The 144,179-nt window shown below is 41.5% G+C and overlaps 1 protein-coding gene across 1 annotated transcript; it reads right to left on the bottom strand.

The window, feature by feature from the left end:
• Window positions 1-21,525: 21,525 nt before the first annotated feature.
• On the bottom strand, window positions 21,526-119,936 carry gria3b (glutamate receptor, ionotropic, AMPA 3b). Its single transcript, XM_080035318.1, has 16 exons — window positions 119,692-119,936; window positions 119,060-119,218; window positions 88,753-88,992; window positions 65,878-66,065; window positions 52,818-52,871; window positions 51,578-51,739; window positions 50,449-50,616; window positions 49,903-50,007; window positions 46,713-46,817; window positions 44,657-44,863; window positions 41,876-42,249; window positions 40,188-40,386; window positions 30,546-30,793; window positions 26,062-26,176; window positions 24,267-24,514; window positions 21,526-23,397 (listed from the first exon to the last, which is right to left on the bottom strand). Exons 1-15 carry the CDS (start codon window positions 119,768-119,770, stop codon window positions 24,269-24,271), a joined length of 2,649 nt encoding a protein of 882 aa, XP_079891444.1. The 5' UTR covers window positions 119,771-119,936; the 3' UTR covers window positions 21,526-23,397; window positions 24,267-24,268.
• Window positions 119,937-144,179: the final 24,243 nt, after the last annotated feature.

The following is a 144,179-nucleotide window of genomic DNA, read 5'->3' on the forward strand; positions in this document are numbered from 1 at the left end:
AATGATGAATGACTATAGTGTACACCGGTTAGGCAATTTGTCCCCAAACTTTAAATCACAAATTAAGGTGTCAGCCATACGTTCTATGTTTATAAACACACACACACACACACACACACACACACACACACACACACACACACACACACACACACACACACACACACACACACACACACACACACACACACACACACACACACACACACACACTCTCTCTCTCTCTCTCTCTCTCTCTCTCTCTCTCTCTCTCTCTCTCTCTCTCTCTCTCTCTCTCTCTCTCTCTCTCTCTCTCTCTCTCTCTCTTCTCTCTCTCTCTCTCTCTCTCTCTCTCTCTCTCTCTCTCACACACACACAGTAACCTTTAACAAATTCAAGACATGTTCTTGTTCATCACACATATGCTCCCTGTCTTTTTCTCATATGTTAAGCATTGCACATTAAATGCATTAATAAAAAGAACTGTAGCCTATACACTTCAAAGACACAGCCAGCAGCAGGGTGACGGTGTTTTAACAGAGGGGCGCCCTACAGCAGTGTGAGATCCTCCAGTGCATTTGCTTCACACACATTTGATTAACCCAGTTTTACCCGGTGTAAAGGCACATCATGGGGGCAATTGCTTGTGAGACACGTGAATCTCTGCAGTAGCGGGCGATAGTAGCAGGTGTGTGTGGGTGTTTTGTAATTTGCTTTGGTGGCTTTTAGCAGGGCTGTGCTCATCTGACACCCCATGCTAATTTAAGGAGGTCCTGGTGGCCCATATCTTCACTTGTAGAGCCACTTGACTATTAATGAAGCTGATCATGAATCATTCCTCACTCCGCAGCCTCAGATTCATGTTTTACTACTGTCTGTGTTATACAGAGCCATCAATGTTTTACAATGTGCTGCTCTTCATTCCTGTCAGATCCAAAAACCTTCGCTATCTTCCCAAAATCCATAAATATCTGTTGAATAATTGATTTCTTTTCATGGGGTCGTGAGAAGTTACAAGAAAAAAAAGAAAGGAAATCAAATATGGATACAAGGAGATTTTACATTTTCCTCCAAGCACCAGACACCCGTGGATGTTGTTGTTTGGGCTAAATCTAGATGCCCGAACAGGCCTTTATTTACCCTTGAAATAGTGGTGAACTGGGCTGTATGCATCCAACCCAAGATTGACTTCTGTTTTTCGAAATAAATATAGATTTTTTTAACATACCCGATATACTTTTGTTGACTTATGTTCTTTCTTTATTTAACCGAACATGGTTAAGATGTCGGCAAAGTTGTCCACATCGTCAACGTCATTTCAAAGATTTTTGCTTGGTGGGTTCCGCGCATTTCAGAAAAAAATAATTTAATAGTCCTTTTTAGATATGCGCCTTGTCAAGTGAATGTGATAGCAACTAAACATGTCCCCTGCGCCCCACTCTTACATAAAACAGTCTCATCAGGTCTGAACCAATACAGGTATGAATTTCCTTAACATTTACAAAACAACAAAAGTGTGAACTGAACACAGTCACAGTCCAATTATATACATGTCTTTCGTTTTATCTCGCGGTCTCAAAGGTCCCGCTCCATTTTTTATTGGATCACAAAACGCTTGTGTGACAAGACCACCTGAGAACTTGCTGTGCCTTCTGTCTTCTCCAGCTGAGCCTAAAGCAGGTCCAAAGGCCCAACAGGAGAAGAAGAAGAACGCACTCAGCCCCGAACAAAACGCTAAGCCCTCCCAGTAGGGCCAATAGTGTGCAATTTCTGCCTTTAACTACATAACATTGCTTCTCTGTATGAACCTCTGGGGTCAAAATCATTGTGTATTCCTGAGCTACCGATTCAGGGTTTTGCTTGGGGGAGTCCGTTGGCAAGCTGTTAGAGCAAGGCTGTAAATGATTCATACGGCACAGGCAGGCAAGTCCATGCTGTTGCTGATTTTAAAGCATCAGCCGAATGATGTCCTCTAAACTCAAGGTCTGGGGGTCCCTGAGTGGATATTACGCCTCAGGTTAGTCCTATTAATGAGGAAGAAGTGATTCCCCACCCCCCCTGCCAACCCACCCTGTGTACTGTTGTTCACATATGTTTGGGGGAGACTTTTTGACGAAATGTGCCATTGGAGAACCATTAGTCCGGGACGTGCTTCAACTCACTTGCAAAGCTGATCTTAATCTGCTCTGGGACAATCTGCTGCTGGCACCATTCCCCCGAGACGGAATGTGTCAATCTACCGCAGTAGTGAAATATATATACACCTCTTGTACTTAAAACTCCTCTGTTACTCCCTTCTCTGGGGGACTCATCCTCTCATCTTCCTCCTCATCTCAATCTGTCTTTATTTCTTTCTTCCTCTCTACCTCCCTCCGTGAGCTCCTATTTCACCGCCAGTCAATCCGCCGGAAGATGAAGTGGCAGGATAAGGTCGCGGCATCTGTAAAAGGCCCTCATTGGGGCCTTAATGAATACCATTAATTCAATCGGGGGACTTGTTTGGATGGCCGTGGCCTTTGTCCAGTCGTGATTAAGCGATGCTATCAGTTATCAATTGTAATGAGCTTTTGTGGCAGTGGGAGAGACGGGCGCCGGCTGGTGAAATAATAACATCTCGGTCCGATTATAGCGGGGTGTAAGGCCAGACACCTATCTCATCCAGAAGCTAATGATATGGTGACGGGTGGGAGGTAGTATGTAATGTGCGTGCAGTATTTACTAATTCATCACTGGTCAGAAAGTTTTGATGAGATAGTGAGTGCGCTAGCTCGTTTGACACGTCTTTGTTATTAAAATCTAATGTAATTAAATTCCTGTAAGGCAGCTGTAGTAAAAATCTGTTATATCAACAATGGAGCAAATTATTTGTGTAATGAGAATAGGGATTGCTTGTAACGGCAAACCAAGACAAATCACCCAACACTGCACTCCCCTTCAGATCTACCGAGCATTAGCATCTCTTAGCATTTCTCTTTCATCGCTCTTATCAATGTCGAAGTTACCAAATAGCTCGTTGCATTACATTGTTTTGTAATTTTGTCTTCCTGCGTTGACCATCATCAGAAGGTGGTGGAGAAGCAAAAAAGAGCAAAAGTAAATATTGAACGGACATTGATCAGGTGGGCCAGAAACACAAACAGAACTAATGAATTCCATTATTGCTCCGTATCTGCAGTTGGATGTGAGTATATGCAATTTTTTAAGTATTTTTTAGTAGTTGATAATATGCCAATGTTGCTGCCCTAAAGAGGCAGAAAGAATGAGTTAATGCAAGTTTCTCATATCCCAAATTCCTATGTTGCTTCTTGTATCCTTGGTCTTGGTCTTGATGTTTACCAGACTAAATCTGGTTGTAAATCTACAGTTTTTAATTATTATTTTTTTTCACATATGATTATTGTTCTAATAGCATCAATCTCTCACCGAACTCTCTTGAAGAAAGTATTTTTTTTATAAATACATGTTTAGATATAATCTTATGAATTCATACGATGTTGTAATAGTAAGTTAGATTTCTTAAGCTATATTAAAAAGACATAATACCAAATTGGCCCAGTTTTAACCAAGATATCTTAACATATTTTAGTTCATACAGTACTGTATGAACTAAAATCCCAGAGTCTTGACTTTGTGTTTTGCTGATAATTTTTCTGTAATTGTGGATTGCTTGTCATGTCAGCAATGATGATGTTCGTGCACACTCGTCGTCATTGAGAATGCAGCATCTGTATGGTCGTCGCCCTCTAGATTTAAATAATTCACACAAAGCACCATCTCCATTCAGTTTTTATGAGCCCCCAGTGGCAGTTTCAAGGCAGTTTCAGCCTGTTTATATCACAATCTCCCTTATGTGCCCTTATTGCATTTTGCTGTGGGCTGCAGCCTTGTGAAGCTCCTAACCTCCATGTTCTCTTTCTGGGTTTTTTAATAAACAAGGCCCTGCGACTATTAGGATTCTGTAGCCTTTATACAAAGAGCGACTGTCTTTGTGTAAACACTCAACACAACTATGATTCATGGCACAGGTTATTATAACGAGCGTACATACGACTTTTAAGATAAAACCCAAGGGCAAATTCCTGGATGGCTTTGGAAGCCTAACAACAAACAAAACAACAAACAGCCCGTTATGCAGAGGCGCCAATAGTACTGAGAATGGCCCAGTGTGCGGCTAAGCAGAGCCGCAACCAGGCCCGGAGTGATGCGCTATTCTCATCTCTCTCATAACATTATTAAAAGTTTGAGCCTGCAGGCCGCAAGGGTTTAGCGGAGGATTATTATTTCAAGCTCCCTGCAAAAATAAATCAATCCTTTATCAAAGTCCGCAGTCCCCATGAACTGCGTAATCAAATTGAACAGTGTTTCTAGGCAAGTATCCCGTTACTGTTCTATTAAATTAAGCTATTGCTGAGGGGAGATATAGCTCCAATATAGCTTTGCACGTAATACAAGGGGTGTTATGCGCAGACAATTGAAAAAATCCCATAAATTTGGTGCTGTAAAACATTTTTCCTGAAGGATTCTTTCTTTGAAGTTTTCTCTCTCTCTCTCTCTCTCTTTCTCTGTCTCTCTCTCTCCATTACTGTCGGAGTGCAGAAAATGTTTTGTGTGGAGGAAAACGAAAAATATTGCAATTCTGGCTGTGAGTAGTATAGGTTGGCTGTCGCGGCTGCAGACATTTTACCCCATGTGCCGGGCTAAATCCTCATTTCTTCCCAAACTCTTTCCACTCTTTAACTTTGCATGAGGTAACCAAGAATGGCCCCTCTGACATTTAGAGAGAATATATTGGGCCAGACCCCGTTCCCCATTGTTATATGACATATTCCTGTAATGCAATTTCTGAACAAGAATATCTCTCCCGCTGCTCCGTCTCGCTCTCTCTCTCTGGGTATGCCTGAGAGCGAGCTGTGATTGGACCAGGCCTTCTTGCAGCCTCGGCGCTTCCATTCAGCCCGTCTCCCTGTTGAATAGCGGCCGTCAAGCGGCGGTGCGGATGAAGTGTTTTCGCTGTTATGGTCAATGAAGGAAATGACAGTGAATTTGAAAATATGCTGATGACTCCACTTGAAACAGCAATTTCTCTGATTTTAAAAGAGTCAGTGTTTCCATCACATCCCCCCCCCCCCACACACACACCCCAGCCCTTTTACCTTCCAATCCCACCCTCCCCGGCTCCTTCACACACTTTCCTATTATGTTGGCAGGGATTTCACCTTTGAGATGAAGTGAGATTTTATTGTCCACGGCAATAGATACAATGGCTCTGAGACCACAGACTGCATTATTTTTTGCAAATAAGACTGCATTTCTGCTTTTGTTTTTTCCGTTTGATCCAGTCAGTTCTCTCTCTCTCTCTCTCTCTCTGTCCCTATATATATATATATATATATATATATATATATATATATATATATATATATATATATATATATATATATATATATATATATATATATATATATATATATATATTAGGGCTGTCAAACGATTACATTTTTTTATCAGATTAATCACAGGATTCTGTGGATTAATCACGATTAATCACGATTAATTTTACCATTCGAAATATGCTTGAAAAATTCAAATTTTCTCTATATATTGTTGTATGAACGGAAAGATAAAGGACAGAAGGTAGATATGTACATTTAAAATTAGTATTGTTATTAATTAAAAATCCAAATTATGGTTTTAATACTGAAAATAAATTTAAATCAAACAAAAATATATACCTACCACACCATAATTCAATTGGTCTGTCTCTTTACTATGTCTTTGGGCAAGTATAGGCTATACTGTATAATGGCATTTATTTTGTGAATCTATAGGTTGTGCATTCTTGAATACAACTTGATTACAGTCCGCGGTGTGTGTGTGTGTGTGTGTGTGTGTGTGTGTGTGTGTGTTTGTGTGTGTGTGTACGTACGTTTGTACGCGCAAACACGTCCTAGGGGACTGTTCATTTGTACCAGGAAGCCGACGTTATGTTGTCTACTCACACACACCTCTGAAAACTGCAGACGTTTGTGTCCTCGCGGGCTCTGAATAGAGCGGACAATGTTTCTCCTCCTGTTGCTCCCGACATCAACTGTCACCCGCGGCAGTTGATTTTATAAACTATCTATGCCCCCGACACAGACGTGACCGTTAGCAGTTTAAAACACGGCATGGGCTAGCGTGCTGTTATGTTTGGCTGCGCGCAGCTACTGATCCTGGGTCAGTCACAACTTAGAGTGACTGTAGTACAGAGCCGGTGGGATGCACGGGGCGGATCTTTCTGCACATGCGTTAATTGCGATAAAAAAAATTAACGCGTTAATTCCAGAAATTAATCACTCTGCGTTAACGCGATAATGTTGACAGCCCTAATATATATATATATATATATATATATATATATATATATATATATATATATATATATATATTAGGGCTGTCAAACGATTAACATTTTTAATCAGATTAATCACAGGATTCTGTGGATTAATCACGATTAACCACGATTAATTCTACCATTCGAAATAGGCCCAAAAAATTAAAACATTTTCTGTATATTGTTACAAGAATTGAAAGATAAAGGACAGAAGGTGAATATATACATTTAAATGTAGTTTTTTATTCATTGAAAATCCAAATGATGGTGTAAATACTGCAAATCAATTATAATCAACTAAACATATGCTACCACACAATACTTCAATTTGGCTGTCTCTATTCCTATGTCTTTGAGCAAATATAGCATAGGCTATATAATGGCATGTATTTGGTGAATCCATGGTTTCGCATTCCTGAATACAACCTGATTGCAGTTTGTGTGTGTGTGTGTGTGTGTAGAAAAGGCCCCAAAGTTCATAAGTTAGTGTTTGATATTTCTTACAGTGTGTTAAGATGTGTTTTATTCAGTGTAACTGTCAGTTAGGGCCGTGACGTCAGTCGGCCGGAGAGTCTGTTTAGTAAGTTTCCTTTCTCTTCTCCCTCGGTCAGATGTGTGAGAGTGCATGTTGCCGTAGTAATCGATCATTCCACATGTGAAACCTGTTTATTTGAGTTTATGTTAATCACCCGTGTGTGAGTAAATAGCCTACATGCAGTCCCGATCGCTGTTATAAGTTAGGCTATAGTTTATGCATGTTATTAACGGCCACGATTCGCGGGTCGCAACAGCTGTTGTAACGTCTCCTCACGAGCGGAGTTTAAGCCTTTGTTTCTTTTCCTGTGATATATGCTGCTGTGTCTGTGAAAGAAGGAAAATAAAGAGCGGATAAACCATACTCCTACTCTCCTCGTCTCATGCTTATAGTCTGACGTTTTTGGCCATAAGTGGTGTTCTGGCCGACACCTCTGAAGTGAAACCTGTGATACAAGCAGATCAGTGCGGTACCGGTACACCCACCAGTTTCCTCCGCTACAGTGTGTGTGTATGTCCTCCGCTACAGTGTGTGTGTGTGTGTGTGTGTGTGTGTGTGTGTGTGTGTGTGTGTGTGTGTGTGTGTAGCCGACGTTATGTCGATCTCACGTATTATTCACACACACCTCTGAAAACTGCAGACGTTTGTTTCCTCCCGTGAACGGAGCAGAATGTTTCTCCTGTTGCTTCCGAGAGCAACTGCCAGCCGCGACACAAACGTGGCCGTTAGCAGCAGTTATAGGTCCGTGGTTAGTAGTTTAAAACACAGACTAGCGTGCTGCTATGTTTGGCCGCGCGCAGCTACTGATCCTGGGTCATGCACAACGTTAGAGTGACAGTAGTGTAGAGCGGGTGGGATGAACGGGGCGGATCATTCTGCACATGCGTTAAATGCGTTAAAAAATGAACGCGTTAATTCCAGAAATGAATCACCCTGCGTTAACGCGTTAATTTTGACAGCCCTAATATATATATACTATACTTTATAATATTGCATAATATGGCACTTTTGACACATGAAACTGGAAAGCTTATATTTAGGGTTCAGAACCACTTCACATATATCACTTACAGTACTAGAGAAGTGGGCAGCACCTCATACAATTTTCCATTTGAAACCAAAGGCATTTTAGCATTAACCACGATCCACATTCACGCAGACGCTAAGATATCTCATTAAACAACTAAACCTCTTGATATAACGCTAGCAAAACAGACAGATAGTAACATATCCTCCCCTCCCCCCCCACATGCTTGTACTTGCGACGAGATTCATTAGCGACTGCTTTCCATGCAAAACACGCGCCCGCCGATGACACTTGCACTTTCCTCTCTCATCCCACTGTAACCCCGGTGTGTGTCATTAAACAGGAGTGCTGAAATGCAATTTAAAGTGAAGCTTTGATTGAACTTTTGATGATTTGTTCTAAGGTGTTTGAGGTGTACACCCACACCACGCATACCCACACGACAAGAAAGAGCCGCTCCTGCCTTTTAAAGCCCTTAATTAGGTTTCTGGAGGAGCGACTGCGACGGAGAACATCACTTCCTGTTCAAAGACACTGGCGATGTCGCTCATCTTCTGTACACATATGGTACTCCCCCTCCCTCACCCCCCCCCCCCCCCACAACAGTAGCCTAATAAGCTGGGCACATCCTCTCTTGTTTGTCTCACGCTGACTTTGTTTTTTTTTACATTCTCACCTTGAAGGGTACATCTTCTTTTTTTTTGCTCAGGGGGCTTGTCAAGTTTGAAAAAGGAACACTTCCATTATCTTATAACTGCTGTCAATTATGAACGGATACATCAAACAACCCCGAGTATTACCACATCGTTTCCTCTACCTCTGACACTCACTCACTCACTCTCTCACAGACGCACTGCATGTAAATGAATGAAATGACTTCTGCGACATCCTTGTTATTCAAGCGATGCCTCGGCCTGCACTTCGTTTTCGACCTTGTTGCGGGAGTTGCATTGGAAGCCCGCCATTATAAAACAATGATGGGACTTTAAATACGCTGTCGGGTACCGACGGAATTGTTTCCTTTTTGACACACCGAGCTTCTAATGGACTGACACCACTCTCATACTGATGAGAAGAGTCTATGAACTAAGTGTGTAAAAATAGCCTTTGATCTCCTGTCATATTGATGTTAAGAGAGTACTTACTAACTCATTAAAATACTGCACGAGTACTATCTCTTAATCTTTGAATATTTTAAGTGACTCCAGTACGCTGAAGATGTATTATTAATTGAATATCATCTCACTCTAAAACTGGTGTCTGCGTCTTTGTCAGCCAGTAACAGATAAGTTACTGTATCTGTATTGTATTACTGCTTCTGACCACCTTAGAATGTAATTATTCTACACGTTCAAGGCGGAAAGTTAGTGAAAGTGGTTACGCATCAAGGTGATGTATTATACAGGTGAAACTCGAAAAATTAGAATATCGTGCAAAAGTTCATTTATTTCAGTAATTCAACTTTATAGGTGAAAATAATATATTATACAGACTCATTACATGCAAAGTGAGATATGTGAAGCCATTATTTTTTATAATTGTGATTATTATGGCTTACAGTTTATAAAAACCCCAAATTCAAAATCTCAGAAAATTAAAATATTACATAAAATCAAAAAAAAAAGGATTTTAAATACAGAAATGTCGGCCCTCTAGAAATTATAATCATGCATATGTACTAAGTACTTGGTTTGGGCCCCTTTTGCATGAATTATTGCCTAAATGCGGCGTGGCATGGATGCTATCAGCCTGTGGCACTGCTGAGGTGTTATGGAAGCCCAGGTTGCTTTGATGTGGCCTTCAGCTCGTCTGTATTGTTGGGTCTGGTGTGTATCATCTTCCTCTTGACAATAGTCCATAGTTTCTCTATGGAGTTCAGGTCAGGAGAGTTGTCTGGCCATTCATGCAGAGTAATACCATGGTCAGTCAACCAGTTACCAGTGGTTTATGGTACCGTGGGCAGGTGCCAAGTCTAGCTGGAAATGGAAATTGTCATCTCCATAAAGCTTGTCAACAGACAGAAGCATGAAGTGCTCTAAAATCTTCTGGTAGGTGGCTGTGGTGACTTTGGACTTGATAACAGTGGACCAACAGCAGCAGATGACATGATACCTCAAATCATCACTGATCCAAATTAAATGTTGCGTTTCATTTGGAAATCAAGGTTCCACAGTCTAGAGGAAGAGTGGAGGGGCACAAAATCCAAGGGGCATGAAGACCACTGTCAAGTTTCAACAGTCAGTGATGATTTGAGGCACCATGTCATCTGATGGTGTTGGTCCACTGTGTTATCAAGTCCAAAGTCACCACAGCTGTCTACCAGGAGATTTTAGAGCACTTCATGCTTCTGTCTGTTGACAAGCTTTATGGAGATGCTGAATTACTTTTTCCAGCAAGACTTGACACCTGTCCACAGTGCCAAAACCACATGTAACTGGTTGACTGACCATGGTATTACTGTGTTGATTGGCCAGACAACTCTCCTGACCTGAACCCAATAGAGAAACTATGGACTATTGTCAAGAGGAAGATGATACACACCAGACCCAACAATACAGACGAGCTGAAGGCCACTATCAAAGCAACCTGGGCTTCCATAACACCTCAGCAGTGCCACAGACTGATAGCATCCATGCCACACCGCATTTAGACAATCATTTGTGCAAAAGGGGCCCAAACCAAGTACTTAGTACATATGCATGATTATGCTTTATAGAGGGCCGACATTTCTGTATTTAAAATCCTTTTTTTATTGATGTTATGTAATATTCTAATTTTCTGAGATTTTGAATTTGGGGTTTTCATAAGCTGTAAGCCATAATAATCACAATTATAACAAATAAAGGCTTGAAATATCTCACTTTGAATGTAATGAGTCTATATAATATATTAGTTTCACAATTTAGGTTGAATTACTGAAATAAATGAACTTTTGCATGATATTCTAATTTTTCGAGTTTCACCTGTATATGTACCTACATGTTCCACAATCAAATCAAATGAGTTATCAGTGAGGCAACTTAAAGGAAAGGAAAAGTTTGACATACTGACAAACAAGATGTGCATATTCGCCTCATTGTTTGGATGGGAAGCTACCTTAGCTTAACATAAAGACTGGAAGAAGCATGGTTAAACAGCTGATCTGGTCTGATCAAAGTTTAAAATACCAGCACCCCCTACCTACAGTAAACCTAAAAAAAATCTAATATATTTTTATCAGTTGTGGTTATTTTTGACATTTAAAGATAACCATGCTAATAACTGTTTCCCTCTCTGTTCAATCTGTGCGCAACAAGGGCTAACCAGATCTTGGCTCCATAACCCTTATAACAAAAGAGTTCTGACATTGAGTTTGAGTAGGTCTTTATGGTACTAGCACCGCATTTGAGAAGAGCCACTCTTACATGAGCATCGCACATTGTGACAAGTAGATGTGCCACTGAACCAGAGAGCGACTATAACCCTGATCTACAGTCAAAAGGCTGTATACGTATATCTCTTTTAAAGGTCACTTAGTATGCAAAATGCACCTTTTCATGTTTTTTCAACATTAATATGGGTCCCCGGTGTAACTAGAGACTCCCAAAGGATGAGATGAAGCAACCCTCTCTCTTTTTTTCTTTACCTCCACCTTTCTGAAAACCTGTGTTCCAAAATCCCAGTCAGATTCCCCCCCAATGATGTCATTAGGGGAGAAGCCACCCCCCTCATAACTGGCACTGTGAGAGATCTGAATTTTTCTTTGGACACTTAACCATGAAACAGTTTCTAGCAGAAACCCAAATAGAACATTTAAAACTACAAATGAACATAATATGTGACTTTAGGATGAATTTAGTCTACAGTCAGCCGAGTCACTGGCAAACCTACCGTGTATGTAGTTTTCAATCAAGTAGACAGTTAAACTACTTTTTTTCACACGGGAGGCTAGGCTATGTATATACTGTATGTGTATGTCTAGGCTTTATGTGCTCTAGTGCCAGCACCTGTGTGCCTCCCTCCGTGAGCTTGTGAGCGTGTGTTTATAAGACAATGTGTTCTTATTGTCTGAGTATGTTGAAGGGACTTAATCCAAGGGTGCAAGCTGCTGCCAAAAGTGATAATGGTACGGTGCCCTTTTAGATGTTGCCATGTGTTACCTCGGCCAATGTGATTGGCTAGACCTGTCTCACTTAAGGCAAACAAACTGAAAATTGACCTCGGAATGAATAACACTTAAATGCCACATTTCATTAGATCAAAATCTTGCCTTGTATGGGTGTTCTTACACTCGCTGATATGTTTTTAATTATTGTGAATTAATCACCCTGCAAATCGTGCTCTATGTGGTGAAAATGCGCTTTAACCGCCGGCACAAAAGCGAACGAGCAAATCTTTCAAAATGTCAACCTATTCCTACAAGGCTGAGATGATCTTAGGATGATTCTAAAGCCCCTATCTCACTGGGCTGCGACTGTTTGCGACAAGTTGGAGACTGCATTCGCAAACGAGTCTCTAAACTGTCTCCAAACGGTCGCGGAGGTCTCAATTTCCTCGCATGAGTCGCAGAGCCGCGCAGTCTTGTCGCATGAATTTTGAACATGTTCAAAAAAAGTGTGCGACAAATCAGTCTCAAAATAGTCTCAGAGTCGTCGCAGGTGTGTCGCACGCGTCGCAAACCCTTCTCAATTTAGTCTCCGCGAGTCAGAAAGTGCGAGAAGTGTGAGACAACTTTGCGAGGGTTTGGCGACATATGAAACTAAATTGCGACTGATTTGAGACAAAAAGGAGACTGACATTCCGTTCGTGCGACACTCGCCAGACGTTCGTGAGACATAAATGCGACCTTCCGGCAAAGACATTCGCAAACGTGTCGTGAGGAACCAACTCAGTGAGACTGCAAGTGAAAATTGTCGCAAATTGGCACATTTTGTCGCAATTTTGTGTCTCCAACTGGTCGCAAACAGTCGCAGCCCAGTGAGATAGGGGCTTAAGTCTATTTGCTACCACCATCCTGAGCTTCAAGCAAAGGCTTTTTGGGAACATGGCCCGGGATCAGTCTCAGAAATGATTGCATATTATTACGACTCACTGATGATTCAACAAATTATCTAGTGACCTTTTTTATACGGACTGATCTGTTATACCGACAAGTGAGAACATTAGAATTCCCCACAGCTGAGTAGAATCCATTACATCTAGTGCAGTTGAGCAACAACATTTACGCCTCAAACTTTCATCAAAAGCCAATCAGTGGTTTCTAGAGGGCTGGACCACAGCTGACTCATATTCCCTTCTGTTATTTCAGGGTGAAAAAGTGTTATGATGTTTGGATTACACATAATAGACTATTAAAGCCAAAGCTTAGCGCCGTTGACCGGCATAACCCAAACAAGCAGATACAAAAGCAATTTCTCTTTTGTGATAAAATAAAACAACTCGGTTGCTTGGTGGCAGCTAATGACTGATGGTCGTTCCACTTCATAAATGCACGCTGAACTGTGCAGTATATTTGGGTCAAGCGTTCAATTGTATGTTTCAAATGGGGGGGATATTTTCGCAGTCAGCCATAATAAAGCACCACTGCCCCTGAGCTACCATATAATGAAGAATTGCAATGTCCAGATGTCGAGTCACACTGAGCTTCTTGTCAGTTCTAATGGGGTGTATTAATGAAGCTCGGCAGGACTTCATCCCCCGCTACGTTTAGTTCACTTCTCTCTGATCCCCTTTGGCGCATTCCTCTGTCTTCCACATGTTAAATGAAAGTTCTAAGCAACATACATGTACAATCAAAGCCACCACTAATCAGTTAAAAACACTTGCTTCACATCATCACTCATCTGTTACAGAGGACTTCACTTCACTACACTACAGCAGACTAATTCATCAAAGCATTGATTCAGCAAGATGCTATCGCCGTTCCGCATTAACCCCGCTTCCCTAGTAAGGGTGCTGTCGGCAGTGGAAACGCAAGCCAGATGTAGGGTTAACTTACCCTGCTGAACCGAACCGATCTGTGCTGCTCAGTGGAGACGAGGTAGACGAGAATTGAAGAACAACAATTCAAACTATTCCTTCAAAGTTGGAATAGCTACTTGCAAATGATTTGTGTTGATAGGTAATCCTTAACTTTAACTCACCCAAGTTATTAGTTATTAGTGTTTTTATTAACTTTAAAGGTTTAGGATAGGTGGCAAAGTCAGACAGCATGGTCGACTGTCCGTCCCAAAAGCATAGACTTGTTACTCTCAGCATTTTGGCGCCAGTATCACTACTGAGAGAAATCCTCCTTGTAGAGGAACAGATACCAAGTCCTTGGCAAAGTCTCAACAATTAATAATGCAATACAGCCACAGGATATCTTTTTGTGTTGAGAAAAAGATTTAACATCTTCCGTAAACCGTGGGTATGAGTAAGGCATGGTGACAGATAACACTGACAGCACGTTATGGAGCTAGAGTGTCTGAAAGTTGACTTTTTCTTTCATCCAATGGTACAATTTCTTTTTGAGATGGGACCTTACTTTGGTCAAAGTGTCTATCCGACAAAGACGGACTATAGCCATGAAGAGATCCACCTGGAAGCCTGGTTGTGAACAGACATTTTGAGGGGCAGGGGCTCATGGTCTTCATTGACGTGCAGTTCCTCTCTCTGACTTGAAGTTATCCACAATGTGTACGTTGCACCTGCACACTAGGGAAAATATATTACTATAAATTAGACTAGCTTGATTGCTAGCGAGTACAGACTATATATGTTAATAACAACCAACACCTGAAGTGCTTATAAACTGCAGTACTTTCTAAATACAGTAGATAAGGAATATTTGTAATGGATTCACTTCTGTTTTTTGTATTTAATTTAATAAAAAAATATACAGTATATTTATTTATTTGTTATTCTCTTTGGGGGCACAAGGGCATGGGCTCAAGCCCCCGTTGTGTCCTTCATGTGCACATGCCTGTATGGAAGACAGGTGGGTTATTTGGGGTTTTTCTCTTTTAATAACATCTAGCAGCAGAAAGCAGCAGTTTGCTGGACTATGTTCCTCACCCTAGATGTGACTCTTTGCCATTCTCATCCGACCGCTCTCTGTCTTTGTCTTCTTCATGGTGTCAGTAGGACTGCAGTGGGCTCCTCCAGTGTTTTATTAGTCTAGACCTTCAATCTGTAGTGCAGCAAACTCCCCAGAGGACAGCTGTCTCTGCAGATGCTGGTACTGGCGTATATCCTTTGCCACGGATCGCACTGTGTTCAAAGTGGAATCATGAGTCCTGCCCGTTCGGGTTTAGTCAAACAGTAACAAGATATCCTCTTGCTTTCTGCATGGCTTCTGTGAGTAACCTCTGCATTACTCACCGTCTGAAGTAGTGGAGTTTTTTTTAAATTTCCCATAGCAGGGAGACTTGCCTACAAAACATGCCAAATATGCGCCTTTTATATATAATGATGATGTTCAAGAATGAGATGTAGACCACAGTTCACGTTAATCGCTTTTCTCTTGTTGAGGGCAGAATGATAATGGGTGTCTCTGGGCGAATATTTGCTTCGTTCATCTCATTGTTTCAGCCATGCCCTGAAAGCTTCACATATGAGCTCCATGTGCCATCTCTCTGCATCTCCCTATTGTATTTGCAGTCAATAGTTGTGCTTTAAGGCAAGACACAGCAGGCAAAAACATGGTTTCTTTTTTAAGCACTGGTCAATTTAGAGATTTTTGGCTATTTTGCTTCCATTACGAGAATGTCTTCTTTCATACTAGTATAAATAAAAGGTCCAACATTTACATTTAGGTGTTTATTTTACTAAACCTTGTTTGTTTGCGTCTCTATATTTCTCCTATACAACAACTTTTAACGGCTATTATCTCAATATTAGTTTTTTTCAATACATGCAGAAACATGCAGAAATTGCATTTTTAAGATGTGTACATAGTATTTTTTTATTTAAAAAATTATAAAACACAGTTCGTCCACACTTGTCCACACAGTAAAATGGAATGACGATTTTAACTCTGGCTTTATCCAATCCAATGTTTGCTTTTTAAAGAGATGTAAATGTACGATTAGTTACTGCCAAATTTGTATATTCATTCTCACATTGCTGAAAGAAATTGAAATACATAAAGCAGTGACTCGCCTTAAAAGAGCTGAATCAACAGCCAGACAGAATTTGGAAACTGTTCAGATGAAGCAAAAGGAGAGAAGTATGCAATGAATGGAATACATTATCAAAGTACACTGCTTGTATCAAAAGTGAGTTGAAAAATGCTCTATTGCTGACAACCTTGGAACTATTTTTCCTTTTGAAAATTATAGGGCACGTCAGGTAAGCTGATCAATGTCAACCCAACTTGAATGTCAAGTGCCGGTCTTGTCAGGTGCGCTTGAAGATAGCTGAAGACCTAAAGTGGAGAAAAGAGGGCAAATGGAACAAGTGAGTTGGAATCTGATTTATTCATTGTGTCATTGGAGAGGGAGATAGGGTGAAACACTGCAGTGCACACTGCAAAGTAAGGGAGCTAGTGAACCAGAAAACCTTTTTTTCTCTTTTTCTTCAGTTGTAATCAAAGTATCCTCCCTCCTGACACGTCCCCTCCTGCCTTTTTGCGCTTGTTCTCTCTTTCTTTGTCATGCACGCACACACCACACACACGCACACACGCACACACACTCTTTTCTCTTCTCTCATGCTCTCACACTCATATGACCATCGTACCCTTGGTGACAACAGAGTCCATGTTAGATCCGATTAACTTTCACAGCCAAAGGGCCCCGGCGAAGAGGCGAGCGAGCATGAGAGTCCGTCAGCCAATAGCGGCGCGGTTGGTCACGTGCCTGAAGTGTGCGACGACACAGCGGGGGCCGATTAGTTCCTCCTGGTGGGAGGAAATGTTGCTCTCCTGCTCTAGTGATAGGATTAACACTTTCTTTCCCTGTGTATCTCTCTGTATGAAAGGGCCTGGGCCTAATTGCTTGTCTCCTCTTTTTTATCCCCCTCTCCCCCATCCCTTACATTACAAACCACTGCCACTGTGTCGGCCCCTCTTTGATAGGTGAGTAAACTCATTCCGGAGAACAGTCTCATGAGCATCATTTATACTGCAGTGCAGTGCGATCCTATTGCGCACCACACACCCCCACGTTGTCTGTCTTGTGTTCTTCTTTGAAAGCAGCCCAGGCATAACAAAGAGAAAGAGAAACACAAAAGGGCAAGGGAAGTGAAGCAAGGGAAAAAAATAAGCAATATCCTTTTATGCTTTTGTCAGAAATGGGGCTGTTTGGATCACACAGTAGTAGGGGTGTGCGGAGACGTCATTATCTGTATCTGTATCTGTATCTGTTCAACCAACAAAATTATCTGTATCTGTATCTGTATCCGGATACACAACAAGAAGTGGGCGTGGCGTATACCGGAAGTTTCTTTTACATTAGCCTACATTAAAGGAAGTCACACCTAAATTGATTTTCTAAACTAATATTCATTGTCAATGCAATTGTTGTCCCTTCAAAGCATCACATTGATGTAATGTTGCCATATAAGTCAAAAAGTCAGATATATTTCTACCTTTTCATCTCTCTCTCTCTCTCTCTCTCTCTCTTCTTTGTTCTCAGAATACGAAGACATTCAGGGAACGAAAATATTGATAAATAACAGCCCAAATCTGTGCATAGGCTACTCACTGTTAGTAAATGAGGGCCAGTGTTTTACTTTTAACTTAATTAAGGTATCCCTTTAACTGGGGGAAATACAGCTGTATTTCATGATTATTTTTTATCTCTATCTCTATCTCTCCCCCTCCCTCTTTTTTTACTTTTGTTTTACTAAACTAAGATTTAGGAACAATATATGTATCAACGTACCAATCTCATAAACCCTAAATAATATGTTAGCCTTTCCACAAAGCCACATGTGATTTTAATGTGTCAAGTTTGCAGTTTCCGATTTTATTGTATAGGTCCTGAAGTAGTCCTAGCCGTATACGCATTGATTGACAGCTGAAAAAGTACAGGTCCTAAATATCAGTTTGATGGAAACGTTGTGGTGTTTGAAAGAGTTTAAGCAGTAGGCCTAGTGAATGTAAATACATCGGGGAAGGACTGACGATGACTCGGGGTGCAGCATATTCCATCGGTTCGTCTCTTCTCCGCCACGGCAGCGGAGAAAACTCACATAAAAACGGCAGCGAATGCGACAGGTAGAACCCTCTATTCAAGGGAAAGGGCGAACGCGCTGCGTTTATCAGTGGATAAAAAGAGAGAGACCGCGGGTCACGGGACGCGCCCGGTCCTCTCATGTCCACCGCAGAACAGCTGTTAGTGTCATTCTACCTGTTGTGTCATTGAGGCGGAACGCGCTGCGTCAATTAGGCGCATAATAAAAAAAAATCCCCGAATAATAACGGGACTATTCGGAAATTATCCGTATCCGTATCTAACTCATTATCCGTGCTTATCCGAATACATATTCGGATTCGGGCTCATCCCTACACAGTAGCATTTTTTATACGGCACACAGGTCTGTTGCACAGGACTGGTGCAGTGAATAAATCCTGGTTTATAGTGTTTGCAATCCAAAAATGAAATGAGAGGGAAAGAAAAAGAAAAAAAGAAAAAAAAGTTTTTTGGGATTTGTGATTTGAGCTGTGGCAATCTGGTAGAAGGAATTCATTCTTTACGGCACAATGCGCACCCAGAGACAAGTGAAATGACAAAGACAGTCTGGGCAAGCTATTGAACATTGTTCCGGCTCACTTTTTATGTGTGTAGGAATGTTCGCTGCGGGAATAAGCAGGGTTGAAAAGATCTACTGTCGCTTATTTGCTTTATTTACTTAGAGAGCCTGCGAGGAACTTTTAAATGTCTATGGAACAGTCAAATCTGATGATCATAAATGATGTGTAACAGAAAACTAGACCATCAGTGAAAATAATGCTATTATAATATAGTTGTTATTTATGCCTTTGCTTGGGACCAAATTATTTTCACCAGGGAGACTGGAAAAGCCTCTGTTAATGAACGGTACTAAATCAAAGTTTACTTTCCTTCACCATCATCATATTACAATTATTAATTTGACAGTCACATATTAATACATAATCTCATTGCCATGCACCCTGCTGTCTATCTTTCACTCGTCACCAGCACACGCTAGCAAAGATCTTTAGGACAGCAGGCGTTGGTGGCATAAAAACACTACTGCTTTTGTCCTAATGGAAAAACAACAAAAACTGAGGTTCCTTCCTAAAGGTGGAATCAGCAATTCTGGAGAATGCTTGTTGTCGAAATCACTTTTTTTTGTCAAAATCAGTGAATATCTTCTCATGATCTTTTACCGGTATATGTAGGGGAGAACGGGGGAATCTGAGGCATCGGGTAATGTGAGCCACCCCCTGTATCTAGGCAACGGAAAACATTTGTGATCATGTGAGATATATGTTTTCAAGCCCCTCTCATTTCCCCATGGCCCTGAAAGAGAGGACCTCATGGTGCTGTGGTAAGCATGTTTTTTTCACCAAAATAGGTATTTTGCATGTAAAAGTAAATTTTCTTGCTGTCAACTTAATCAACTGTTGTGCCAAAACAAATGTATTCACGTAGAAAAACTTCTATCGTACGTGTTGATGAACTACCAACATATGACACCATGTGATGCTGATAACTGAAGATTAGCCTGAAATGCTAAGAGAGGTAGTTTTTTCTCAAATTGTGGTGGTGGGGGAAAGTGAGCCAAATGCTGTGGGGGAAAGTGAGCCACTGTCTCACTTTCCCCCACCATGAGGCACAAGTTAAGTTTAGTCTTAAACATATTTTAATGTAATATTACATGACATATGTTTTATTATAATGTCATACACATTGTAGAAAAGCCATAATGCCAAGGAAATACACCAGGAAGACGACCTGGGGCAACCACACGGAAAGAGCACCTTCTCATCTTTCCCTGTAACCTTCAGGGCTGGAATGTAGAGTAGGCCTATTTGTAGAGTATGACAGGCTGATGTTATAATCCAGTTGGGTCTTCTCCTGTTTTCTGAGTCCCAGGCTGTTCTCGCTGGTTCTGATTGTCCTATGCTTTGACCCCCAGACACTAGCTGGCTCTAAGGGTCCTGTGTTCTGTCCCCCAGACTGTGTTCTAATCTAACTGGTTCAATCTTTCATTTGAATCTTATTAAAACCTTTTGAATTATAATATGTTGTATTTGATTTTGTTCAGAGTTACTTTCAAGTGTTTAGAAAATTTGCTTTGCTTAATTGACCAAACCCCATCATTATTTTACTAGTCCGACATTAGTTCTGGAATGTGTGGCTAGCTTTCAGGATTCTTACTGTTACAATATGTGTTGTTATGGTAGTTTCAGAGTGGAAAAAGTAAGTGGATCAGTTTACCCCACAGCTGGGGTGAAGTGAGCCACATGACAACTTTTTTTTTAAACAATCATATTTTCACTGCCCTTTGTCTTGAAAAATTCTGCTAATGCCCATTTCTATGAAACATCCTGAATTAATGGGAAATGTGTAAATTTGAGTGATAAATCATTTTAGCTCGCTTAGAGGGGAGCAAATGTAAAAAGTGTCTCAGATTACTCCGTTCTCCCCTACTATGTGTGTGCTGATATAAAATCCATTATTAAATCAAAGCCTAGGCTCTGTAAACGAGAATATTGCTAGCTATGGTGAGCCCCTTTGTTATCATACCTGTTTACAGAGCCTAGTCTGTGTAGACAAATGACGGTGAGGAGACATCCACTGATTATTGACCAGAAGTGATTTAGACAACAAGCGTTCTCCAGAATCGCTGACTGCACCTTTAATATAAATCCTGATAAAAAATGTGCCTCCCTTAAAAAAATTTTTTTTTGATGCCGGAAAAAATAAGTGACACAGCATCAGAGTGGCGGCGTGTTTTGTAAGCAGTCGGTGGTTATAATAATGCGTTATTGATCGTGTCACAAAGCATCTTATGAAGTGAGAGATGGGAGAAGGGAGATCACATGGCCAGATGAAGCTGTCAATGCAGCCCTTCAATCAGGAGAGTGAGAGAGCCAGGCAGATGGTTTGCTCGCTATTGATCCAAAACATGCACACACACTTCCACTGACTAACGGCTCAATATGGGACCATTAGGGGAAAAACTCCTCTCCTTTGTGTGTTTGTCTGGAGGGCGTATGCTGAGGTTACTGATAGTCCACACCATCATCATCATCATATGCAGCTTGTTTAACGTGAGGTAAGAATTGGCTCATGTTATCCCTGCAGACAAACAAAATGTGTCCACTGTGTTTTGCAACTGTTCTTAAATAGGCTATATTGGAGGCTATATTGAAAATATCTATGTTGTACTTTCAGCCATGACATTGTTGTGTACTTGAGGTTTTTGTAATGTACATTGTGTTTGTGTTGTTGTTTTGCATTTTTGTTTGACTCAACGTTTAGGAAATGAGGGTTGCCCCTAAATGATCTCTGGAGTATAAATAAAGGTTAAATGAAAATGAAAAAAATTTTTTAAAATAATGGTATGAAAATATATGGTCATTAAACACAGACACGGGAACATCTCTGTACATTTTTTTATTTACAAAATGTATTAAAAGTCTCTTTACAGCACCTCACTAATGAGGTTCAGCAAATTATGCATGCATCTCTTTGCTCTTTTTTACCCACTACTAGGCCCAGAAATGGTTTGATTTTTACAGATTTTTTTTTTGTTTGATTTACTTTTGCAGAAGGTGAGGCGTCCAAAAAAGAAAAAAGATGAAACCGATTTTTATACAAAAGAATAACCAGGGCTGGATTTTTACTAACATTTTAACCTAAGGTCAGTTTGTGAGTAGCAGAGCTGTAAAGCATCACTGATATCACATGCAAATTTCTTATAAAACAAAATCATCGAAAAAAAAAAAGGTAAACCAATTTTCTTTTTCATCGTGTAATATAAATAATTCTCATTTATCTAAAATTTACACATCTTTCTTAACACGTTCTTCATTTTTTCTTCACATTATCGGTTTCTTTTTTTTAATATACATTTTGTATGTATTTTTATAAAACTATCTGTCCATAGTTTCAGGTGATTAAATAAGTATCTTCCTAAATCCTATGGAATCACAGTCTTTTTGAAAAGAAAAAAGAAAATATTACAGCAATATGGAAATGTGCTAAACTTCAGGTCTCTCCCTGGTATAACCTTGTATAAATCTATTTTTCTGGTTGGTATTTATATATTTTGTCATTTACTAAGTGAAGTCACCAAACACTGTTATGCTCATTAACAGGAAAATCAAATTCAAAGCAAAACTACAGCTCATTGTAAAATGTGCAATTGTTAAAAAAAAAAAACGGTAAGGTAATCCAAAAATACTACACTTTAAAAGCCATTACTGTTATCCTTTCATTGGATTGCAGTTAATCTACAAATGAATTACCCTTTTTGTTTGGTTTTTACTTTCATGTATACAGAAGACTTTAGTTTGAGTTCTCGACTTCGGGGAAAAAATACTGTTTTTGGAGTGGCGTACCTTAGCGAGTCAGCGCTCCTTTGATATTGTACAAACTGTAAATCACTTTTTTTTTACTTTCTTACTCAAGCATGAATACCTTGTTTTACGCACTCTTCCTCATACAAAACACACTCTTGGCAGTATTGGAAGTGCGAATTATGGACCTGCTTTAAGTAGGGGCGTGAAAGCCAAAACACCAGATCACCTTCTCGCTTTGCGAGTCCCCATCCCAAACGTTCAGAAGACAGTGGCAGCAGCACCAAGAGATTTTGGAGCACAAACATCACACTCACAATTGTTTTTTGGGGCTGTACATGGCATTTTGCTCCAATAAGATCAATCTGTCATTTTAAAACAGGTTAACAGGTCACTACAAGTGACCTTAACAGCAGTATAAAAGCTATTGTCTAATAACCAGTGTCTTACAGTGCACTGAATAGAATCTAATAAAATATCAACACATAGAACCAGGGAAAATCTGGCAGCAGAAAGATGAGAAGAGTAATCCGATCATATTGATTACAAGAGAAACCAATTACAACACTTGTCATATAAGATTCGTCCTCTTTTCTGGCACTTCGAAATGTGCTTAGGGGGTTGCAAATGATGGCTTTAGTTCTCCCATTCATTGTAACATGTCAAATGTATTATGTATAACTCTATCTATATATATAGATAGATATACATACATTACATTTATATGTATAGATGTATAAATATTTTAAATCGCTGCACCGTTCTTCTGTTTTGTATGAGTTTCAAGCAAAAAGCAATATCATTGTGAATGAGTTGCATTGATTTGGACTCAGAGTTCCATAAGGCACTGAGAGGAGGAGGAACCGCAATCGGCTTTTTTTTCCCCATGACCAGTCCAGTCCAGTCCAGTCGTGTCGTCATTGCAGATTATCGTTGCCGTGTCCGCCCGAGAGGATTTGGCTTGGAGCTCAATCCTTGTCCTTTTTTCATAGATATTTAGTCACAGTCGGAAACCTTTCCTAAACCTGTGTCAACACACACAGACCAAGAAGCAAAACATGGGAAAGGGGGTTAAGGTATATCTTGTTTTTATGATTGTCAGGTTAAAATTGACATCTGCGTGTGACATATGTTGGCTGAAAAATATGTGACTGTGAATCAAAAATGTCAACGTCAAAGTGATCAAAATTGACACATGGCTATGTTTGCCTTTGTTTGTTTAAAGCCCCTGAAAATATGGTCAGAAATATTGCATTATTTTTTCAATAACACCAAAATGTTGAGTTAATAAGCAACAATTTAATGTGAAGTCCCAAAAATTCATCCTCAAGTATTATTTCTGAAGAGTACCCACTTCAAACCAGTGAGAAGAGAACAGATGAAGAACACAAATATGGAAGTCTCTCTCAAATAAATAAGCAAAACCTTTCTACTTTGGTAGAAAATACTGTGGTCTGTTCATGTATGTGGTGTGAATCACTCAGAGTAAAAAAGTTGATTAAGAAATGTTTTTGTATTTATATTATTGTTTTGTTTCCAGGGCCTTTAAATGAGGTTGCTCTGTTGTACAGCTGTACTATACATTGTGATACTGCATGAACCAAGAGGTTGTGTATTTGATAACTTCCAAGTATCGTGCATTGTACAGTATAGCCTTTTTGAAGCCCGAGCCCCGAGGCACTATCAACAATGCATCTGTGGCATAAACAATATCTCAGAGTTTTGTATGTGAGTGGGCATGTGTGTTCACAACATGACAGCCATACAGTATACCATTTCACAAGCAGTGGCTACACGGCAACACATGCAAATCAATTATTCACTCTAAGTGATTTGACAGAGTAGCTGAATGATTCATCCAGTAGCACACAGCGCTCTTGAGTGGCCTACCTACCTCTAGATCTTAACACTCTCGGTTCCATACACGTTGTAGCCTTCTCTGTATGTGGCAAAGTTCTGGGTGTTGGCGGGGGGAGTTGGCTTAAAATTCTGGGCATTCTTGGCCAATTTCAGCCGTTTGGTTTCCTGCCGTGACTTATAACAGAACTCTATCAGAGCCACCATCATGGCCAGCCCCAGCCCTCCAACCAGAATATAGAAGACACCAGCCACATTGCTTAGGCTGAGAGCACTTGTCTTGTCCTGGGGGAAAGTGAATAACATAGTTAAGGGGGTTTTGCAGTGGAGCAAAAAGGCAGCAGATATATATATATATATATATATTTTAAAAAAAAAGTGCAGCCTGCATCCTTCAAACTGAGCCTCACATTGCCTTGACATAAAAGTGCTTAAGTAAATCATCATACTCTATCTTATAACTGCTGCTACGTATGGCAGATTATGGATAGTAACTGCTACAAGCAAAGCAAAAATTTGAAGATGTAATGAGGTGCTCAGGCTAACATTGTTCAAACTGAACTGATTTTTTTTTCCTACTGCTGTGACAAAGTTGTAAGGGTAACTTCAGGCTGCCATAGTCAAAAACCATTGTCCTCTTTGGGGGTAAAATAAGCCAGCTCTTTACTGCCTGGATCTGCATGGTGAATGTAGAGATTGTCCCCTCCCTGCACTACATGTATGTACTCTACAGTAAAAATGGCTTCTGCTTTTGACTGTGTTAGGAAGCTTGTCAGTATCGCATAGGTCGATAGATCTGAAAAAATCCCTATCTGTTTAAAAAAATTAAATAAATGTAATCCTCTTAAGCGACATGTACGTATAACTCTCATGGCAACATTGTCATACAGTACAGTCAAAATTCATAGTAAGATGAATGATTGCGCCATTAACTGTTAAATTAACACTACGAGATCTAACCATTTTGCTGCTGCTTACCAACCAAACGTATTCATTCAAAATTTGTTCATTAGAGTTTTACTATTTGCATTTTAACCCTATGAGCGTGGGAGACATCATGGAGCTATATCGGGACCCTAACCGTTTATTCTCAGGCTTAAGACTGTGTCTCAGAGGATTAAATAGTGGGTTTATTACATTCCTCCACTCCTTGTAATGTGCAAACAGGAGCCTCCAACCTCAACTCCGAGCAGCCACAAACGAGATTGAGACGGGCACCCTACGGCGCGCCAGTCGCTTGGGAGAAGTTGAATTTGACTAACGCATCACAGTTAAGAGGCTCTGCTTGTGCGTCACACCACAGGAGGCCAAAGAATCTAATAGACGCATCTCGAAAAGCAAACTAGTAACAACGCAAATAAATCAAATTTTTTCATTAACAGTTTGGTGAATAGAAACAGCAGCATAATGGTCAACCATATCATGAATGTCAAGAGTGAAAATGAGCAAAAAATAGCAAGCATTCATCAACAACTGTTAACTGCTGTGAATCAATTGTAATGGTGTATCTGAGAGGCACTTGATGGTATTTTCCCCACAGTATTAGCATTACAGCTTTTCTACAATCCAAAAGTGTCTCACTTCTATGGCATTAAAAGAAGAAGAAACAATAGCTTTGGGGGAAGCAGTGCCTTGTGTTAAAGCCACATTTAAACTGTGTTGCAGTTTGTGGCAGAAAAAAAAAACTCAAATACAATAAAAAAAGAAAAAAAAAAGATTATGTGTAGCAAATGAACAAAAATGTATACTATAGAGAAGTCTGGTTCTTGCATATGAACAGTACGTCAAAATGCAATTTTGGAATCAGTACAAAAAGACCTGCAGCGACTGACCTTACTTCCAGAGTCCTTGGTTCCACATTCACCCTTATCGTACCACCATTTGTTTTTCAGCTTGTCTAAGATGCCTTGTTCACTGAGTTTCAATACTGCAAGGTTTACAGGAGTTCTTCACGTGGGAAATAACATAAATAACATTATATTATGTTATTTTATGTTATTCAACTTTTAAACTACTTACATACTTTACAAAGCGATAAGGCAGGGCTCCTGGCCATGTTTCAACATCACAGAGAGCAGGCATTTTCTACCTATTACCTTCATGACCCCTAGTCTAAAGCCAGGACCTACCCATATCGCTTTGAGTAATCGGCAGGCGCTGTTACCAGGGCGGCCAGCAGGTACTGACAGTACAATCTGCTAGTCTATTGATATTAAAAAGAATCAGGGGGATATTATTTTTAGGGGGCAGGTAAACAGATCACAGGGGGGCTTCTTTGACAGCATTTAACAAGTTCAGTCCGACAGTAGCGTTGTCTTAGCAAACAGAAAAATCTGAAAGGGATGGACACTACCTTTCCATTTCCATAATGTAGGCTTTATTCCATGCTCGGCTAATGCTATACTGTCACTGGCATGACAACGATCAATTCTGGAGGTATTAGGACCATTTTCAAATCTAAAAGAACTGTGCCTGAAAGTGAAGGCCTAATTCAATCTCACGTGTTCTATCTCGACATATCACAAGTAAAATCTAATCTTTTAATTAAGCCAGATTAGTGTCAGATGAAGTGTGCGCCGACCAAACTGCATGGAGCTGCAGAACTAAGCACAAACGTATCAATGGAACAACTCCTCTCATATTCGCCTGTAGCTGCCTAATCGGATGTCTGACACAGCTGTTTCTTGCCGTTTCATAACACTAGAAGTCACGGCATGTCGTCAAAATACTTTGTAGAATTCTATTGCACTAAATTACTTAAGAAAATGTAAAGCTGGCTAAAAATCACATTTTGTAGTTGTAAGTGTAGATAATGTGTGGTGCTGATGAATCTCTTTGTGTAGAAGAGAAAAGGGAAATGAATATATTGTATTGATAAATGAGTGACCTGACTGCTAGTCCCTGGGAGCAAATTCCCCAAAGGGGATCCATGCAACGCATAGTGCACCGGGAGACGATAACACCACTGTATATACCCTCTCAGCCAATCGGGAAGAAACGGACCACACTATTGTCTTGGCCTCGGAGACAGACATTGATTAACAATGCAATTACTCCGTAACATGCTCTGTGTCTGAAACTCAATCTAGGCTGCAGTGTGTTGTGCCTGAGGGGGTCAGTTGAGAGATGTGTTAACAGTGTGCAAGGCGGCCGTCTGCATGATTATGTGCATCTCTCCTGATGTCTTTTGGAACACAGAAGCTGTGAACGAGGCACTGTTGTGTGAAACCAAGCGCTCCGGGCCACGTTATTCCAGCTAACCAGGACCTTTTTCCGCTGAGTCCCGGGGAGCCAAAACAAGCCACGGAACACAGACAGAAGGTACATACCTGTGCTTGATAAAAGATCGCTGACAGCGCAAGAGACAGATGCTTTCAAATGGCTCCTGAACAACGAGCTCTCAAGCAGCACAGGGAAGGCCTCCTGAGCTCAGTGACTGCAGAACACAGCAATGTTAGCAATGCAAACGCTGACAGAAAGGTGACTTTGTAAGACTTTTCGAAAAACTTTTCAGAAATCAAGCACAGGCATTAAAGGAATAGTTCCAATTATTTTTCAGCACTCTCGGGCTTCAAGACATGGCTGCAAAAAAAAACATTCCTTTAACTGTCCGTGCATTTTTTGAAGGTTGCTCACTGCTAGTTAGCTTAGCTCAAATACTGGTAGTCAATGGGTAACGTTAGCCTGCCTCCGCTGGCGGTCAGAAGATAAACTTTCAAACATCACTTAACAGTCCTGTGTGCTTGTTGTTTGTTTACCATGTTATGTTTCACACTATATTGTTTGTACTTTATTTCATTTTAAAACTAAATACATACCGGAAGGAAAGCAAGTCGTGCAACTGCCCCTCTAATCGTCCGCTCAGCTTCCAAAACATGTTGTCCTCCTCCGTGTATTCTGGTTCAAATAAATATGGTTCTGGGTCTTGGTTGTTTCAGAAGAACTAGTCCTGATCCTCCCTAGGGCCCGTGTCCACATAGAGCAGCACCCTTTGACCATTTATTCTTCAAAAATGCATGCACAGTTAAAGGAATGGTTTTCTGTTGCCTTGTCTTGAACCCTGAGAGTGAGACAACATTTATTTTTTTGGAACTATTCCTTTAAAGTAAAAACATGATCTATGATCTTATGCAGCCTCTTGTGGTGAGGCTATTTCAAAAACCATATGCCAAAAAACCTTTATTCTGGTCTTGGCCCTGTCCATGACAAATGACATCAGGAGTGCAATGACACAATCTGCAGACAACGGGACCTTGCAGTTTATCAGTAACCAATTACCTGACATATATCATCACATGTGCGCTGACAGCATCATTTGTCATTAAATTGACCTGCATTGTCAAGAATATGTTGGTCATATTGGTTGTAAAATAGCACAATGCTTCATGGTACATAATATAAATAACATTATAACACGTTATCATGGTTGAGTGGGGTTTCACACTTTGCACCATTAGTTCCTATAATGGAAAAAAATCCGTAATCATTTAACCACAGAGGAAGAGGGAGGGACCTGATGGTCAAAGAGGGTCACAGTTCGGTTATCTATGAGTTGTCAGGTAAGAACTGTGGAAACAAAACCACCAGTTGGTAAATCAGATGAGTCATTCAAATTCAAATCATAAGTATTTTGATTAATTAGAATTCTCACGTTTGCCTGAAATGCTTAGTCCCCTCAAGACGCCGCTGTTCCCCTTGCTTCCCTGTCGGCCTCAGCTGAACGGCCATTTTGAGGATTTTAAGTACAATTCATCCTGTTGGCTTTAAAAGCTTGTGTGGTTCTGGGCCAGTGTCGTGGCTGTGAAGCAGCTGTGCGGTCAAGTACTGCAAAGCCATGTATCTTAAAGGATTAGCAAGTTTCTCCTTCAGGAGGCGAAGGCTGCAGGCCATGGCCCTTTTTCAATGTCAAATATTCTATCAGTGGCAAACTTAATAAAGGCTTTCTTCTTAGAATTACATATGTGTGACTTCATCAACTGCTTCTACTCAATCTGCCAGAAGCTACCTCGTCCTGATATCCTAGAAAAAGGTGATCTGCCCTACACATGTGTAAGGTTGAATAAAGCAGCTCAACCTTTCACAACTGTAGGGCAGCACCATCCACCATAATAGCTTCCGTTAACTTCAAAGTTTGTCATACAGAAAGAAAACTCTTAATCTCATATATTATGTCCCTTAAGGTCTCAATAATCAAAACTACTATTCTTCTGTTGGCTAAGAAGCGGCTCCTTTAGTTTGATGTGATCTGTTAAACCGGCTGGTCAGACCAGCAGTTAATTGACTAATCTGCCGTGGGGGCAGCAGCAGTATGGACAGTTGCTTTGGTTCTGGTTGGGTTGATGTAACAGCCTTGCCGATTACTCTGCACTATAGTACCCGATTGTGGTGACATCGAGGCTGACCTTGGAGTCACCTCCCCCGCTGCCGCACTCTCCCTTGTCGTACCACCATTTGTTTTTCAATTTGTCCAAGAGGCCTTGCTCATTCAGTTTTAAAACTGCCAGGTTAACAGCATTTCTTGAAACGATAAAACATAACTTGTAAGAAAATGCACAGGTCCGTGAGAAATCTAATGCAAAGTATTAATTATAGTACTATACGCATCATTATGATAGGTGATGGTAGCGAGACTACCACCGTCAAAACAGGGGGGGGCTTATGCATAGGATCTGTTAATCAGAATGGTCTAGGAAAGGACAAATAGTTTAAGAATTATTTAAGGAATATGGAGAGATAAGAAAAGGCTCATATAAGGTAAAATACAGTGTTAAATCTTGGAAAAAGGTGGCATGAAGGGTTACGTAGTTTAGAACTGAAGTGTGCGGGATGGGGACACTTGTCATTGAGAAGAAAAAAGTAACAACAACAAAGCATCATGCAATTAACATTCGTCACAAGTGACAGCACAGCTTTTAAAGGCTAAATTGAAAAAGCATTGAACTGTTAAATTAAAAGTGACAACACAACAGTCAGGTAGGACAGCACACAGGGACAGAAGGAGAGATCCAAGGAGAGAGAGAACAGTGAGAGAGAGACATAAATATGAAATGATTGTTAGCTTAGCCTTAATATCTACACTGGGTTCCTCTATTAGAAATTAACAACTCTTATCACAAATATATATAAAAAATATACCAAACATTGATGAGAAAATATTTAAACCTTGGTATCCATTTACATTTAAGGGCATACTACCGTTACCTTCTGTGTCCATAAACAAAACAAGAAGAAGAGGAGAGAATGACAACAGGGGGACATCAGGGTAGGTGGAATACTATAACAACATGGAGGAATATTGTTATATTATTCCACCCACCTTAATGCGGAGCCTTTGGGCGTCGCCACACCATAGCCTTTGGAGTCGAGGTTCCCGCCCACTTTCATGGTGTCGCAGGGCTTCCGCTGCTCGATGTACTCGTTCATGGTGGACTCGAGGAGAAAGGCGAATTTGCCCTTTGACTTTCGTACCCGGGCTACGCCATCGGGGGTGGTCTTAACAAACACTGAGGGCTCAGCGGATTTCATGTACGACCACATCTTCTCATACACTGCTATTTTGGACCGCTGTGCCGAAGGGAAGAAGAAGAAAGAGAAGTAGTTTAGAAGAGAAAAAAAACTGAAAACTTATGCTCACTTAATGGATTTCTTTGTAGGATTTTTGTGCTTAATGATCGCTTCATTTAAGACGGCATCATGAAGTATTTATAGACATCTCAGAAAAAAAGCAGCCAGAGTGATATCTTTAAATACTTCCAGAAAATATAGCTGGAAGACTTTTTGCAAGATCATGAAGTACAAGAATCTACAAAACCCATTCCTTTTTCATCAGCATAAATGTACTCTTTCTAATTTTATATTGCAGCTTGAGGCAAACATTCACTGAGTGTCACCTGCACGGCTGGCTATATATTGAGTTATTGTAAAAATTATGGAATTCATGGGACTGGGTTGTGAAAAAAATAGCTTCAATAATTAAGGTTTTGTAAGAGTGAATTGTGGTGGCTAATGATCATTTATATGGAAACTTCAAAAAGGTTTTGGACCGTTCTCTGTTAGTGAATTTGAGCCTTGGATTATAGAGTTCTAATTGAACTAGTAGAATCTATTACAGCCATTCATTACAACAAGCCTGTCCTCATTGTAACGTCTAGCTGTGGCTCAGAGGCCATGTGCATACCAAGTGAACAAAAAGGCCGGTTACACAGACACACGGCAACCCATCACAGAATCACAAAGATGAGCATTTTTTTTCCAGCGCCTGGGGTCGTGCTTTGCGAGCCTGTAAAATCTGTGGGAGTTGAGCGCTATCTATAATAAGCATCAATTAAATTATTCAATGCTGCTGGATTTATTTTGGCATAGGCATTTCAGACTTTGAACAGATCAGGGTCCGATCAGTAACGAGCCGGTTCCCGAATGTGCACTGTGTGAAGTGCAGTCTTATTGCCACATAAAGAAAATACCTTATTTCAGTAAAGGCCAGAGAGAGAGACAGAGAGAGGGAGAGCTGGCTGAATGAAAGATCCACTGTCAACCGGAGGCTTTGTGTATGGAATATACTGTTTTCTTTAACCTAAAAAGTCCACAAGTCATCAGTTTGGTAATTGAAACGTGTGGAAAATCTAGCCTAACTAAACTAATTAATCAGTTAATTGACAAACTAACAATTAGCAACTCTTTTTATAGTAAGATAATTGTTATATGTAATTTATCAAGCAACAGGACTAAGATTATACAGCAACACTAGCAACTATGCAAGGCACAACATGCTTGGAGCCAAATGCCGACATTATCACGCTAACATGCTCTCAAAGAATACGCTAATGTGTTTTTTTTGTTTATTATGTACAGGAACTTTTTTGCCATATTGAATGTTATCAGTTACATGTTTTTGCTCATAAGCCTAAGTAATGAACTAAATAAAAGTCTGACCTGATGATGGCACTTTTTAGTTGTGCCACGTGGCATTTTTAGGTGGCTAACATGGCTAGAAATGCCAAACATTTACTGCTTACCTACTCAGATGTCTTCTCTAGGATTATTTATTGCACTTTTTCATTATGCTCTGTTATTTCAGGCATAAATGCATCTATTGAAAAATGTATTTGAGTCAAAGAGGAATGCTAGACAGTAAAGATCATGTCATGTAAAGCTCTGTAATTGAAGGGTTGAAGGCAAAGTAGAACTATACTTAGATATATGCTCATGGGTAGACCTACTGAGCTCTGTGGCTTTGCATGCAAACATACTGATCAGTAAGCTACACAGACACTGATCACTGTCCCGGACTGCATTGGTAAAAGCCTCCTTATCCGGATCATATCCATCTCTAATGCACTTCAACTGTATTCATAAACAAAAGCATTAACCTTGACCTAACACAAGTGCTTTACCGACTTTATGTGATCACATACAATTAATTTTTAGGGCATCTGTCATAGAGCATCAGGACGAGGGAGAGGATGAGATGAGACAGCAACATAACACAAATTAAAAAGTGTGCGTGATGGATGTTTTTCTGCTGAGATGCATAAAAATCCTTGAAGTTGGGGCAACAGTGATTCATTTTTGTTGATGCAAATACAAAGTGTGTGTGTGTGGGGGGGGGGGAGGGGTCTGTCGCATGTGATGTTTTTTGTTGACAATCTTGTTGAAGGTGTTCTATTTGCATGTGTCAGACATCAGGAAAAGGACACTTTAGTGTGGAGGACAATTTTCCCCAAATAGCTGTGGGGCTCATCTGCTCGGCAGTGGGAGAAAGCCCCTGCAGACTGAAGAGAGAGGAATGTATCTGGGCATTGATTACTAACGACAGAGCGTGCTGCTTCAGTGCTTTATGAACTCAATTCATCAATAACGGAGCGGAGTCGGAGCGCAACCCAAAACTTAAATAGGCCAATTCGACTGTGACTAGAGTCACCAATGAGATGCTTTAGGCAGATTCTGATAGAGAGAGACAGAGAAAACAAGATACAGTGAGAAATCCCAGCAGGGAAAAAGAGAGAGATTTGATTATTGACTGCTGGCACACAAATATACACGCTTAAATAAACACACACACACACACACACACACACACACACCCACAGCACAATGCTATCGCCAGTCTACTCTCATCTCCTTAAAAATGTAATCATTCACATTCCAGTCTATGGTGGTAATTTAAAATTCAATTAGGATATAATGACTGCAAGAGTCCATCATCAATAGAACAGACAATTTGTTGAGCAATTATACGCTGCCATAAATACAGCTTTATACACGTGGCCCTCCTTCACACTGTATAATGGCCCCGTTAGAACACACTCTGTTTTTAAATGAGCTTGCAGACAATTAACAGGGAGTGGCCTGGTTTGGAAGCTATGGTGTGAAGTTAAAAAGGAAAACACGAGTCAATGTTGGGTAACTTGTGAACGGCATAATCCCCCCCTCTTTCTTTTAATGTCTTAACATGATAGCCCACCAAAGCAATCACAATGAAGTGCCTCAATAGTGGATCTCAGTAAAAGCCTCCTACCTAAGCGACACGGTTACATCATCTGCGTAGGTGTTTTGCTCCTGCAGATCTGTCTGAAAGCAGTGCTTTGCCTGCCGTCTTGTAATGGAGATAGAAAATCTCAAGGCTGTTATTCCGGCCTGTTGAGCCAAGATGAGATAAATAAATAGAACAGGACCTGCCTTTAGCAAGACAAGGTTAGAGAGAGGCAGCAAGATAAAAACTGGTGGGCGCTTATTATTCGTCTTCAAATCACCACATCCAAAATCCCATGCAGATATGAATGCACCGGCTCACTAATACATGCACATACAGATGAAGGTTTTTCCTTTAGAGCACGGCTCGGCAATTAGGTGCAAGCATCAGACGGTTATTTTTAGCAATTTTTTCATTTCATGTTTAGAGGGCTAAACAGTGTTAAAGGAGCAGTGGGGACGCAGGTGCACTATTTTTGGCATTATATATTTTTTTTCATAAAGCTGCAATAACTTATTTTGGTCGGATGGGGGGGGATCTAGTAATTAGAGATTGTTGTTCCAGGAGTATCCCAATAATGTTATTAAGATGTCTGATAAGGGACCAGTGATTAAAGTCCAAAGTCAAAGAAAATGCCCTCTCCATTTTTAAACACACTTAATCCGTATTGATTCTGAGTTATGCAGCATTTCCAGCCCTCCGTCCACTGCACTTCCAACCGTAGCCAGTTTTTTTTTTAATTCTTCCTTTGGCGTTGCAGTGCTTGCTCTCATTAGGGCCTCTCCCGTGTCCGCTTTCTTCACTGCTTGTGTTAATAAATGCCATGCTCCATATGCCTGCTGCTACATTTTCCTTCTACTTTACTTGCCTTCCATTTTGTTTTGTGAACACTTTACCCCCCCCCCCCCCCCCCTCCCGCAACATCCTGTGTGGGTGCCAGGACTACCTGTATCTCAAGTATGCAGAAATGAAAGTTGAAGCTCTTGGGGTTTACTTTGTCATTGAAGTGCCACATGCTAAGCCCGGAATACTAATGCGCTGGTCTTTGATGCGTGTTGCTGGACTCCAATAGCTCCTCTTCGCTCCTGCTGTTGTTGCCGCTCATTTTGAAGTTTCGACAAGACCCCTCCGAGGACAAGCGCATTCAGAAGGTTGCGCCTTTTATCGCGCTAGTCTATCATCGCTTTTGTCAGCTTTCTCTTTTATGCAAACAAGGCTCTAATCTTTATAGAAGCCTCCCCTTCACTCAGCACTGTACCGAACCACATAGTGACAAGAGCTCAGGGAATTGTGTTACAATGTGTTGCTGCATATGATTGCAGGGGCAGCCTACACTGCAAAACATTCAAAATCCTACTTGAGTATATTGGTCAAATTTCCTGGTGCCACTTCATATAAGATAAACTCACCCGACAATCAACATTCCAGTGAGATTTAGTAATGCCTGGTTAACTAGGACACAAAAGCTACTCCGATATTAGTAGTAACAAATGCTCAATATGAGTATTTTCTAGGGTAGAAAAAAAACTGATTATTATGATATACTTCCTTATAATTGTAAAATATATCTCTATTATATCTTGAGAGGCTTAACAATTGAACCTTACTTCAAACCTATCTTACCAGATGATTCTACACGTGTTGAATTGTCAAAAAAAAAGCGTATTACAATACACATTGTTTTGCTTGGGGTTTTTTTTTTGATGAGGCATTTTTTCCAGTGTAAATCTCCTCTTGATGCAACCCTGGCCTATTGCAGGTCTGCTGCTCTGTTTAAATTAAGCTCCTTATTAAATATCGTGCTGGACCATGAAGAAGCTATAGTGTCTGCGCCACAACAGCTGAGACGTGAAATTGATTCTCACGCTTAGTAAAATGCATTGGTGGTGACTGCGCTCTCAAGCTGTCGTTCCCCTCTCCACCACCACACCTGCACACATCAGTAAGGCTGCACGATGTTTGCTTGTCGAGGGCTTCGAGCTTGATGTATAACCTTTGGAGAGGGAGGGAGGGGGACACACACACAGAAAACAATGCTGCGGTCTCATTTCTCTGCGCAATTATCATTCTTTCATTGTTACCCTGTGTTTAATGAGGAGCGTGATGGGACAGCGGTGTGGTTTGTCTTTGATGGTCTCGCCCCGGTCTTTTACACGTAATTAACCAGCCACATCAGCCCATTTTATCATCCAAGACCATCATTAGGATCCACATTCTCCTGCAATGTATGTTTCACAAAAAAGAAATGGAACCGAGCCAAGCCTTTTGTACCGAACAAAAAACCTACTCATCAAGGGGATAAACATGGCCCTCGCGTGGTCATCATTTTCTAATCATCCAAAAAGACAAATATTCAACTGACTGCATGAAAAGAACCATGACAGGAATTTTAAAAGGATGAAACAAATCGCTGTGTTGCTAACAGCGGCACATGACAGCTGCTGCTGCTATGTTGAGGGAGAGCAGCACAAACGCTTGAAGCTGTCCCACAGACATTGTCTTAAGGAAAAGCAATAGACAGACAGACAGAATGCAGACAGAGGAGGAGAGGGTGCCCAAACAAGCAAGCATACAGGCTAGTCTGGGGGGAAGAGGGAGCCAAGTTTTGGGTATAGAAGAACTGCACTGCCAAGCGCCTAGAGCCGTTCAGGCTTCCGTTGGGCACGTCAACGGGGCTCCCAGGCCAGCTGTCCTGGTTGGTTGCTAGCAGCAGAATCTAAAGGCTTTCGAGGGGGATCTGCTCTAACACCTCTCTCTCTCTCTTTCTTTGAAAATTCCTCGGCAGCTCGTCCTAGTTCACATCACCACCAAATGCAGACACACGGCCATGTCACTGACCACATTTACATGCACAGCAATTATCCCATATTAACCCGGTTAAGATCATATTCTGACATTACCAAGTAATCAGCAAGTCCGGCTCATCTTAAATATTCGGAGTAAACCACAGTCCGATTAAGACAGCCGGAGTATTCCAATCTTAATCGCATTATTGAGGCATGTTGTATACACCTTGGTCACACTAAATATTCGAACCCGAGTATTTTTGCTGCATTTTTCGGCATTTTGCTGCAGTTTGCGACACATGCCCCATTTCACTAGTGTGTGCAAACATGCAACAATGCTCCTTAAAAGAAGAGGTGTCAATTTTGGCTGCCAAAACAATGGCAGGCAACGATTATGAAATAGTGTTAATTGTCCTTGGATAGGACGGTAGTTATCACCTGAAAAACCTGCTGACAGATGTCATGACGCTTCTACCACTCCTAGTGAATGTCACTGGTTTTTTCAGAATATCCTGATTGACATGTTAACAGGAATATGCCCTTAGCTGCCGGGCATTGAAACACCTTATTTGGAATATTGTCTTGAACTGCAATATGGACCTTAATCAGAATATGCTTTGCATGGGGAATATCTGAAACCTCCTTAGGAAGAAAGATAATTCAACTGATTTGAAAACCATAAAATGAGAGCCGAATGCGTTGTAGCTCATTATTTCCATTTTACTTTGTTTAAGCTTTCTTGCTTAGAAAGGGAGCAGAAAAAAAGTATTTTACCGCACTTTGTCGAGCGTCTTTGTAAGATAAACCAGGTGAAATGATCAAAGATAAGAGGCAGAGACGATGACATATGTCGCGTTTGAAACATTGCACTTGATTTAAAATTTCCAGCTGGCTGATCATGCCGTATGGGGCTAATTAAGCCCCGAATGTATTTCCTGAAGAAACAGATCTGAAATAGAAACTTTAACTCCTATTAATCAGTGTGGGGTTTTTTTTGTACTACTCGTCATCCTGCCACAGCTCTAATTAAAAGACCCTTGGAGTAGCTTTTCACACTTGTCATTTCCTATTTGAAGACTTGTGGGTGTAACAGGGACACTCATTATACAGAATACAGGGGAAAAAAAACTGCCACTCCCAGACCACCTCACACATTGTTCTACTGTCAAACCTGCTGTGGGGCTACATCCAGTGTCGGATTGGAAACCTAATCCGTACTAGGCATCCATCATGCCTGTGACACATAGACATATAGATACACCTAGGCAGCATCTCTGATACAAGGAACAATTGATGACAGACTTTGTATGATGAATAAAGTGCTGCTGTCATGTATGCCATGTTTCCTAGGGATACATCCTCAAAGTATATGCACACCCTTTTACAACCAGAATTTTTACAGTCTTAAACTTTCTAAAATGACACTATCATGTCATTCTTTGTCTGAAAAAAGCAAACAAAAGAAAAACACGGATTTTATTTTTCTGCATTTTGTTGTTGTGAGCGGTTCAACCCAGGGGTAACACAAATGAATAGCTCTCTCTGCCAACATGGCTTGCAGCTGTGAAACATATGAATTGGTTCTCTCCCGCTGATGAGTAATGAGCGAGCGCCAGATAAAAGACTGTCATATTGCCTTTTCGTCAGCGCAGGCGACAGAGTGCTGTAGTATCATTAGTTTCTTTTTGCAACTTTTTCTCCGCTCTGGCGAACGCAATGCGATCGGCCTGTCGATGAGGCAATGCATGCCACGAGCTGAGACATCTATTAATTCCACAGCGGAAGGGCGATCTCCTTAAAGATAGGCAGCTGTGTATAACTCCTGCATAGCGAGCCAGCGCGCACACACATGTGGTTGCCTTTCAGGGAATAATATACTTTCGCTTTGGATTTTAGCTAATTTATGACTTAATTGCCAAGCTAGTTCCCTCATGCCGGCAGACATATTGCTTATTCCATCAGAAGCGTCTTTCCAGGCTGCTCTGTTTAACCTACGGGGCTCTTCTTCATCAGGTCCAATTTGCCAGCGATGGCTGCCTAGCTAATTATATTTCATTGAGCTGACCCCTCTGAGTTTGAGCCTGATGCGGGCGCTTTGATTAGCCCTCCTGCTTTTATCACCTCAGAGTCTTCCACGTTGTTATCACACTTTCTAGCTGACAGCCCCCGGTGCCTCAAGGTTGCACACTGCAGTACTGCCGCATAAATTTAACCAATCGTGTCACAAGTTCAAGAACGGCTTCTCTGTCAACATGCCTCATTTGGAACAATCTTGTGCAGGTCAAGAGTGCTCTGCTAAAGGTAGAGAATGGAAAAGCTGCAAGGAGGAGTTCATCAAGGACACAAAGACGCTTTTAATAATGTAGGAAAACCTGTGTGTAAAATGTATAGGCCTTTGCATGTTTTGCTGTGTGAGCTGAAAGCAAAGGAGCCGCTGGCTGATAAGTAAGGTGTGTGTGTGTGTGTGTGTGTGTGTGTGTGTGTGTGTGTGTAGGAGGTGGCAAAGCTTTCGAAGGCCCAGCCAAAGGAGTGAGTCCTTAGAGGCCCTAACTAAGCTAAACCTTTTTTTTTTTTTTTTTTAAGATATTTTTTTGGCATTTTTATGCTTTATTGATAGTGTAGACAGAGTTGAAATGGGGCCGAGAGGGGAGTGACATGCAGAGAACGACCGCGGGCTGGAATCAAACCCGGGTCTGCTGCTGGCCGAGGCCCATGGGGGGGACGCCCTACCAACTGAGCTTAGGGCGCCCCTCTAAACTTTGTTTTGAACCAAATATTCACTCTAACTTATTATACAAAACAAACATTTAGGGCGCACTCACACTAGGCAAGTTTGCTTGTTCCGTGCTGCAAGATCCCCCCCCTTTCCCCACTCCCCCACTCCCACGCTGGCCCGTGGTCACACTGCTCCAAAAGGCCGCGGCCCGGGCACGATTGCTCCATCATACATACGTCATCACGTCGTAATACGATACATACGTCATCACCAAGCGTACTTGCTGCTGGAATTAGTAGAACAACAGTAGTCGCGGATTGCCCCAAACCCCTCCGAATTGTTGTGGGTCTTATCCAGCTGCGACCATGGCTGCGACTGAATACTGTCGCCGGTCCAAATTTTTAGCAAACTCTCCACTTTGCGATCGCACCGGAACCCACTCGTGAACCTCTTGCCGCCATTGTTTACAATTATCGTGGGGAAGAAGGGTAGCGCATGGACTACGTCAGCCAGCTCAGGTTGCGTATCCGTGTGCGCGTGTCATCTCATTAGCATCTGTACTTTGGCCACGGCACACCTCTCCCAATTGTGCCGTGGCCAAGGTGCTGTTCCGTGCTAGAATACGGATGGCGTGGTCACACTAGCCAAACGTTCTAGACTTTAGTATGCAAATGAGCTCGGGCACGGAACAGCGGCCCTAGTGTGAGTGAGCCCTTAGGACATTGTGACTTGAGTACAATTTCTTCTTGAAAACCTGAAAAATAGCATAAGTCGTTTTTTTTTACCCCTTGTAACCTTTGTGTGCAACGTCAAAAGCACAACAAGTGTTCTATCGTTATGTATACTTTCAATGAGCAAGTTAACCTAGCATGAATGCACAGGGCTGGACCTTTTCAGGGGCCCGGACATTCAAGTGGGTGGGCCCGTATGTATGTGTTTGTGTGTGTGTAGGAAACTCCAAACGTTTTCATGCTCACAACTCACCCTAAAGAACTCCTTTGTGGAGCCTGAGTCCAGAGTACCATATGCTATCTCTGTTTGCTTGGCCAAATCCTCGGCACTCTCTATAGGAGACACCATCCTCTCCACTGTCAGGAAGGCAGCCAGGTTGGCTGTGTAGGAAGAGATGATGATGAGGGTGAAGAACCACCACACGCCCCCCACGATACGGCCCGACAGAGACCTACGGGAGAGGGGGAACACACAGCCTAATTACACAGTGGCATGTGGTGCCTATCAACGTGCTAATATCTAGCAGTTGTGTTTAATGTTCGTAATTGCATTGGTCATCAGAATGTCCTTTTAACTCAAGGCGGTGCTGCGTCAACACTCCAAAACAGCCCATTTCCGAGGAAAGTGAAGTGCACGTTTAAAGTGTGCTTCAATCCCAGGTCTTTAATTGGCTGTGAAACAACCAGGGTCAAAGTTTATGAAATAGCCTGAAGATAGCGTTTATGGATCCAATTTGGTGGTGGTAATTTCAGCATACAAGCTGACCAACTCAATTAAACATGCAATAGCTGAGATAAATGTGAAATGAGTAAAGCTTAAAATAATTAACACCTGAAGGAATGGAAGTGACTCTGTTTATTATTAGGCGAGACACAGAAGGCAAGAATTTAGATTTTTTTCTTCTTTCTACTTCTAAAGTAGCCTGGAAATCCAGACCCTGATATCTTGAACGATAGAGGGTCTGGCCACGATCAATAGTAATTTCCAACTCAAGGGGCGGCTCCTACTCGTGCATTTCAAATGCCACTGCACGCAGTTGGATAGCACTACGACCAATCAGAGCGATGCACAAGGTGACGTATTAAGCTCCGTTCGTTTAGCGAACAGCTGTTAAACTGTTATATTAAACTTTTGCCGTGGTCGGTCGGCAAAACAGAACATTCCACTTACTTGCTAATGAAAGATTTGAGTGCCGTCTTCCAAATCGTAAAGGGTCGAGGCCAAAGCAGTCTCAAACTCAAACAACATATCCGCAGCCATCTCTGATGTTTACTATCACGGCTTTGCTTCGACGTCGCATGCACGTCACTGTCATCAGCTGGTTACGTCCGCCCCCAGAGCACCATACAAAGGGCTCAGGCCCGCCCATATTAGATAGAACCAATTGAAACGTGAGTCAGGATTTCTGGACTTTCTGAAAAAGCTTCAATGGAGAGTGTCCAGACCAACAGGTGCAGCAAATTTAATTGTCCAGCGCCTAGTGGCAGGTCTGGGAATGCCAGGCTACTTCTAAAGCACTTGCATCAACTAAACTTTCCATAATCATGTCTAGCACTATTATGAACGTTATGACAGAGGGATTTGTCATACAGTATGTTGCTAAGTGTCTGATTCATGAAACATTTGGTAAATACTGAAAAATGCATTTTTAAGGCCTGTACATAGTATTATTTGATTTATAAAATGAAAAAAAGGCTTTATCCAAAACTTATCCTCCAATGTTGTACACTTAATAGTTGTAAAAATTAAATAAGTATTTCAACTCTGCCTGACTCTTTGCATATGCACATGTCAGAGAAATTTTATTTGAATGTAATTCATCAACTGGCAACGATGCATGATCTACAAGTTAAAGATTTGACCCTATTCACCTGCAGAATGCATCATCCTACCTTGCAGTGTTAGCCTCTTATGCATAGCGTCTATCTATTCCGACCCACCTTGGTGAGATGTCACAGCCCTGCTGCATGAAGGCGCCCAGTGAGAACCAGAGGGAGTTGAAGATGCCAAAGTCATTGGGCGGGTCGGGGGGCGTCTGGGGGTCTTTAGCCTCGTCCTGTTCGTCAAGGTTCCACTCGTAGGGACTGAACCGACTGACTAGGAACAGGACCACGCTCACCCCGATGTAGGCAAACACTATACACATCCAGATCTCATAGGCCAGCGGGTCCAGGAAGGAGAATACGCCGGGCTTGGACTTTTGCGGCTTCTTTATCATAATGGAGATGCCCAAGCTCATAAAGGGCTTGGAAAAGTCTATCACCTCCTCTCGAACCAGAGTAATGGTGAGAGGGGCAACAGCTATATCTGCTCTCTGGAAACAGGGACAATGCACAGCACAGCGTTAGTCATAAAACTGCGTGAAGAAGTTATTCTTAAGTGTGTGTGTGTGTGTGTGTGTGTGTGTGTGTGTGTGTGAATGACTGGTACTCTAGAGAAGGAGAATAAAATAATGTTCACATATTTTAAATATGATTATAAGAAATAAGGCCCCGGCATGCTGCACTTAAAGGCAGGCTGAAAACAAGCACACACTCACACACCTACACACACCTAAAACCACTCACACACCTACACACACCTAAAACCACACACACACACACACACACACACACACACACACACACACACACACACACACACACACACACACACACACAACAAATGTATCCAAATTATGTTACTGAGAATATGCCACAAGGTCACGTCTAGACTCTTTCAGAGAGACAGCTTGGTAAAAACCCACAGAGATAAATAGTTTTTTGAGTCATCTCTTAAACCTCATGCTCCCTTTTATCAGGACCAGGGAGATCACTGGTGGGGGGAACACTTTTACATTTTACAATTTCTTAAACGAGCAACTTCACACTGCGTCTCACTGTGAGACTACCTGTCTCAACTATTTAAAAAAATTACATTTTGCCATTCAAATTGCTTGTAAAAAAAAAAAGTAATGAACTTTCTAGCAACTTTGTAACAAGTGTAACCTTTGTCATTACTTGGCTTCAATTTCGACTGCGGCATTCACAGTCAAAGACCAGCAAGGCCATGTGTCTGTGTCTGTGTAAACTTCGTCACATGCCATTCAGTAGGCTGGAATTTTCTCAAACACAACTCGTTCTGGCATGGCTTTTATTTATTTTTAATTCTCCAAGCTGTTTCTCTTTATCTCCCTCCCTTTGCTCTTGCTGCTTCAATCCAATTGTGCTATCAAAACACATCCATGTAGGTGGTGCTGCCTTTTTATAAATCACAATGGCTTTCTTTGTTAAAGCTGAAGAAAATAATTAATCAGGTTAGACAGTGTTACTGCAGCTAGTGTCTGTGTGTGTGTTCTCGTGATTAATTAAATAACTGCTGCTTTTCAAAGGAGCCGTTCTGTGAAGGACAATTTCTTTGCATTGTGCTGCATTGTCTCTTTACGTCGAAAACTAGAGAAAAGCACCGGATTGAAGCGGCACGGGGCCAGAAAATGTTTCTTTACAAGGTCAAAATGGGAGCAACCCAGAGATAGACCCAATAAACCTGACTGTTTTCTTTAGCCTGTCAACACGCCATTGTGAAGGAGGCTATAACCGTTTAATCCTGGTGCAGGCGTAAGCAGCACTCAATCAATGGTTGAGGGAAACAAAGCAATAAAGAGCAGCCTCGGGCCTATAACCTTTACAAAGACAACTGAAATCAAATTAATTTACTGGTCAAAAGGTCAAAATGTACAGAACTATTAGTTCCGGACCACCTGCTGTAAAAATCACAAGCCGTGGAACTTGACAGCGACACGATTGGGATATTTATTTTCTCCCTTTCTTTTTTTTTTCACCATCCCCATCTGCGGGGATCGGACTTTTCCCATTTGAAAGATAATTTGGTGGCGATGACACATCAAACCAAGCAATCTCTCAGGCTGATAGTTGGGAAATTGAACAGATGAGGAAGGCCTAACCCCTCATGCATTTTGTATTCAAACCCCCACCCCCCCCATCTCTGTCCCCGTTCAACTACTGTGGCCTCTACTGCCGAGAGAAAGGCAAAAAGGGAGGTAATTGTGGACTGCTGGAGGTGTTGCGAGAGAGAACCTGTTGCTCTCTTGTCAGATGTAAAACACGGTGTGACCCTTCCCTAATGTGAGAGGTTCAGCCCTTTATGGAGCTCAACACATATGGATCTTGTTGTTTCCAAGCCGCAAAACCACCACTTAAGCTGTTGATTCTAAAGCAGATTTTCCTTTTTTTTTCTCAGCTGCGAATTTACAACGTGGCATATTCATCATACACACATCAAACATCGGACATAATTGCACAATCACTTCAAAGGCATACACTCTCTCATTCATCAAAGTGATTACAGTGTGTTTGCCACATGGACTCATTGTTTTCATATTGTTTCCATGTACCTTACCTCATGTTTTTTTTTAACTGTAAATGGGGGGAGAGACAGACCTTTCTTAGGCTAAGCATTAATTGGCAATGAACAGCACCGAGAACTGATTTCATTTTCTCCGTCTCAAGGTGATCACCAACTCCCCCAAAGGCTTGGGGCTGCACTCGACAAAAATTCACACTCACAGCCGAGACTTAAGAACTTTTAAGAACTGGGCAAGAGCTGCTGAGTAGTTCAGGTCAACGGGTTGGTGAAAACCTTAAGGCAGAAGAATGAAATCTCCTCTCATGTTGAAGTTCCTTGCAAACTGTCATGTAATCAGCGAGGCTCCCAGTACTCACCCCATAGACCAGTTCACCCACCATCCCGTTCCACGTCTTGGTCTCGGGGTCTCGGGCTCCGTACTTCCCATCCATTACTATAGACAGTTTGTACTTAATTCCAACATGTTTGGCAATCTCAGCTGCTAAATCGACGCAGTAGCCTTCATATCTGTCATTCCCATCCAGATGCATATAATTTTTCTTGTACATCACATAAGGAGCTTCCTGTTGATTCAAACACACGCTGGTTTATTCACTCCCATGCCCTGGCACACACTCAGTTAAGACAGAAATGTGCACACATGCACTCACACTGTATGTGTTCGTGCACACACACACACCCACACGCACACACACACAAACACAACCACACATACAAACACACGCACACACACAGATTCAAAGTGTTATTATAAGCTGCTATAACCGCATCCATGCAGTCATGCATAGACAGATGTTGCCCCGCTAAATGCACACACATACACTGACAACAGCAGCGTGATCGCATGGTCACAGTGCTCTCATCAAGCCGTGGCAGCCAGCAGACACCAAGCCCAATGCACCCAACCCAGTTTTGCGCCCGTGGGTGCAACTCTGCGGCATAGTAAAGGCGGGTTAAGCAAAACGTATTAAAACCACAACATTTTGCACGTCCGTAGGAGAAGACAGGGGGCCAGAATTAGTATTTTTAGTAGGGCTGGGAGTCATTGGTAGGCAGGGTGTGGGTCAGCTCAGAGGAGGGTGGGGATGGGAATGGGGATGGGTTTCATAAGTAAATGCCAGTGACAGGAGAGGGATCAGAGAGTGCCCTCATTCAACAAAAGAAAAAAAGGGCTGTTAATTGCTATCCAGGAAAAATGCAACAAAGGAAATAATTAAAAAAGAAGAAAAACTCCATAAATAAAGTAATTAGATCAGGAGAGCCGGAGCGTGCTACTTTTTCCTCTCCTTTTCAAAACACCGGTGCAGCTCGTCTTTTTTCTCGTAGCGAGCATGGCATCATTATCAAACAATAGGACCGCTCAGGAGAGCAGGCATTGTCATTACAGCCACACACAATTGGAGTGCAAGTAAAGGGGAGCAATGGTTTGTTTGTTCTGTGCTGAACGTATCCCCTCACCTTTGGATCCACTGAGTGTCTCCCTCCTCTAAACACATGTTTACCTCCGGACTGTATTTCTCATCTCGGGATGTTAAAATGTTTCCACTTGCTGTGTGGAGTGATGCAGTGGAATACAAATCAAACCTAACTGTGCATGAATACCCAAGAGCCTTCTCCCATTTTTCTTTTTCATTTGTTAAAAATGTTTGTTTGCAGAGAAAGGAGGTATAATGTGTCATATAATCATAAGGCCATTACACAGCCAGTAAAGCCATTAGCAATGGAAGCTATCCAATAAGCCTGAAACATTTTAGTTTAGTAAATACAGTTGAAAAATAAATAAATCTAAGGTATTTTGTTTGTGTATCACATGTGGGGAAAATGCCCCATAAAAGCCTGCTTCCTAAATCACTGTCTGGAAGTTATACTTCAACACAGAACACATGTAGGAGCAATGCAAAATAGATTGGAGAAGAGATGACAAGGGAAAAAAATACCACACCTTCTTATCCCTCCTCCAATACTGTTTATTTTACTTTGCCCAGCTCGAGCAACCATTGCAGCATCATCCTCTAGTCATTCTTACGGCCAGTCTATCCCAGGTGTCATTGAACATTTACTTGATGAGGACAGACAGGTCTACTTACGTATGCGTTTGTATGTATTGTATTTTTTTTTTGGTAATTGATGGAGTCAACCATTATCATGTATACCATTATTGTGATGTCACTGCTACGACAGGCCACTGAAGTATGGAAAATCAAAATGCTTTGACACCCACACGGATACAGTTGAAACACTCCCCCAGTATATCGGAACGACTGTTTCAACGTGTAGTGAGTGGATGGAAAGCAAACACAAAAAAGATGTGGTTCTACCCGCCCAGGACAGAATGTATCACTCATTGGAATCAACACCATGACCTTGAGTGGCAGAATACGTGAAACATTTAAAACTGCATGGAAAGTGTACCATAATAGTAGTGACCACAATCGTTCGGTTTTCCACTGATGATTCGTTGGAGACCTGCGCGTCCATTATATTTACAAATCGTGTGTACTCGTTCCAGTACCCAATCTGCAAAGAGAGAACAGTGTTTAGTGACACATTCCAACCCACATACTGTACATGTAAGTGTAAAGCATATGGCAGGTACACTTCCAAGTATTACTGAACTGTCATGATGCAGAGCTCATTAAAGTGGCTAAGAGGAACTCAGTTTTTGTTAATTCTAGTGCCTCCTTCTAGCGTTAGTGTATTTATCTAGCGTGTAGCGGCAGCATGTGCATTTGTTAAGGAAGCAAGTGAAAGAGAGACCTCAGGATGCATCCCGATGAGAACATTTATTTATACAGTATGTGAATATGTCAGATTAATAATGGTATTATGACGATGGTGAAGTAAATTTATACATTTCGGGAAACAGGCTATTCAGGTCTGCTTGTCATAAAATTGTTTGTCTGAATTGGCGGGAAATCACAGTTGACCAAAGGCATTTATTATAAGCATATAACAATAGCTTTGTTTTCACTTATGGTCTCGTTTGCTGTTAGAGTTCATTCATGATCATCAGAGGACAAATGACACTGTTTCATAATAATTTAAAAGTTACTCGTAGCCACTTGAAAACAACACTGCATTTCCCAGAGGCCTCTGCCCTAAAGTTCAAACCTTGTTCAAAAGAAGAAGAAAAAAGCAGGGAATGAGTAAAATGCTAATACAGCAGTGACCTAGTAAACGAAGCAAGGCAGAGGCAGAGTTGATACATCTACATCCAACATGCAGTTAGTGTCATCATGATCAAAGATATAATGAACATTTACTGTTGGTTTTAATGAACTACAGCCGTTCAAATAGCCAAATTTGCGGGAACCGAGATGCACGAGCATACGGCAGACAGCTTCAATCCCTCCCACCTTCAGCTTCCCAGGTTTTTATGGTAAATAATTGATACTGGGGCCTGTGAACTGCATACACGTTTAATAATTTAGCATAATATTTTCAGTGGCTCCCACAGTTCCTTGCTTGCACAGTCCCGCCATTGCAGTTACTCTGTATTCTGCTGTACAGATGCTTAAGTCAAACCAATGTCAAGTGTTTGTTTGCCCATCTGAGATAATGGCTGCTCTGGCTCACGATGAAACGTGTTGCATATGTTGCTGCCAATAATCTAACTGTTGCTGGATAGGATCCCTCCCCCCGTCACATCTGGTTCCCATTTTTTTTGTTGCCTCAGATCTTTGAATGTTTGGGCCAGACAGGTGTAAAACAGTGCAGAGATTGTTTAAACACCAAGTGGAGGCGCTAGAAAGCAGCTAGCCTCTCCAAACTCCAGCTGCAGACTTGGAGTTGCACTTGTTAGATTTAGAGAAATTGCTTTATCAATTAATAAATCAATCAATCAAAATGTAATAAGGCAAAAGTATAGTACTTATAGTGTAAGTGCATGTAAAACTATTCATAATAACGATATTCACAGTGATTAATTGCATTTTAGAATGTGCAAAGAGCTGTGGTTTTAGCTTGCCTTTTAAAAGAATGGACTGAGCTAGCTTCACAGATTTGTATGAGAATACGATATAAGAGGAAAATGGGCTGCCACCTGCTGATGATTTATTGATTCTTGGGACGGAAAGTAGATTGGCATTATGGGATCATGGAGGCCAGGTTGATATTACGTGAAGTAACTACGGATGATAAATAGGATGGGTCCGTGTTCTATTTTACAAGTTAAAAAGCAGAATCTGGAAATGGGATCTAGCATGAACAATGCATTGAAATGAGAACGAACAGGGCCGATATGGTCAAATTCTCTGGTCCTGGTTAATATCCTGGCAGCGGTGTTTTGTACAAGTTGTAGTTTGCCAATCGATTATGGTAAGCTGAGCAAAAGTGTATTGCAGTAGTCTTATCTTGATGGGGACAGATCTTGCCGATATTACATATGTGAAAATAAGTTTTTGTTTGTTATGCCACGTCATTGATTTGATTTTCAAAGGAGAGATTCAGATCGAATAACTCCCTGCTCTTGTCCGTCCATGATATTTGAGGAGTGTTGCTCAGGGGAGTGTGTGTGTGTGTGTGTGTGTTTGTGTGCGAGACTGTGTGTGGGAGCCGTGTCATGGCGTGCTGCTCCAGAAGCAAAGTCCTGATCTCACCCTGAGCAGCTGGGACAGATATCAAGCCATGCATCACTTGTGACAGTCACGGCTAAGAACCCTCATCCTCTAGCTGTCACTGGGGGTGACTGGGGGGGGCTCCAGGTCCTGACAAACTGCTGCCCAACTTGTCTCATCTTCCCCCGCTCTCTCACTCTCTCCCTCTGACCTCCTTTCTCACTCTCTCTCACTCACTCTCTCCATCCATCCTTCTCTCCATCCGGCTGTAAGGGCTGTGTGATGCCAACTGAAGTGTGGGGCTTTAAAAAGGCTTGGGAGGCAGGCGGCGGCATAATCACACAGAGAAGCGCACTTATCCGGCTAACGAGAAATTTCCCAGCTGTCCCTTGAAACTTGTTTGAGGGTTATGAAATAAATATATAAAAAAACACCAGAGGTCATCATATGGTACGGGTTATAATGTGATTGTACCGCTGGGAATAACCATTTGGAAAAAAAAGAAAGCCAGAGGAATTCTTGGATCCGTTTTATAGTAATTTGTTATTTAAATGGTAATTAGTGTGATTTCTCTGCTATCCTACAGGCCAGCAATAGTTTTATATTAGGTTTTAACTATCCGATTGCAGACTGCACTGCACTGCACCACGAGCCACTGCAATGGTGGGAGGTCGGCAAGGTTAAGATGGCATGGTCCACTTGAGGGACATACACCCACCCCCCTCCCCACAATATACACCCATGCATGAGTGCATCAACAGGGGTAGAGGCTTGTTTGAAAATATTTCCCACTTTTCACCCAACCGTGCATTTCTGCCTCAGCATGTGGCCAACAGCATCCGAGTTCGGCCGATCGATAAATCATTTAAAATTGCACGTTGGCCGAACTCCACGGGTTTTTGACAGGCAGCAAAACCAAAGCTTGATGTGTGCCAGCTGGTAGCTGTGTTCTGATAAAGAGCAGGATTTTTTTGGATCAGGCTCTGTTTTTTTTTTGACAGGTGATGGATGAGAGTTGATAGAAGGTCACCCGCTTTTTGACTCACCTTCCTGGGCCCGCCTGTTTTCATCTCATAAACATCTATGGTGAAGTTGGTCCTGCGGCCGTAGTTGTCAAACTGGATGTTCCCGGTCATACCCTGCACCACGACCTGCCATGGGGGACACAGAGAGAGAGATAGACAGATAGATACAGACATAGGGGGGAATGTGTAATAGCCATCACTTTGCATATATAGCTGGTATTAAAGTGCTCGTGTGCATGCCAGCTATAGCAGGAGTGCGCCCGGTTCTCTTAATCAAATGATGAACTGGATACGCTTTAATAAAAGATGTAGTTCTATGGTAATGAGGGGGCTCTGGATTTGAGTGAGCTCCGTGCAGAGAGATACCTGCGGGGCTGAGGGAGGAGAACAGCTCTGTGCTTTCTCGCTCTCTCTCTCTCTCTGTCACTTTCCATCTTTATCACACTCTTGCGCGCTATCTCGGGCTTCGCTTCTTCTTCTAGCCTTTTCTTCAGTTTATCAGCGTTCCACTCTCCCACTCTCCCCACTCCACTCCACTCAACTCCACCCCCCCACCCTACGCCTTACCGTTTTCAGAGCTCTCTCGATGTCGATGCCTTGGCTCCACGGTACGGCCGGGTTGGCCAGACAGTCTCCGGCGCTGCCCCGGCGAGAAATGTCCACACGTTGGCGCCGCAGGTACCTGAAGGCCTCCGCTATCACCAGGATAGCATCGTGGGTCAGAGCCGAAGTGTACTGTACCAAGTCAAATAAAGAACAACAGCCGAATAGAGAGTGAGACATGGCATACATTGAAGAGATATCACTGTGCAGAGGTTTTCCTGTGTGTTTAGTAAATACTTTAAATATTGTTCAGGAACAAAAGAGTAGAGTAGAAAATACATATTTTGAGGCCAGACAAAACATAATTTATTCAAGCACTGGTCATATTGAATATTTATTATATGATATTATATTCACTTTTCTGAAGGTTATTTCAGAAGGATTGATTGTTAATTGTCTGATTTATTTAGTTAAAAAGATCATATTCACCTTTAATACAGTGTCTTACATTTTAAAGGTTGTTCAGGGAGTAAAAAAAACATATTCTAAACCACTACGTGTATAATTTTAAGATTGTGCAGCTTTTAAATGATTTTGTTGGCATATTTTCTTGTTCAGGGAAAAATCTCCTCCAGGGTAGGTCAGTGTGGGTGAGGGTCTGTCGCCTTGTTTATGAAAAAAAAAAATAGTTTGACCGGACAGATGGGAAAAGCCAGAAAACCTTCAAAACTTTAACTGCAGGTCTAGTCTGGGGAGTAGTAATGCATGTTTTTATCTCCCACACACTCTCCCCCTCCAACTTCTCCTGACCTTTTCACCACCGGTGGGTTGAGCCACCTCTCTGTTGACCAATGCACCATGACCAAATCTAATTACATGCCATTCAAAATCCGCTTCTTTCTTGATCACTGTTTAATTAGATGTAAATTGAAGTTGCGATATAACCTTGCCTTGCACCGCCCATCAATATATCGATCGGCTGGGGGATGGATGCAAAGCGTGGTGGAGGAAAGTGGTGGTGGGGGGGGGGAATGACAGAAGCGAACACGGGGGCTTGAGTGGCGCGGAGAGAGGGAGCACTTCAGAGGGGATCATGGTTGTATTCTGCATGTACAATGAAAAAACAGGCCTATGCAGGGGCCGAGTAGCCTACCTTCAGAGGAGTGTTCCGGGCTTCTGGGAATTCTCTTTCATCGAGCCGCTCCCAGCGCTGCATAAACTGCTGCACAATGGGGTTCTCAGGGCTGACTATCTGGAAGCCGGAGATGTTGGCTCCACCAGCGAACACTTTGTCCAGGCTCACGTTGGAAAATCCCTGAGATGGGGGACAAAAGGGGGGGGGGGGAGGGACAGGTGAAGGAGAGGACTTTCTCGTGACTTGTTTCTGTTAAAAAAATAATCTGGCAGTGTGCAAGGTGCACAGTGTTATGAAGCAACATGTGTTCGCCATTACAGCGAGAAACCTGCCAGTGGATACTTTGTAGTTTGTGTCAGATCGTGTTGCACTAGACTAAATATTTTACTTGAACCAGCTGGCCTACTTTCATTCAGATTGCTTTGCTACGAAAAAAGAAGAAAAAAAGGAATTTCTAAAAAAGAAAAAAAAAACCTTTGGTTGCTCCAGCTGGATTTAAAATGTGCTTCTTCACCCTGGAGCTATGACACAGTGGGGAGTTATTTCTGTTTATGGTCAAATGGCTGTTGCTCTAAGTGCGCCATTGTGTTAGGGCGTTCGAGGACATTTTGTCTGAATGCTGCATAATCACATCTTCTAAAGTCTGGGGAAATGAGCAGAAGAGGATCATCGAGTGAGGCCAGGGCCAGCCTCCACTCTAAAAACCCTCACACTAATATCAAGGCTAAATGAGCAATTCTCTCATCAGACTGGGAGGAAATAATGGCCTCTCTCCAAATATGGTTAAGGAGTTATTAAATGCTGCTTATCTATTGCCTAGGACATTCATTTCTATCTAAATATTAAAATATTAATCTAGGTAGTGGCATCCCCTCTTTGTTCAAAGTGCCTAAGTAATCTTTTTTTTTTAAACTTTATTCAAACTATTGTATTTATCCTGTGTCTGCTTATGGGACTTCTACACTTGCCCTAAGGTCATACAAGGGGCATTTTGATTTGGGATTTGAGTGAAGCTCTGTCAGCCAGGTTGTGATTCATAAGGCATGAAAAACACAACAAGCCCTATATACACCATAGAGAGAGGAAATATATATATGGTTCACTGTTTTTTCTGATTACATACAAAAGCTTTTAATCCACTTATTGTGGATGCACATTTGTGCTCGAGGCCGAGACTAAGTCCCAATCGCATCGCATGCAGCACAAAAAAAAGCAGGGTTCCACACTCCCTCCCGGGAGCTGCTGGGTTATTACTCACAAGATTGGCCAGAATGTAGTGGTAACCGCGACTGTTCTTCCCCAGGGTCACAGCCTGTGGGAGAGAAGAAAAAAAACATGGATACAGTAAACCACCCACGAGATGAGAGCAAAGAGCAGCGGCTGGTAAAGAAAAAGTGTCTCCAACAATCTCTGTGAATGTGGCGACGTCGTTGATGCAAGTCAACTACAAAATCACAAAAGCGAGTTAAGAGGAAAGCCTTTCGTTAAGGAGGAGCTAGATAATGAGACAGAAACAGGGACAACGTTATGGAACATCTCCTTGAATATTCCGCTCTTCACTTTGAAGTCATTCATGTCGCGGGGAGGATACGAGTCGTCGGCGGCAACTGTTGGACAGAAGGTGGAGGATGATTTCAAAAGGAATGTACAGTGAGACGGTTAAGATGTAGATCTCACTTTCGCTTTGAAAATATCACACCTTTGGAGCACAACAGCATGTTTCAACCCACGCAGCCCCGACTGAAAATAGTAAGTGGTGTTCTAAGCCATATCCATCACCGTAGCGCAAACCATATGCTGCCTTGTATTGTTCTTGATTTACATCTTCCTTTTGTTCCATGCCCACACATAAATCCAACAGTCAAACAGTTTTTTAACACATAACGTTGCAGACATGGTTTTTTAACTGGACTGTTATTTATGAGCTAGCTGTGGCTGTGTATGGACTTCTGAGCGACTGCCATGCAGAAACCCGTCAACCATGTCTCGGTTTTTCATCTGCTTTCTACAAACACGGGCGACACACAGTTTACAGCAAAATCAGCATGTTTGCACATGTTCTGGCCCTGGCTTCGGCCCCGAAAACAAGCCGTCAGATCATCATCTGTTTGTGTGTGTGTGTGTTTGTGCGTGTTAGGCCAGTGGGGACGCTGGATATTTATTACTGTGGATCGTTTACGACATTCCCACAGAGTGGGAGAGACTAACGAAAGGCTAAAGTGTTCATTCAGCTTCACATCTCAGGTTGCGTGAAAAATATTTGAAGGACAAATTCAGATTCAACTAGAATTACAGTTTTTGACTCAACTATTCTTGCGAACTTAAACTGACCTGGGTGCACCTGTGTTCAGAAGCACCAAACAAATTTGACAATCATCCGTGCTTGGACTGGGCACCCTCCCAAATGAAATAAACTTCTCTACCTCTTACGTGAAAGTCTGAAGATTGTCCATGACAGGGTAGAGAGAGGTTGCTGGCTTTTTTTTGGCAAAATGGAGCGCACCACACAAATCCTTTCACTGGTGCTATCAAAATGCCTGGGTGAGTCAGCGTTCTCTGAGTAGCTTTTCCCCATCGTTAAGGCTTTGCACTTCCAACACTGCTGGATGTCACACAGAGGGGAACAAACCAAGAAAGTGAAAAAGAAACAAAGGAAAGAATGGAGTTGATTTATAATGGGAGAAACAGTGGGGAGCTAATACTGTAGCTTTTTAGAATCCGTCATGATGTCTAATGAGGAGGTGACAGAAAGCTCCATGCAAAGAAATCTCTGCCGCACTCTTTACTGCAGTCGTATCGGAGCTAGATGGATCACAGCTCTACTCCCACTGCAAATTGTCTGACTCTCACACTTTTAAGCCCCTGCTGCATTTTCATGGACCAACCCCACGGCGCCACTCACTCCTTCACTGTGTGCTAACCTTGAACCTGGCCCGTAAGCCTTCCCCTCACAGCTGCCCTGGAGCAGAGCAGAAAAAGGCCCCTCTCCCCTCCCCACCCTCCCCCCTCACTGCCTGCAGCCCACAGCTCACAGCCAGCCTGGCAACGGCTACAAGCGCCAACCTTGGGATGAGGCGCAGCCAGACACTGATGACACAGAGATACACAGAACCTCCGGCCAGATCACACCAACCTCTACCCCTCAACCTCTTTAATTAGACAGACGGCAAAAGACTAGACTCCAGTTGAGATGGGCAGATTTCACTGTGGCACGTTGTGATGCACTGTTGATGACTGGCCAGTCCCTTTAAGATCAAATGCTTATGATACTTTCTTATATACATAGCCATATTCTTAACAGTCCAACACTATTTTAGCAATCACATATGTTTATCGGAATTATTGAAGTTACCGTGCCGATAAGGTATAGGCCTTTGAAAGCATAGTTTATGGGAAATACCCTTATTTACTTGGTTTTTAAAGGTGAGACGTGAACCTTGGGGCTAAAGTCATGTCAATAGAGCTGGTGCTGGGATGTGAGAAGCTTAGCTTAGCATAAACACCGAAAACAGCTGGCCAAGTTCATAGTTCAAAAACACTCTTACCTACCTCTTAAGCTCACAGTTGTTATCATTTAAACGACGCACACACACACACCAATATGTTAACATCAACGAAGGTAAGGTAAAAAAAAGCTGATGGCTGAAACGTTTTATTGTTTATAGACAATACTATGAAACATAAATATAGTATATCAATTTAAGCACAAATGCAATGTAGTCTGACTGACAGATTATGAATATGTAAGACCAAAGCAAATCGTCCCCAACAGTAGCTTGGCTGTTTGTTAGAGATAGGGTGCCGCCCACTGATGACGGTCTGACCAATCAGTGGTTTGCAGTGTTTCACTTAACGGTCTAGTACCTGGTCCCTGGAACTTCAATAGAGTAGGGGCCAAACAAGCATGTACCAGGTGCCTAGGACATTTACATGGTGGAAGGGGGGTTAGAGTAGAGCCAGTACCATCTAGTGGAAAAGTGCCATTAGTTAAGCATTTAAAGGCTACTGAAAGTAGGGAATAGGGAACAGCTAGACAATCTCAATGGTTAAAGAAAATCTAACTACCAACAATGTAAGTTGATGGAAACAGTTACAGTGACAAAGTGTTCATTAGCAAGCTTTAGAGGTATTTAGTTTGACTGTGGATCGAGATAAGTTAGCTGTCCCCCGCCACCCCCCCGTGCTGCCTGTCTTCATGCTGTGCTAAGCTAATCACACAAGAGTAGGGTTGCAAAGGGGTGGAAAGTTTCCGGTAAATTACCGGAAACTTTCCGGAAACTTTCCATGGGAACTTTCGCTCAGGAATTTTGGGAATATTCGATTTTTGGGAATTGACTTGAAATTGGGGGAAATTTAATGGACTATCATATTCAAACTTAAATGTAGTTCAAATGTTCAAATGTGTGTCTTCAAAAGTCTTGTGCTCTGGGCTTAATGTAGCCTCAATGCTCCAGGGTTCTAGAAATCATCTGTGCATGTGATGGAGGAATGCACAGTGCATGTAGGGGGCGTGGCCTCAATACCCCTGCAGTAAGCAGTGTGCTGTGTGCATGTGATTGAGGAAAAGCACATATTCTCAAGTGTGAAAGCATGAAAGCTGGTTTATTTAGTCAAGAATATGCTAAATATACATTTCCCCCGACTATATTTAAAATCACTGTTAAGGTCAAACCTTAAATTTGTAAAATTTTTGGTTTATTCCCGTTAATTCCCATTAATTCCCAAAATTCCCGTTAATTCCCGTTAATTCCCTTGGAAAGTTTCCAACTTTGAAAATTCCCGGAATTTTGCAACCCTACACAAGAGTGATAATAATATCTCATTCCTGAATAGAGGGTGGCTTAATGAGGATTTCCCAACATTTTTAAATATTCATAACTTCTGCTATACTCTGGTTTGGCCTTCAGCTTCACCAAAAAGCACAGACCCAGGTGATTGTGCATCATTATCTTTTCAAAAAATTATTACGACACCTTGGATTTACAGCGGCCGCTATTTTCGTCTCCCCCTCCCATTCTCCTTGAATTGATCTCTGCTGCTGTTATTCGCCTTTAGAGCACATATACCATACTAACACAAGCCCTCCGTAACCAATTACTTCTGTTTGCCAGTGACACTACAGAGGGGAAAAATAAGGGGTTTAGTGTGCTACTGTGATCCAGCTTTTTTTTTTTATACAGCGCAACCTTCCAGCACATTGATCCACTCACTAACTTGCTCCACCAGCTTTTTTTTTCTTTTTTCTACTGCTTATAAGGAGTGCCAGCCGTTCTTTTTTTGGTTGCTTTCAGCCTGGAGTTTTCTTTTAAGCCTTATGAGGACGGACAACCAGGATGACCTTGGCTTCACCCTCCATCCAGACAGGCCGTGCCTCCCCCTGCCAGAAACCAGAGAGCCCTAAATGTAAAACTACAGCTCCACATTTTACACTAAACGCCAGCCCATTTTCCTGCCTGACCTTTTCCCACTGCAGAACTCGCCACAGCACAAGATAGAAGCAGCCTGGAAATCAGAGCTATCCCGCAGTGTTAAAATAGCATTCACTGAGGCATATAAAAGACTAGTACATGGATGCAGACACATTTAGCCTCCCACTGAACTGATGAAAAGTCAAGGATCGCACGTGCAGGGGGATGCCATTAGCATTAGGCGTGAATTATAATTTCATGTGCAACTAATTGGTTGATAATTTTTTGGGAAAAATGGTTGCAGAAGCTGTTCTGTATAAAATAACACACATTTCAAATTAAAGGGTTCACTAAGCAGTTTCAAGATGGATTTTTTTTATTTGCATGTGCCTGTAGTTAGTTTACAAAACACGTTTTCTCATGTCATTCTTAATATTGAATAATTATATCATCATGAATCAAAACAACATTATTTTGTTAACAAAACTGTGGGCCCGGCTGCTGTAAACAACAACAGTGAAGTAATAGCTTTTTTTAAATGAATCCATATCTAGAAAGCCAGATGTACTGCATTTAATTTTATTTATTCACTGAGAATATAGCATTATGATACCTATATAATTACTTTTTTGATTTATACCAACACATTCTTAAGCAGAATAATTATTGGTGAGTGCTCTGTGGTTGTGTACTCATAATAACAAATTGATGTTAAGTCATGTCTGACAGTTAAATCTGAAGATATCTGATGTCATCTAAATGCTCTCAGTCTACCCTCTGGCTGATGAGCTAATGTTACGTCTGATTGAGGTTATTTAGATAGGTACTTCAAACTATAACCGAGGGATTCCAACTATTATTTATTATCTTCTAGTATGAGTTGTCAGTACTCAGTACCATCATTGACTTATTGCTATCTGGAGAGCAAGAAAATGACTGCAGACCTCTGCAGTAAGCTAACACTAGCTGCTATTTCTCTCTTACAAACCATTTTCATTGAAGTGCACAGACAACAGTTTAATTGTGTAGTTCTGTTAACTGAAAAAAGCAATGTTCATACAGTTTTATGTCAAATGTAAACATGTTAAGCTAGCTAATAGCATTGACCCCCCCCACCCTCCCACCCCTTGATTATATGGGTGACAACTGGGCACAGAATACATGTTATAGTGACAGTACATTTTGTTTTTAAGGGCATGATTGTTGCAATGGTGCACTCGGACTTCAAATAAGAGAATAAAGTTTTACAGTGAGTGGTATTAACAAGCTGCATGCACTGTTTCACATAATTTAGTGGCTTCATAGATAGCAAAGTGCTCCACTCCACACAGGATGGGACAGAAGGGGTGCAATTCAGCTATATTATGCTTTTGCTACAAAAGGACTTTCCTCTATACTGCAGCCTCCATTTCTGCTTGAATGCTCTCGGTACAAGGGCTCTTGGTGGAGTGCTGCCCTAATTAACGGGCCAGTAGTGGCTGTGGCTGAGATGCTTTTTTCGTGGCAGTATAGGGATACTATATGCCCCTGAAGATAGATAGCACGGGGCTTCTAGCGCTGGCTTTCCTCCAAAATTCAGAACATTTCCGCGACACCTTACTCGTATGCAGAGGATTATGCCTCCGATTGCTCCGAGATACGGGAACAATGTGAGACTCGATACGTGGGGAGGAAGGAATCACTGACACTGCTACTGATACGCCCTCAAGTTTGTGTGCCAAAACTTGGCTTCCAAACAGTGAGCTGTCCTACTCTGTTTTCAATGAAAAGGGATCAGGGTTATTTGGCTTGGCTGATTAAAAAAAAGAGGCTTCTCTGGTTTACAGACTGTATTTTTATAACTAATACTTGATACAGTCAGTGGTGTAGTGGTGTCTGGAGAAGTGGGTATACTATTAATTTATTAATTGCTTGCGGTCCAAACACTTCATTTCAAACCAATATTGTCCTTTAGAAAAGTAAATTCAAACAGTTAAATGGTGGGCTATTTTCCAGTTACTGTAGAGCAGTCACTAATTATGTCTGTTGAACTTTAAATGAAGGCTTTAAAACGATCTAAAGACTTAAGAATGAACTTATTGTAGTAACTGTGATACAGTACATACATAAACTGCATCATACAGTGGCTACAATTACACGTCGTCAAGAGCCGCAGCACACCGGTCTTAGCTTGCCTTTCATTGGCAGTGCGAGCAGGTCACATTCTGTTTAATGATAACACTTTAAGCCCGTTTAATTCTATAATCGCGGTAAGTGAATGGCCCTCAAAAGCCATACGGTCGGTGCCAGGGATTCGAAAGTGCCACCACGTATCCCCTGGATTTACATTGAGCCAGAAGGGTTTTGGCTTCATTTCAGTCAGTCCCACCTCTCAGTGGCCCGGGGACAATGAGCTTTAAACGTTTAGATCAGGAGTAACTTTCATATCAGTACAGATGTGGCTGTGACTTTCTCAACTCTGCCCCCCCCCCCCCTCCAGAGCAAATTAAGAGGGATTGAGTGTTACTACAAAAAAAGAGTGAAAGTAATCAAGGAGCTCTGAATGCCTGAGAGGATTCTGTGTCAGATTTGGTGTTGTCACTTCTTTAAATGAAAGAGGGCCGGAGTTATTCGGATTTTATCTCAGTTCGTAATACCTGTGGTTACATCTGCTTTTGCCAAGATGTAACATGAGCATACAAATGTCATCAACTGGTCGATATTGCGCCGATAGTGCTTTTCTCACTGTGTCAACATGGAGGATTGAGGACCTTCTTTTTAATGCTGGTATTTTTCTATCAGTGGCTGACCACCGTCTATCTTCCATTCAATCCCTTACCCAGGACTTATTGTGTCACATGGTCAAGCTTTTTCTCCTTTCTCAAATTTGGTACACCACAAAAGTTCCACATTCTACAACACATCCAACTGTGGACTTTCTCTTCCATTTCTTCATTCCAGATCAGAAGGTGGGATCGGGATGATCTCCGGTTCTCTATGGGGAGGCAATATGGCCGCCCTTCACGCCTCCACAGGCACCATGAATGTTGATCTAACAAATCCCCAGATGTACCTCGCATATTTTCCCCTCTCTTTCTGCGGATCCTTTTCACTTCTTACTGTTTTCTTTCTGCATGAAACTACAGCTCTGTGGCTGGCAAGATCACTCACTGTCTTTGAACAGCTTGCGGTGCCCAGGGCCTGTCCCAGACGCCGTTCATTTTCAGTTTTTTTTAATCCTGTCTCTCTTTACTCTAGTGATGAGAAGGTTGTTGCCTCTGAGCAGAGGCCAGCACAAGAATCCCCGGAGGTAGGAGGACCTGGACAGGTCGAAAAGGCAGATATGATGCTATATTTGCAATCTCATAGTCAAACACACACATGCAGGAACATGCACAAACACTCAGAGACAAATGCACCCTTGAAAAATCATTGTGACATGTAGTGTATAGTTCTCATTTACGCTTCCTTTTTTTAAACGCCAAAAACATTCTTATCAGCATATAATATCACAAACCTCCGCGGTTCAATGAAACACATTCCTTGGACGTGATTCACAGCCCCCAACGTTTTTGTCGTAAGGGAAGGACTGCCATTCGGTTAATTTATCTGCAGTGCAGTGTATTGATGGAACAGTCCTATGGACGATAAATCCTGTGTGGTTGTTACAGCATAAAATGATACAAGCCCTGGAGTAGCATTCTCCTTAGCGTCCCAAAACAAATTTGCTGGGAGACTAACTCTGCTCTCATACGAGCAAACCAAACTGCACCACATGCAGCAGTATGCAAATACTATTTCTTGCTACGTTCCTCTATCATGTCAAGTTATAAATTAAGCTAATAAAATGGACATTTCAGGTGAGTTTGCTTGCTAGTAAAGAAAAGGTATGTCTAGTGTTGTATTTGTGTTCGTAAAATGAGCCCTTTTTAATTCGAAGGAATTGCTGTACCATACCTAAGCAACGCATTGGGATTACAGCTGAAACAACTAGTCAATTAATTGATAAGTAGATGGAGAAATGAAAACCGTAACAACATTAAGTTCATGACTTATTAGCATCAAACAAAGTATAAAGAATTCATCATAAACTGTTTAATATTTGAAAACTCAAAAAGAGAGTGTGGGTGTGTTTGGATCACAATATGGACAAAAAATAACACACGTCAATATTATCAGATTTTGATCACCTTTGTTTGTGTATGTGACATGTAATTTTCCAGTCAAGCCCCAACCAGGTGTACGTGAGTAAATGTATTAGCACTGTGAGTTCCTTTAACCATTTAAGGACAATACTGCAAGATCAACAGTGAGATAACTGTACACTCCATGAACTTCATTGCCTGAAACAAAGAGTGGATTACTGCAGTCTCAAACACTTCTTTATTCTACTAAAAACAGCTGCTTGCTGTTAGCCACAACAGTAAGGCTGTTGGCCCAAAAAAGCTAAACAAGTAAAAAAGATCTTAATGCTAATGCTATATGGCTTGTCACCACAACAGACACATCTTTCACCAAGGTATTGCTATAAGGGCAGCCCAAAATCCCCCACAAAATCGCGGAAGCTCAACACGTTCCTATGCAAGATACGGTATCTCCACACTCCATGAACTTCATTGCCCGTTTCAAAATACACTCCTTCTGTGGTGGGATTACACCCGACTGAAATCATAAAACTAAACCACTGAGCTGAGTCCCATTTCCCCCCAGCAATCAGTGTGCTGGATCAGTCCCGCCTCACCATCCCTTCTCAACAGCAGTGACCTTGACGGGCTTGAGGCGACACCTCCAAAATTGCAAACACACAAGACCCTGGCCTCGACACACAGGTCCTTCTGCTCAACCTCTCTTGCGCCTGTGTCCCCCAGAGATGAAAACCCCCCGTCTACAATCATTGGTTAATAGAAGTACAGCAGCAGGCGAGAGGCAGCAGGTCTCCACATATAACTGACAGTAGGGTGCCATTTTTTGGTGTGATTGCCCTGGTGGGAGATGTTCCATCCCTGTTTCCGTGTATAATGGTCCGGCCCGTTAGGGGGTAACTGCAGAGTGAAACCCAGCAGCTTCCATGAAAGCCTGTGACTCATTCATATTGGCAGCGCAAGCCAAGATGATTTCAATTAGCTCAGACGAAGAAAGAAAATCCCACGCTGGGATTGTCACTGAAACAGGTAGTCACTGTTAGAATTGAGCACGCTGCTGTTTTGAAGGTTAGCTGTTTAAAAAGCGAAATTTGGTTCCCTTCTGCGCTCAAACAAAGTTAAATCCTTTGGAAACCTCGTCTAAACAGTAGAATTTGCTGTATGATATAGACGTTGGGTCTAAATTTGATTGAAAATAAATGTTCAGAAAAAACTGATTCTTTTACCGTCTAGAAAGTCTAAAGGACGGCGTGGGCGTTGCGGTATCAAACGGTTTCCATGGCAACAGTCATTATTTTTGTAGAACGTTCGGCAGAGAACTGCCATGATTGGTTCAAATGACTTATTGTGTAATAAGAAACCGGAGCCCGCCACATCTTAACTGAATTTCTGTATAAGTTTATCAAATCTAAATGACAATATCTTTAAAAAATAAATATGCCTAACTCTTTTCAGATGCCTACTTTCGTGGAACTAACTTCCCAAATTAGATAGGATTTGTGGATTTGGGTGTTCAGGGGCTTTAAAAAAGAAAAGTGGATGTGGTGTTTATAGTTGAGCTTTGGAGAAGGGGAAAGAGTTATCTCTACAAGGAAACTAAATCATTCATTAATGGGAACAAAGACTGAAACTGGAGAACATCAAACAGATTATAGCCCCGCATCCTTATTAGTGTTTGCAAGAGATGGGGGGGGGAGGGGGGTAAAGCAATTAAAGACGCAACCATTAATATGCCTCACATGTGATTTGTAATGAGTATTCTAAGCTTTTCCTAAAAGCTGATGTGTATTCTTCTTCCAAAAAGAAAAAGGAAATAGATTTCAGCATAGTCTCCGCATTGTATAAATGGAGGAAATTTGCAACACAAGAATTAAATTAGACACAGCAAATTAATACTAAAAAGCCGTTCAGCTTTCAACTATGACTCCGGGATCAAATTAGATTCATAAAATAAAAAATTAAACTAACAGTCGTGGAGAGGGGATATTTTGCGTGGCAGAGAAGAAGCCAATATCTAAAATGAATGCGAACCAGTAGAATCCAATCCGGGGGGCTGATTGCTTTCTAAACAGGCAGCAGTAAAGCAGCAGAGAGAGGGGTGTGAGGGTGGAGCTGAAGAGATGCATGCTATAATAGCCACTCGTATATTCACGGTAATTGTGTTTCCCACTACTACAAGAACTGGTGGACCTTTCATTTCCTCCTCAGGCCGTGGGCGTGATGGCGGTGGACGGCGAGGGGGTTTGGGGTTGTTAGGAGAGGATTAAAAAGGGATGCATCATCAGTGCTTTTCCACCAAATGGCGGCTCGCGCTCAGACCTCTCCACCTCAGGCTCTCCGGCAACTTCAGCCCACACACTGATTCTTTCAAACAAGCGACCGGCCACACAACGGCAAAGTGAGCCTCCCTGATACAGCTATAGGATTAGTGTCAACAGCATTCAACCAGATACATTGTTTAAACCTGGATGAGGCTACGCAAATTCAACTTGTATCAGGGAAAACAAATCAAATTGTTCTGGAATTGAAGCTACTTGTTTAAACTCACGTAAAAAAAACAAGCAGTTGTACAAAAAGTTTACAGAAGATCTTAGTACACAAGATACTTTGATTTTGAATGACTACAGCGTATAATTTCTATGAGAAGGAATTATAGTGAATGAACCTCGAAATGTGTGCTGGGGTAAAAGTGAACTATATGCACAAACTGATTATTTTCAGCCAATTGGGGAATATTCTGAACATTAACTTAAAGGTCTGCTATTATAAAAAATGCATAATAGCATGATGTAAATATGGGTCTCGGCTGTGACAAGAGAGTCCCGAAGTTATGAGAAAAACAACTCTCTGTTTCGGACAGTGAGAGCATGAAAACTGTTTCTAGTACAAACAGTTTTAACCTGTAAAGTAATTATAATTTGTGACCTTTAAAAATGTGATGTGCATACTGTGGCATTTACACCCTAAATGTAGCCATGGTGCAACATTGACATCCATTCACAGTTGCGTGATAGTCAAATGTTTCTTATGTTTATAGGTCTGTTTTTTGTCTCCATCAACTCCTGAGATAATAGCATGGCTCTTAAGTCGCTAGACACTCCACTATTGTCACCAACATGTGGCTAAAGTTGACAGTGTGTCGATTGGTGCTGGACAGGTAAAGCATAGTCAGGTTTAAGGGCTTCATTTGAAAGCAGCTTCTACCAACTAGCTATTGCTTAGTTGGGTGGGCAGGACAGCCTGCCTCCACGCACACGCTTATAATGGTCACTGGTCAGCGTTGCCAGGTCCGCTTTTTATAGGCGACTTTGGGCTTGTTTCTCAAGAGCAGTCACTGACACAGGGCTTTAAACAGCAACGTTGGGAGGGCTCCGGTGTCGGGGAAATATTCCAATGGCTTCCAATCTCACCTTGCAACTCAGTGGCTACTGCTGCCGTTGGTGTAGGCTACTCACAATTTCAAGAACCCAGTTCCGCTGTTGTAAACGGACTGAATATGGCTCAGACCCACTCTGAGTACGGCGATAGGAGGTGATGACATACATTCTCGAATGCTAAAAATTCTACTCGCCCGCCGTAGCTGACCTCTAAAACCGTGGTGACTCGCAATGAAACTGAAAGTAGATATAATATCGCCAATGAAAACAGACGGTCAAAACAGTGTCCAAATGAGCTAAAATCCTATATACAATAAACGGTAACATAGCACACTTATTTTTAGGTAAGCTCTAATTGATTATTAATTTTATTTTTTTTTCACACGCTTACATGTTTTGAGGCGGAGGATCCCTCCGACGCTCTCTGCCCGGCTCACCTGACAGCCCTAAACTGTCAGGTGAGCCGGTGTGTGGAACACAGCGATCAGTCCTGTGTTCCCTGCTATCAGACTCCCATCACTCATTTCACATAGTAACTCTAATGTTGTACGGCATTTATCTTCAGTTGTCAGAAAGTTGTCAGATCGCGGACCCCAAACAATGCCGTTGCCTAGCAACTTGCTCGAAAATATTTCCCTTTACATTTTTTTTTGTTTTTTTTTATCCAGATTAATTGTGACTTTATTTAACCATAAGGAGGACATCACACCAACATTTTAGTAAAAGTCAAAGAATGGGGGGACTTCAATATTTAAAAAAAGTATAGTTATGGGCAAATGAAAAACCGCCACGGGTTAAATAAAGTCCCTAGCGAGGGCTGCGACTGCCGTCTCCTACAGTCCCTCTGCCCAGACCACAAGTGCTGAATAGTATAGCTCTGGACTACCAGCATCCAGGTTGCCCAGTCCCAAAGCTTTCTCTTCTATCAGCTCAGGCTGCCTACAGTTAATACTGCGATAAAAAAAAAAAAGATACATTATGTTATATATAATGTATATTATATGTTATTCATAAACATTTTGGAAAAAAAAACATGCAAGAATCAAATCTCCCACACAGCAACACTCAAAGTTTATTTGCATATTGTGTTCTACACAATTCACAGTAAATGTGCCAAAAAGCAGACGCAGAGATCTTACAAGGGCACAGAGAGACCTCGCATCTTCGGCCTCTCTGCCCAGTGTGCCCACCTAAAATGTCTACAGGCCCACCCTAATCTAACTGTCTAGAACCGGGCCTGTTTATAAGAGCGTATTTAAAAAAGAAACCATAGTCAATATGAGCTCTTAGTTGTTACTACATTTCCCATAATGCAACTCATATTGAAAACCCAATTATCAATTTTTGTATCTGTAGATGTATAGTGAAGGTGTTTTTGGCGTTTCCACATGCACAGTGAGTGAGAGGCTGACCTGTTCTAGTATGGTGTTGATCCTGTCCACCTCACAGTCGATGACAAAGCGCTTCTCCTGCCTCCGGTCCATCTCCTCGATGATGCGTCTGAACTCGGCCGCGTCGGTTGTGCTGCTGACCGAGCGCGCGGTCACCTGCCAGTTGTTAGCCACCGCTGCCTCCATGATGGCCTGCAGTATGGAGAATCCTAGAGAGAGAGAGAGAGAGAGAGAGAGAGAGAGGGAGGGAGAGAGAGAGAGGCAGGGGATGAGTGAGTGACTCAGAGGATTAGACGCACACAGTTAACAGTTATGCAAGAAATGAGTGGCGGCTAATTTATTCCAGAGAGGTTGTTTTACTTGAATCCAAAAGGTTAAAGGCCATCTCATTACAATTTAAAATAGCATTCTTAAGTCCTCCCGGCCCACTAAAATATTATATAGAGTCTAGACCTTTTTTTTTCTCTCTGTGCAAGTGTATCTGAATCCACATTTGCATATAGAGAATGCAATATCATAATGAAGTGAAACAGGACAGGAATCGTATCTCCATATTATTAAAAAGATCTGTGGGGTGATGTCATTGCGCTTGGCATCAATTAAATGATGGCGCTTAGCTGAGCCACATGCTAACTTTGACAGCGCCGGTGAAACAGCGGGTCTCCTTGGAGGATTGTGCCAACTCATTTAAAGATAAAGACAATGAAAGATTCATCCATGGCCAGTGGTAGAAAGGAGATCATTATGCTAGCAGAAGAATGGAGAATGACCCCCCCACCCCCCACCTTCTAATGATTAATTCACACGTGGAATATTTTCATCAGAGAGAAGAGCTCTGAAACACTGTGGTCAGATCACATAGCACAGAATGGATAACGCTGTCCTATTTCTGGAGGGATAGATTGCATATATAATAGCAAAAGATGAAATGAAGGGAAACAAAGTATTAACTCCTCCAATGTACAGTACAACGGGGTGAAAATTAACATGAAGGTTATTAATACAAATCAAGTGCACACTGCTAGTATTTCATTAAGCCACGGACAAAGCAATTGCAAAAATGGCATGTAAAATAAGCTCCTTTTCCGTATCTCTATTCCTCTTTTTTCTTTTACGTCATGTGGTTCACCGATTCAAGAAATAAGGCAAAGAAAAAAAAATTGCTGCAACAGCAAATTCTGCCACACTTTCAGAAATGTACAGATCTGAATCGACAATTTTAAATAACGCTGCATGTCATGGATATTATGCAAATTGTCCCACACAGTCCGCACAGCGGTGTGCAAAGTAAACATTTGTAATTTTCGTTTTTTTTATTATTATTTTTTTCTATGAGACATTTCCTAGTAGAACCTTATCTCTATGAAGCGGCTGCAGACAGTCAACAAAGCCAGCATAGGGACCAAAGAAACAACAACAACAGCAGCCTTAACAAGAAAACCACTCTGTGACTCGTCATTGCTCTGGTTTTGCATTTCCCTTCCCATCCCCTCCCATTCCATCTCAATGGCCCCGCAGCCTTTTCCTTGATTTGTAAATGCTCTACCGCACCATGTGTGTGTGTGTGCGAGTGGCACAGCAGAGGAGCGGAGATGGATGCACAGTGTGTGTGTCATATGTAAAGAGGACTGTTGGCTATGTGCCTGGAGAAATCAAGGTTATCCGCAAACCGGGTTATCAGGCTAAATATTCCAGGCATAGAGGTTATGAATGTATTTTGCAGCATCACACTCACTACGGATCATATGTTGAGGGCATGAAGAGGTAAACATGTTCTGGGTCACCGAGCTGGTTAAATCTGAAGCAACAACTTCTGTTCATCTGAAGTCAAAAACCATATGGAAGGATAAACACATGGAAGTATTGGTATTAAAGGTCACCTATTATGGAAAATGCACTTATTCATGTTTTTCTCAACATGATTAAGGGGCCTCCCAAATAGAAACCCCCAAAGTATGAGAAAAAACATCCCTAGCCCTTTTCTCCAACTACATCCTTCTGAAAACACCTGTTTAAAAACCCCATGCAGTCAGATTTTTCTCGTCATAAGACGAGAAGCCATGTCTCCCCATTACCAACCTAATTTAACAATACCTCCACCTGTGATAATGCCCAGATACCCCTGAACCTAAATGGCAGTTAGATTCAAACCAGCATTTAGATTAGGAGCCAATCACAGCAGACTTGGCTTTTTGGAAGGCGGGACTTAAGGAGACAGGCTCTAAAACAGAGTGTTTTAGACAGAGGTGTCAAAAAAGGATATTCAGAAATGGTACTGTGAGACATAAAATCTTCTAGTAAAAACCCAAACTACAATTTCAAACCTGAAAATTAGCATAATACTGTATGTGACCTTTAAGGGCATTAAAACGTCAAACATACCAACATACATAACATTTTTATCTGGACAAGAGCCTCAGTTTCCTCCGAGCCAAAACATCTGACGCTTCTCTGAAGTATCGTCATTTTTACATGAGCACCACAGCGACGGTCTCTCAGTGCTATAGCCCCTCACATCTCCCCTACACCTAAAGAAAAAGTTACAGAATGAAGGTTTGAATAACAAGGATGTATAATTCATTGGCCTCTGGCATATGTTTCAGAACCTCTCCAACCGTAAGCCAGCTGGATGGCATGGCAGTCTTCCCAGCAATAAAAGCCTCTCATATTAAAATATGTCATGCCTATTAAATGGGTCGAAGTGGTCCCTGTCGGTTTTCGAAACATGTCGAGAATGCATCCGGTGAAGGTACAAATGCCAATGAACACTTTGACACACAGTAATCACATGACATGTTTTAAGTATGGGTTCAAATAGAAAGGTGGATGTGTGTTTCAGGGCTGCAAGTATAAAGGCAATCACTCATTCTTGGGCTGATTGGAATACACAAAAACATGTCCAGGAGGATTTTAATTGGCATAATAAACTACAACTGCTCATAGGGGAATGCACTAGGGATTTGTCCTTCATATGCGTGAGTATCTTATGTTCTGTAAAGAAAAGGAAACAAAGGGCTTTTCCCTATTTCCATTTCTGAGAGTTCTGAGGTCTGAGGCTGAACTACGCTCACTCTTATGTGAAAGAAGGAAACAATAACGTCCTGTCAATCAGATAAGAATCGCACAGGGCTTTTATTTTGAAAGTGCTGATTTGAGCGGCGCTCATCTCGTCCCTGCCTCTGGCAAACCCCGAGCCCAGTTGGAAACAATTGGATTCATTTAAGATTCACAGGGGGATTCTATTCCTGCCTAGTTTTACATTTGTATGGAAATTAAGAGATATCATCTGGAGCTGGTAAATAGTTTGTCCAGAAATGGATTGCTTTTGCTCCTGGTATTTCTTTCTTTTTCTACAGTCAGCACAAAAGTTCACGTTGAGTTACTTCGACCTTAAAAAAAGAAAAAAATCAAAATAAATCCTTAGACCGCAACTTAATCTGACAGCAGCAACTAGACTGACATCTTCTTTCCCATTTATATCAGTAAGTAAGAACAGAAGATGTTTTTGTCATTCTGTGCTTCTCTGTATTAGCCAGCCAATGTCAGCCTCAGCCAATCAATGGGTTTAACCTCCTGAGCAACATTGGGGGACCCTCGTACATGCTTTCTCAGGGGATTAGCTATAAATCCCATTCACCTCCGCCTTCAGGAACACCACAGCTGTGCTGCATCTAAAAAATGTAATACAGTCGACTACATAAATTATGGAAGACAACAACAACAAGATTTCCTTATCGCCGCCAATAAATCCCTGCAGTGCAGATGCAGCGGCGGCGGCGGCTTCTGCTGATCGTGCTCCTCACAGCTAATCATGCCATTGAGAGTTTGTACATGTTGTAATGCTGCCACCAGTCACACTACACAATGTCAACATAGTGTTGCATAGCACAATATGTATATTTGAAGACATATGGGATATACATGTTGACTCAGGATACACAGGGCCTGATATTCATTGTAAATACAGTCAATTTACACAAGGCACATTGAAATGCATAATTTCGCATATCCCCTCACTCAAATTACCACAGGTGGGAGTGGGTCAGAGCGCAGGGTCAGCCATAGTACAGTGCCCCTGGAGCAGTTACTGGTCGACCCCTCTTCCTCTAGGCCCTCCCACCAACTGTGTTCGTATACTTTGTTCTGATGGTTCGTTCCTTTGTACTCGGAACTCGGAAATTTCCGACTTCCGACACGGAAAAGTGCAATAAAACGGTTGTTCAACTCGGAATTCCGAGTCGGAACTCGGGCAACGTCTGCCTCTCCCGACTTCACTGAGATGACGCAGATTACGTCACAACAACAATCTGAACCGTTAAACTGGCTAAAAAAAGTGATTTTGAAGTCCGTATGTTGAGTCGCGGCATAGTCTATTGGATCTACCGGTACCTTGCAACGGTTAGTTGTTGTAGCCTAACGTTTAGTTATTTGGATGAGAAAGGTTGTAGGCGTCCATACTTTCCCGAGCAGATGCACTGGAACACAGACGGGTCGGAACTCGGAACTACCAAGTCGGAAATTTCCGAGTTCTGAGTACAAAGGAACACAGCATGATTTCAGTCCCATTATCCTGAGTTGCTATCAATCTAAGGCCATATAACGATCACTAATTTATTTTACCACATGAATAGCAAGTTGACTTATTGTGACATATCATACATTTTACAGTGTCTTTCTGCAAATTAAAAAAGTGAATTTTCTTAAGTTTTTTCAACAAATGTTTTTGTATTCATTTCATTTCATGTTAAGTCTCTTAGCACAGCCTCAAGAATATTCTACCTTGTAATTCACTCAACACATTGTTTTGCGTATGTGAGTCACATACGCAAAACAATGTGTTGAGTAAATTACAAGGTAGAATATATATGTTTTTTTATTGGTCAGACCAATAAAAAACATCGGAATCATTTGAAGTGAGTTAGGTAGAGGTGACATATGGCAGGTTAACAGGTTAAGTACATGGTTTAGACAGGTGGGTCATTCATTGTGTCTATGGGATATTCAGAAACTGTAATGGCCTTATAATTGCATAATTGCAGTGGCAATTAGTGTTATTCCCACATTGTACACAGGCAACAACAGTGGATTGCATAATGTTTACAGAGTACATAAACACCTAATTGCATTTTTCAAATGAGTACGTTATAATGGGGTAACTTTATTATAATAGCAATTGATTCTTGTCAATGCCTATATTATTCATTACAAATATAGTAATAGTATTCTCCCTTTACAGAGAAATCCAACGAATGCTGCTTAATGGACTATTCGGTGATACAAAAAGATTGCGCTGCCTTTGACTCTACACTCCTGAATTATAAGGAAACTTCACTTGCCACCCAAACCCTCCCATAGTGTAAATGGTGCTTAAGTACACATGCTTACATGCACAACTTCTTTGCATTTTATCATGTCTTTTGGAGCCATGTGACTTCATTATTCTCCGCGCTCATGTTTACATTCACTGTATCTAAAGCTGAAGGAGACAGGGGTAATATTCACATAAAGAAAGTGTGCTGTAACTATACGCTGGAGAAACTGTCAAGAGAGAGCCCAGAGAGAGAAGGGGGGCTGGTAATAGGGGGTAATAGTGAGGGCAGGGCCATCGGGGTTTGTGTCCTGGTCTAAAATCATTTCTCAAAGTCCCCTGCTTTAGCTCAAATGGTGTGTTAAATGTCACTTTAATCCCAAACACACAGACACACACACTTGAAACAGCTGTGTAGTTTGTGGAGCTGTGTGTGTGTGTGTGTTTCTGTGTGTCTGTGTGCGTCTGTGTTTCTGTGTGTGTGTAAAGTGGCCGGGGTGTAAAAATGAGCGAAAACTCAATTATTTCTGCATTTCCCTTTAAATCCATATAAGAACATTGGAGAGTGTGCCATGGAATCCCGACGGAGCCTAATGACGCCCTGTGTGCTTCTAAATCCGAGCTGTTGCGAATGAGATGTTGTTGCAGCAGCAGCAGCAGCAGCAGCGTATATACAGTGGCATAGCGCGGCTGACTTGAGAGCATGCGGTCCCAATTCCTTCGTCTGTGAACCGGATCTTAACAGGATGAGTTTTGAAGCGTCACCCGTGGCGGCTCGGCAGTAATTGAATTGAGTTGCATCTAATCTCATTGCCCGGCTCCTCTGGTTCCCTGCCTCTCATTAGGCTAAGGTGCAGAGTGTCGCAGACCTCCATCTCTCTCTCTCTCTCTCTCTCTCTCTCTCTCTCTCTCTCTCTCTCTCTCTGTCATACTCTCCATCCCTCTCTCTCTCTCTCTCTAACTCAACAACACTCTTTCATATCTCACTGCTGATCTGGGCTAACGAGGCAAATCAGAGAAACCATATTGCGAATATCTCTAGGCACACACCTCGGCATTAGCCACAACTGACTGCCGGCTTTAGAGCCATGCATTGCACAGCCAATACCGCTTGCTCATATTACACTCGTATCATTGGCCCGGTTATTACACTAATCCACAGCAATCCAAACTCTAATCTACCAATCCAAATCAAATCAGGGAAATGTAAATAAACATGTCACCATCAACTACACTACAGTTCACCAGGAGTCAATGGAAGGACGACAATAAACTGACACTATCTGAACTCATTTCTATGACAGATCAAAATCTGAAGCACATAGGAGACAAAGAGGCAGCAGAGTAAATGTGGCCGCTTTCCCCCTATACGTTCACCAATCCTCTGGTAAATGAGGGTCTATGGTGGGCCGTAGCGCCCCGCTGAACACTGCACAGGGTCTGGGAAGGTATCAGAAACAACTGAATTGAAACTGCAAAGATAATGGCTTGGGCTCATATGTGTGCGGTTGGTTTGGTTTACTGAGTTTAGGACCGCACACTTGCAGAGAAAGTGAGAAAAACTTTTTTAGATACTTTTTTTTAAGGGGAGTGCTTATCACAGGTGGTGGTAGTGTTTAGTTATGTTGGTAATAGGGGAGCAGGGCTTTCCCCTTATTATGTCATAAGGGGGGAAGGTTTTCAGAAAGATGGAGGTGGAGAAAAAGAGAGAGGGTTTTGACCTTATCTACATAGATATTGCTTACTTATTGAGCCATACAGATTTCCAACGTGAAACTTTTTACCACAACAAAACCCATTCACCTACCATTGTACTGAGAGTGACAAATATCTCAAAACGTGGGAAAATACCACGTAATCAAAACTTCCTGTATTGCTTGATACCAATAGAGTAATGTGTTCAAATATTCATGTGAATGGATAAGTGTTTTGTTTTCGGTTTGTTTTTCTTGCAACTGGGGTAAACCAATCCCTTCACACTGCAGGGAGCGACTACCAAATATTGCCTTATTAAAGGTTGGGTGAATGACTGGTATCAGTTTGTAGTTATATTACAATGTGTTTGTATCATATTCAGCTGATAAACATACAACAATGTGGGGTGTAGGAGCCAGTTAAGCACATATTTGAATTTGGTCAATTGATTTCACTGAAGTTCATACAATAGTTTAGTTTTGAGCACAGTTGGAATAGTACGTTATCAGTGGAGTATGATAAAGTTGTGAAGATATTTGGTATTATTTATTGGTGTGCCGGAATACAGGTCCATGTATTTTCAGAAGTGATTGTAAGCTGTGTTGCGCAAGTGTACAACAAGTTACTCTTAGATGTAGAGAAAGAGTGCAAACTAAGCCAGAAGCAACATTTCACCCTGCCCCGCACACTGCATCACGTTAATGGTGTGTGACGTGTAACGGGACATCGGGTCGCTAATGGACTTAGATTTACCCTCCTTGACTTTGCTATCCACATTTTTTAAAATACAACCTCATTCAAACTTTTCCCTGCGTCCTGACCTTGTATGACTACACATGGTAAATTCAGAAGAAGCTTGGATTCGACCTTATGAAACGTGTCCACACCGTAAAACCTAGCAAACTAAGTGGCACGGCAATGTGACAGAACAGTCACTACAGGTAATAGGGAGGTCATACAATAACAGATGAGCGCTTCATTTACCCACCCCCTTTTTGCCGTGAGCACACTATAAAAAATATCTTCCTCAAAAGTCTCAAGATGTCAAACCCCTCCATCTTCCTTTACTGCATCTCTATGCATGTCCTAATGTATTAATATTCCCAGGGATGTTTTGTCTGCGTTGTTCTTTTTGAGGAGGCCAAAATAAATACTTAAAGTATTTAGGGGGCCTGCCTGGTTGAGTGTTTGCCTATGGGCTTAGTAGTATGCTCACAGGGCTGTGAGGATCCAGCCAGTGTTTGTACTGTAGAGATCAAAGTCTTGGGCTGGGAGAAGAAGGGGAGAGAAGGCTATTTCTTCTCATTAGTCATCAGGCGAAGGGCCTCGGCACTTTATAGGAAAATAAGTTGTGGTTGGCTAGGATTATATGACCCGCGCTCTTAAATTCTGCGGCAAACTGTCGGTGGAAGCAACAAAGCAAGCCAAAACGCAATCAATCAGAGCCGTGGTCGATGAAGAATGAGATGAGAATCTCTAAGCAGCTGTAAAGACATGGTAATTGAACGTGCCTGGGAGGAAAGTGTTTAACTCCTGACTATTAAACGTAGTGCGAATAATATAGACTCAACAAAAACAAGAGCGTTCAACCTATGTCACTCAGGAGAGGAAAATAAATGCAGAAAAAACAGCCGCGGCTACAGTATGTCTTCTTGTCCCTGCCTGTGGGAGAATGAAGATTAAGACGTTTGCGAGAAACGTTAGCATTTGGCGTGAAAGCGAATTCCAAAGTAGCCCAAAAGGATATAGCCACGGCTTTGATGTGGTGTTTACCATATACTGTATATAGGCTTATCCAAAACAGCTATCAGTGCAGAACAATGTTTCCCAATCAAAAAGACAGCACATGTGAAAATCACACAGAAGTGTCAGGCTGCCCATATCTATAGAAGTGCATACATGCAGGAGAGGAGAGGAGAGGAGGAGAGTCAAATCCACCCACAGACCTTTCAGAGCGCCTCAATCTCCCCTTGTCTGTCTTTCTTCCCTGCTCCCCCCTCTCTCTCCCTCTCTATCTATCTCTCTCTCTCTCTCTCACTCAAACTGCATGCTGTGACATATCAGCATCCAACACATATACACGGATGGATGTGTGTGTGTGTGTGTGTGTGTGTGTGTGTGTGTGTGTGTGTGTGTTTCTGTTTCTGTGTGTTTCTCTGTGTGTCTGAAGGGATTGATCAAGTGCGGCACAAAACTCTCAGGGCAGATTTGGCCTATCGTCCGAAACGGAAGGGAAAATGACAAAAAGAGAGAGCTTGCCTTTCAAGAAATGATTATTGCACTCTTGTGTTTAGGCTTTCTATAGTGTCACATGCATTTCATTTGTTGTTCCTACAGGCAAATTGGCCCCTGTGACATGGTGTAACATCAAAGCAATCACCCCCCCCCCCCCCCACCCTCCCCCTCCTATGGCTTGCTTGAAGCAAAGGCCAGGACATTTTGTCATAATGAAAAAAAAAAAAAAAAAAAAAGAATCTCCCAGCAGTAATTTCATGGCTGCTGAAGCTATAGGTGGTAAAAATGGCTTTATTCCAGGTTCAGTTAAAAGATGACACCGAGAGGGCATGGAGGTTTATTGTGAGCTCATTGTGACAGACGATTTTTTTTTTTTTACGACGCAGGTGCTTCACTCGCGCTTGTTCATGCAAGGGCTGACGGAATGACCAAGGTTTTGCTATCGCGGAATTGGTGTGTCGGTATATTGGGTCGTCACTTTGCCAGCGATACCAGTCAATGTGTGCAAAATAATAAATAAAAGGAATACCACTGATGCATATAGCTTTATCCATATTGCTTTTAATGTTATTTTCTCTCTTGTGCATTTTATGGCTTCTCTGATGTGCCCTTTCTTGTCAGCGTGTCCGAAGCTGATTTATTCTCCCGATGCATGCATAATTTAGTTGTTATGAAGCCAGCGTGAAGGAGAAGGTCCGCTAAGGCACAAGAGGTGTGTGTGTGTGTGTGTGTGTGTGTGTGTGTGTGTGTGTGTGTGTGTGTGTGTGTGTGTGTGTGTGTGTGTGTGTGTGTGTGTGTGTGTGTGCGTGCGTGCGTGCGTGCGTGCGTGCGTGCGTGCGTGCGTGCGTGCGTGCGTGTGTGTGTTTGTGTGTCAAGTCTCATCTGGGTGCATTCGATGTGCCATTATATTGGTTGTGATGAGACCCACAACGCCAAGGAAACAGGCTGCTGTGTGATAGAGACATGGCCGCATTGGGGAGCTGGCATGCACTTCAGCACCTCACTTGGCGAGCAGGGTACGGAGTATAAATCAGCAATTGTGGGTGACAATATTGCTCTTGACTAGACATTTATTTGCGTGAAAATGTGTCGGAATGGCATGAAAAATAAAAAAATGCCTCGGATAATGAATTGGAATGGGTAAAAGCAGCTGACTGTGTGTTGGTATCACACATAGAAGAATATATTGCTTTGGTTTCGCCAGACTGCCAAATAAAATGTTTCAAAAGATGAAATGCAAATTACAGAGGCATTGCACATGATAACATATCACCGCACCTCTCTAATTGGTTATGTAGGAGAGAAGAAAATCAAGAGCCATGTCATGCCTTCACAACTAATTCCATTGTATTCCTGAATGCATTGACAATAAAAGGCCTTCTGATGGCGTTTCATCACTGGAGTTTGGACTATCTTTAGTGCACTCAGCGGTGTATCGCGTTGCTTGATTTGTAATGTTGTTTACAACGCTAAGAGCAATGCCAAACAACTACAATCAAAAACCAAGGACAGACTTGATTTGGTTTCGCCATCAAAGGCATCCAGGAGAGCAGCAGGAGATATTCATTATTTGGCTCTTTTTTAGGAAGGGAACAAAGACGACTGTCTCTGGATAGCCAATTAGAACGGATTGTTGAAGAATATAGGGAGCAAAGGTTCTCTTCGGTGCCAGTGTTTCTGATGCTGCCTGATTGCCTCCCATGGACCCCCCCCTCATATCTTTCTCTCTGTCTGTTTCTATCTACAGTAGCTTGGCAGGAAAGTAGAAGATAACAGGCTAACTATGTGTGGCTATCCAATCCTCCCATTCACACAAGCCTCTTGGCCCCCCGTTGGCACATCCACTCTGCACCATTGTGCCAGGCTTGGACTTATCTTTACCGGCCTGTTTAACAGACGATCAACAGTGTGTGGTAGTGAGAGATGAGAGTCTTTTTAAAAATAGGGAGCCAAGTGGCCCTCAATTGATGTAATCAGAATATTTATCAGTCGGATTGATCATTATTTTCACATTTTTGGCACGCTCGCAAACCATTTTATTACACCATCGACTGACATTATCGGCCTGTTTCAGAGGCAAACACACGTTCAGAATTCTCGTCCGCTTCCTCAAGATCTAAGAAAAAAACGTCCATAACTCATCGTATCAAGTACAAATACAAAAACAATACTTATCCATAGGGTTATGTGAATGTAACAGTATTACTTGATATCTCTAACCCATTTCTCTGTATGTAATGGTGAATGTGATGTTTTGTTGTATCTTTTGTGTGGATCTCAGGGGAAAAGTTGTTACTATGTATAACTCATAGGGATCTTACAAAAGAAAAAGAAAATCCACATTATTCAGAATTTCTATTTATGATTTTAGGTTTATATAATGTAGAGACTTAAATGTTGTCTGCACATTTCATTGAAAGAAAAACCCCTTATGTTGTTTGTCTGCAAGAGGCTATTTAGTATTCAAATGCCACCTGTGTCTATACACAGAAAAAAAATCTCATCACGGCCGGTGTTAAAACCACTTGATTGAAATTGAAATAACACGCTACGGTGTACAATTTGGCCCCTCCAATCATGTCTAAAACTAAAATCAAATAAAATGAAAGACTAAATATTAAGATTTGTTATTTCTCATTTAACATAGGCTACTCGAAGGCGTGGATAAGCGATTGGCATCAGTTGCACATTATAAACTTTCAAAATAGTAAGCGAGCCAGCTATTGCTCTGAGCATGACGGAATACTAAAAATCAATTCTCCTGTTTGAGACATTGGCTACACTGTAACTACATGGAAGTCACATGCTTCAGTGGCCACATCACACAGAACAGCGTGTCAGCAGAGTGTGCATGTCGTCCGTCACTGTCACACTGGCTCCACTCAGTTTTTGCTTCACATGTAGTCAACTTCGCCTGACTGAGCCATCAGTCCCTCCATATAGTACAATGAAAAATTTGAAAACGACCATTCTTTATTTTAGTGGCTTTGCGCATGAAATACTGTAAATAACTACGCAATTAACTGACTGAAAAATTACCAACAAATGTCACTCTAAAAAGTGTGATGTATAATTTTTTGCATTACAATGTGTTGTTTGTGTACATCACATTAATATATAATAATTTAAAGGGAAGAAACACATAAGACTTCCTCTGCTATAATTGGCTATGTAAACTAATCATTTAGAATTTTTTTTACACTTAAATCTAACTTTTCCAGTCTCTTACTACCAGACTCTTTGTGTTATCCAGTTCATCAACAGCCTAGTTTTAACACGTTCACTAAAGTATTCCACTCTGTATGCTTGGGCTGGGGATCCCAATTACTTTTCTCCCTTTTGTTCACAACGGTTACTTGATCATATTGAGCCAGGAATGAGTTGCTTTGGAGCTGATATGAAACATAAATCCTTTTAACTATCGAACCATACATTGGACCATATAAATAATAGAACCACATATCGCACATTGTTTTCTATGGAGGACACATTCTTTTTATCAATTAATTTGTGTATAAAAACAACAGAAGCGTCTCATTGCTTCCACTGGATTGTTTAATGTAGGTTTCATGTTCAGAGTGTTGACTGGGAGACAGCTGCCTGATTCATAATGAACAAGCAAGTAAATTACTAACTATATTTATTTTGAGTTTGGTATAGTTCAACTTCCTTCTGATTAAACTGACACTAAGGGCTCGCTTGTGTGACAATCAATGTTTGCACTGCGTTGCATTTTAACTCAATATTGACTTTTTTTAACAATACATGTGGTAATCACCTCTTATAAATACTGTATAATGCCTGTATACACTTTGGAGACCGTAGTGGTCAGCATTTGCACACATACAGTATATGTCTGTTTAACAAATGCTTATCCCTTTTATGGTTACAAATACTGCAGCAAGTTCGAAAGATCAATAGTGTAAATGTGCCCTATTGTTCCTGACACGCTTGCTGAATTGACTGGGCTTTAGTTGGTGGGTCATTGCGAGTATTGACAGAGTGAATGAAAGAAGTGCCCTGGAGATTATCTTAAACTCAATGCCGGAAAACAGCTTTTCCACCTGGCAGATTTCTGTTCAAAGAGCATTTGACATTCCCGGAGCTATAACGAGGCTATGGCATCGAACACTATTTCACCTGTAGTTCCAACTGTCAGCGGTTCAATGATAAAAAAAGCAAAACAGTTCTGTGCTTTTGGGGCGCAGCAGTGTGGGATCGTTTTCCTCACAACTGTTATCACATTCAGAATATTGATTGGCAGAGAAAATGATGGAAAGAGATGACACAGGAGGCCCAGGCATTGTTCTAAATACGCCTTCAGACAGTGCCTTGGTGTGGAGATGGATACACGTGAGGCATTCTGAAATGTTGTCGTCCCCACAACACCGTTATGGATATAAAAGAGGTGGCTGCTCCAGGTCTAATCTTCAAAAATATCACTGGCATTGATCATTGCAGATTGGTATTTTCGCAAAGTGCCAATGGAAAATACGAGTGCCTCTACACTGCCCGAAGACTCAATCATTCATATTAACAACATCGTCATTCACACGATATTTCTCGTTTTGTTTTGCTGCTCAGTTCAAGGTGAACTGGATTATATGAAATAAAAATCAGGTAGAGTGGCAGGGGAGAGATCTAGACACTATCTGAGCAGAATGAGAAAGCAGACAAGAAAAGCAGGAATGGACAAACGATTGGCCATTTGCTAAACCCACTCCACCAAGCAGTGATTGTCTAATCACAATTTAGCGATTGTAACTAGGTTACAAGAGCAGGCTTGTCTTACTACATTTAGAGAGATACTTTACATGTAATGTGTGTGGATGGGAGTACCATTGTGTTGCTTTGAATAACACATGAATAAGGACTGGATCATCCGCTCTAGCCTAAGATGCAATCCTTAGCATGTCTGGCTCAATAGTCTACTAGGGCTAATGTCGGTTTTCACTACCGGCCTTAGTGTGTGGGGTTGTAGGTTACATTAAAAGGTGTTTTTTTCCATTCACATAAAGCACAGTAGCGGACCAATGTTTAAAGACGTACATGTAGAAATAAGTTAGGCAGCCAAGGCTATGGTAAAACTAAATAGCATTGTCAATGTTCCTACTATCTATCTCTACACTGCAGCTACAAGATGCTACTTCCTTTTTTCCCCATGTCATCTTCATTAATCAGCTGCTGAGGATGTAGACATTTTGCCTGGGACATGTTAGCTTTAGCCTCAGCCTTTCAGCACAATAACATGTAGGCCAATATAGCCAGCGTGTGCATATTCATGACCCCATTTGTGCAGGGTTTTCGTTTTAAAATGAGTCAGCTGGAAGCATTAAGCAGTCAGGCGGAGACAGCGTTTTCAAACCAGCTCATTTGAGGTAATGTTATCTTAATTATCTTGCTACCTACAGCTGATGAACGGTCGTTGGATAGAGACGAGAAGCGTTTAGTTTTACTACCTCTGTTTTAATTGATCCAAGAAATTAGGAAGAATGTTGAGGTGTAAATCTACAACTTTTATTATTGTGAACTGCAGTGAACATGGTGAGTTGGCAACAAAACACAGTTTTTTTTCCATAATTAATCTTTTTCTTAACAGTGCGGCATTTAAAGCCCCTGTAAACCAAGATCCTTATAACCAATTAATTTGGGGAGTTAGTTGTTATGCTAGTAAGTGTCTGAAAAGAGTAAGGCATATTTATCAATCCACATGAAGATGTGTTAAGTTTGATAAACATTAAAGAAATTCGGTTTGGATGAGGTTCTTATTACACAATAAGTATTTTGAACCAATCACGTCAGTTCTCTGCCCGAAAATATTGACATATATTGATTTTTACTATTTTGGACTATGGATCCAGATGATTTAAGGAAAGAAAGGTTGTGACCATCGTACTGCTAGTCACAGTTCTCTCAAAGGAAGACAATCCGGAAGAAGGGACCTAAGAGAAGGCTAAAGGCATATAAGGGAGAGGTACAGAGGGGTGGGTGAAGAAGGAGAGAAAAAGAGATGGAGTGACTCATAAATCAAGTAGAGGTGAGATTGCTGAATCAGGGTTGATTGTGCCTGGGAGAGACAATAAAGCCTGTAATCATCTGTCTCTCCTGCACAGACCTGGCAATTATCTGCCCATACCTGACCGCCAGAACAAAAAGGGGCCGGGATCCATCTACCTTCAAACCTTACACAGCAGCTCAAGAGTTTTAAGGCGGAAATGTGTCTGCTGCTGATGCCAACCCAGAGAGGACAGAGAAGACAATATTCACTCTTGGAGAGCTAAGAATTGGGTAAACAGAGGATTTGGTTTGAAGTGTTGGAGTGTTGGAGGGATAGACATTTTTTTTCCCCGGGCTTTCTGTGATGTTTGGGGGGGGACACTTCAAAGAACGAATGGTTCAAGATTTGTTTGTATCTTTCATTTCTATCCACCCACACTGCATGCATTAACCAAAAAACATACCCTGTCTGTGTATTGCATCAGATAAAAGAGGAGTAGCCACTCATTAAGCCGGGCAAGACACTGCCTTCAGAGGCTCCATTTTGCTTCCAGTGCAGTTCCTTCATCATAACGTCGGCTTTTCAAACAGCTGTCTGATATTGGCATTTAAGGGTACACATTTACCTCCATTCTCCTCCAGTACATCCGAGCCTGGAGCATATATGGACAATCAGTCTCCGTCTGAAAGCACTGCACTAAGGCCTAAAAGCATTTTTTCGCCAGCTCAATAACTGAGTCAAATGAATAGTGTGCTGGTAATTAATCTTTTCTATTGACTGACTAAAACCCTCTTTGTGGATCTCAGCTAGTGGATGCATTGTGTGTCTTCTCTCCCTAATAGGAGAGTTTGGGGCGAATAACGGCTGAGTCGCTTTCACGATTGTGGATGATCAATGCTTTTATCAGACACAAATCAAAAGGTAAAAAAGCACTCAAGAAACTATGAGGATCATTTGTAATTGGCGTGTGTTTGTTTATTCACTGCACATCCACGGCCTAATCATAAATCCCACAGAAGCAGCTGTTTACAGGGATGTATTTTCACATCGCTTTTATCATGTGTGAAGCTAATTCACATTTGAAGAGGACATAAAACCTGCTAGTGCCCAGAGATACTAGAAAAACCATCTACCGTAAAAAAAGGTGTTGTTTGAACGACAGATATGACAGATGTATCCTTATACTTTCTACCTTGGTACATACAGTAGCTAGCCAACTGCCAATTTGAAGTGACGTCATTGCTTTGATGATTAATAGATGCAGAGTCAATTGAACCACCTGTTGCTCCAATGAAAGCTGGATAAGATAAGATACAACTTTATTTCAATAATATAGTTTCCAAAACGGTGGGGAGACCAAGCAGTGGTACGGGTGGAAGAAGTGGTGAAGCATTTGCTATGGGAGGAGGAGCTTAACGGATCTGGGTCAGAACCAATCAGAGGCAGCAATGGGGCGGGTCTAGGATGAACATGAGTGCCAGGCCTCCAGCCATGTTGTGGGTTGGACGGTCAGATGACCAACACTTTGAGATAAAAAAGTAACAAATTGTTCTAAAACTAGCCTCACGTTGGTTTTTGGCTACGATATATATTTTATAATCTGTCAATGTACATGTGTGATGCCTCTTTCGGCAACTGTGTTAAGTGAATCTCACATGCAAAAAATACCATATGGCACCCATCGCAAGAAGGAGATAGAGTCTGATGGAGAGGAAGATAACGGAATTGGGCTAACATGGGGATTATTTAAAGAGTGTCTGAAGTGTGAGCCTGACTGACTGCTGCGGGAAACATGAATTTGTGGTAAGAGATAGTTCCCTGGAGATCTGCATCAGCTTTGATGACTTTCTCGGGCTGAGGAATCAATTGATGTCTGTTGTGGAATGACACACATTTTTCGGTACATGCTTTGCAGGCCCGGGTGTTTTTTATGGTTGTGGTTCATTCTGAGTTTATGACAGATGTATCCTGTGCCACAGACATGTTATAGAAACATTTTGGCAAGGGAACGTGTCTCAGACTTTTTGTCCAGTTGGGGAGAGGTTAACATGTGTTCATTTGTGCTGAAAATACAGTGAAATATGTGTTCAATACAGCTTCGTTGTTATCTGCCAACTTTGGTGGTTTGCTAAATGCTGTGCTTACGGCTGCCTCTGTATAGCTGTGTTCAGAGTATGTGGTCCATAGAGCAGAGGTAATAGGCAGTGAAATTGAAAACAGGCAGGGCAACTTAAGGTTTATGTAGTTCGACAGTCCAGCAGTCCAACTGAAATACTGGCTTGCCTGTTTCGAAGATCTTTTTCTCTATGTAATGTTCTGCCAAGATATATTATAAACTATATTTTGGAGGTGGGAAATGCACAGACTTGCTAAGGGGCAGGGGCAAAGCATTTATAAAGGTCACCGCCTCCATTTGAATATGGTTGCCCACTTTGCGTCCCCTCAGCACACCTGCGTTAGAGGGCTCAAACTCTTCTGTGCCGCTAGCCACTGCTAGGTACACGTCTCTCTTTCAGCAGCAGTTTATAATAATGGACTGTGTTTTCCTTGGCTTCAGCCCTGTAAAACAAATTCTTAACATCCAGGAACAACACAGAAATGGCCTTAATGTTCTTCTTCATTGTGTGGCGATTTTTTCTAGATGGCCAGATCTAGGGTTACCGTGCCCAGCAAACTGTGCTGCTCAGCGGAAACAAGGCATATGCCTTCCAACCCTGTAATGTCACAGGTTGTAATACTGAAAGGTGGAGGCACTTTTGCCACCAAATATTGGACGTAGCTTCTTTTTCTCTTTTACATTTCTTGCAAAAATTGTGTTTGTTGTATAAAGGTTGACTACAGTGGAAATCCATTCAGTAAATAATCTTAAATTGGTTCAATGTATGTCCACTTTAAGGCCAGAGATCACTAAGCAGCTTTTTTGCAGGTTTCAGCTTTCTTTTTCAGACAATGCAAACAAAAGGCAATCACAGTAGAGCACATTGACACAATGGACTGCAAGATCTTTCATCGACTGTCAATAAGTTGACGAAAAGCAGCATCCGAACAATGAAATGGATCTCCAATTCCCAATAGGGGGTACTTTCACCCCAGTGTATATACTTTCTGCAGACGTGGAAGATTTATGGAGTAGCTCACTCATTTGAAAATAGCAGAAATAGTCAGTTCATTAAAATGTACATCATTATGTGTGGGTTTAGTAGTGAAATGAAACCCCCAAAAGTAATATGAATTTGCTGTGACGCTGATGATAAGTAGATTGGTTATCACATTGACAAATAATTAACTAGCTATGATAAGCTAACTGCACAGTACCCACCTACATGAGTTATCATGTTTAAATGATTAGTCAAAATGAATGGATAAAGTTGAACCAATTAGCTAAAAGTAACAAATAGACAATTAAGTCAAAGTAATGAATAGACAAATAGCTAAACTTAATGGATAAACATTTAAATGAGTAGCTAAAAGTAATAAATGAACAGCTAAAAGTACTGAATAAACAGTTAATTAATTAGTCAGAATGAATGAACTAATTAACGTAAAATAATGGGAAAATTGTTAAATGACTAGCTAAGAGTATTGGATCAGTTAGCTAAAGAAAAGGACCAGATGTTTTGAGCCAATCCAATTGGTACTCATACAAACTTCACCAAACCTTAACATTGACAATTCCCCTATTTTGTTATAGCAATATTCCCATTTATATAAATTAGCATCAACTTCACATTCGGAGGTAGACAGTGGGTTCACTGAAGGGGTATGTGAGCTGATCTGACTGGGGCACATAAGCTAGACACAAACGGATGGGTAACTTCTAAAACAAAATAACTTGCTGACTCAAAATGATACAGACGAAGAAGTCAGTTGTCTATCCAATTTTCTTTTTCCTTCTTAACCAGAGGGTGAAGGAAAAAAAAACACACACTCCCTTGAAAGAGCGTTTTCCCCTGTCATTCCTCCTGGTTTTGGCCAGCAGCAGTCGGTGTCCATATTGCCAGGGGAGCTGCAATACCTGATAAGCGGAGGTGGAGGCTCTCTGACACATCTGTCTGCTTGATGAGCCAAGTGTCAAAGCCCCCCAAAGTGTTGGATGGAGTGCATCAATAAACGACTTTAATCCCCTCCTGGGGCCAATGTCCTCCCACTAATAAGGGATCGTCTTACACCGCTGGCAGTGGGGGAGAGAGAGGTAGAAGTGGCTTGGCATGGGCCTCGGCACGGGGATGTATACAGTACACTGGGAATTGTCTTGTACACAGGTAACAGAGTGTAAATCACGCGCGCCTGCTGTTGCCTTAATTGCAGGAGTGAATTGGTGTATTGTTTCCTCTTGGTTCTCACTTTCCCTTCCTCTTATGCCCCCCCATCCCTCCTTTCTCTCTTTAAGGTGAGACACAACAGGCAAGCACATAGTTGTTCAAGCACTGGTCAATTTAGAGATTTTTGCCTACTGCTTTTTGCCTTCCATAACATGTCTTCTTTCATGCTAGTATAAATCAATGGTCCAAAATGTAAATGTAAGGGTATATGGACCACAGTTTGTCTGTTTGCATCTGTATATTTCTCCCATTCAACCATCTTTAATGTCCATTATCTAAACATTTTTTTTTCAATACTCTAGATTTATATTCAAAATCTCGATTGTTGGTTTGAAAAAGATGCAAATGTATGCATAATTAGTTTGAATATTGCTAAGTTTGCATATTCATCAAACATTTCAATTCAAATAATACTTGTTTAAATGTGAGTGATCAAAGGGCAAAGTTTCATGATGTCATCTAAAAGTGAAAATGTTAACCCCATTCACCTGCACTGTCTCGCCTTTAGCTTCACGTCTTTTTGCTCACTTTCTCCCACACCTCTCCTGTTGTTGTATTTCAGGCTCTTGTCCCCACCTCTGCTATATGTCCAACTGAGCCCTCGACTGTCTCACATGCCAGATTGCAGAGGAGAAAAGCAGTGGGATGGGTTGGAGGGGGGGGGGGGGAGGGTTGCTGCGGCTGTATTGGTTATGTGGTGAAGGACGTGTGGGTTGCTAGCATCCGCGGGGAAAGATCCAAAGAGTGCTTCAGTCAGAGTGACCCTAATTAACCACATAATATTATCTTCAGGGCTGTGTGGATTAAGGCCCCTCAGCTGATCAGGATCCAAAGGCACGGAGGAGACCCATAGACAGAGAACTCTGTTTGCGCCAAAGCATACTTCACTATCTGCCCCCAAAGCAAGACACAAGAGAGGTGGGGGTGTGTGGGAAGACCGGTGGCTTGAAGCTTATCTCCAGGTCAGAACCTTTTTATATAATGAGCAAATAAGCATAGCAATACTCCTAACTGTTATGTACAGTTGGGGAGGAATTAGGTGGCCACACTTTTTTGTGTGCACCTACACCAATAGGAAGACATCTTGTGTGTGTTTTCTGTCATATCCTGAACATATCCCTTCCCCTCTTGGCCCAGGTGCTGCTTGAACAAATTGGAGTTTCTGTAGGAGGAGGGGATGGTTCTTCTATCTAGAGATAATGAGCTCATCTTCTGGTTTGAAACAGAACACTCAGAAATGAATTGGCATTGTGGTCAAGTCGTCATACGCACAACACACATTACATCAGTGGCTATTGCAATGGTGGACAGTAACAAAGTACATTTACTTGAGTACTCAACTTAAGTAAATGTTTTGAGTATCTGTACTTTTATTGAGTATCTGCTTTTTTTGGAAACGTATAACGTTCACTCCATTACATTTCAAAGACAAACATTGTCCTTTTGGTTCCACTACATTTCTTGGAAGCTTGTCGTTACTCGATACTTTCAGGCTAGGCATAGCTTGGAAGTCATCTGTTGATTTTTTTTTATTTTCAGAAATGCAATTTGCCACCGGCTATGTTCCACACATAAGGAAACCAATCACAGTACCTCAGCTCTCAGCTGGTTTTCAAGTTAATACAATCGGCCAATTGGGTGGAATACTGAAATAAGTCACCCAGGCACGCTCTTTCACTCAGACCAAATTGTGATAAAAAGGCGATGGCAGGAGATGAACCTGTTGCTAACAATATGTGACCGAATCAGAGCACCTATGGCCACATATCTAGTCAATGTTCCAGATGTCAGAAATGAGAAATTACTCTTATCGTTTTAAATGTTTCGACCACTATGTTTACGGCGATGAAACTACATATCTGCTTTTCAAGATCTCTCCGTCCATCCTGAGAAAGCATGTTGTGTAAAAAATGTTCTTTTCTCTCCAGATACACATAGCAAATGTTGTGTTCTAATGGTGTCACGATTTAATGTTTATATGATGAATGATGATTCAAATATCATTTTAGAACATTGCTATTTGAGCGACATAGGTGTCACTGCACTTCTCTATGTAATTGCATTGTTTTCTTGGGACAAAGATATAAAAACCAACACTTTGTACTTTTGAATACTTAAAGCTGCAGTGCGTAACTTCTGCCGCCCCAGTGGAGAATTCGGAGTATTTACAACAACAGTGTCTGTGCATGTACAGGAGGTGAGCCTTTGGTGATCTTGCTTGGGTTGGATTTTCTTATACATATTTGACCAGGAGTATCTAAACCTTGACTTAAATACTGGGGCAATGAAATCTGGGAACTATAAAAAATAAATCCTCATTGACGCAGCACATTAAGCATCCCCGCCACAGTCCTGCACACGCTACTGATTTCAGTATGAAATGTTTTAGTAGCGGCTCTGACACACCTCATTGCAGATGAAAGATGAGCTAATATCAACAACATGATTAAACCGATGATCAACTGACACCAAGCAGCACACTGTTAGAAGGATCCAAAGGTTATAGCTCATAAGATATGTAAATTCCTGTGAAATGGGATTTACAAGTGTTTACCAGCTGCTAGTGAATGTATTTTACATTTACATATTGTCCAGCTACAGTGTAAAATAGTGCAGTGTTAACATGTGAAGTATTACATCTTTCCTCTGCTAACCCCAATGCTCAACTAGTACACTGCAAAAATACAAGATCTTACCTAGTATATTCATCTAATTTCCAGTCAAAATATCTTTCAACACTTAATATAAGACACAATCACCTAACAAGCAACAATTGCACTGCAATATAGGGACTTCGATAAGCTTAAAATGAAAATGAGGATTACAACGTCATTACTACGAGTGTCATTACTATGACACAAAAGCTCTTATTACTAGTGACTAATAAGAGAATATCAAGCTTACTTCAACAATTTATTTCTTAAAATAAGTTACAATATTTTCAAGATTAGCCTTGAAGTGAAGAAAAGGACATTGAAAAGTTGGGGGGAGAGCACCGCTTTTGAGCATAACAGGCTTATAATGACACAGTAAAAATATACATCATAATGAGTTTCCCAGGTAATCATTTTTTCTTGAAAGCTTAAATATCGCATCATATTTCAAGAAATCCTACCAAGCAAGTTGTCACATGGTCCACTGGCATATATTCTTCTACTAATCACAAGTGAAATACACCTTGTATTGCTTGTTTGTTTGTTTTTTTAACTTATTTTGTGGCATTTTTTCCCCTCAGTGTATCCTTCGTCACTGTAACATTTCCTGTGTTGCCAGTGACTCTGTAATTCAAGCTTTTAAAAGACTCAAGGGCCACCGGCTTTGCGCTCGTCATCACTTACCTCGCTCAGTGTCGTAGAGGTAGACAAACTTCTGCCACTTGTAGTGAGACACCAGGCTGAGGACAGCTCCCCTCAGAGCCGGGCGCATCTGGATGACAAACTGCACCTCGTTGTCCGTGGGGTAGCTGGGCGTGACAAAGGAGGTGTGCAGCGCGCCGCAGAAGGACGTCAGCGTGTTCATGGACTTCTTGTCGTAGAATCCGAAGATGGCGTAGACCCCGCGGGAGAACTGGGAGCAAACTGCAGGGGGCAGCAGAGAGGGACAAGAGGGAAACAAAACACGTTAAAAAAGGCATTATTCGGCAACTATACATGTAAGCACATTCACAAATGAAATAGGGATAGGGCCGATCCGATCCAGTATCTGTTCCCATATGGCTGTTATCTATGTATCGGATATCGAACTGACAACTAAGATTTTTTTCTATTTCTAAATTATTTAAACTATGAAAGAAATGTAAATGTTCAGACCATAGCTATGTGACATAACACAGGCTATTCAAAAGTTGAGTACTGATGTTTTTCTGCATTCAAACCCTTAAACATAATAATTCATTTGTGTATATTGGTTGTCCTTTTTTAATTAGAGTGTCTTTGTTACTTAAGCCTTCCTAACCTTACACATAACATCACCACCAACAAAGAAATGTATAATAATTATAATATCTGTCAGATATATCGGCATCGGCCGATATCCAAAACCCCGATGTCGGAATCAGATCGGACTGAAAGAAAGTGGGTCGGTGCATCTCTAAAATGAGAAGCTTGACACTTCAGGTGTAGTGAGAGATTGATTGTATTGCTTGAGCCACCAATAATAACCCACAACCCAAGTAGCAGTGCAGCGTTTGTGTTGGTAAGAAAGTGGCAGCCAAAGGATAGAAATGTCATGCCATTCAACAGTGATCTCCGGGCTCTACCAGGTGCACCCAGCAGCTATCTCTCTGTTCACACAGTGGACAGCACTGCAGCATTCACAGCAGCTGTGAGCCATACCGCTGCCTTTCCCACTTCGCTTACATCAAACGAATGAGCTGGATAAGACTCAACTCTTTCTGTCTTGTGTAAGTGAATGGGTCATTCCATGAAATCACTATGAAAAGGTAAAACTTATTTCCAATTGAAGTTATATTTATTGAATAGCCATGGATTAAAGGCAATTAAATATTACAATACATTTGTTTGGGCCATCTCAGGCTGTGGAATTTCATTTTTTATGATGTTTTTGTCTCCAATATTTGACCCCCAATATTGTATGGCGATACTAGATTGTATTCTGGTAACAGGGCTGACAAACATAACGGATGACCAGAATACTGTTTCACTTCCAATGACTTTGAACCCACAACATTTGTTTTTGTTGATACCACAAGTAGTTATGGCTACATCCTTGCTATCTTGCAATAGTATTGGATGACAAATGACATTTAATCAGGATAAAATCCAAACAAAGACTGTTTGAGGAATCATATTGAGATGTTTCACATTGACCCAGAAGGTCCACTTGTGTTGGAAAATAACAACCCTTTTGACTAAAATAATTGCTATCTGTGGCAACCGAAAGTGAAATGAAAAAAAAAACACAATCATTTGTATGTTTGTCTCTGTAAGAGATTGGTAATAACCACTTTGGGTAATGAATATCTCAGTTATTCAAGATTTTCTTTTTTTATCAGCGTATCTGATGACATTTCTTGAAAAGGCAAAAAAAAAAACATTTTACATTTGTTTGTGTATTCATTATGCACTCCAGTGGGATGGCATAAATTGTCAGGCAGGAGCGACTTCCATTCAATCAGAAGCCATTAATGTGTTAGCTAACATTCAGAGCTACAGACGTGTTTTGCTTTCCTACCCTATCGTGAATGGCCGCTCACTTATTCTGATTGACTCTCAAGTGTTACCCACTGGGTAATCAAGCATTATTAACATCCGTAAATACTTTGAATATTCCAGTACAGTGGGCGGATGACAGGAAGCGAAAGCTCCAGACAATCTTGTGTAATGGCTGTGTGTGTGTGCGTGTGTGCGTGTGTGCATGTGTGTCTGTGTGTACATATTTTGGCTTCTGACATGCTGACGGATATTCATTCAATTAGTATGCTCGGAAACACCACACGTAGCTTCGGCCATTGTTTAAACTCTCTGCCCTTAATGAGCATTCTCTGAGGTTACTGAAGCCAAACTGGGGGACAATTCATCACCGACATGACAGTTTGTATTTCGGGCGTTCGTCTTTATCTAAGTACAAGATGCAATCACAATACAAAAGACACACGCACACACACGCGCGCGCACACAAGCACAATTACTATGTTTTTCTATTTCTTGCTCTGCCTGTGATAATTTGTCTTTCTCTGTGGAGAATGCTCAAAACATTTCAGACACACTGTGAGGACAACATGACAGTGCTCACGTATAGCTTGGCTCCTAAGCGCAATTGCTGTGTGAATGAGCGATCTGGTCACTGGCGGGATTGGCCTCATCCTTTTTAATTCTATTCCCCTTCCCTATCTGTCCTGGTGCAGACACCTCTCCCAAGGTAGAACCATCCATTCTCAACCTCACACACACACACACGCGCGCGCACACACACACACACACACACACACACACACACACACACACACACACACACACACACACACACACACACACACACACACACACACACACACACACACACACACACACACACACACACACACACACACACACACACACACACACACACACACACACACACACACACACACACACACACACACACACACACACACACACACACACACACACAGGCAAGTCCACACAAACACATGGATGCAGTCATTCTAGCAAAAACACACACACACACACACACACAGACAGCTACCCTGATAAGTGAATCAACAGATGGACAGCGGTATTGTGGGTAAGTGCTGCGGGGCGAGTGGTGCAATCTCCCACAGTGAATGGGACTCAGTATGAGTTGCAGCCCTTCGTCGAGGACCATAGTTTTCTCTCTCCACTCCCTCTTAATTTGGGCCAGTACTGACACAGAACCTATCCTAGGGGGAGCAGATCTGGCAGCCTCATTCTCTCAACTCGGCCAGCCTCTGCACGCCCAAAAGCTTCAATGACAGATATGTCCGGCACACACCCTCCCCATCTCTCCCTGTGTTGTGGCCTCATCTTGCCCCCATTTGTGATGGGGTCTTGTGCCTTGTGTCTTGTGCTACACCCTCTTAAGGGTCGCCACCTTATTGCAGTGGAAAGGTTTTTGCCTGTTGCAGGGATCCCAGGAGCTATATGCCATCCAGAGTGATCTGAAGTCAAGGTTAAGTTCCCTTCCCTTGGCAGTGAGATTTACTATGTTCAACACAAAGAATGACCTGTTCTGCTTTAGGGGGCACGCACTAAGCCAGTTTCAGTGCTCTAGATCTGCCAGCGTCCTTCCACAAGCATGGGCGTCAAATAGTGGGGGGAAGAGTGGAACTGAGCACCATGGGCCCATGATCATTGTTGCAAAAGAAAATAAAGCCCGAATCAAAGAGAACCATTTTTTTTTTAAATTCAAAAGAAAATGTTCTAGGTAAAAAGAGTCATTAATGTAAGACACCTAAGAGACTAAATGAGTGGCTCAAGTTATTTATATTATTATATTTTTTTTAAATAATAAAGCCTGTCTGAGTCCACTTTCCCATTCTGCAATACACAAACTGGTTTAGTCCAGCCAGGTACGTCTCTAAACAGCTGATCAATGCAGGAGCGCTAAAGTGCAAGGGTATTGTCACAGATCTCTCAGCAAACAAAGTCCATTCAGTGTCCTAAAAGAGAAAAGAAAGAGAAAGAAAAGAACGTCAAATGGAAAAAAAACTACTGCTGACTTACTTCTTCTTTGTTTAAGTTGAAAAAGAAAACCTCATCTAACCATAGTTAAGTTATGCTACAATGTTAATGATATCGATGTGTGGGGTCATTTCACAACGCGCTGCAGACTTCTCATAAATGATAACGGCTTTTTAACTTGGTATGAATATTTCTTATTGGCAATCCTAATTAGCACTACAGGTTCATTTAAATAGTTGAATAGTAATGGGGGCCCACAGAAACTAGTAATGGTGGGTTGAGAGTTGTTATGCTACGCCCCTGCCCCAATGACACAAGTCCTCTTGCCACAAGAACCCCACATTCCTTTCTTCATTATTCATTTCCCAAGTCTGTACTTATGGGAATACGTGAGCATGTTTATACAGCAATAATAAAGGACTACCGTTCCCAGTCACATGGATGCATTGTTGCCATAAATAGCCCAAACCCAACCCCAGTTAGTGTAAGTCTACATACAATTAATGGAAGCAGTGCTATTGATTTTCAATGGAGTGCCATGTGCTGCGCTGTGCAGAAACCCTCTTGTTTTCTCACTCTTAATCACTATTGGCCCATTTCCCAGGATCACAGGCCAGCGAGCCATTGAAGGCAAACGCCACATGTCGAGGCTCCGTGGCTTCTGAAGGTATTTATATACTGTCCATACCTGTAGGTGGCGATACAGGGATGCTGTGCTGATCATCATTAATAATGACCCACACTTTTAAATTACCACAGCTACTACAACCGTCCATTTAGCAAACTGCAGTGATAAGACATTTCTTGACCCAGTGTTAGGGGGAGAACATTAAAAAAGTGTTGAAAAAGCTACTTCATTCTTCATATCTCATAATTTTGTGTAATATCGTAACTGTTTATAATTAATCTAGGTTTTTGTTACAGGCTGCACCCATCTGCCACCTTACTTATTTTGCCGTGCACGTAGATTTCTTAACTATTTCCATTTGAATAATTCCAAATTTCTTTTCTGTCAGGGTTGAATAACAAGACAACAGAGCAAATGAGCAGAGCACACACACACACACACACACACACACACACTGGCAAGTTTGTTAATAGGAAATAGCTAAACAAAACAGCCGCCGGCATATTGACAATCGAGCAGAAGAATTTAAAGTTTATTTGCGGTGGAAAGAAAAGTTAATTTCACCAAGAGTTCACCGTAATAACTTAAATAAAGGAAACCTTCTCATAGCTTAAACACAAAGGACTGGCTATGTCTTCATTACTGAATAATGTGATACGTTTTTAATTATTTGCGATTCCTAGGAGAAAAACAGACAGACATTGTGTTTCAAGCGGAGTTAAATTTTGCGATTTTCTGAGTTGCTTACATAACATGTCTACTTTCAAACTGGTATTAAATAAAAAAGGTCCCAAAGTCATAATAAGTTAGATGTGTGTGTGCGTGCGTGTTGACCTCCTCTCTCTGTCCATGGTGCTGAAACACCGTGTCAAAATGAGCGTTATTTTCACGTTTCTCTACAATATGCATTGTGAGCGTGAGTAGAAGGCCTATAGGTTGTATTTTGGTGCTTAGCGTGAGAGAGAGTGAGAGAGGAGAGAGAGAGTTAGAAACTCCAGGGATTGTGTAGCCTATATAGTCGGAATATAGGACCGTCGGCCTAATGCACCTCCTTTTTGAATGATCAGACAAACGGCACTTCAGACCAATGCGGCGTCGGAATTAGGTGCAGGCCCTAGTAAGTTGCCCCTTGAATTAATAATTGTTTTAATTTAAGTAATCAAGTGGCAAAGTTCCACAATGATATCTACAAGTTAAACATATGACCTTATTCACCTTAAACAGTATTGAAAGTGTGGTTGCCACCTAAAAGATCCATCCTCTAAGTAAGTCTGTCCAACCTTCACTCAATCTCACCCAGAAATGACTCTGGTCCATTCAGCACTGATTTGCTCCCTCCTCCATCAACGTTTCAATGTCTCACTCTCACTCTCACTCTCTCCTCCTCACCACTATATTTGACCCTTCTCCTTTTGTTGCTTTTCTTTCCCTCTCTCAGCCATCTGTTCATCCCCCCAAAGCTCACATCCTCTTCAAGCGTGGCAGTATCTCTCTCCACCTGAGTGCCTCCCTCTTTGCCCTCTTCATATTGTTCCCTCTACAATGCCGCACCACTCCATCAGTCCACGAGAGATTGGTTGTTAGAAATGAAAAAATAAAAGAAGAGAAGAAAAGGTGCAACATGTCCTGGACTAGTAGGCCTTATCCCTCTCTCAGTAATCAAATAAAAATGACATTAATGTTGTTGTGCTCAAGCGGCTTGTCTTCAACTCAGAATGAATAACCCATAAGTCAATATATTTCAATGATTGTACAGGCGTCTAACTGTCCTAAGTCTGTGCTTATAAGGGTGTTGAGTTAGTTCTGCTGCTCCCTTTGCCTGGAAGCAGCGACAACATGAGCTGAGACCTAAGCAGCTGGTCTATCTAAACAGATTTAAAGTGGTGCTTAATGAATTAGAAGCAGGCAACTCTTATTTTTTTCATTTGGCGTCTGTTACTATGAACATATATTTATAATCTCAATAAGACGTTTTCCTGTTTTAAATAAAGGTTTAAATACATACAAAAAACACAGTGATAATTCTCTCTAGTCCGCTCCTTCCCTTTTCCTTCTCTTCCATTTTTTTTCTTCCTCTGCAGCTAACTGTTCCTCCTCCTCCTCCCCCATCCTCCTCCTCCTCCTGCTGCTGCTGCTGCTGCAGGGAACCATGCATCCCATCTCCACTTCACTGGTCAAACACACATAGTGTGCCACCCTCATTCCCTTCTATAATCAGGACACTTGGCAGCACTACGGGGATGTTACATTTTCTGATGCATCACTTGAGATGCCTGGCCTGGAATGCTATGTTCAGAGAGAGATGTGCTATCCTGCAGGCATGCTCGGGCTAATTCATGAAAAAAAAAAAAAACATTATAAAAATAGAACCTTTCCATGCGCTTAAAAGTATGTGGACTTCCATGTTCTTTGGTGGAGGATGTGCCAGGGCTTTGCACAGCCTAGGGAAGCGGGTCGGGAACAGTAAATGTCAGCAATGATTGTATCTCTTTAGCAGTATTCCAGTATTCACAAACCCCCGCATTCTCTCACTGTCTTTAATTTTTTTTTGGCTCAGTTTTTTTTCTCCTCTCAGCCGCGTCCTCGATTACCTGCCAGTGCCCCCCCCCCCCTTCCCCCTCCCACTCTATACCAGCCTACATCAGGACCAGCCCGCTCTGAAGAAGGGATGCTGTCACTGGGAGATAGCTCGTAAGTGCCCGGGGGGATTGCATCAGCTCTTGTCATATAGAGATGTGAAGTGCTTCAAACTGTTAAGTCTAATGGCAGACCCAGATTCAAGAAGAACTCAACTGCAACGTCGCTCGGAGACATTAAAAGGAAGCTGTTACCAGTCCTGCTCCATCAACATTTAGCATCTATTTACACTTCAAATGATCTGCTGCATTAAATGACTCCAATATACACCCACACTGGTAAACTAGAGCAAATGAAAACACACATTTACTAGATGAGTGATTTGCTATACTGTATATTTTAATATTTAAATTTTGTATGTGGTTTTGGTCTGCATTTGTTATACGATAGTTATGTTGGAAAAACATTTTCATTGTTATTGGAATATGACAAAAAAAAATGGAACTGTCGTGGGAGGCAATACATATTTTCCTTACTGTCAACATACTTATGAAGATTTAGAAAAATTGCAAAAAGTCTGTATAAAGATACTGTGAAATGTTCTCACTAGCACTCTGAGCACTACTCATGCACATGCATGGGCACGACGCGATGCATAGTCAATTGTATATCCACTCTTCCACTGATAACCGTTGGCAGTTATGGGCTGTGAACAGCGATACATGGGCAAAATACAGGGAATAACGCTAGCAATGAGCTTTGCACACCTTTGTTAGACTTTGAGAACAGACACGCTGAAGAATGCTGAAAGTGGCACATGTTTGTTTGTCTACAAGAAAAATGCCATCATAATCCAAAAATCTAATGCGAAGTAGCTAACATCTACTATCCAACATATATTTTAAAGGCCAGCTCTGTTTTAACGGCCTCAAAGTGTAGAAGCAATCCACTGGAGAAGCTTAGAGGTGGATACAGTACGTGTCTCTTTCTGAATGCGCTTGTGTGTTTGAGTGCTTGTCTGTGATGGATGATGGGGGTTAAGGAGCCTGGCCTGGGGGATGCTCTGTCACTAGTGCCTGTTAGCCTGGAGCTCACCCACCCAACACATCAGCATCACCTCCAACTGAGGAGAGCTTTTCTAGCTTGCAGTTAACTTTCCTCCAATTATTTTCTGTATCTGTTCTTTTCAAACTCTGATTTTGTCTCTGACTGAATCAAGTCTGTACTTGCCTCAGCGCATACGTGCTTGTACTATTTTACACTCTCTAGCTGTACATTTCTTTGCATCTATGGAGTGTCTTGAATCATTTGCTGCTCTGCTATTCCTATTCCAACATGGAAATCACACATGTGGGATTTGTGTCAAGTTTCTCCCTTTGTGAGAATTAACACGTTTTATTATCAAAATGTGTAAAGTAATTTTTTGAAACCTCTGCTGCTCATATTGTTAGTATAACACATCAAGCCCACTACATGACAACAGAAAACATTGCAAATATGTCAGTAGTAATTGTTGTGAACAAGCAAACGCCATGCCATCCAGTCTGCAAGCAAAACTGCACAGGATAAGCGTTTATTACCGGTATATTCCAGTAGATTTTTCACAGCGCTGTATAGTTACGAGGCAAATAGGAAATTGGTGTGAAAGTATAACATTTGAGCTTCAGTTTAGGTTTTTTCTCTCTGAGCCCGATGCAGAGTAAGTGTATCCAATTGAGAAGGACATTATGGAAATCAGTGTGGAAAGCATACAATTCGATCTCTAGTTAGCATGATTTACATTCTCTTTGAAGCTTCAAATGGACCTGAGAGGCATCCATGGCACATAGCCCATACCACACAGCATTCAATATATATATATATATATATATATATATATATATGTATGTATATATATATATATATATATATATATATATATATATATGTATGTATATATATATATATATATATATATATATATATATATATATATATATATATATATACAACCTCAAACAACAGTCAGTCCTAATACGATGTGACTCGACTTCTGCTCTGTTAGCAAGAACGACAGGATTGAAAGCTGAAAAAAATCATAACTGCATTACGTGACATGATTGTGTTTGTCACATCTTTGCAGGCTTGCCAAAGTAAGCAGCAGAGCGAGGGTTACTTATGCAAACTAGAATGTTCTGCAATTTTGTTGAAATTGACCTAATATTGAAATTAAACAGACTGTTTTTAAGTAAATCTTAAATGTTACTGAGTAGTTGCCCAGCGTTAGGCCCAGACTTAAAATGAAGGGTTGATTTAGGATGATATCTAAAAACATATGTATGCCTTAATATCACTTTCCCTTCCAACAGAGATCCTATTAGGCTTGAATAAATATTGCTCCTTGTCACATATCATCGTTCTACCAGTAATTTATATACAGGTCCTTCTCAAAAAATTAGCATATTGTCATAAAGTTCAATATTTTCTGTAATGTACTGATAAACATTAGACTTTCATATATTTTAGATTCATTACACACAACTGAAGTAGTTCAAGCCTTTTATTATTTTAATATTGATGATTTTGGCAAAAAAGTTAAGAAAAAACAAAAATCCCTATCTCAAAAGATTTGCATATTTCATCCGACCAATAAAAGAAAAGTGTTTTTAATACAAAAAAGTCAACCTTCAAATAATTATGTTCAGTTATGCACTCAATACTTGGTCGGGAATCCTTTCGCAGAAATGACTGCTTCAATGCGGCGTGGCATGGAGGCAATCAGCCTGTGGCACTGCTGAGGTGTTATGGAGGCCCAGGATGCTTCGATAGCGGCCTTAAGCTCATCCACAGTGTTGGGTCTGGTGTCTCTCAACTTCCTCTTCACAATATCCCACAGATTCTCTATGGGGTTCAGGTCAGGAGAGTTGGCAGGCCAATTGAGCACAGTAATACCATGGTCAGTTAACCATTTACCAGTGGTTTTGGCACTGTGAGCAGGTGCCAGGTCTTGTTGAAAAATGAAATCTTCATCTCCATAAAACTTTTCAGCAGATGGAAGCATGAAGTGCTCCAAAATCTCCTGATAGCTAGCTGCATTGACCCTGCCTTTGATAAAACACAGTGGACCAACACCAGCAGCTGACATGGCACCCCAGACCATCACTGACTGTGGGTACTTGACACTGGACTTCAGGCATTTTGGCATTTCCTTCTCCCCAGTCTTCCTCCAGACTCTGGCACCTTGATTTCCGAATGACATGCAAAATTTGCTTTCATCCGAAAAAAGTACTTTGGACCACTGAGCAACAGTCCAGTGCTGCTTCTCTGTAGCCCAGGTCAGGCGCTTCTGCCGCTGTTTCTGGTTCAAAAGTGGCTTGACCTGGGGAATGTGGCACCTGTAGCCCATTTCCTGCACACACCTGTGCACAGTGGCTCTGGATGTTTCTACTCCAGACTCAGTCCACTGCTTCCGCAGGTCCCCCAAGGTCTGGAATCGGCCCTTCTCCACAATCCTCCTCAGGGTCCGGTCACCTCTTCTGGTTGTGCAGCGTTTTCTGCCACACTTTTTCCTTCCCACAGACTTCCCACTGAGGTGCCTTGATACAGCACTCTGGGAACAGCCTATTCGCTCAGAAATTTCTTTCTGTGTCTTACCCTCTTGCTTGAGGGTGTCAATGATGGCCTTCTGGACAGCAGTCAGGTCGGCAGTCTTACCCATGATTGCGGTTTTGAGTAATGAACCAGGCTGGGAGTTTTTAAAAGCCTCAGGAATCTTTTGCAGGTGTTTAGAGTTAATTAGTTGATTCAGATGATTAGGTTAAGAGCTCCTTTAGAGTACCTTTTCATGATATGCTAATTTTTTTAGATATGAATTTGGGGTTTTCATGAGCTGTATGCCAAAATCATCAGTATTAAAACAACAAAAGACCTGAAATATTTCTGTTGGTGTGCAATGAATCTAAAATATATGAAAGTTCAATTATTATCATTACATTATGGAAAATAATCAACTTTATCACAATATGCTAATTTTGAGAAGGACCTGTATTTAATTAATCTGAGAAATATATGTTTTTGTTTATTGAGGCGAGACACTTCAGGTGAGTAGGGTCAGAGTTTAAACCTAGATATCATCATGACACTAAAAAACAGAATGTATCACAAATCAGATCATTGACATATGAACACATCCTTCTACAAAAGCCTTCAGAATACAGTGATTCTGGAAAGTGTAGTTGCTGAAATTTGCTTAATTAGTTGAGATTTTAGAAGTTAGAGAAGTTTGGTTAAATAAACCCCTAAATGTAAATTTTGGACCTTTTGATTTACTAGTATGAAAGAAAACATGTTATAGAAGCAAAATCACAATTGTCTGCAGTTTCTCGCCCCTTAAGAAGGCACACTTTTCCCTCCATATCTACACAGAATCAGAATCAGCATAATCTTTATCGTCATTGCAAGACAACAAAATGTTGCGTACATACACATGTTAAGGACTATGTCCAATTCATGCTTTGCATTCAAACCTCTGTCTCATCATAAATAATGCATGACACAAGGTTTGATTGCTGCAATATAGTGGGCTGAATATAATAAACCGATGCAGGGGCCAGTGTTACAGATTAGGCCCACGAGCACGTACCGGAGCATTAGCTATTCTCTTTCCTCTCTCTTGTGTTTCTCTGCAGCCCTTAAAGCAGCTACTTCCCCTCCTCTCCATCTTGCTATATTGATGCTACATTCGTCCACTTGAGAGACAGGTGTGTGAGCAATCCCCAAGGGAGTCGATGACACTCAACTCCATCTCCTTCTGACAGATATTTTCACCTTCAAGGTCTTACCATGACACTTTTGTTTGAAGACAGAGCAACACAGAAGGAAGAGGGCACAGTGCGGTTCAAACAGACCTGCATTCCTCAGAGGACCTGCACATGTGCTGATGTCTTCAGTGTAATGTTAACGCCCTCTGTTTGACCAACAATAATCATTATGCAGGGCAAAAGGGCAGGAGGTTTGAACAGGCGATGCTGTTCAAATGTTCAATACATTGGGCCATTTCAAAAGTTCAGATAACAGTGTTGTGAAGGCAGCTACTGTATGAGACTGGACAGTTCGCTGCATAACTCTGGGGAGAATCGGTTTGATATGGACTCAAGCGATGCATGCTGAAATCTCACTTTGCACGCCCTTGTCCGCAGCATGTCATTTCCTTGACACATGCAATTAAAGACTATCTATGCGAGCAGATAACAAGCCTAAACCCCTTGGCCCCTCGCGTCACCACGGGAGCCACGCTCTCAGACCCCGGCTCATCACACTGAGCAAATAACAATCCCTGTGCAGATCACCATTTGCTGCAATGCAGAGGCGAGGGGGCAGAGCTACAGGACTTGTCTTATCCTCTCAAAGATGATCACTGCCCTCACCTTCAGCAATATGTCACTAAAGCACACAGCCAGGAAACACTGACCCTTTGAGTGTGGCTGTGTGCATTTTTTAAGGAGGATTCAGCCGAGTATGAAACATGGAAGGCTTATGATATTCTGTAATTGGATTTCCAAGAAAGCTGGTGACAAAGTCCCTCACACACCACTAATCCTCCCAATCAGGACCGCAGGCGTAAAAGCGTGCTCTTCTCTGCAGATGAATATTGAGCAAGGGAATAGAATAGAGCATAAAGGGAGGGAGAGCGTAGGGGTCACAGACCAAGAGGGGTGTGCATTGCACCACGACTAGTCTCGCACAGCCAGATCAGACTACAGCTATAGTCTGGCATCACACTCTTTCATTTCAGAGATAGAGAAAAACGGTCTGGCCTGTTTTTTGTCATTTTTTTAAACAAATCATAATCGTCGCTAGGCCCAGGAAGCAGCAACAGTGTCCTCGCAAAATAGCACCAGGGGGGAACCTGTGTTGATGGAACATTTGCATATGAAGAAGTTGGCATTTAAGTGGTTAAATCCCCACCATAAAAGGTATGTGGCCTATGTGATGTTAGTTTTAGTTACAAATTCCGTAATGTTACGCAACGGCAAATTTTACAGCCTAAACATTGAACCATTTTAGAAAGTAATGTGGATGTGGACCGCAATTGCTGACAGTCACCGATACTATTCATGCTGTAGCTATACACACACACACACACACACATACACACAAAAACACTAGGGGTGTTTGAAGCAACCTGTGTGAATGGGTCTTTAAATTCCTAGCCCTAGCCAGCAGAGGCAGTGTCGAGAATGGATTTACTTAACACTAACTTCCTCTTGGCAAACGTTGAAAAAATTCAACAGAAGATTTTAGACCTATTTTCAACATGATTTAAAGAATGACCAACAGGGGACCGGAAGAATGTCCACTGTTGGCTTGGTGGTCCCATATTAATAAATATGTTACAACGCCAAAGTCCACTGTTACGCAAGTGCACAGACACTCACTTTATGTTGTTTCCCGTTCTCAGAGGGAGCCAGGGAGGGTAAAGCCACGAAGAGGAACGGAAGGAGTTTTTTCCAACGAAAACGTTTGAAGGCTTAACTCAACTATCTACATCTATGTGGCCGGACTACATACCGACTGCATAAGGATGGACAGCCACTGAAAGCGCCTCAACGAGTGCTAACACACACACACACACACACACACACACACACACCGTCTAATCAACATCTATGTGTGTGAGAGTGAGACGGGTTACGGGAGGCATTCAGGTCGCCCGCAACAGCTGCTGAGATGGAACGAGGGAGAGGAGTTCAACATGTCAGACCACAGAAGCAGCAAACATGGTAACTGTTGCTGTCAGGAGTGTTCTAGGGCTCTGCCTTCACAACAAATAGGGCAGATTAGCTTCGCAGAATCACAGGAAACATTTCACTTTGGGACTCCATGTAAGAAGCTCTAAAGAAAAGAGAACACTGGTGGGAAACTCAGTTATGAAGGTGCCTGTAAATCATGTGTCTACAAGCATGCCCCCATCTACCATCGGGTACACCAAGGTCATGTCACTTTTTCTTCAGGTTCTGTTTCATTTAATTCGTGAAAATCGAGCTGACGAGACAATTATCCCTGAATTAACGCAGCGTTGCTTGACACGTAGTTGCAGATACATCTTCGTTAAACAAGAAGAGAGCATGATAATGTCGGTTGGAAATGGTTGAGTGTTTTTGTTAACATACTATCAATTATGGATCAGTTGTTTAGACAGAAGAGCAGTCATTTTTTACATTGGCATTTTAAAAACCCTGGCTACAGCCTTGACTAGGTAAAGATGTGTACAGATATTTCCGGCATGCTCCACCCGACTTGTTTTGAATCCAATTCTATACATCAGGGGAACATAGCTGGCAGATGAAAACATCTTTTGTTCCTGTTCTTATTTGGACGATTGAAAAAAACACTAAAAAACAACAACAAGCTGTGAAAACTTTATAGACGTCTGGCGGGGACATGTATATTTCATCAATGTCAAAACGATTGTGTGTATCAGTTCTATTTGTTCTTCTGCCTTCCCTGCTCTACTAGTTTGTCATTTTCTCTTTCTCTCATCTCCAACACAGGACTGCAAGGAAGTCTTCAAATTTCCATACTCTAGTAGCGAGTGCAAACCATCTGAGTGTAATGCCTACTGACAGGTCATTTCTGTCCTTTAGGGGAGATTTCTGATCTGTGTGTCTCGTGTATGTATGGGCGTATGTGCAATATGCAACGGCCAACAGTGTGCCGCACATGGGCCACCAGGAGGTGGATGACCATCAGCCACTGTCAAAGGTCCACTACCCGTGCATGTAAACTAAGCATTTGCCCCGGGTGTCGCTAACCAGATTACATGTCACAATTCATATCCTATGGTGGTGGAACAAACCCAGCTCAGCCATTGAGGGATTTACATTGTGAATCTTGTGATTACAGGACTGAATCATAAAACAGCTCTTCTCCAGAATCAGTCTTTCTTTTCATTTGTTTTGCCTTTCTCCAGAAATAATAGAATATGTCGATTAGGACAGAGATGGAATCAGGTGTTTAACCTTGTAGACATCTCTTAAAGAATTCATTCTCCTCCTTAGCCTCAATCCAGGCCTGGTTAAGTAGAGTCCTGCACCACTTTTCATTGTATTAGTGCCCATGCTGAGCTGCATGAATGGTAATGCTTCAGGCAGCGAATACAGAGAAAGAGATGGAAAAAGCCTGACAGTGAGTGAGCGGTAAAATGTCACGGCCTCAAGACATACAAATCCTCAAATATGACTTACTCACTTTACTTTGCGAGAACGAATTTTCCGACAAAAAACAATAAAGATGTCTAGCAAGGGCTTTCACTTTGGAGCAATTTCATATTGTGTGCCGGAGACAAAAAAGTTTCTCGCACCAGCTAAAAAGATGTGCTGGAAAGATGTACTCTATTATATTCCTTAGTGGACCTTTCTGCGAGGCACTCGCATCAATAAGAAGAATTTAAGTCTAATTTGATGGCAGTCTGATACCTTGTCTGATGTGGTCACTGTGTTCCAGTGTAGCCAAGGCATAATAAGTCCCAGGCTTAGAGATAACCAGTCTCATGAAAGCACGATAAAGACACAATGAAATGGATGGGATCAGCAAGGTAGACTGACCCGCAAAAGCAAAATCCTGCAAAGCAAATGAAGTTGCCATAGAAAAATAACTTTTTCATTATAGGGTTGGTTGGTCTATATTAAAAAGGGTTATTGTATCAATCATCTACAGCGATCATGCCATATTTTTTGTATTATTTGCCTATATATTTGTTTTAAATATCTGCCTGAAATATCTGTCGTCTCCCCAAACCATTGGCATGTGAATGGAAAACATGTTGATTGTGCTCAGAGCACTAAAATCCCACATTAGTAATGTAGTTATCATGGCATAACACAAATGATCATAGTCTACACTAGACTTAAACGGCACAGCAATCTGTCCTAAAAAATATATCTAAAAATTGAGAATTGAATCGAATTGTGACCGTTAAATCTAAAATGTAATTGAGGATCTGGAGAATCGTGACACCCGTAGTTATGATATGACACTAGTTATTGATAATATATATATCATTAATTGCTTAAAAATATGTCCAAAATGTGTGTTAACAAGTACAACAGTCAGATGATACGCCAACTGTTTTTCAATATTATCTAGAATGTACAATATTGAAGGTAAAACAAAAGTGAGTAAAAAGCTCAAGTCAGTAAAAATCCCAGTGCACTTCTACAGTTCCGCTCACAGAGCTTGTAAAGGGTAGATTGTAAAATGTAGGAAAGCGTTTACAACAAACGGGTTAAATGGTACTTTTACCCCCTTGATCAGTATCAATGTGACTACGGTGGAGAGCGTCGGCAGCTTCTCCACATCAGTGAGGGACCTGACCTGGACTCACCACACCAAGACAGACAGACAATGGCTTAAGATGGAATCCAGGGGTTCTCTGCAATTACTGACTGGCTGCATCACAGCCTGATACGGCAGTTGTACCACCCTCAAACGTAAGGCCAGCACTTCCCAATGACAGAGCTGCCCTCCATAGAGGACCTATCCACCCAGCGGTGAAGGTCGAAGGGCATCAGAGACCCCAATCCCCCTGCCAACAAACTGCTCTGACTGTCTGACTGAACCACAGCACCAGGCTTAGAACAGTTTCATCCCAAAGGCCATATGAATGTTAAACTCTTGAGCTCACCACTGAATGTCACTTTACCCAAAAGGTATGTTCATTATGTTTTATATTTATATTACACCTGTTCATTCCTGCACACATCATATTTTAAAGTATTATATTAAATTGTACAGCGCCCTTATCCATGTTATTGTGTATGTATCTATATGCACAGTATCGTATTTGTATTATATTTTATACTGACATTGTAACTTGGTTTTGCTTTTTACATTTCTATGTTGTTTTGTTGAAGAGAGAATAATTTCATTGCCAGCGACTGCTTTGATAATTGTTGTGCATTGATACATAAAATAACTTGAACTTGTGTTTATTGCTTTGTTGAACCCATCTTTAGTGATACTGCTCTGTTCTCAGCACTTACTCTGGTGAGTACATAAATAAAAGTGATTGCCTGGAATTACAACAACAAAAAACCCTAGTTGTTCTAAACCTGATTTTTCATTTAACAGCATGCTTTTAGATTTGTATTCAGTAAAAAGGTTAGCGTAAAGGGAACAATGTATTCTTAAACAAACAAAGCCGTCATCACACCTAAATGTGTCATTCAGTCACAGTAAAATAAAAAAGGCTTTACTTTCAGAAACCCCTTTGATTGGAAGTGAAATGTTCAGGGATGTTTCACAAACTTTGGCCACTTGAGAGCAAATTCCAAACTTAAGCTCCTTTGTGCATAAAAGACCCCACGTCTATCCCTTAACAGCTTAGGGACGGTAATAGAAGCAGCAGCACTAAAACGGGCAGGAGGGAAAGAAATACATTGCACCAAGTGTTGAAAAGAAAGCAAGAGACCTAAGGAGACTGTTCTGTGCCAGCTATGTTATTCCGTCTCTTTGACCATTCACGCTACAAAGAGTGTGGTGCTATACTTTGCTTCAGGCATAGTGTACGTGCCCTTATGGGGAGTGAATTCAAAGTGCACGTCAGGCAACTTTTAGCCCTCTGTCTACTTAACAGCCAAATTTGCTATACGTGGATGAGCTGCTATTTAATAAGTGCAGCTCATCCACAGTGGCTTGTAAAATCCCACACATCCTCTAACAGCGCATTCTGGACATTCGGCTTGCCTATGATGAGTATAGAATGGCAGGTATACTGTATGTGAAGGGGGTGTGTGGAGAGCTACTTGTAATCCAGTTCACATCATGCACACACATGCACACACAGCGGTGTGTCACTTCATCTCTCCATCTTTGGCACTGTGCCTGCCTGCCTGCCTCTCTCCAGCACAATTCCCTTGCCTCATAAACATAGCTAAGCCACTGAACTCTCCCAAGTCCCTTTTCATCATATTCTAGCACAACTGTCAGGGCTTGCAAAGGGCATCGGCAGTCTGAGAGAAGCTTCCCATTGAGGGCCTTTTGGGGATGGATTCGCTCCAAACGGCCTTTTCATTCCCCCAGCTGCAATGGATTAGCTCTGTCGTGGGTCCAGATGAGGTTTTTGCCTCCCTGATATGCACGCCATGGAAGAAGAAAAAAAATAATAATGCCACGCCATCGAGATAAAGAAGAAAAGGAAAAAATAAAATTATGGGGACAAGGAATCGTGCCGGCGGCCACCCAATGGTCGATGATGGAACACTTCAATATTTCATCAGACGGTCATGCATGGACACACAAACACGGACAGCGGCCTGGGAGCAACCGCCCACAGGTTTTATGAAGCCATGTGTGAAATGGGCGAAGGGCCGCACAACAGCAGCACTCTCTCCGAATTAACCATTGGCGGGAGGAACAGAGGGGGGGCCGCGGCTGAACGAGCACATCATGTTCGCTTAATTCTCACTCATGGGGATAGTGAGCACGGAGGACAGGAGGACTGTGTGGCAAGAAGAAGCAGTGTGTAGGGTGAGACAACGCCGCCGCGTCACAGTGAAATGTTTGTGCTCTTTCACACCTAGAAATACACCCTCCCAATTTGAGGTGGGCTAATTAATGGATAGCAATAGAGCTCGGCAGTCACAATACATTTCCCCCATTCAAAATCTCCATTGACATTTCAACAAATCTTTATAACAACATTGTTAAACACAGAACCAAGCCAACCAGCTAGCCGAATAGTCCTGACTATAAACCATTTTATTCAGCGCAAAGAGGTAATGAAGTTAAAAATTCCCATGGCAACAGTGGGCTCCACCAATCAAAGACTTTGCTGTGATGATCTAGGAACGTGAGTGTAGTTCCTAGTAGCTTTTAGTAAGACTGCCTCGGATGGTTATGATATTGTGGCTAATAATGATATCCACTACATAGAAATATAAATTGGGTTTTTACTTCTGAAAAACCGCACTGTTGAGCTAAAGCTAGCACCTCCTGGTATGGCGAGCAGTGGATAATTCAAAGAAACTAGCGGCGATTCCATGGACATTTGATTAAACCCGTGTCTCTCAGTGTGAACCAGTGAACAATCAGAAATGTATTGTTGCACGCTACGGTGAGAACACAGATGCAGTGATTCCAGTGGCTTGGCTAGGCTTTGCTCCTCAGGCGCTCGCCAGAAGATATTTCTGCTTCAGTGTCATCAGCAGTTTATTCCAACACATCAAGCCATCCTGCTCTGACATCCTTCTGGGGGTCTTCAATCTACAACCTCAATCACAGTCACTGTAATATGTCTATAAATCTGCACCGGTCTCCAGGCATGTTGGTTTCACATTATGTTTTTCATTGCATAAGATGTGTTTAATATTAACCGCAGACGTGATTCATGGCACGGCATTTACATCTCTGTATCACTGCAAGGAATATGCTAATATATTTTTTGTTTGTTTTTCTTACTTCCTACCTCCTCTCCTTCAGCCTGTATGTGCCAGAGTTGTCCGTACACACTATAGTTTCACAAGGTTAGGATTGCTTCAGTGGCCCGTTGACTGTGAACTGTCACAAGCAATCAGCGATGATGGAGCCCCTTGTTTTCTGCACAGAAAATGCAGCTTTGGCATGGGCTCAGCTATAGCGACAAGCCTCTTTTAAAACAGGCCAGAAACGTGAAGATTAATCTGCTCTGTCGGCAAGACGGAGAGCTGGAAGCTGGAAGCCCCCGCATTGCACTATGATCCAATATTTACTAGTTGGGGAAAGTGCATGGTGACACTCCCTTGTTGGTATTTTTACTTTTTTGTATCGCAACAGCATCCTGATGTCCTCTTCATATTTGACTGTCTTTAGCAAAAGGAAAAAAATGCAACTGCAACTATAGGTCTGCACAATTGATCGTAAAGAGCGAAATCTCGAGTCATACATGTGATCTCTTTTCTAGTAGTGTTTACTTGTGATTTTTTTTATTCACGTTTGAATACACCTTTAAGAACTCAAATGTTATGTGTGTCTTATTAGTGCAGTAACTGTCTTGGTTGAAAAAAAGAATGGCATAGGAGTATCTTGATATTTAAGGAGAAAAAAAATCATGATTCACATTTTAGCAAGAATCGTGCAGCCCTAACACACACATACAAAGGGAAAAGCTTAAAAAAATAACAGCTGATAATGCTGTCAAAATGGGCGACATGATTTTACTACATATAGGTGCCAATTCATGCTTTACGCTGTACTCTTCAGAAAAAATAAAAAGAGGGCTAAAAAGTGTTTTCTTTCATAAGCTGTCTGACCTTGCTGAGGACAGTGCAGTCAGGAGCTCCTTTTTCTTAGGAAGGTCCCTCACTTTCCTTTGGAGCCCAGTGAGGCCGGGCCAATGCAGCAACTTCCGACGAGGCACGATGCGGATGTGCTATTCCAGCTCAAGTGTGGGGGGGGGAGGTATTACTGATTCAGTGATTATGGGTATTGTAGGGAAGTCTAGTGAATGGCCAATAGCTAGCGGAGTGTGACTGCAACGGCTCCGGGAACATAGCTGTAATGGGCTTTGTGGGAGAGATTAAATATATATAAAGAGAGAGAGAGGTAGAGAGAGAGGGGGAGATAGATATAAGAAAGACAGAGAGTGGGAGTAAAGGGGGAAAAAATGCTGACTGCAATGTCAGAAATCTTTAAAAGTGACACGTCTTGAAATTGCTCCTCTTTCCATCCTTCTTTTAACCTACTCCGTCCTTCTTCTCTTTTCACAACCTGTGCATATGGGATAAAATGAAAAATAATATCCACCATAAGATGACATAACCCACTCTCCTTGAGATGTTTTTTTTCTCTCGCTGAGGGAAACAAAATGGAAAGCAGCCGTGGCATGGAGCTGAGCTGCAGGCAGACATCTCCCCCGATGCACCTGAGATGAATAGTTCAGAATAGCAGGCCTGCCTCCCCCCTGTTCATTCGACTAAAAATTAAGCACATGCTCAAGCAAGCAATCCTTTTCTTATCACAAACACTTTTTCCACACATGGAGCGCGCGCAGCCAGCAACCGATGTGTCTAAAACACTGCTCGAGATTTGGTGTGCTTCCACGTGTGTGGTTTATCACTTGGCTTTTTTTGATATGGTCAGTCAGCTCCTTCTTGTTCCATCACAATGCTGCGCCAATATCATCTTCAATAACAGAACACAGACTTAGCCTGTCGTTGCTGACTTATGGTCCAGAGAAGCACCCCATTATTTGAACAGTGGTGAACAGATGTGCGTAGCATAGATGGGCTGTCATGTTGCATCATGTCCGCTGGTGAAAAAAGGGGGCTTGATCTGCGCCTAGCATTCATGAGTATAGTAGTGCCATAAAGCTTCACATATGGGTCCGTCTTCCACAATTTATTCTCCAACCCTATTCTTTGTTGTTTCGCTTAATGGTAACATCGGGCCTTTTATTGCTCAGCTGTGGCGTAATTTGTTTTTATTGTTTTGGAGATTTTATTGCTAACAAAAACTATCCATGTGTTGAAGCTTTATGAGCAATCCTATATGTCACGGTCTGGCAATCCAAGAACAACTGCAGTATGTATGAAAAGCATCAGTTATCATGTTAAGGCGAGACACTGCAGGTCAAAAACCTTGTTTTTTCAAGCACTGGTCAATTTTGAGACTTACTATAAATAAAAAGGGCCACAATGTGCATTTAAGTGTTTATTTGACTAAACCTCATCTGTTTGTGTCTGTATACTTCTCCCATCTTCAATGGACCTTATCCTCTATTGATATATTTTCAATATTCTGAACCAAAAGTCTGAACTTCTAATGTACTTAAATTAACTAAACTTTCCATAATGACTCTGGAGGTTACTACAGAGGGATTTGTTCATATGCTGTAAATAGTCTAATTCATGATACATTTTGTATTTAAAAACATGCCGAATTTTTTTTTTTAAGATCTGTTTTTGACTTATACAAGGCTGTATCAAAAATATATTCTGTAAAAGCATTGGAACATCATATGTTATAAACATGAAATAAAGATTTTTACAGTGGCTTTATCCAATTTTAGTACATTTGCATATTTATTAAAACATTCTCAAAAAGAAAAAACACATTTAACATAATAAATCAGTTAAGTTTCATGATGGTATATATACTTTAACAGGTTGACCCTATTCACCTACAATGTCTGAGCTTGATACAATTCTACAAACAGTAATCCCATCTTGGCGGTGTTGCCTGTTTGAAATAACCGTCAGCTGAAAGGTGATGATATCTTCAGACCGCCACGACAGTTTGTCCATAATCATTTCACCTTAATCCATCTTCTCGCTTGCAATTTATCACACTTCCCCCAGAAAATTGAGCATAAAGATAAAGGAAATCAATAAGAGATTCAAAGACCCCAGCATCCCCACAGTGGGTCCCAACACACGGCAAAAAGATTGATAACTATCAGGGCCAGAGAACTCCTTAAAAGTGCCAACATAAATCCACTATGTAATTCACTGATCTTCCAGATCAAAAATACGTCCTTCCCCCCTATGTGCTTTATATAATCCACAGCTGCTGAAATTGCCAAACGCCCAGTGTTTGTGAAAAGATATATGGAGATGTGAAGCCACCGCTACGGCTAAGGAAGGAAAAGCTGATGTTATTTTATTTTATCAAACAACATCTGCCAACTCCATTGATCCCAAGACAAATAACACACAGAAAGCAACACTACGTCTCCTCAGGTTGGGTTTAAGAGGATCTTTTGATATTCTGATTAAAAATTCATTGTGTTGAATCTGCCTCGGAGTGTGTTCTATGTTGTCTCTATACTGAATCTCATTACGGCTTCAGCTGTGTGCCTGACTTTAGTATAAATACATAAATAAATAAATAAATATATCAAACTACGTCGGAGGGCATCTCATGGCCAGAAAATTGGGTCAAAATAATGTTCCCTTGGGAGGTTTGGCCTTTTGGAATCTCTCCAGCATTTGATGTGTTTGCTGTATGAATAAGCTTTAACCTCATGTGAGCAAACTGTACCAGTAAATGTGCACACGCCAGCAAGACGGAGAAAAACTGTCGAAAAAGCAGGATGCGTTATTAGTTTTTCCCCTGTGCTAAATTTCAGCGAGCCATGCAGTGCTTTATTATTGTAGCATTTGTAGTAACAATTGATAGCACTCTCGCGGAAATGTCGACTTTTTTAGTAGCAGTGTTCCTTAAGAGATCATGATATTATCCCTGCCAGACATTACTGAGCTGAAGTCGGATCATAACATGAGACTGTACGTGACAAACATTCCATGCTTTCTCAGCCACATCTAAACTACTCCGGTCAGTCAACCACCCTCCTTGCTGCCATCCCTATCCCCTATGGAGGCCCTGCATTCCCCCAGAGCATGTAACCTCATCCTGGGCCGTTACTGTACCACTCATCCAGCCACCTCAACAGGCCCTTAGAGAGAGCGTGGCCCTGCTGGCCTCCATATCACATCATTACATTACTGTACTGTACGGTGGTTCATGTTTTTTCTCAGAGGCTTTTGCACAGTCATGGCGCTTACCAAACACACTCAGCGCTGCTTGTTTACTCTTTCCATTTGACATGAATCCTTAGCCAGCATTTATTTCAAAAATGGCATTTTCCAAGAAAAGTGTGTTTTTTGCACAAATAGACCAGCTTTTTTTTTTACCATGACCTTTACCTTTGATGGATGATGAACTGTTTCACAGGAACTTAATGTAATACAGATAAAGATAGGTTTATATGGTGACAAATGTTAAGACAGAGAATGGATGTGTCCATCTGTGCATTTGTGGCTGTCTACGCCTACAGTGTGTGTGTGTGTGTGTGTGTGTGTGTGCGTGTGTGTGTGTGTGTGCGCGTGTGTGTTTGAGTGTTTGACACATGCGTGCATATGGACATGCCATAAACAAACCTCCATCTGTGCCTCGTACACAGCTGGACTGTGACAACATGTCCCAGTACGAACCCCATAGCCTGGAGAACTCTATATAAAACACACACACACACACACACACATGCTCTCCATATCTAAGCAATATCTAAAGCATTATTTGAATTAATTCATTATCCTCTTGCTTTCCCTTACTGCAGTCTCTAGCAACTTTTTCACCAAACCTACCAGGGACTTTTAGTTCTAGTGTTCCTCTTCAAGGAACTTAAAGGTTCCTATGGCCCGGTGTTGTCTGTGTTTCCACCGTGGCCTGAAGTCACAGGAGGTTTATGCAAATCAGGCTGATGAAGTATGGAAAAGCACTAAAGTAAAGTAACTGCACATTTTTAAGATGGCTGCCAAGTTAGCCCTTTTAACGTGCTTTTTTCCTAGAAATGTCTGTAGTTGGTTGATTTGAACAATGTTGGTGTTGATTCCTATGTTTCCAAGCCTGTTGGATCTCTTGGATTTTGTGATTTTAGGCAGTGCCCAACCAATATAATCAGTCAGCTTTGGCCAATATTGGCCTATCACATCAGTACCTGCTTCAGTACTTATGCCATCAGATTTGCACCGATATGAAACCTTTTTGTAGAGAACATAACACGGGAAAAAGATACTCGAGGTTATTTTGAAATGGTGTCACCCCGTAGCTTGTCCATCAGAGCTATGCAGCACATGTGGGCTGACTCGGGAAAAGTTCCTGCGGTGGAAATTAGTCTTTTGTCTCTCTCCTACTACTTTCAGCTCCCCCTCTCTTTCCCAGCTCCCTCCTGCCATGTTCCCCAGGTCACACCTTTAGAGCTTGGTTACAGTCTGTTACTATGGCATTACTACCAACCACCTGAGGAGCTTCTCTGGACCGTAGCCCTGTCTCTGTCAGGCCATGTGCATGCTGAAAAAAACACGTCCGCCTGTCGCATTGTATACCACCCATTCACACAACGACACAGACAACAACAGCCCCCAGAAGCAAAACTCAACAATGGATGCAAAGATTTGGTGAGGGCCCTTTCGCGTGTGCTTCAAACCATATGCTGTTTGCCACATATCCTCAGTCATGTTGTAGGCCGCCAGTGTTAAGAGTTTGTGTGTGTATGTGTGTGTGTGCCTGTGTATTTCTGGGCAAGGTGTGCAGAGCTAGCATTCTCTGGGTGGGCGTAAAGGTCAGTGAAGATGATGTGTTTTTCAGGAGGTGTCGTGTCTAGACTAAAACCGGGCTCTTGCACTCTGTTATCGAGTTGACAATGTTGATGTCTCACCATCCATGTAATGCAAGCATCTGCTGGAGTCTTCTCCGTGATCGCTAAATAAAAAATGCCACGCGTCTTCAAGGGCCCCACACACTTTCTGATCCTGATGGTGTACCCACAACAACACATTATCACCACAGATCATCCTGCGTCACGTGGAGCACTTCTTTAGGTCAGAAAAACATTATGAGAAATTGCGCAGTAAATCATTTTTTCTGCACATGACTTCAGAGTGACAACACAGCAGCAGTGACCACTAGCATCAGATGCTGCTACTCCAACTGCTGGTCCCTTGAAGCAGAATTTCTTTGGGGAAAAATATTTGTTTGCATTTTTGCCAAGAGTTAGAAAGACTGTAAGATTGATACCGGCTCATATGTTTGAATGGTAAACATTAAGCTACAGCCAGTTTAGTTCAGGACAAAGACTGGTAACAAGGGGAAACAATTAGCCAAGCACTGGCCAAAGTTGATGAAATATGCCTACCAGCACCTCTCTAACATAATATCACTTTATATCTATTTTAATCCATAGGGAAACCAAAGTGCAAAACCACTTTTTGCAGTTAGATTCAGGGCCAGTCAGGGCAGACTGGGCTTTTTTGGAAGGCGGGGCTTAAAGAGACAGGCTCTTAAACGGAGCGTTTCAGACAAAGGCTGAAAAGAGGAGATGCAGAAATGGCCCTGTAACAAATACAAATGGTTTTTCGACACTAAAACATGAAAAAGGTTTTTAATAGAAACCAAAATTACTATTTTGAACCTCAACATGAGAATAATATGTGACCTTTAAATAAATTCTCTATATACATGATTTGTGAGCTTTAGAGGTGCTGGTAGGCCGACTCTGTCACCTATTGCTACCAGGCTAGAGCTGTTTCCCGTGTTCCTTGTCTTTACGCTAGGCTAACCAATTTCTGAATCCAGCTACATATTTACCGTAAAAAACATGGCAGTAGTATCAGTCTTTTCATTTGACTCTCGGCAAGAAAGCAAACGGGCGTATTTCTCAACCACGTTCCTTCCAGTCACCCTGCTTTTCTCTCTTGTCCCTCGTTTTGACTTGCCTTCAGAAATGTCAAATGCATTAAGAGGGAACATCTTTACCCTTTCCTTTTTCCTTCCTGTGCCCTATATATCTGCCTACAGTAGCTAGTCTACCAGCGGTGGGACACGGTGGCTAAAACACTGCAGCCAAAGATGCATCTTCTGCTGCTGCTTGCCAGGGTTTAAGGACCTGGAGGATTCAATAAAAGCGGGGTAGGCCCATTTTAAAGAGGCTGGCAAGAGGGGACACAGACCATTAGCCTAATGACAGAATGAGCAATGAGGAATGGGGAGATGCGATTCAAGAGCCAAGCATTGCAAAATCTGCCTTTAACAGGAATCAAGGCGAGTAATCTAATAAATAGCGTGGCAAAGGGGATCCGGAGAGAGGGGGGGAGCTTGTTTTTTCTCTCCCGCCTCAGGTAAAGGAAGGAGAATAAGAAGGGTAAACAGGAGAGAGAAGGATGGCACTGTCATTAAGTTGGTTAGCCGTGACCATCAGGAACATTAATGCTGTCTGCTCTTGCTTTCTTCAAAAACCCGGCGTACCCTTTGCTTTGAACTAGCCCCTGTCGTCTCTGTGAGCGTATATACCTGCCTCCGACTTTCCACGGCTATTATGGACCCTGCACTGGTAATTACGCATTTCACAATTTCTGATGTCACTTCAAAGCAACAACATTGCTCGCCACCAAAGCACACACACACACACACACCATGCCTTCTGCAAGAACAAAGCCAAAAGCCTTTAAGGATTACTGTATAGCCACGCATTGTTTTGCTGCCGGTCACTAATTCAATTAATAGAATAGAACGAGGCTTTTAACTGACTTGAAAGAAATTGCTCTGGCTCAACACTCTGCCTGCATCATCAAACCTAAGGTCTTAAATTTGTTGTTTTTCTGAAAAAGGCAAAAAAATAAAAAACGACTGCAAGTTTATTATGCCAGAGTTTGTGCATTTTCCTCTTGTTCCTCTGAGCCTCTATTATATTGCTTTTAAAATATGTGCAGCAAATGAGGGGGGAGTGATCTAACACGTTGAGTCAGAGTATAGAGGGCTTTGGCCTTGTGTGTCTGTCCCAGAGTTAAAGGGAGAATGCACACTATAAAGCTTAACAACAACATCAGCTATGAGTAAAAAAGTCCAAGCCGATGCATAAACAAACACTGTCATTTGAATGACTCTGCAAAGGCCTGGCAGCCACTTCTCATCTCCATCAAAGCAATGAAGCTTGCCTCAAAATAGACCCACTCCCCCAAACCAGCACGAATGCCACGTTTGTAAAAATCTAGGTTGAGATTGCCCGGTCATAAAAATAAAAATATGAAACAGTGTTGCTGACATAGGTCTGAGTCATCCACGTGCTAGGGCTATTGATGACGAAGGGAATTTGAATGTCCACTAAGTAATTGTGACAGCGCTGACCAATTCAAAAAAACTCAGAACACACACACACACACACACACACACACACACACACACACACACACACACACACAGGAGGTATTCACTTCACCCACAGGCAAAAGGCGGGAAGGCCAGGAAGTCAGCAGAAAAGTGATATTTAATAAGCGTCATCTCTGTTTAGCTACACTACATCAGGAGAGACAATCCGAGGTGCTTGTGGACTGTTGTGAGCTCAGCATGAGCTGTCTGCGCTTTACGAGCTTCAGCTTGACGAGAGACTCAGGGGCGCTACCTTGGAAGAAGTCTTTAGATCATGTATCACACGTTCCAGATTAGAAAAAGAAAGCTGAATCTCAGACATTTTCTAATAGCAGCCAAGGCGCAAGGTTTTTTTTAAAAATTATTTTACAATTAACTAGAGGACCTGTTAAGGCGAGACATGGCTGGCAAAAACATATTTTTAATCACCGTTATAATGTTACTAATCAGCTGGCAAAGTTTCATGACGATAGGTTAAAAATAGTACCCCATTCACCTGCAGTGTCTTTCCTTAAGTTAACTAAAGCTATTTTTCTTTGGTTTTCAGAAGGTATCCCTTTATAATGTAGCAGGCCAAACCTTCACAGAATGCACATTAGATACATTTCAAGTAGAGCAGATTATATCTATGAACATCAAAGAGGACGAGATGCTCTTACCAATGGAATGGCACTTGACAACATCTATCCCCATTTTGACATTACCGAACAATGCATTTCTTTTTAAGCACTGTTTTTTTCCCTTTGCATCATTACAAATCCCATATATAGTTTTCTTGTGACTGGAAGTTCAAGGCCGTCCAGAGACAGTTGCTCTTGATGGAGATGCTAAAGACTGTGGCAGCAAAGAAAAACGGGGCCACCACTGCTCCCTCAGGAAGCCCTTCCTCTCGCTAAAGCTCGGTCTGCCCTGGAATTTAATTAGATTCTGATATCAAGCCCCTTTTTTCCCTTCCTATGCTTTGCCTTGCTCTTCAATGCGCGTGAAATTGCACGGCACTATCTATTATTTATTCACCCTCGTTTGCTTATTGTTTCTTATGGCTGCCTTCGTTAGGGGGTTAGCTCCGCTGCCTCTGTGATATGACGCTCTTTGCTTTATTCGACCCATCCACTGCAGGTCTGAGCCCTGACTCATTTGTGCTGCCGTTGGTTAGGGGGGAGCTATGGATTTTTTTTTTTCTTCCTCTTCTTCTTCTTCCCCCCTTTCACCCAATGACAGCGCGGTGAGGTGCTATGAGGGCTGGATGCTAATGAGCTGACTCTGCAATGCTGGGGGGGGGGAGGAGGAGGGGGGGGATGCTCTGTAACACAGGGAGGGAGTCAGAAGGGCCATTATGGGGTTAGAGCGGGGGGACTCGTCCGCACCGACCAGCCAGCCACACACACAGACAGACAGGCAGAGAGAGCCGCCGCGTGTCTCCACAGTAGCCCCATTCAAGCCAAACTCAACGCTACATTTAAGGAGACTTCACAGAATACTATATTCTCAACCCCCCGAAAGGCTATTTTTTCACAAGTTTGTGTACACTCTGTGTCTGCCGATTTCAAGAGGGTACAGAGAAAGGGGGGTTATGTGTTGGTTAAGCCACTGCACCAGTTGCATCATGGGATTGACCATCACCACGTAATATGAACCATAGAGGGACATGGGGAAAATAAAGCAGGTGTTGTCTTTAATAGATACTATACTAATGTATGTAATGGACATTAAAGATATTTAGATTATTTACAAAGCACTCCCAATGCTTCCATACAACACTGTTCATGAATATCACATACACTATTCCTGCTATCTATCTATCTATCTATCTATCTATCTATCTATCTATCTATCTATCTATCTATCTATCTATCTATCTATCTATCTATCTATCTATCTATCTATCTATCTATCTATCTATCTATCTATCTATCTATCTATCTATCTATCTATCTATCTATCTATCTATCTATCTATCTATCTATCTATCTATCTATCTATCTATCTATCTATCTATCTATCTATCTATCTATCTATCCATCCATCCATCTATCTATCTATCCATCCATCTATCTTTGTCTTGTCAAGGCCATGCATCCATACAGCATACATGTTGCCAGGGGAACTTATTTTACAATGTGGAATTCACGTGTTTATGTAATGTTTCTTCCGTGACACAAACTCAAATCTGACGCCAATATGAAAATGACACAACAGTCCTGCGGTTTCCAATCATAGCTGCTGTCTGTAGTAAGTGTTATGATCTGTTTAAATAAATATACGTATGTGGAAAAAAAAGGATGTTAGACTATGGTTTAAAAAAAGACGAGTATGTGTGATGCCTACATTAGGAAAAAACTAGATTTGAAAGATGAGAAGATGAACTTGACTGGCAATCCCGGATTGAGATGTAGCCCGTACACGCTCCACGCCATATGAGTTTGACATGAATAATTCTGCTCATTCTGCATGGACAGAAGTGATGGGTGTGTGTGTGTGTGTGTGTGTGTGTGTGTGTGTGTGTGTGTGTGTGTGTGTGTGTGCGCGCGCGTCAGTGTGTATCAGTATATGTGTGTGTGTGTGTGTGTGGGGGGGGGGGGGGGGCATGCCTGTAATATAAAGCACACTTACACGCATGGGTGACCGAAAAGCTGTTGGACGACTCGAGGTTGTCGACGTTGTAGTTGAGGTGGAAAGGCTTCTCCGTGGTGTTTTGGTTGGTGTTGTAGAGTTGGACAGCGAACCTGAACGCGCTGTGCTCCTGCACCGTGGAACGCATGAACAGTCCCCCTATAAAAAAAGAGAGACGCACAGCCAAGATCAGACAGTGCTTTCACAGTCCGTGCCTTGTTTAAGTCTACCAGACCTCATTTTGTTCAGTAAGGAAGAACTCTATAGGCTCCGTCCCACTGTAATACAAAGAGGGCTGCTTGTTATCTCATAGAACAACTATCGTGCATTTTTTGACCAGTGGTGCGCCTGTCTGCAACTCTTCAGATCAGAGACTTGAAGGTCTCACGTCTTCGTTAGTGTCCACTCCGCTTAATCTATTCATCACAGCGCCACAGGCATCAATGGATGTAGCTTTTATCTACAGTTTTCCAGCATCAGCGAAAATCAAGTTGATCTCTATCCTTGCGCAGAGCTCCGGCGCTCCGTACGGACCCCATCCGGTATGAACTAGCTATCTTGCATTTTATTCCACCTATGCAAACCACCCCCCCACCCCCCTTATCCAAATTTGAACATAGCGAAACACTTACCGATATTAATCTGATTGGGAAATCCTGCGGACGATCTGTCAACGAGCCACAGTAGGAACAAAACCACGCGTTGTGCCATTTTCTCTCTCCTCTCCTCTCCGACCTAATCTGTTCAACTCCTCAAAGGGGTCTTACTGCGTCCGAGTAAAATTCATATGTTTCTGGATGGAAGCCGGGGCGCGATGGAAATCCAGTGGGAAGATGATGGTCGCTCACAGTGCACCAATTAGGTTCATTGAGGTGCAGCCCGTATACAGCTGCAGAGCAACTGAGAGAGAGTCAGAGAGAGAGAGAGGGAGAGAGAGAGAGAGTCAAAGAGAGAGAGAGAGAGAGAGAGAGAGAGAGGAGGGCTGTGCTGTAATGTGCTGGTGGGGGGTGCAAAAGGAGCTGCTGATCTGAACTCCGATTGGACCCTGTCGCGGTGGGCCAACGCCGGTCAAAACTTGATCTGACGTTAAATAGCCTACACACAAAAAAGAAGAGCCTCAGCCTTCTATCTGGATAACGTACGGGCTTGGCATAAACGTTAACCCCTGTCAATATTTAGCCTTCTGCCTGGATCGAATCAATAGAAACGCTGCAATCGCAGGTGGCCAATGACTCTATAGGCTGCCGCATATCTCCAGAATCCGGTGGAGAGGCTGCGTATGCACTATAGGCTATATGCGATATGAGGCATGGAGATGTGAACCACTACGGTTAATTTCCCACAGTGGGAATATGTCTGAAAAAAGTTTGTGTCCACGAGAGGTACTAGCAGCCTTTAGGCTCCGTCACCGGTCTTTTTTTCATTCATTCTGCATTCTTATAACTCTATCCACGCTCATGTCCAGTATGGCTGAAAAAAATCTAATTTAAAGGTTATAGAGACAAATAGTTAATCCAATGAGTGATTAATATGAAAAGTTGAAAATGCTGCATGTCAGGAGTGGACACACACACACACACACACACACACACACACACACCTACACACACACACTTAATGGTGGAGGGAAATGGAGACGGAGAGCTGTCCATGGTCCTGAAAGTGATCATGAAAAAGTCTGAAAGGGGAAGCTACGCTGGCTCATTGAATTTACGTCGCCATTAATAACTCTAATAGGATGGTGAACATTGGTGAAGTGGGACAGTTTTGGAAATGTCATTTTTCATGTCCCTTTACCCTTTGATCTTAATCCCAAATATAACAATACAATATAGCCTGTCTTTTACCCATTTAGACATCTTAATTCAAATGCTTTCAGGGAATATTGCACAACCATTCTGTCAACGTTTTGAAGTGGATTTTTGCTGAAGACAAACAGAAAGGAATAGGGGCAGAATTTACCTAATGTGAATTATTGATTTGTTTCATAGATTAAAACATTGAAACATACGTGATATTTATCATGACATATATAAATAGCCTCAATAGCAAGAATAAATAAGAGTCAACTTCAAATTTGATTCCTTTGAACAGGTGCTAAAATGAACTCATAAATTGTCTGCTTTGTCTCTTGATTTAAAACATCTATCATATTTAGAACACATAGGCTAACTGATATAACAACATGCTATGTATTGAACCTTGGTTTCTCTCAATTACATTTTTTCACACACTTTGCAGAAGGAGAATGCTGCATATAACTCACATGCAGCATTCTCAGTAGGTAAAAAGACTCACTTATGCACAATGTTATCAGACCACATTTTATGCATAATTTGACCCCATCATAAATTGGTTAGGTTAGGCATAATCCTGTCAAAGGTAGGCTATATGACAATATCACAAGATCCAACGTTTGTTTTTGCTAGCTAGCATGCTATCTGGTTAGCATGTTTGCTACAAAAATATCTTTAAAAAAGTAAGGAAAAATGTGTAAAAGAACTGTCCAAATGACTTTATTTATTATGGAAGCAACCTTGTCAAAGTCAAATCAAGGTTGGACAGACTAATACCCCTCGAATTGATGTCGCATTCTAAGAATAAACACCCTGTCCTATATCCTAAAGTGGGACGGAGGAAAATATACCCACAACAAAATAAAAAACCTATTTAGTTTCTATTGGAGGTTTGTCACTGATCAACTCACCGCCAGTGCCTTTCAGTAAAATTTTCATCGCTTTTTCTTATTTACTTTAAGTTTGCCTCTAATGAAACATCTATCATTCCCGTGATTCAGCCTAAGAGAGAACAATTAAGGGATTACCGGTCCATTTATCACCCCCGGCAAAGCGCTTTGAAAATTGAGTTTTTAATTGCATTGCAAATGGCTAAGGCTTTGGTTATTGATACTACAATGCACTATGGTGCCTCTTACATATAGGAGAGATGGTGTGTCCTGTTTTAAACTCTTCTGCAGTAAAATAGGCTACAGCATGGACTAGTACCTTGTAACGTGATCTTAAATAAAAGGTTGTGTGGTCTGATGAGACCAGATTGACCCTGTTCCAGAGTGATGGGTGTATCAGTGTAAGAATAGAGGTAGATGAAGTGATGCTCCCATCATGCTTAGTGCCTACTGTAAGAGCCTGTGTGGCAGTGTACTGTATGATCTGGGGTTGCTTCAGTTGGTCAGGTTCAGCAAATTTATGTGCCAAAAAAAGCTTATCGAAATGTGTTACGGTGAATATGTGCCGTAATCAAAGCTAAAGATGGTCCAACAAGATATTTGAGTTTTGTCTGGGCAGTGTATTTGTGCCTAAGGGGAACAGAAAATTAATTCATGTTGAAAGGTCACCTATTGTGCAAAATGCACTTTTTCATGTTTTTTCAACTTTAATATTCGTCTTTTTAGAGACTTGAAAACCTGTATTCAAAAACAGATACATTTTGTGAGATCATATGGGGAGAAGCCACGCCCCTTCATTACCAACCTAACTTAGCACTACCTCCACCTGTGAAAAGTACACCCCCCCCCCACCCCCCATATACCCCTGAATCTGACTGGCAGCAAAATTCAAACCGGCAGTTATAGATTATGAGCCAATCAGAGCAGACTGGGCTTTTTTGGAAGGCGGGGCTTAAAGAGACAGGCTCTCAAACAGAGTGTTTCAGACAGAGGCTTAAAAGAGGAGATTCAGCAATGGCAGTGAAAAATATGAAGTTTTTTTTTTGACACAACACCATGAAAGCAGATTCCAGTAGTTACCAGAATTCCAATTCTGAACCTGAAAATTAGCATAATATGTGACCTTTAAGATCCGACAAATAACTGAACCACACCAGTGTAGCTGGGATCATGTGTGTGAAAGGTGTGCTGTTAATCATCGTGTCCATCAAACAATGATGTGTTATGACCTAGTCATCAGTGCTAGGAGGTGGGGGGGAACGGGGGGGGGGGGGGGGAGCGGGGTTCCTTTCCTAACAGGGTCAAAGATGGTTTTCCCACATCTCAGCAGCTCTCTGGGGATGACTCTAGGATGACATCATATTGATCCTCTGCTCTCCACAGCGTCCCTGTCAGAGTAGAAGGCTGTCGGTTGGACGACCCTAATGGCTGCACTCATAATGATGACCAATGTCAAACTGTGACCTGCTAGACTTCTCTGGTCTGCCATTTACATTTCCCCACAACTGTCTCACCTCATCACACCTGGATGTGAAAAAGTTATGTGTGAAATGAGACCCCAACCCCCCTGTGATGTTAAATCTGCTAAAAAAAACCCTTGTCTAAAACAATTATTGAAAAATGCCAAAGGAGCCATTTAATTTGTCATTTAAAAAGTGCACGCTGCTTCTCAGTGGGAACTGAGCTAATCTTAAATCAGTTCAAACAAAACCCATCAAATGAAATCTATCACCCGCTACAAGGGGGTTAGCTGGAGGAGTCGAGATAAGGCTTTGATATAATTGATATTAAATGCTGATGTTTCTGCAGCATTATTTGCAATTAGGACATTTTGGCCATGCCGCGTTATCCTCCCTGGCTCCCAACCTCTGCAGGTAATTCAGTTTTTGTCCCAAAGTGTGAAAGATTCACAGATGTGATCTATACAAAATCAAATAATTATATGTTCCGCCTGTTTGGATGAGAAGACGCTCGCAGGAGTGTTACTCGAGCGGGCGAAATGAAAAGGCTGAAAAATAGATGAAAAGATGTAGCTTTTTATCTCATGATGGGGATGATTCACAGACTATAGCTCTGAGCAGTGCAAGCTTCACCAGCAAATTATTCATTTTCTCCCTGCCTGCACTTCTAAACAGGATGAAATCTTCATCTTTGAAACTATAACATTTATTAGAGTTTCTGTCTCTATGGGAGTCTGTACAGGTGGAATTTGTTTTGGGTTTGATTTGCTCATAATTGCTGGATAATTACTCTGTCATCTCGACATGGCAAGCTTGTGATTTTCCCACGGAATAATGATTGAACAACAGCCCCGTGATCATAGGATAAAACGGTGTCATGTGGTAATCATCTATAGTCACAGAGTGCCACAGATTGCTGATGACAGTGATTAGCAACGTTTCACTGTTACTGTCACTGATTGTATCGATATTTGACATGTTGAATTTATTTTATTATCAGCACGTACATTTTTTAAACATAAAAAAAGACCACATTATCTGTGTGGGACATTTTACGGTTGACAATGAATGGTGTGGTGTTGACACAATGTCTAATAGTGACCTCACACTAAAGCTGATTGGCTTTAATGTGAACATGAGCACACTGACAAATAGGGGTTAATTAATTGAAAATAATCAGCAAACAGTATAAATTCCTTTCCCAGATTGTTTAATTTGGAGTTTTTTTTAGAGGCTTAAGGAGGGAAAGCATCAGGGTAGAATAGAAAAAATAATGTTTCAGTTACACATTTTTTATTTTTTATTCTCATTACTTGAATCATCTCCTGATCCCTCCGAAACATGCACATCTATTATGTTCAGGTTAGAAAAAGTGCAACGTTCGGGGGTGCCCTTAGCTCAGTTGGTAGGGCCCCCCCATGGGCCTCGGCCAGCAGCGGACCCGGGTTCGATTCCAGCCCGCGGTCGTTCTCTGCATGTCACTCCCCTCTCTTCCCCATTTCACCTCTGTCTCTACACTATCAATAAAAGCATAAAAATGCCCAAAAAAATATCTTAAAGAAAAAAAAAAGTGCAACGTTCAAACCCAAGTTGGGTTCATCATGAGGTAACAAACGACACAGTGTTGTGATTCCAATGGACTCAAAAAGCCGGCGTTAATGCCTGAATGTATGTGTGCCTGGGTGGTGCTCGCCCACCACTGCAGCATTCAGCCTTAATCCGTGCATCCAATGTTTCCATCGCTCCATATAAAACCCAATTGGCAGTGTTCCTCATTAGCTGCACTGGTGAATCCTTTGACATCTGTGTGGAGTTAGGATTAAGATCTGCAGGAGATTCCTTAAAACCACTGCCTGAGCACCGTGGTGTATCTCCTTGCTGTGAGGTGAAAAAATAAAAGCAGCTGGTGACTCCATGTGTTTTTGGAAGAAGCCCGTAGCTGCCCCGTACTCTCCCTGGGAGAGCAGTGGGTGTTACCACAGCAGGCTTTGTGTGGCACACAGGGATTTGGCCTTCACAAAGGGGCGAAAAAATGCCAAAAGGAGAATCAATAAATAACTGGAAAATACTGCCAGTAGGTTTATGTGCCTCCATGAGACATACAATTGCAGAATTGAAAATGAAGTGGTGGTTGGCAATGCTTTAAAGAAGGTGAAATGCCTAAAAAGCTACAATATGGTACAAGGTTAGCCTGGCACAGCCCGCCTACCTACTTCCACTCAATTCTCATTTTCCTTCAGAAGTCAGTCTTGTTCTGCGGTATATTCGCAGACCAAGATTCGCAGATTTTTGGCGGTCCAATCAGCAAACAGAAGAAATGGCTCAGAAACTGATCCATAACATAACGTCAGGACCAAACATTATGCGATTGGTTGGCAGATCCAGAGTGGCACTGGGCAGATCCGATAGTTTTAAACTTCAACAGACACCCGCCTTCAAGTGAGTTAACATTTGTCAATTGAGCAATTCCAGACCTTCCATACAAATTAAATGAAGTACGATGGTCTGGTAGGACCAGGCTGGTACAAGGTCACTGCGACCCGACAATATGTAAGGTAACAGTAACATTTGACCTCCAATATATAATCAGCTCAGCCTTGCGTCCAAGTGTAAGTTTGTGGCACATTGTGACTAAAAATCCCTCAAAGCGTTCTTGAGATATTGCGTTAATGAAGTCACTGTGACATTGACCTTTGACCTCCAACATCTAATCAGTTCATCCTTGAGTCAGAGAGGACACTTGTGTAAAGTTTGAAGCAAAATCCCTCAAAGCGTTCAGGAGGTATCAAGTTCACAAGAATGGCCCCGGACGGACAACCCAAAAACATAACAGATACAGCATAAAACAACATTAGAGCTGACTGAATATTTACCTTGTTATTCTAAAGATGATATGTAATAGGTTTTGGTCATTAGGTTACTGAATAACAATTTTAGATCACAATAAAAAAAAAAGCATGTTAGGTAGAGATTACGGAATTCTGTGATCAAGAGAAGACAAAACGTGGACATACAGTAGGTTGGTCGGTTATGGTCTCGGTATGACACATCTGCTCAAGCTGCCATCTTGTATGATCAGAGGCTTGGCTTGCAGATACACCAACCAGGTGTTTGGATAAATGCTTAAATCTGCTGCAGATTACCTCAGGGTTTCAATCTAATGGGTTCAATGCAACAGAGCCATGCATTTCAAATCTTCAATGATGACTTCAATTTGGCAAGAGTCGTTTTTTTTTTGTAAAAAAAAAAGACAAACAAAAAAGATTGCGTGCGTATCAGGGCAAAATTAAAGGTGCTGTAAGCGGAATGGTTCTTTTAGCTAACTTCCTGTCAGTTACTGCAGTTAGCAGTCCCCTCGCTCGTCCCTACGTCACCACATTAATGCACTTGTCTTCAAGCAGCGAGTTATCTAGCATCATCTCAGATCCATAAGTGTGATAAAACATGATAAAAACCATCAAAACAGACATTGGGAAGGATTTGTACCTGCTCCGCCATTGTAGGCACATTGACATTCACCCATCTGTTGCTCTGGCGTTCACCGGCAGTGAGACCATGGTGTGTATATATAGTATGTATGAGTGAGACGGGTGTCGGTTTGTAGCGTTCTCTCTTCTGATTGGATAAAAATTTCGGGATACTCCAATAACTTTGTTTGCCGATTACATCTAAAGCAGCTGACTGAGAGATCGGCTTTATGACACGCGCACATTATGTAAGTGATCACTGCATGAATAAAGAGCGATTTCACACTTATATTAACATAAATAAACGGCTTACTTCACCTTTTAAATATTTGTCTCATTTGTCAGGACTGGTCACGTCGTATTTCACTCCCCTTTGTTCACACGCGACTTGACTAACCTTTTTTAATGTCTGTTTTTCTTACAATTAAGCGCACTCCCTCACATCAATACTGCCCTGCTGAGGCACTAAATTCAGTAATCATAGAAATGGTGTCTCCTCTGGTTAAAAAGACTCATAATGAGAGAGGGGACTGAATTTGTATTGTAGGAGGGGGATGCAGTTAAACAAGCATAATGCAGCCTCGAAACTCAATGATTTGGAGAGCTGTTCCAAGGGCCCATCAGTCTTGTCCAGATGTTGGAGGCTGATAAAGAGACTGTGCTCTCAAGGAGCTCCTCTTTATTCTACCAGTGCCTCTCTTCGCTTGAAAGAGACTCTTGGAGAAAAGCAATGGCCTGAGGAGATAGAGAGGCACTTGCCATTGTGCTATAGTGTCACGCAGATGTAAAGAAAAAGAGAAAAACCCACGGTGAATAAAACATTCTGTGCAAACACTGTAGAAATCACGTTTGAATAACAAAGTGTAAAACTAAAACAACACACACATTTCCAGTGCACTGTAAAAACACACAAACTTTGTTGAGTGTTTGATAAGTTGTGTTGAAATAAGATGCAATATTTAAGCCTTTCAATCTTGAAATTAGCTGGGGATACGTATTATAAAGTATCATAATGAGCGTGTTGTCAAAAGCAGTATTTTCCCCCCATGTCATTCTCTTCGTTTCATGTCATTGTTTCAAGTTATACATCTAGAAGGTGTATGTATAACTAGGTTTACGATAAACACCTACTTAAATGTATGATTAATAAGTGATATTTGAGCATTTTAAGATGAGATATATCTTGCAGTTAGCTATATATACTCATATTGTGCATTTGCTACTAGGAAGAGCTTTTGTGTCATAGTATGCCAGCCTTGTAATCTCCATTTACAAGTCAAGCGTATTGAATTTATACAAGTCCCTATATCTCACTGCTTGTTAGGTGATTGGGTCTCTTATTAAGTGTCATAAGATGTCTTGACTAATAAAGTTGGTACGATTTTGAATTGTTTCCGGTATGGGCTAAAAACTCTGTGTATATCAAGTGGCAGAGGCAACCTGATGGAGAACATGCTCGGGGAAGGAACCAGCTGTGAACTCCACCCATGGGGAAAATGAAAACGCATCATGGGGCATGAGATAAATGACGTGACATAGTTGAAAGGGGATGAGGAAAAGATTGTGCCTATACATATACCGAGATTTTGGTTTATTTGAATGCCATGCTACGGTGTGCTGCGTCACAAACCTATCACGCGCTTTGGCTCTCCTGTATAGCCAACACTCCTTTTGGGCCTCCGGAGTGTGACAGAGGGTGGTGTTATCAGCTGCACAGGCTGACACACTTCACTCTCCCGCCCCGGGGGCTTTGCACAGTCAGAAAGGCGTGCGACCGCAGCAGTCAGCATAGCGTATAGCAAAAGGGAGACATCTTCACCACATTTAGACCTGAGAGCACCATGGAAGAGGCCCCGCACTAAACACACAGGGAGGATGGGATGTTACCGGATAAGCATGGGGTTATGCACACATGCTCAAAGAGGTAAATCACAGGGCATTTCATGGTCAATCATGATATCAGCAGCACATATATACATCTGGGTGGTTAAGAAGGTTACAGTAAACACGTGGTTGACTCCAAGTGCATAATTGATTGCACAATTATTTGGCTCAGCAGAAAACGTATGGACACTAATGCGATAATTGATTAAACATCGAGGTCATTTTGAGAAGCAGGAATGCCACAAGAACAAGATGAACTGAGTTTTGGCTTTTAAAAATGTAGTTTTGGCTCAAAGAAGCCTGCTGTAACTCAAAAATGCCTGTTTGAGCTACAACAGCTTTGCTTCTCAAATTTTAGGCTTATATTATACATGGATATATTTGCAGTTTAGATAGATAGATAGATAGATTAATAAACCAGGTGAAAATTAAAGTTTTGGCTTATTAGTTCGGCAAACAAAATGTGTGTGTGAGACGATGATGTCTGAAACCTGGGAAATAGACAATTTGCTGATTAAATGAATAATGTATTACTATTAAAAGAATAAGCTGAATAACCAATAATATAAATAACACAAGACATATTGATATATAAATAATATGTATAGCCCTAACATGGTCACTCTAGTGGTACCGGGAACTGTTTTAAAACCATTTGGTCTGGAGCTAAGCGGATAAAAAACATCTCAGCCTCCTGTATGGGTTATTAAAGACCTGTCCGATCATGTAAATGTCCCCAACCGTTTCCCACCCAACAAACGGAGCCACCTATAATAGCTATACGGCTAAAGAAACATGTCCAATCCTATTTGTCTACTGCGGGCTGCATTTCACATGCATTATATCATAGGCTTGTTTTTTTTTCTTCTTCTGCTTGATGCCGCCCTCTGCACAGCAAAGAGGTATATAGGTCTATAATAAAATAATAATAAAAAAACACAGCAATCATACCATGGCTTTGACAAGGGTTAGGTTGCAGTGACCCAGTAATATGAGACCTCCAGGAAAGAAGTGACAAAGGTTTAATAGTGGAGAGGGCGAGTAATGGTGGAGAGAGAGTATAAAGGAATGAAAGTAGCAGCGGGAGCAGTGGTAACAACAACAGCTGCCTGTTATGTTCCCTTCCCCCCATGGCCTGTGTGTGTTGGTAAGATGAGATGGGTGTTGCTCACTGCCTGCGTGCCTAATTGCGAGGAAAGCAAACTGGTTTCTACAGCTAATGGGAAAGGTGAGGCAAAATACCATTAATACTCAGTGATCCTTTTAAATAATTACCTGTGTCCACCGTGTCACACGCTACCACCACTGTTTTCCCGTGAGACTGATGGTGCAGCCATTACGGGCGTTAGAATAAACCCGCCCAACGTAAAGAAGGCATCCGTCTTGCATGTTTATAATGTGTGATGGATAATCTCTGCGAACAAATACTACAGTTTGAGGTGATTCTACAAAACCATCACGTAAGGTTTTGTGTGTATTCCCAACCGCACACATGTTGAGTGGCACTAAGTGTGCATGTTCATAAATTGCAGGCAAATAATGATAACCACGGGCAAATTAGAAAAAAGCCTGGGCAAATATTTATCTTTGTTCAACTGACGTTATACAAGGTTTTCAGGGGCCCATTTAGTACATATTAGCCTAATGGTTGTCCCTTGTGCTTCGGTTTCAAATGTACAAATGATGCATGTAAGCAGCATTCAAGGTCGGGCGTATCATAGGAACAGCATTCTAAGACACCAGCACGCAACGTGATGAATGATAAACATTCCGAGGATACTCTGTGCCATACTTCTTAATAATGCACTCCACATTGATGCAGTTCTAATGAAACCTCTCAGAAGATGGGAGTATGAATTTTGCATGCCATTGATGGATCAAAGAATCAAGGGGTCAGGCTGCGATCTAAGTGTGTGTCAGTGTATGTCCGCGCTGCTACTTCTGTGTGTGTGTGTGTGTGTGTGTGTGTGTGTGTGTGTGTGTGTGTGTGTGTGTGTGTGTGTGTGTGTGTGTGTGTATGTATGTGTGTGTGTGTGTGTGTGTGTGTGCACGTGTGTGTGTGTGTGTGTGTGTGTGTGTGTGTGTGTGTGCACGTGTGTGTGTGTGTGTGTTCTCCAGCATTGTTTGTCAGGAGAGAGGCTCTTGTTTGTTGGTCCCTGGCAGACTGTAATGCTTCAGTTATCCCATTGTTAGCCGCTTCTACAGTACCTGCAATTAAATTTCCAAAGTCAGAGGAGCTTAACTAATTACTCCCGGCAAATGCAACTGTTTTCTTCCCCCCCAATGCAAATAACACCGCCAGGCAATATGCTCTAGCAGTGCAGGAAGCCATAACATGGGCTTGGTGAATCTCCCACCGTCAATCAATACCAAATTGGATTTGCAACGTAGCGTTATGTCAGCTATTTCTGCGCATTCATTTGACAGATAAAAACTGTAATCAAGCTAATGCAATGCTCTCAATGGAATAGTTTAGCAGTGCTAGTTTAGCAGTGCTAGATGAAATGAAGCTTCCTTTTCTCATGAACAACAACCCAGCAAGTCTTCAACAGCAACATTTCTCTTGTATGATACTGACGAGTGCTGGACAAGGCCATGACCGGGCAGCTTACCCCCCACATGAATGACAATTAGGCATATTTCAAATACAAATCACCCCAGAAAAAAACATCAGCTTGGAATATGACAATTAATGGACATATTCTCAGGTTTGAAGCATTATTTGCATATTCTTCATGGAGTGTGCTGTCAGTGGGAGCAGCGGGTGGCGCAGGAGCTCAGAGGGGCTTCGGTGTTTGTTCAGTTTCGGCAGGCAACTATTACTATAATTATTATTGGACAACTGCAAGGCCACCGTCGGCCCATAAACACCACCTGCGTTGCGCCATCTCTGGGAGGTTTCCATTAGTGGTGACTCATGCGACATCAAATAATGTGAAAGACAAAATAAAAGAGCCAGTGACAAACTACCAGCAAACGCTTAAGACATCTGTGTGTCATTACTGTTGTTCTTAGCAAATGTTTGACAACACTAGTCATTTATTCATTTATTTAGTGTGTACTAAAATAACAGACTTCATAGAAATGGAATTAACATTCATAAGTATGTTTTAAATATTACATTACGTAAAGTTTTGGATGCCTGGTGTGTGTGGCCAGGGAATGGTGTGCCTCTCATCGTTTACCATGGCCTGACGAGTCGGCTCATGACAATTTGGGGGCTTGTCCGGGATTGCACAGCCATGTTTCTACAGTTGGCACAGAACAGACAAACTTAACGGCCTTGTTTGTTTCGTTTAGTGGAGTTCCGCCTGAAATGCAGATGAAGAAGAAGTACTAAAGAGTAAATAACTAAATACATATTCACATCATCACTTGACATTGTGGAAAGACTTGAGACAGTGCTGGATGATGCCATCTTTAGTAACTAGCTTCTTGCCCTTTTATAAGCCACCGTAGCTCATGTAAATTATCTGAGAGTAAGGGGTTAGCAATGGAGCGTTGCAATCTTGAACTTTCACCACTAGATGATGCCAAAATACACCTTTATTACACACAGCATATTAAGATTGTATGTAAAAATGGCAGGTGATGGGTAATATAGGTGAGTGTGATCGCTGATGGTAAAAAGTATATTAACAAAAAACTTGCCAGAAAAGCTTTGTAAGGAGCTAATAAAGGTCAGTAGCAACAAAGTGCCGTGTAGTTTCAAGCAATGTTCCCATCTCTAGTGTGAATGGCATAAAGGGTTGCCTCACTGCATACGTTGTGTGAATTATATATTATAAGTCGGGCTGCAGATGCAAAGGAGTGCATTATTTACTGATGCCAGCAGTGGAAACGCAGATGCTCTGTTGTACTGCTTACTGTCTAGATTAGAACATACAGTACACACCTGACAGCTGGAGGGGTTATTCCATGAGCACTTAAGTCACTTCAAGTCTTCATAAGTGCGGTTTCACTGATAACCCCAGGGCTGTCACAGGTTGCGGTTTGTGGTTTTTTAGATGCAATTTTGAGCTCTTATTAAATATAACTAAATGAAACTGATATCATGAACCACAACACGGTTTCATCTTTAACATTCCATTGAAACATTGTGACATTTCTATGAAAAGCTGCGGTTTATCACCTCCCTCGCATCGCTTTTTCCCGTACACCGCATTCCTCTTAGTGTCATCAATTTTTCATATGGTTTCTCTCCTGGAGGTGAAGTGCACTGGATGTGTCCCTGGCGTGATCCCATTCGCTGTGGCAGAAACACCTCTATTGCCTGTCCACGTTTGCTCTGCACGTACACGGTATTATCCTTGCACAATCACCCCCCTTTTAGAATTATTCCCATTTATTTTTGACCGGTGGTGGAGGCGGCTGCAACCCTGGCAATAGAACCGTTCATTTATTTGACATGAAAGCTGATGATCACTAAAGACAGCTCGAGTGTTGACACCAAAGGCAGAGGAAATCCAGAGAAGATAGAGTTGGATTGATCGGCCTCACAGCAAATGAATGGCCCTGTCACCGAGGGGAATAGATATACTATACTTTATCCTCTGTTGCCAATCTAGTAAACTCAGATTTTTTTTTGTGTAAATAAAGCATCCTATTGAGCCCAAACCCACTATAACACACTTCCTAAATCCATTAAAACTCTGGGCAGGTGCTTGTTGTTGTACAAGCCCACAGACAGGTCAGCCCAGCTCAGTGGGAGTCCTGCTTTAAAAAGGGGGTTTCAAAGAACATATCCGAACCCTATGACAAATGGCTCTGAGCTCTGAGGATTCATCAACGTCACACCTTCTTTTTTTTGCCCCACCACCACTATAGGTCACGATAAGCCTTCCCCTGAAAACAAGGAATACTCTGAGAAATATGGCACACTTATTTTAAAAGCTCTTCACCTGACATTTGAAAAGGTTAAGCTCTGTTGAAAGGCCATGCTAATTACATAATTTCATCTCAGCGATAAAAAGAGAAAAAAAGGAGAGCTAATCCCTGTGGAGAAATATCTCCGAAAATATTAGATCGTCATTTAGAAGCACTTTAGGGGAAGCAGTGGCAGCACGTCAGATTAAAGATTCTCTAATAGACAGAGGACATGCTGTTATATTTTACAGTTTAACTATCGTTCTCTCTATTATTAGAAAATCCAATTCCATCAAACAGTCCTTTTGTACGGAGTAATCGTGCTGTGTCAATCAAGAACTGATCATGACTAGAATTTAAGGATCCATCATTTGCACACAGCAAAGTATTATACTTGAAAGTACTGTGGTAAAGCATATATTGTTTCTCGTATTATTCATCTAACACTAGATCTTGAAAAAAAAAAATGTTTTAACTGTATCAGTAGCTGTGTATCTGTGTATCTGAATCTAATGGCAGTGGGGGCGGGACCTGATAAGCCTTTGGCTTCTCCTGCTTCCCTTCGGACGATAACACAAAGTAATATGTATGAATATGCAAAGAGAAAATTGTGTATTGTGTGTAATTGTCTTGAAGAATAATAAATAAAAAAAAAAAAAAATCTGAATGTGCAATAGTCTTTCGCATGGATCATGGTGGGTGAGGTGAGGATACTTACTTTCAGTATTAAAGCACACTATCATATATGTAGCCATCAAGTGTATATTCAAGACATTTAAAGGCACAAGGTAAAAGGAATTGGCATTTTTCAGAACCGACTTTATATAAATGGAATATAATATGCATAAGTATGTTTTGATTAATGTATAATTGCATGAGAATAAAGGTTTAATTGATTACCTTAGAATGTGTTTTATATCTACAAAGGAGTGCTCCACCATGTTTCACCGCCATGTTTCTAAAGTAGCACAGAGCAGACAAACTAAATGGCGTTTTTATATATATAATGGGTGTCCTGGGGAAATGCACCTGTTGACAAAAAACAAGTAAATACATATTCGCCTCATCACTTGATATTGTGGAAAGACTGTAGACAGTGGTGGATGTAACATCTTTTGTAAATTCCCCCAAAGGGAGGGGCAGACACGTAGCGTTGCATTCTACATTGATGCCAACAAATGTACCTTTCAACTGAGCTTTCTTTACAAAACAAAGTCAGGGTTAAACTGGAATATTTTGTGTAATTTTAAAATAATTATTTGTTCAAATTACAATATCTGTCATAAAGTCTTCTAATTATACTACATTCCCATTTTCATCAATTAAATATATTATTAACCATATTTGTTCTTCCAGCATAGTCTTCCATAAACATAGATTTTCTTCTACTTAATATAACTCTGTTGTTCCAAAGTGGTTCATAATGGGGGCAAACACTGTGTGTGTATACCAAACACTCCAGTTTACTCAGGCTTGCTAATGGCAGGCAGATAGGTTAAAAGGCAGTTCTGATATTACGGCAGCCAAGACAGTGGCATCAACCAACGTTTGCGTAATTAACTAGTTCATTAAAGCTGATGCAATCTGTCATTGAAGGTAATTTCAGTCAACAACATCAGTGGATGGCAACTCAAACTCCGGAAGGTCTGTATCCATGAGTCCCTGGCTTTAAGCTAGTGTGTATCATTCCCACAGCCCCACAAGCAATTGTAAGATCTTATAATAATCACATCACTGATCAAAACGCCCCCACCATGCAGTGAAGTGACAGGTTCAAGAGGCGTGTTCAGCTGGCTACTCAGATATTATACAGCTACCTCTCGACAACACTGAAAGACTGTAGAGAAAAATCTAATCACATATAACAATATGCCCCTTGTGGGTCCAACATGCAAACCAACAAAGCCCACTAATCATGTCCTTCAGAGCCCCCAGGCCACACTGGAAACCTCCCCTGCGACGGTCACACATGCAAAACCATAACAGCATATTGTCCTGTTGCTTTCCCTCTCAGTCACCAACGAGAGCCTTAGCTTTATTGCGCCTGCTCAATTAAAGATGAAGATGGTGATTTCCAAATATGGGGTCATGTGTTTGTGCGTCGCCATTAAGTGACACTTGGCCAGCTAACAGAGTAGATATGGTGATGTACCAGGATCTTCGTGTATATGGACATCACCTTGATATTTTCACCAAGACATTATGTCCCAGCCTTTGCATAAAAAGAAAGCATTATAGTGATTAGGATCAGTGGCGGGGGGCGACAATGCTCTGTGCTGTCTCTGTGAGATTGAGATTTGACACAGCGGCTTGTGATATATATGAAGACTGTATCCTATCAGACAGGACGGAACAGGGCGAGCGAGACCGGTGAACTAATGCAGAGTGACACTCGCTCTCTCGGCGACTGCCCTAATGGCCCCTTCAGATAGACTGGTAAACTGGGTGGCGTGAAGGGCACTGGGTTATAGGTCTGTTCAACCTCGTCTCTTTCCTGTCCAATGCATTCCATTACTGTCGTGTTCACATAAAAAGCCATAGAAAAGGTTGAGCTTTTAACGCTTCATTTCCTGCGTTATGGTGTGTTTCTATGCGCCAATGTATGGTGGAAATGTCTTTATTTACTTATTCTGAGTTCAAGAAAGCCACTGCAATGGTGGGAGGTAGGAAAGGTTAAGATGACATGGTCCACTTCAGGGTTGTCTGAGGAGAGTCCTTGGGAAATAAAAAGTTACTAGTAAGAAGGATATACGGTATGAATGTTTGGACCCCCTGAACTGTTATATGTACCTGTTTTGATGATGGGGATGTATTTCATATTTGTTTGAGGGAGACAAATCTCTCTCTCACACACACAACACACACACACACACACACACACACACACACACACACACACACACACACACACACACACACACACACACAGACACACACACAGGGGGGGAAAACACAAGACAAAACAAAACACTGGACTACATAACTGTAATAAAAGTGCAAGTCGGTGGTTAGGCAAGTGACAGTCCTCATTTATCACCCTGTTGACTGCTGGTCGTTGACTGTTTGGAGCACAGGAGCACAGAGGTTATGTTGCTGTGTGGTTGCCCGCATGAGTTTTTCTGCGAGTTTCAAGGGAAAAGTGCTGGTGGCAGATATGCTACGGACAAAAAAAAAGAAAACACTGACTTCTGCAGGAGCACTCAGTGATTGGAAATGAAGAATTGGATGCTTTCAACAGAGGCCCTCACCTGCAGCCCTGCGAAATATGAGAAAATATGTTTTAGTCCGTCCTTTGTACAATTCATCACATTTAAAAGTTGCTGAATCGAAAAAACAACAAATGCTTACAGACTTTTACTGTATGCACCATAGGCATTGTACTTATTCTGTGGTTTGTTTTTGTTTGTCGAGCTTTATTACTTTTTGTTGTATCTAGTTTGTCTTGTGGTGAAAAGAAAAGCCTTACACCCAAACACAGTGCAGGATAACCTAAACAAGGATCTCAGAGTTCAATACACCTTCATATTCCCACAGGGGAAGTAGGCCTTTAATAGTTTTGTGTGGCATTTTTGGTTTGGATTTAGCTATTTCACCTATGCTCTTCAACACATGCAAATGTCCCATCAAAACAAAGTTCCCCTGCGACGCTATTTTGCAATGACACTGTGTTGCTGCTTCCTGGACTTATAGCGCTGCCCAAGACGAGTGTGATTTGTTTAAAGAACAACGCCCCTCCCCTCCCCACCTCCCCCCTCCCCCCCTCTCTCTCTCTGTCAGAAATGATTGAGTGTGTGGTGCCTGAGTCTCCTACTAGCTGCAGTGTGGTCTGGCTGTGCGAGACTAGACGTTATATAATCTGCCCATGCGGCGGCCCTTAAGCACCATCGAGGCTGCCTTTTGCAACTTCAGAGTGGGCAGCACAGCACCTGCATGCAGAGAATGTCCAGGAACTCAAAGCGCTGACGGTTTCTTCGACTCCGGCTCTAGCCCGTGTGATGTTGTCAAGAGACGCTGGGAAAAAGGCTGCAGGCTAAACGAATCCTAGCAAAAGACGCTTGTGTGTACGTGTTTTAGCAACTTTTCTCTCCAATAAGTTTTCCCACTAACATGAGTAGATGGTTTTTGTGTGTATTCCCACTGCTACCATCAAACACTGCTGCACTAAGACGGAGACAGACTATGCTGAGATAAGACACTGCATCATAAAAATGAAAGGAAAAAAAAGTTATATAACAAGCAATATGATGAAATGGCAAATTGTTCCAAAGTAAATCCACACTTGATTGGCACATTTCTACAACATCAAATAAAACTAATTATTTAGGGGGGAGGGAGGGTAAGCCCAATACAACACAAATGACTGCCTTTCATCCCATGGAAGGAACAAAACAGGTCACAGCTGTGAAAAATTAAATATCAGTGGCTGAATTCCATTTAGCTGCTTCGGTTTCAAGGTCATGTTATTGTAAACTCTATTGTCTTACTATCACATTACTGCGGCTTGTACGACATTTGAATAAAACTGAGCAATCTGCAACGTAGCAGTAATGCCTGTTGTGCAGGGCCTATTCCTCATGACAAAACAAAAAATAAATGTGGCTATGTTTGGAGAGAAGGTGGCATAGGAATGTAAAACAAATGGTGGTTATCATGTTGACTCTTCTGGGAAACCTCTAAATTCTGAATGCATACAATTAAAACAAAATGTAGCCTGTAACCAAAGTGAATAATAATTTAATTTAATTTAATTTCACAGGAATGGCTTTTAGATCATAGAAAAAAAACCTGGATCCCAACACCGTATTAACTGAAAATTGGTGTCCTTTGGGGGCATCTGAATGACTAGGTCTCCTCACTTTATAGGTCGAAAAATAAATCACGAGGCCGTACACTCTCTGATCTAGATTGTTTGCAAGCACTGCTAAATGTGTGGATATTTCAGCTCCAGGCTTTTGCTTTTGAGTCCTGACCGAGCTTTTTTTTCTCCCCCTCTTTGCTATAAATACACAGCGTGCCACTGAAAAGCTGTCTATCTAGATGAAATCTGAAACAGGTAGAGCAAAATACCCTGGCCGGTGATTGCCTCTCTGTCATATAGGCTTTTTTAAAGACTTCTCAGAGATGAGCCACAATAATTCAAACGGTATATACATTATCAACTGTATGAAACATGGCAAAGACAAGTCTCAAAGGCCCATACATTATGGTCAGACCTTTATATGACTTTTAAGATCATAATCATATTAACCAGTGTCACAGGTTTTTCTTTAGTTAATCGGTTTGTGATGGTAATGTTCTACCTTTTTCTAAGGTTTTGGATGAAACATTGATGAATTGTGAAATTTGGTAGATTACTCAGTATTGAAGGCAATAGCTGGTTGCAGCCAGCAGCATTATTAATATTGCGGTTCATGCCAAACTAAATTCTTGATCCCCTTTGAAACAGCCCCATAGTACTTTAGTCACAAGTGGTGAAAAGAGGATTCTGATCCATTTTCTTCAGTAAAGTGAGTAATACCACTAAGTAAAAACACATTTACAAAGGCCTTCATAATGATACTTAAGTACATGACTATTGTCATCAAAATGCACTCAAAGTGTCAACATGTTTTAGATGTTAAATCCTGACACTAGTGCAATAATAGACTGAAATAGAGTGGCATGAAAATGACACTCAGCAGAAGATGGAAAAAGCTCAAGTGTACTTGAGCACAGAAGAATTGCACTTCACATCAGTAAAGGCCACACCGATTACAATTAATTTGTTCTGAAATGATAGACCTTTAAAATACTATTTGCACATTTACAACAGAAAGTATTTGGCCAACTTACCCTGCGTTCCAAATAACATACTCTTTCTTTTTACTACACTACATGTGTGTACAAGTACATGTGTCAAGTTTTTTTTTTTTATCATGTTGAGAAATGTCAAGAATAAAGACGAATACTCCAAAATGTTATTGGAGATAGTGGGGCATTTATGTATTTCCAGCACACTACAATTGACGTGCATGTATTGGGATATCCCAAATCTTTTTTTGGCATACTGAATACTATGGAAGTATGGGGATTGAAACACAAGGTTTGTGTTACTACATAGAGGCTGCAGGATGGGATTCCATCAGTTCTCAGTCCTTATACTCTCAACAAACCCATACACATTATAATCACACATACCTTCATAATTGCTGTTCAAATGTCTCTAGTTGCTGCTGCCACATGTTTTGTATAACAGAAATCAACCTAGGTTACAGTAGAGGCTTTACTCTCATGTGATAACTTGTCAAGCAGCTACGGTAATTGTTTAAATGATTTTCACTGAGCTCTAAAGGCAGAGTCAAAAGACCAATGCAATATGAAATGATTTACTTCTACATGAGCCCCAATTGCAACATGTTATCTATTCGGCTGACTTAGCTTAACAAGAGCTGCACGACACAGTCCACCCACCGCTGTGCACTGAAATAGTACATTATTCAAATGAGCAGATTTAAGGCCATTACATCAGTAGGTGCTTAGTACATTTTTCAGTAAAAGAGAGAAAGAAAAATGAATATTATTGTCTTTTAAAATGAACTCCTCAGTTGTGTCTTAAATATACCAAAAACAATCACTATGCAGCCTTGACTTTATTAGACAAATGTTGACATCTGAAGCGCAGAAATACAATGTTATCCCATGTGTATACTATACTGTAATATGTACACAGTGGGATGCCAAGAAAATACACTGTGTATGCATAATGTCAAGGTAACGTTTCACAGTGTAAGCATGATCTCTCTGTGAAAGTAGTCGTTGTAAGGAGCAAAGTAAAAATAGCGGTGGAACGAAGGATAGCGACACAGAAGAAAAAAGGCAGGAGCAGTTCATTCATCCTCTTGGAGAGATTTTGAAGGTAATCTGTCTTTAATGCGTTAACCCTTAGTATGAAGAGCAGCCTGTTAGTTTAGCATAGCATAAAACCAGGACACACGGGGGGGAAACAGCCCGGCTGAGTTGAAAGGTATAAACCTTTGCCAACCATCACATCGAAAGCTCATTAATTAAAGCTGTATACCAATGAACTAACTCCTTATTCTAACCCTAATGAAAGTTGTTCACTAACCCAACCTCAGCGGTTTGCTCGTCATGTATCCTGCAAACAAGTGAAAGATTCAGTGTCTGTTCACGTAATCTGCATTACGTTGCTGCATGCATTTTTAAGACATGTAGTATATTTTGATTTATTCAATGAAATCAAGGATGTATACGGACTATGTTCTGTAAAAACAGTGGACCCAATAATGTTGTAAAAATGATATTAAAGATTTTAACTCTCATCCCTAATTAGTTTAATATTGCCAAATTGCACATGTATTCAAACTTTCATGAAAAAGTTGTACTACAAAAACAGTTGCAGATGCATGATGCTTGACAAATCGACAAGTACCGTTCTCACCAGCAGGCCTGGCTCTCACACAGCTCTCACCCATGATGTGCACCGGGACCCTGTTCTCTCACAGTGCACTGGCATGAGCATGTCTTAGCCAAACAGCATCGATTCCCTGGGCACCGATTCCCTTCTTCCCTATACAACACTCCTCGGTGTGTTCTGCTCTGTTTGGGTTTGTCACCCATAGCTGCTTCCTGAAACAAGTTGAAGAATGAGTAAAGACAAGGCAATAGCACCCAACCATTGCATCCCAGAATACGTCTTACACTGGGCGTCGAGTCAAGAAAAAGAATCTTGAAATTACATTTAATTTGTTGCAATAAAGAGAGTCTCATCCCAAGTTCTAATCGCTTTTCCTTTATAATATACTATTTAACACAAATATGATGTGACTTGAGAACAGGGGCAGTATTTTTTTGTTGGAGCAGTAGAGCTTTTGTTGTGTGTTGTTTTAAGTGATTTGTGATTGTTTGAAGGACTCGACTGTTACATTATCATTAGCTCTGAAATGTGGGGTTCAAATTGTCTACTCCATTTTGGCAGCTTTGCCTTTCCAATCCCTGGATTTCTGCCATTCAGATTTTTTTTTCTCTTCACTTTTTTTCTCCTGCCAGCTCTGTAAAGCTCCTTTTTTTCTGATTAGGCAGCGAGAGTCATTTGGCATAGTGATGAAACCCGCTGCCTGTTATTGTTGAACTTGGACTATTGTGTCTGCTGTTAATCTCGCAGAAACATTTGTCCTTCTGTTAAGGGGCTCTGGTCACGTTGTATAACAAAAAAGAAAAAAATACATTTTACTCAAGGCGGTCTTAAAATACATGGTGTTGCACTATTCTGCAGAATGCGACACCTTGCAGACCCAAGCCTGTAAGAGTGGAGATAGACAGTATAGCCTTCTCCCTTGTCTATGTGAGGGGTACAATCAAACACACAAAAGAAGCATTTGGAATTTTTTATCACGTCGCTATTCTTTTTTTATTATTTGAATTTTCACAATTATGCTTCCATTGCAATCTCAAAGTCCATACAACCGGCAACTTTTTGTATAAACTATTGATATGCATGTGTAATAATGTCCCTTCCTTTACATACATAGCAATCTCAAGGATAGATTTCCCTATAGGAGAGTTTATGGATCTCGAGAGAATTGTCCATCCATTGGGTTGAAATAGAGACGCTGGATTTGTATACATTCCTTGGAGTACACATCAACAATACACTTGACTGGTCAGACAACACAGAGGCCCTCTACCGGAAGAGTCAGAGCAGACTCTTCTTCCTCAGGAGGCTCAGGTCGTTTGACGTGTGTGGCAGGCTACTAAGGACATTTTATCTGTCTGTGGTAGCCAGCCCGCTGTTCTTCACTGGGGAGGAGGCATCAAGGCTGGGGAGTCCAACAGACTCAACAAGCTGGTGAGGAAGGCCAGCTCTGTTGTGGGACTTGAGCTGGACAGTCTGGAGGTGGTGCTGTTGGAGAGGAGGATGATGGACAAATTCAAGTCCATCCTGGGCAACCCCTCCCATCCCCTCCATGCTGAGCTGTGGCAGATGAGAAGCACCTTCAGCCACAGATTGATGTTCCCCAGGTGCAAGACAGAGCGCGTCAGGTGCTCCTTTGTGCCGGCAGCCATTAGGCTGTCCAACAGTGCCTGATGTTTGTGTTTTTGTATGCCAATGTGTCTGCATATATGTGTGTGTGTGTTCAGGTACGCATATATATGTGTACATGCATCACTAATCATCATTGGTTCTGTTTGTCTTGTTGTTGTCCTTCCTTCAACTATAAGTGTCTACTTATGAATTAGCACTTTGTATTTATTGTATTTATTGCATCGTCATTTTTATCCTGTGTCCTTCCACTGCTGCTGGGCTGTTGCAACAAACACATTTCTCCTACGGGGGATTAATAAAGTTGTATCTTATCTTATCTTATCGTATCTTATGGCAACTGCTGTGGACTGCTATTAATGGAATTCTTAATTAAGGCAGAGAAAAGAAAAACACATATTCGAACCTTATAGCATATGTATAGCAAAGCTGGACATATGGGAGCTTGTGGGTGTGCTGTAAATATTGTTTTCCATTAAACGCATGCATCTTGTGTATGTATATGTGTATCTACGACAGATTGATTACAAGCAGTTCCCTTGACACATTATTTGATGATGTCACTGAATACAAACGTTTTAGACTACTGTTAAAGGAGAAGTAAGCGATATTCCTTTGTTAAAATATGTGTTAAATCGCTCTATATTCATATACAGCAATTATGTAAACAGTATACCTAGTTCATAACACAGGTCTCCCAGTCATTCAGCTTTGCAGTAATTGCCAGATAAAACATTTTGAATATCCCGCTGGTTTTTATCCAATCAGGAGACAGAGCGCTATAAAGAGGCGGGCCTCTGTGCCAGTGAACGATAACTTGCTGCTCTCCATCGCGGCACTATCTGAAGAAGACGGCAGTGTGTTCATGTGGTGGTGACGTAGGGACGAGGGAGGGGACTGCTAACTGCAGTCACTGACAGGAAGTTAGCTAAAAGGACCATATCATTTGAGGTTAACGCAATTGTTTTTGGTTTTGTATATTTTTAACCATTTGCACTTAACGTCTTATATCCTGCATACTTTAAACATTAAATAGAAGAAAGATGTAGGCTAACTTTTGTAGGAATACTATACAAAATGTTGTAGTTTATGCAATTCCTCTTAAAGCTGCGGTATATGATTTCTGATTGGTCTAAGTTAACATGAGCTGTATACTTTGACCAATCAGAGCGAGGCTCCGATTCTCTGTTCTTATTGGCTTTTGGGACTGTCGATTCACTTTGGCACGCCGTTGGTGTAGAGCGTGTCAGGGAGGGACCAAAGAGAACAAGTTGAGCGGTTGAGGTATTTGGATTCGAATCTCTAGCCCAACTGCCATTTTCTCCCCAAATCATATCCCCAGCTCTAATGTATATGTACTATCCTCATGTCAAAAATCAATGACTATTTCATCTTCCTCTACTTCATACTGTACTGTTTTTACTTCACATCCTTTGTGACTGGCTATAGTATACTTTGCAGCTGAAGACTTTACGGACAAATGTGTTCAGTTGATTAAATATAATTAAAAGTATATCAATTATTATAGTTTCATAGCTCCTTCTGAAACTGCTATCCCTTTCAAAGTTCTCCTTACACGTAAATGCTTTGGTAATAAAAATCCAATAGTGTGAAATAGTATATAACACAGACGACTCATTTGTCTATATAATGTGTACTTTAACATATGTTTCTTATATTTACTCTTTAAATGAATTATGTAACAATGGCAAATGAA

The sequence above is a fragment of the Ammodytes marinus genome (genome assembly GCF_949987685.1).
Source record: "Ammodytes marinus genome assembly, chromosome: 10".
Lineage (NCBI taxonomy): Eukaryota > Metazoa > Chordata > Actinopteri > Uranoscopiformes > Ammodytidae > Ammodytes > Ammodytes marinus.

Coding starts and splice junctions, on each gene's coding strand:
- gria3b (XM_080035318.1), bottom strand. CDS start 119,770: ATGGCACAACGCGTGGTTTTGTTCCTACTGTGGCTCGTTGACAGATCG. Junction 51,740..52,817: donor ACTACATTCTGGCCAATCTT/GTGAGTAATAAC, acceptor CCCCCATCTCAG/GGATTTTCCAACGTGAGCCT. Junction 40,387..41,875: donor GGCTGTGACATCTCACCAAG/GTGGGTCGGAAT, acceptor CCTCTCCCGTAG/GTCTCTGTCGGGCCGTATCG.